Raw genomic sequence first — 144,179 nt, 5'->3', positions numbered from 1 at the left:
CTATCTCCTTCTGGTCCCAGCTTCTCGGTTCGGATCTTAACAGGCATATTCCTTCTATTCTTCTACTTTGACTCATGGTGTCTGTCCTAGTGACTGAACTTCCCACTTCTTTCTTTGTCATCTCCTCTTTGTTTTTCACTGATATGTAATCTTCAGCCAGTCTCAAGGCTTCGTCTAATGTTCGGGGCTGATGTAGTTTCACCCATCGTTGTGTGCTGTTGCTTAAATCTGTTAAAAACTACTCTAACACAATGATGTCTAAAACTTTGGCCACTGACTTATTACCAGGTTGTATCCACTGGTCCAATATCTCAAGTTTTGGGTTAATGAACTGGGTCGTACTTCTTCAGCCTTTTTCTTAGCCCAAAATTGTTGTCTATATGCCTCTGGTGAGATTTCTAATCTATATAATATTGCAGCTTTTACTTTTCCATAGTTCATAGCCTCTATTCTGGTTAATGCTCTATAAGCTGCCTACACGGGACCTATCAGTGAAGGTCCTAATTGAGTCACCCAGCATGCGTGATCCCATTTGGCGGCAATAGCTGTTCTCTCAAACGCCTCAAGAAATGATTCCACATCGCCTTGCGGCATCATTTTAGGGAGTTTTGTTAACTCTCCTTCTCTGGCCATCATCAACCACCTAGCATGTAATTTCTCACTCAGCTCTTGTCTTGAAAATATCAGCATTCTTGTTTCAGCTTCTTATGCTCTACTCCTTGCCATCTCTTCCATAGAATCATAGAATCAATGAGTCAGAAGGGACCTAGACAGATCATCTAGTCTGACCCCCTGCCATGGGCAGGAAGGAGCACTGGGAGTGGGAGGGGTCATAAGACCCCAGCCAGGTGCCTATCCAGTCTCCTCTTGAAGATTTCCAGGGAAGGTGAAAGCACCTCTCTGGGAAGCCTATTCCAGGCTCCGGCCACCCTTACAGTAAAGTAGTTCTTCCTAATATCTAACCTAAACCTATCCTCCCTCAGCTTGTGGCCATTGTTCCTGGTGACTCCAAGGGGGGCCCCGGTGAACAGACTTTCCCTGAGTCCCTGCTGCTGGCTCCTGATAAGGTTGTAGGCAGCCACAAGATCCCCCCTCAGTCTCCTCTTGCGGAGACTGAAGACATTCAGGTCCCTCAGTCTCTCGTCATAGGGCTGGCCACGGAGGCCCCCAACCATACGAGTGGCCTTCTCTGGACCCTCTCCAGGTTCTCCACGTCCCTCCCGAAGTGCGGCGCCCAGAACTGGACACAGTGCTCCAGCTGCGGCCTGACCGGCACTGCATAGAGGGGGAGCAAGACCTGTTAGCGATGCCCCTGTTGATGCAGGACAGGGTGCAGTTGGCTCTGCCTATTGCCTATTGCTTTGTCGCATTGGCGACTCATATACATCCTGGAGTCAATCCTGACTCCAGGATCCCTCTCTGCCTCTGTGCTGCTGAGAGGGTCAGCCGCTAACCTATAACCATAATGCTGGTTCCCTCTCCCCAGGTGCAGCGCCCTGCACTTGTCCTTGTTGAACCACATGCTGTTCAGATCCGCCCACTTCTCCAACCTATCCAGGTCTGCCTGGATGCGGTCCCTGCCTGCCGGTGTATTCACTTTACCCCACAGCTTGGTGTCATCAGTGAACTTGAACAGGGTGCTCTCCACACCCTCGTCCAGGTCGCTAATGAAGATGTTGAACAGCACCGGCCCAAGGACCGAGCCCTGGGGGACTCTGCTGCCCACACCCTCGCAGGTCAACATCGACCCGTCCACCAGCAGCCTCTGGGTGTGCCCCGGAGTCAGTTTGCCACCCATGTAACCGCGCATTTGTCAATGCCGCAGCCCCTCAGCTTGCCCACCAGAATTGGGTGGGACACTGTGTCGAAGGCCTTCTGGAAGTCCAAAAAGATGACATTGACTTCCTCCTTCACATCTAAGCTCTTTGTTACCTGGTCATAGAAAGAGACCAGGTTAGGCAGGATCAGCCTGGCACAAACCCGTGCTGGTTACCCCTCAACCTCACTTCCCCTGCAGGGCTCTCACAAATGTGGATCTTGATAATTTTTTCAAAGACCTTCCCCAGGATAGAAGTGAGGCTGACTGGCCTGTAGTTGCCAGGCTCTTCCTTCCTCTCCTTCTTGAAAATAGGGACCACATTGGCCCTTTTCCAGTCCTCAGGGACTTGGCCCGAGCACCAGGAGTCCTTGAACAGCCACGCCAATGGCTCCATAATGACACCAGCCAATTCCCTCAGCACCTGCGGATGAAGGTCATCCGGGCCTGCTGACTTGGACACATCTAAGCCCTCTAGGTAATCCTTAACTAGGTCTGAACTAACAGTCAGGGGACTCGCATCCTTCCTGGGCCTCTCTACTCTGTCATCCGAGAGCACCCCATTGTCAGCGGACAGGAACACAGAGGCAAAGAACTTGTTGAAGAGTTCTGCCTTCTCTCGCGCGTCCGTCACCAACTGCCCTGCCCTGCCCTGTAGGGGTCCAGTGTTACCCCGAGACTTCTTCTTGCTACCTATATACTTGAAGAAGGACTTTTTGTTATCCTTAATCCCAGAAGCTAATCTAAGCTCTAGTGCTGCTTTTGCCTTCCTCACCAAATCCCTACAAGCTTGGGTCAGGGAGGTGTACTCCTCCTTTGTCCCTGCCCCCTGCTTCCACCGCCAATATGCTTTTTTCTTTGCCCTCAGGCCAGCCTGGATATCCGTGCTCAGCCATGAAGGTTTCTTGGACCCTTTTCCCGCCTTCCTGCGCAGAGGAATTGCGTCCTGCTGCGCCCCAAGGATAGCCTCCTTGAGGAAGGATCACCTGTCCTAGACCCCCATACTAGCTACACCCTGGGCTCTGAGTGCCTCCCTGACTACTGCCCTGAGCACATTGAAGCTGGCTTTCCTAAAGTCAAGCATTTGCGCTGTGCTAGTTACCCTCCCCACTTTTATCTGAATAGCAAACTGGATCATTTCATGATCACTGTCCCCTAGCCTCCCTTGTACTAGCACATCCCCCACCAGGTTGTCCCCAGAGGCTAACACCAGATCCAGTATGGCATTTCCTCTAGTCGAGACGAGTACCTCCTGTACAAGCTATAGGTCCTGTACGCACGTCAGGAAACTTCGTGAGTGGCTAGACCTGGCCGACTGCTCCTCCCAGTTGATGTCACCCATGACTACAACATCCTTTGCATGCATGGCCTCCCCCAGCTGCCTGGAGAATTCCAGATCCAGCTCTTCCTCCTGATGTGGTGGCCTGTAGTAAACCCCTACCACCAGATCCCTCTCCCCCCGCCCTCTTTGAAATTTGACCCACAGGGTCTCAGTTAAGCTTCCTCTGGTCCCATTTGGAAGGTAGAACTGGTATACTGCTCCCTAACATAGAGCACAACCCCCCCCCACCTTTTTTCCCCTTCCTATCTCTTCTAAACAACCTATAGCCCTCTATGTCTACTGCCCAGTCAAATGTTTCATCCCACCATGTCTCCACTAGGCCAACCAGGTCGACCTTACTACTTGCAAGCAGGACAGCAAGCTCCTCCTACTTGTTCCCCATGCTTCTTGCACTAATGAAGAGACACCTTAATCCCCCCAGAAACCCCTGGGCACCCCCCCTTCCTGAGAGACAACTGTTCCATTTCGGCTTGTTGTCTGTATGAGTCTGAGGGTGAGTGCATGTGCTTGCTGCCAATGTGTGGGTGGTTGCACGTCCGTCTTTTCCATTTTACTCTGCCGGTTCCCGGACAATGCACTACTATGTTATAGGAGGTTTCCCATGGGTTCCTCTTTCATTTGGGCACTTTCCTGCCGCAACTTGATGGGAGAATAAACAAAGATGAGCCACAAATGAAGTCTCACTGAAGTTTTATCTTAAAAACGCCAGATGACATCACCTGCTCATCTTCACTCTTACGGCCCCTTGCCATTCTCTCTCTGCTTTTAGTAACAAGGTTTGCTAGCTCCCTGTTATACTTTCATCAAAATAGTCTAGGTGTTGACAGATGGTATAGCCAATGGATTCAGCACAGCCCATATGGACAGTGGTTTTAAACTCCTTCCAGAGTTCCTCAATTTTGGCAGGGCAAAGAGCTTATTGTGAAAACACTGTAGAAGATCCTTACAGACCCTTAGGTCTTAAAGAGATTTGATGTTGAAAAACCTTTGCATTACTTTTGCCTGTTTTCAGTATTTTGGAGCAAGCTAAATATTTATAATGTATCTGACAAGTTGATGATATGTCCAGCAGTCATCAGTTTCTCACACGGCTTGGGTAATATGGACATCCTTCTGATCAAGGGCTCTAACAATAACATAGTTGAGTTGGTGTCAGTGTTTGGAGCAAGGATGTTTCCAGGTAGTCTTGTATTTGTCACTCTGTCTAAAGATGGTGTTCATAATGACAAGATCGGGCTCTGCACATTTGCTCAGAAGGATGCTGTTGAAATTGGTTTTCCCTACTCCTTTCTTCTCAAAGGTGCTGCTCCAGGTCACACCCAAATCTGACATTAAAGTCACCAAGGAGAATGATCTTGTCCTCGTTGTGAGTATTAGTCAGAACATGGTCACGATTGGTTTAGAATTGTTCTTTGACATCATTGTCAGCATTGAGGTGTACATACTGATTTTGGTGGCATACTGGTTATTGCCGAGCATAAGACAGAAGATAATAAGATACTTTTCATGCCTACAGGTAGCTCCAAAAGTTGGCTGACAAGCGGATTCTTGATGGCAAAGCTGATGCCATGAATGTTTCTGTCTTGGGCAACTGACATGAACTTTGTTGCCTGCCAGATCCAAGAAAAGTGTCAGAAACAACATCAGGACCTGTATATTGCTTTCCTTGACCTCACTAAGGCCTTTCGCTGTCAATTGAGAAGCCTTATGGAAAGTACTGGCCAGATTTGCTTGCTCTGAAAAGTACATCAAGGAACTGAGGCTTCTCCATGACCAGGTGACTGAGATCATTCTTTGTAGGAGACTGGACACAGATTCATATGGTATCTGAACTGGGGCAAAGCAAAGATGTGTCATCACTCCAATTGTGTGCTCCATTTTTTTGATCATCATCCTGGTTCTCATTAGGGATCACTTCTCTTCCATCACAAATATTCAGTACTGAATGGATGGAGGGCTTTTCAATCGGGGATGTTTTTGCTCAAAGACTAAAGTATTCAAAACAACCATCCTTGACCTTTAATACACTGATGACTGCACATCCTGAAGAAAACCTCCAGATGATGCTGGATCTCTTTGCCAGAAGCCTATTCAACTTTGGGCTTCTCTCTCACCATTGTGAAGACTAAAGTAGTCTATTAATCTACTCAAGGACATGAATGTGACCTCCATCCTCAAACTACCACTGAAGGCAAGACCCTAGACCCTCAGTAGCCACCTCTCTTAGAGAGTGAACCTTGATGAGGTTCAGAACCTGATACACAATCACTTTCTTCAGGAAATTGCTTTGCTGTGTTTTTACTAATTGAAATCTCCAGAAAGACACCCAGATCAAGTTCTACAATGCTGTCATCTTCCCCACTCTCCTCTATAGATGTGAAATGTGGATGACCTATTGTCATCATCTCAAGAGCCCGGAGAGGTATCATGAAATCACCAATAAGGCCTCTGACAAATCCTCTCATCAAATGGGAAGACTGCTGCATAAATGCCAACATCCCTGCTGAAGCCAATGTTACCAGTATTGAGTCGGTGATTTTCAAGTATCAGCTTCACTGTATCAGACATTGGGTGTGGATGCCCTACTCTCCAATCCCAAAGCAAGTTATCTACTCCCAGCCTAGTTGTGACCGGAGATCTTGCAGAAGCTGAAGGTAATGCTACAAGAACACATTGAATACATACTTCAGGAAAACAGATGCCAATATCAAGAACTGGGAGGAACTGGCTACTGACTCCAGTGATGGTGCAACCTCAACCAAGTGGCAGCCTGATTCAAGGTAAAGTGTCTTGCCCTCAAAGCAAAGAAGAGAGGACAGAGGAAGGAAAACAAAAGGATTCCCAGCATGCAGTCTGCTCTCCCTGTAGAAAGACATACAACATCTGTGGGTTAAACTCTTACGTCACCTCAAGACCCATCCATGAACCATGACAGAGATCGTCCTTGACTTGAAGGATTGTCAGTGACCACTTATTTCACATTGCACCCTAACATCTTTACCAGACCTCTCTCTGATAGAATCATTAACTTGATATTTTAGTAAGCTATCAGAAATTGGTAAATTCAAACTTATCCACTGGTTCATTAATAGCTGTGCTGATGACTGGCTATTTGCCAGGGTGTACTTTCCTAAGCCAATAGCACTTTCATAAAATTACCTCTCCTCCCAAATTATTTCTTCAGTATTTTTTTTTGGTCTGAAAAAACCGTTCTACAAGGCCATTTGATTAGGGATAATTAGAGCTTGGTGTACTATGCAAAAAGCCCCAATCCTCATCCAAATGCTTAAACTCAGAACCAGAGTGCTGAGGCCAATTGTCACTAAAAGCATCTTCTGGAATCCTGTATCTTGCAAATATGGCCTTCAGGCTGGCTATCAGTGACTTCCCAGTAGTACTGATCAAAATGCATACTGCTGGATCTAAGGAATAATATAGTCTGTAATTATCAAATAAGTCCTTGAATTTCACATAAATCAATGCAACCTTTTCATATATGTTAGATGGAACTGGATGAAATTATAGTAGTTTGGCCTGCTGACACGGCCTAAACTTTAAACAGGTGTAACAGTTTTCCACTATTTTTGCAATGTCATTATTGATCCTGAGTGAGTATATTAGTTCATGTACTTGCTTTTTGTATTTCTTTATTCCTAAATGACCCTCGTGGATCTTATGCAGCGCTTCCTTGTGGAGGGTCCTTGGTTATGAACAACTGATTACCTTTAAAAACTATCCCTTCTACCACTGAAAATTCATGCCTGCAATTCCAGCAATCTGTTACATTTATGCTGTAGTCAATTTTGTATTGTGGCCAACCTTTAACCATCATTTCTTTCAAGAGTCCCAGAAAATTCTCTTTCTTTTTCTGTTTTTCTTTGCTGCAGTTACCCATTCACTATTGTAAGTGACTTGATACTATTGTAAGTGACTTCTAAGTGGCCTTTCTCCTGGTCGGAGCCGCTCCCTGCCCCTCGCCCCCTGCGTTAGGCCCAGGCCCACTCCACCCCCTGCACTGGGGCCCAGGCCCACTTCCCCCGCCCCCCCGTGTTACCTGCAGAGACCAGGACCGGGGGTGGGGGTGGGGTGCTGGGCTCCATCCACTCTGTTGCTGCCACGTTCAGGGAGCAGGAGGCGGGGGGAAGGAGGTGGGGGTGAGGCTCCATCCCCTCTACTCTGTCCCCTATGTCCCTGCAATCATGGCAGCCGGCTGCCTTGTGTTAGAACTCTTCTTCACACTCTGATTGGCTGTTTGTCGGCCAATCAGAGCATGAATAAAGCGTTACTGACAGACAGACAGATTTAGGTTTTTATAATATGAGAATGATTCTATGATTCTATCATCCATAAAGGTATCCACACCAGGAATATGCTGATAATTCATGCGTATAGTTTTACGATAGATACACTTCAGAAGCAAAGGCAATACCAAAAGGTAGATGCAGATACCTTCCAAATGGAGTAATAAATGTTCATAATGTAGAGGTTACCTCTGTCAACTTCAGCTGCCAAAATCCTGAGAATACATCTAATTTACTGAAAAATCATGTATTACTGGAAAATTAGAATATTCTTGATTGATAGGCTTGTTGACATGCCTCAGATCCAGGTATTTACATAACTGGCATTTTCTCTCTCCATAATAGCTATGGAGCTGACCCATTCTGTAGGTACCCTAAAATCCATTCATGCCTGTCTACCAAGGAAAGGTTACTTGCACAAGACTAACACTATTAACATGTCACTCTGGAGTCAGTCTTTACTTTCCCATTTTCCCTTTTCTGCAGCAGTTTTAATAAGTGTCTGTGAGTCTTTCAGGAGGCTTAATATCCCCTCAGAACAAAGAAATTTAAGCTTTCGATATTTTTTTTTGTGGGAAGCTTTTCTCCCAGATTTTGACAGACTTGAGTTCTTATATTGAGATCCAACTGACTTGCACTTTTAACAGCTGTGCTTTCACACATCGCACAAAGTTAGTTAGCTACAGACTATTGAGGATGATTTCCTGTTTCTGCATGATAGTATTGGTGCTTGGTGTCTGTAGGTACATTTCTTCCCAAAACAACATGGTTTCTTGTGTTCTGGAAAAGGTGCTCTCTTCCTAAGAATACTATCTGGATTTGGGACATAATGGACAAGAGGATCAAGAGGCACAAATGTAGTGTCTTCTTGTACTGCAAGTGCACACTTAACTAGATTCAATTTCTCACAAGCTGTCAGACCAAAAATTGGTGTAATCTCTTAAGGTAACACAGTAAATGGGAGTTTGTATACACTGCTTTTATATTGGATGCTAGCAGTACATCTCCCTTGCACTGGCATATTTGATTCTGAACACAGTTATTTTGATGTTTGCTGGACTCATGTTTGGTCTCAATTTTAATTTTCTATATTCATGCTCTGGCAAAATATTACTCTGTGCTACAGTGTCCAATTTAAATTAAACCATTGTTCCTTATATGTCCATCAGCAAAATCTGTCCCTCTGACTTTGCTTGATTCTACCATATTTATATGAAATTCTTCTGGTATGGTCTCAATTGCAATACTTGAGGTTTTTGTGCTTGGGATCTGCAGTGCCTGGCAAAATGGTTCCTCTTGTTATAGTTAAAACAGAGCTTTCTAAATGCAACACAAGGTTTAGGGCCCTGTTGCTGTCTACATTTGCTATGTGCCAGCCTTTTTGCCCTCTCTCCCTTGGTATTCTTCTTGCCAATGGAAAACTCCACTCTGTGAGGTAACTTCTTAGCAGTGAAAAATTTCATCCTGTGAGATGGCTTTTTCTGGCCAACTTTTTTCATTCCAACTGCATGTACAACAACCCCTTTTGGTGCATTCAGCACTGTAGCCTGGGCCTTTGCATTCACGGCCAGCCTTACAGGTGGGTGACCGCTGACTGTAGCATGAAGGGTCTCAGGGGCAACTGTGATGCCTCCTGGTGGCTCCACGACTGTGCTCCATATTGGCTCTAGGGTGCCTTCACTTCTCACCGGCCACACTTCAATGGAATAATAATAATATTAAAAGGGAAGCTGCCCACAGGCCTTTGCATGGGCCCACGTCTAGATGAACCCCCACCCACTGAGGCTGCTTAGCACCTGGCCTCTACTAGTTCTAGGCTCCTCACTGGGTTCCTCTTGTCCTGGGCCCCTTGCTGGGCCCATTTGGTCAACCATGCCCTGCTGGAGACATAAAGCCTTAGGGGCTAATTGTGTGGCTCTATTCCTTCCCTACACCACAGCCCAAACCTCACGGTTGTTACAGTAACACCGTTCTCTTCTTGGGGCTTCAGCCTCCTCAGCCTCTGCCCTTTTACTCTCAGTTAGGCCTTCTAGCCTAGGCCCACTGTATTAGACCTGGTTTTGTGGCACTAGCTTTGGTCTAGCCCTTTCAGGCACTGGGCACTGCGCCCCTTTCAGTTATCAGGCCCCTATCTGGTTGTGTTCCTGGCTGCAACTGAACTCCAACTAGCTTTGAGCATCAAGGACAATAAAAAGTCCTTTTTCAGATATGTGGGGAGCCGGAGGGAAAAGCAAGAGCAACATTGGACCCCTGCTGAACCAGATGGGACAATTGATGCCCAGGAAAAAGCCAACCTATTAAATGGGTACTTTGTGTCGGTCTTTCATCTGTCCCATGGGTCGCCCATGCCCACTATGTGACAGGAAGGTCTGGGTGAGGGAGATCCCCTGCCCTCCATCAATGCTGACCTTGTGAAGGAACACCTTGAGAGGCTGGATACCTTCAAGTCAGCCGGTCTTGACAATCTACACCCCAGGATACTCAGGGAGCTGGTGAGCATCATAGCCCAGCCTCTGGCATGGATCTTTGAAAACTCCTGGCACTCTGGTGTAATGCCTGAAGACTGGAAGAAGGCCAATGTAGTGCTGATCTTTAAGAAAGGGAGGAAAGTGGATCTGGCAAACTGAAGGCCCATCAGCCTGACTTCTATCCCGGGGAAGATCTTAGAAAAGTTTATTAAGAGGCCATCCTTAACGGACTGGCAGATGCCAACATCCTGAGGGATAGCCAGCACAGGTTTGTTGCGGGTAGGTCTTGCTTGACCAATCTCAATACCTTCTACAACCAGGTGACCTATCACCTGGACAAGGGAGAAGAGATTGATGTCCTATATCTTGACTTCAATAAAGCCTTTGATCTGGTATCCCATGATTACCTCTTGGCGAAACTGGCCAATTGTGGCCTTGGGTCCACCACGATCTGCTGGCTGGGAAATTGGCTCGGTGGTCAGACCCAGAGGGTAGTAATTGATGGAAGTCACTCATCATGGTGTCCTGTGACCAGTGGGGTCCCCCAAGGCTCTGTCCTTGGACCCATATTGTTCAACATATTCATTAATGATGTGGACACTGGAGTCAGGAGCAGACTGGCCAAGTTCGCTGATGACATCAAACTTTGGGGCAAAGCATCTACGCCAGAAGACAGAAGGGTGATCCAGGCTGACCTGGACAGGCTCAGCAAATGGGAGGATGAGAACCTCATGGTGTTTAACACCAAAAAATACAAGGTTCTCCACCTTGGGCGGCAAAACTTGCAGCACCCTTATAGGCTCAGCAGTGCTATGCTGGCTTGCACTACAGAAGGAAGAGACTTGGGAGTCGTCATTGACCACAAGATGACCTGCAATGTGATGCTGCAGCTACTAAAGTGACCAAAAAGTTGGCTTGTATCCATAGATGCTTCTCAAGCAAATCCTGGGACGTCATTCTCCCCCTGTACTCGGCCTTGGTGAGGCCACAGCTGGAGTACTGCATCCAGTTTTGGGCCCCACAATTCAAAGAGGATGTGGAGAAGCTTGAGAGAGTCCAGAGAAGAGCCATGTGCATGATCAGAGGTCAGGAAAAATAGACCTTATGCCGACAGGCTGAGAGCCATTGGACTCTTTAGCCTGGAAAAGCACAGGCTCAGGTGTGATCTGATGGCCACCTATAAGTTTATCGGGGTGACCACCAGGATCTGGGGGAACATTTGTTCACCAGAGCGCCCCAAGGGATGAAGAGGTTGAACAGTCATAAACTACTGCGAGACCGTTTCAGGCTGGACATAAGGAAGAATTTCTTTACTGTCCGAGCCCCCAAGGTGTGGAACAGCCTGCCATTGGAGGTGGCTCAAGCACCTACATTGAACACCTTCAGGAGTAGATTAGATGCTTATCTTGCTGGGATCCTATGTGTCCCGGAGACCAGGGTGAAACAAGACACTCACCTGTGGCAGGGGACGACGCGCCGGCGAAACCCGCGCGGCTTGTGAGCCGGCTTTTTATACAGCTGCGGCCGGCCGGTGACGTCAGCACCAGATGCCGGCCGATGAAGATAAAAGCGGCGGTGGCTGCAGAGGAAGGGGCGGATGGCCCTGAAGAGGGAGATCCCTCGAGGACGGAAGAGGAGAACGAAGCCCCGCGGCGTCCAAGGAAGGAGGAGGGGCCGGAGCAGGAAGAACGGGAGAGAGGGAACTGGCAACAGCTCCCAGGAGCCGGCAGTGGACAGACGGCATCCGGAAAAGACGACAGGGAAGAGGAGGCATCACGGAGGACCAACGGGAACCAGGTGTACACTAGGCACGGCAGATTGGCAAGGATCCCGAGGGAGGAGCCGGATCGGGGTGGGGTCACCACTGGAACCACAGGTGCCCGTGTTTATTAGGGACGAAAGTCCTAGGGACAGAGGGTCCAGAGCCAAACCTGTAACGGTAAAGGCTCGAGCCTTTAGGTATAAGGGATAGGTATAGGGAAAGGCTGCAGATGGGCAAGAGGAGCCACGTACCTCCTCCTTAGGGTTTGCTTCTGAAGGTGGTGTGAGGCCGGGATGCAGGGGTGGTTGGAGCCCTGTGTACTTCCACCGGGTCAGACCCGGGCTACGAGGGACTCACTAGATGGCTCCCCCCCATTGACGGTACAGCAAGACGTGGCAGGCGAGAACGGGGGTGGCGAGGCGGAGTAAGAACACCCGCATTATCCTCAAGGGTCCTGGGGCGGGGCGACATCAAAAGGATGGTACCCTATGGAGTGAATAAAGCCCAGCGGGCACAGTACGTGGTGCATTGGCCGGGAACTGTGGTTCGGGACATCAGAGATGCAGGCATCCGAAATGGGTCCCGCCAATTTGATTGCCCAGAATCTGCAGGCCTTAACCCAAATCATGGGGTCGCAACAGAGGTGGCTAGCCCAGCAGGGCTCAGCTACCTTGGGGATGCTGAAGATGTCAACAGAGGACGATCCTGAGGCCTTTATAGAGGCGTTTGAGTGGCACGCCATAGCGATGGCTTTGGATAAGCGGCTGTGGGCAAGCCAACTGGGAGCACTGCTAGTAGGCCAGGCCCAGGCCTGAATCGGGAAGAGGCCCAAGATTATGGGGCAGTGAAGGTGGCGATAGTGTACTGCCTGGAGTTAAGCCCAGAACACTTCCAGCAGCTCTTCTGAGCTCGTAAGGCGTCTGAGGAAACGAGGCCACGGGTACTCCTCCAAAGGCTATGTGATCTGTTCGGGAAGTGAGTCAACTTGTCGGCATGTACGATGGCAGCTCTGATGGACAAGATCATCCTGGAGCAGTTTGTTAATGATTTGGAAGACCGAACCCAGCAGTGGGTCAGGCAACATGCTCCGGCGACATGTGAAGAAGCGTTAAAGGTGGCGGAAGACTTTGCGACCTCTGAGTGGTTCTATCCACAGAAAGGGAGAGGAACCCCGGGAGCAGTGTTGGTATCGAGGGACCCCGAGCATCGGAAGACGGGGTATCGGCCCCAAAGTTGGGACATGGTGTGCTATCATTGCGGGAAAGGGGGCCACTTTGCCCGAGAATGTCCTGGACGTGGTTGGGGAAAAGGCAATACTATGAGTACATCCAAGGGGATGAGGGAATTCCCCAGAGATTGGAATGGTGGGGAGCCGATGGATTGTAACTTTGGGGCAGCAAATGAGAGCCCCGTGTGGGAGCGCCCTGTAGTACAGGCGTAAATAGAGGGCAGACCAGTGTGAGCTGTATTAGATTTGGGCTGTGCCCAGTCAGTGATCTGGGCCGATCTGTGGTCTGGAGATGGGGTTGGACAGGAGGACTCGGTGAGGGTGTCCTGCCTTCATGGTGACACCCAGGTCCTGCGCCACGTTAAGGCCTGGATGAAGGTAATGGAGCATCAGGGGGAGTTGGTGGTCGGGTTGGCACCCCACCTCGCGTGCAAGATGCTGCTAGGGCAAGATTGGGCCCCTTTGTATGAGGTTGTAGATAGGGTACGAGACATCAAGGTGCCACGACGGAAGTGGAAGTACTGGGAAGGTTGGCTCGGGGATGTGAGTGGCCCGGCCGAATTGACTGAAGAAGAGGAAAGTTCCGGGGAAGGATGGAGAGATAACATCAGTGGACCTCAGTTCCGAGAAGCCCAGAGAGAAGATCCGGAGCTGCAGGAACTGTGGAACAAGGCGATGGATGGGGACCGATGAGCATCGACGACGGCGGGTGCTGCAAGCCCCTTTGAGGTGAGACATCACCTTCTCTATCAGATAACACCAGGTAGAGGGGGACGGGAACAGAAAGTCCACCTGGTGGTACGGAGAGAGTGTAGACAGGCCATGTGGCATATGGCCCACACCACTCCCATGGGGGGACATCTGGGTCGGGAGCGGACCATAGGTAAAATCGCCCGGTGGTTCTATTGGCCTAAACTGGGGGACGATATCGTGCGGCATTGCGCTGAATGCCCGGTGTACCAGAAAACCCAAGAGGATAGACCTCCCTGTGCCCCACTTCAACCCATGCCCATCATAGATCAGCCATTCTCTCAAATAGCAATGGACGTGGTGGGACCCTTACCGCGGAGCAGCAATGGCTACCAATTTATCCTAGTCTTCGTGGATTATGCTACTCGGTACCCGGAGGCCATACCTCTAAGGTCAGTGACAGCGCTGCGCATTGCAGAGGAACTAGTGAAATGGATAGCCCGCATGGGGATCCCACAGGAGAGCCAAGGGACCAAGGGCAGAATTTTATGTCGGGGGTGTTGCGAGGGGTCTGTCGGACGTTACGGATCCGCCAGCTCAAGACATCGGTGTACCACCCTCAAACGAATGGGTTAGTCAAGCAGCTAAATGGGACGATGAAGAGAGTGCTGCGGCGGTGTATCCAAGGGGACCCCCGCCATTGGGATTTGTTGCTGCCACTGGTTGTATTTGTGCTACGGGATGCCCCGTCGGAGTCGTTAGGATACTCCCCATTTGAGTTGGTGTTGGGGCATCAGCCCCGGGGCCTCCTGCAGAGTCTTAGGGAAGAATGGGAACAGGGCCCAGAGACCGTCCCCAAGTGGTCAAAATATCAGCAAGCATTTCAACAACGAGTGCAGATGACATGAGAATTCGTGGTAGGGAACCTGAAACAAGCCCAACAACAGCAGAAAGCCCGGTATGATACTCGTGCGAAGGAGAGACAGTTTCGACCAGGACAGAAAGTGTTAGTCCTGTTGCCTTCCTCAACCAGTAAAGTATTAACGCAATGGCAGGGGCTTTTTGAGGTTATAAGGCAAGTGGGGCCTGTAGACTATGAAGTCTATCACCTGGGGCATTTAAAGCCAAAGCAGATCTATCATATTGATTTATTGAGAGAGTGGCAGCAACTGGAAGGCTGGGTGACCTTCGGGGGGGGAAGACGGAGAGAAGAGTAGTGAAAACAGTAAAGGCGCCGGAACTGTCCAAATACATGGGGACTTGAAGCCACCACAGCTGATGGAGGTAGACAATATTCTAGAGGAATTCAAAGCGGTATTCTCAGAGGAACCGGGGTGTGTACGGGGCACACATCACGTCATCCATACCCTGCCTGGAGTGTTAATATGGGACCGGTGGCGGCCGCTGCCATATCACTGGAACGAAGAGGTGAAGGCTGAGGTGGAGAAAATGCAGGCACTAGGGATAATACGACCATCCCGAAGCCCCTGGAGGAGAGCATTGGTGCCTATTCGGAAGACGGATGGATACCTTCGACTCTGTATAGACTTTCGCAAGTTAACCAGTGTAGCAGCGTTCGATGCCTTCCCCATGCCACGAATGATTGAGTTAGTGGAGCGGATCGGAGCGGCTCGGTATATCACTACCTTAGACTTGGCCAAGGGATATTGGCAAATTCCCCTGAGACCCTGTGACTGCTCCAAGACTGCTTTCGGGACCCCGTGGGGACTGTACGAGTTCATAAACATGCCATTCGGGTTGCACGGTACGGCAGCCACGTTCCAAAGGCTAATGGAATGACTCCTGGCGCCCCATGGATGATATGCAGCAGCGTATATCGAAGATATAGTCATCTTCACTTGGACGTGGGACCAGCACATGCAAGCTCTACGGGCAGTCCTGCAGGAACTGAAGGAGGCGGCCCTGACAGCGACGCCCTGAAAGTGTGCAATCGCCTATAGATGTACAAATTACCTGGGGTTTCTCGTAGGACAGGGGACCATTCGACCATTACAGGACAAAGTTCAGGCCATTCATTCTTTCCAAGGTCCCCAAACTCTGAGACAGCTGCAGTCCTTCCTAGGGCCAGTGAACTATTACCGGAGGTTTGTTCCCAAATTTGCGGAAGTGTCTGCACCTCTGTCGGAGGCGCTAAAAGGTCCACCAAAAAGGGGGGTGCAGTGGACAGCAGACAGGTTACGGAGCTTTCAAACCTTGAAACGTGTGTTGTGCGAGGAGGTAATCATTCATACCCCTGATTTTAGGAAACCCTTCTCATTGCAGACCGACGCATCTGAAACAGCTGTCGGAGCAGTGTTGACCCAGTGCGACACTGGAATAGATCGACCGGTAGCATATGCTAGCCGCAAGTTACTGCCCGCAGAAACGAGGTACGCGGCGATTGAAAGGGAATGCCTAGCAATCAAATGGGCGGTTGAGTATTTTAGATACTATCTCCTCGGTAGGGAATTCACCCTAGTGACGGATCACGCGCCATTGAAATGGCTTAACACGGCGAAGGTAGAAAATGCGCGTATCACACGGTGGGCCTTAGTCTCCAGCCGTTTAAGTTCCATATCCTATATCGCCCGGGGAGAACTAACATCACCGCGGATTTCTTGTCCAGATGTTCTGACAAGTGGATCCCGGACTCCAGACAGCGAGAGGTGCAGGTCCGGCAGGAAGACACAGGTAATGGGCATGCACGATCATGGGAACCGCCACAAGGCGACTGGTGGGGGGGGTTATGTCCCAGAGACCGGGGTGAAACAAGACACTCACCTGCGGCAGGGGATGACACGCTGGCGAAACCTGCGTGGCTCATGAGCCGGCTTTTTATACAGCTGTGGCCGGCCGGTGATGTCAGCACCAGACGCCGGCTGGTGAAGATAAAAGTGGCGGCGGCTGCAGAGGAAGGGGTGGATGGCCCTGAAGAGGGAGATCTGTTGACAACGAAAGGGGAGAATGAAGCCCCACGGCGTCCAAGGAAGGAGGAGGGGCCGGAGCAGGAAGAGCGGGAGAGAGGGAACCGGCAACAACTCCCAGGAGCCGGCAGCGGATGGACGGTGTCTGGACAAGACAACAGGGAAGAGGAGGCATCGCGGAGGACCCACGGGAACCAGGTGCACACTAGGCACGGCAAGGTGGCAAGGATCCCGAGGGAGAAGCCGGATCAGGGTGGGGTCGCCGCCGGAACCATGGGTGCCCGTGTTTATTAGGGACGAAGGTCCTAAGGACAGAGGGTCCAGAGCCAAACCTGTAACTGTAAAGGCTCGAGCCTTTAGGTAAAAGGGATAGGTATAGGGAAAGGCTGAAGATGGGCAAGAGGAGCCATGTACCTCCTCCTTAGGGTTTGCTTCTGAAGGTGGTGTGAGGCCGGGGTGCAGGGGTGGTTGGAGCCCCGTGTACATCCGCTGGGTGGGACCCGGGCTATGAGGGACTCACTAGATGGCTCCCCCCCATTGACGGTACAGCAAGACGTGGCAGGAGAGAACGGGGGCGGCGAAGCAGAGAAAGAACACCCGCATTACCCTCAAGGGTCCTGGGGGCAGGGCGACATCAAAAGGGTGGTACCCTACGGAGTGAATAAAGCCCGGTGGGCACACTATGACCCCAGCTGACTTCCTGCACTTTGTCAGGGGGCTGGACTCGATGATCTTCTGAAGTCCCTTCCAGCCCCAATGTCTATGAAATCCTCTTGGGCACCTGTCAGGCTCTGTGGTCTCACTCTCTTCCCACTCTGGGCTCAACATTTGCTTGATCCTTGAGCCTGCCCCCCACCCATGGGCAGCAATGAGACCTCCATATCCTGCCCCTATAGTCCCAACCCAAACCACCAGTATAGCATCCACACAAACACTAAGCCCCTGGGGTATAATATAAACATAAAGGTGAAGCAGCCTTCTGCCCCTTTAAAAGGGAAAAGCTTCTCTCACCCCTTGTGCCAGCATTTCTCCCAGCCCTGGGCTCCTTGTGAGCTCCCCAAGCCTCACTGTTCCCACAGGAAAAGTACTTGGTCTATCCCTGGGTAGCTCTCCTGGGCAGGAGCTCCTGACTGCAGCTTGAAGGGCTAAACTAGCTTGCCAGCTGAAGCCCTGGGCTTATATGCCTCCCAGGGCCCTGCCCCCTTGTTCAGCAGACTGCCTGGGTTGCCTGCAGGTGCTTACTGAATGCCTCATTGCCCCATTGCCACAGTGACCTGTAGCTACTGTGCCCTGCCTGGCCTGCAGTGTCCTCTCATTGGGCTGCTCCCTTCTTAAAGGAAAAGAGAGCCCCAAGCTCGTTGCTAGTCACACACATACATATGCATGTGTGAGCAGCTTGCACTCACAGCAGCTCTCTCCTCCGCACCCCCCTAGTCGATCTCCACCCCAGACAGGAGGAGTAGTGCTCAGCCCAACAAAATCCCTGCCTCCAGCCACTGCTCAGGAGGAGCTGGGTCAGGCACACGCAGATAGGGTGACACCTACTTCAGTCCACCCGCCTTGCTCCCAGACAGCAGCAGCATTACCTGCCTGTCCAGACTGCTCCCTGAGGCCCTGCCCACTTGCCCCTGCCTGGAGCAGTGCCACTGACTTGAGGGGCAGGAGGTGGTGGAAGTCGGCTGGCTGCAAGGCTTGGTGATAATGAGGAAGGTGCCAAAGAAAGGGCACCCAGGGAGACATGAATGTTATACAGGGCAAATTTCAAGTCATTGGAGAAGTACCATCAATGCTGCCTGCCTTTGAATCCAATGCAATAGCCTTTTCATAGATTCATAGAAGTAGGGTTGGCAGGGACCTTGTAGATCATCAGGTCCAACCCCCTGCCCTGGGCAGGAGAGAAAACCAGGCTCAAATGACCCCAGCCAGGTAGAAGTCAAGCCTCCTCTTAAAGACCCCCAGGGTAGGAGCCAGCACTACTTCCCTTGGAAGTTGGTTCCAGATCCTAGCTGCCCTGACAGTGAAGCAGTGCCTTCGGATGTCTAGTCTAAATCTATTCTCTAACAACTTGTGGCCGTTATTCCTTGTTACCCCGGGGGGGTGCTTGGGGGAACAAGGTCTCTCCCAAACCCTGCTGGTCCCCGCTAGTGAGTTTATAGATGGCTACTAGGTCCCCCCTCAGCTTTCTCTTGCAAAGGCTGAACAGGTTCAGGTCCGGTAGCCTCTTCTTGTAGGGCCTGCCCTGCTGTCCCCAGATCATGTGAGTGGCCCCCCTCTGGACCCTCTCTATGCTGTCCACATCCATCCTGAAGTGTGGGGTCCAGAACTGTACTGCAGTACTCCAGCTGCGACCTGACCAGTGCCGCATAGAGGGGGAGGATCACCTCCTTGGCCCTGCTTGAGATGCACCTGTGGATGCACGACAAGGTATGGTTAGCCCTACTGACCGTGACCTTGCATTGTTGGCCCATGTTCATCTTGGAGTCAATAATGACTCCAAGATCCCTTTCTGCCTCCATGCTCTTAAGAAGGGAGTTTCCCAGCTTATAAGTGTGCTGCTGGATCCCACTGCCCAAGTGCAGCACCCTGCACTTGTCAGTATTGAAACCCATCCTATTTTCATTAGCCCACCCCTGTAACTTGTCCAGGTCCTGCTGTAGTCTGTCCTTCCCTTCTAGTGTGCCCACCTCACCCCAAATCTTGGTATCATCAGCAAATTTAAATAGGCTGCTCTTCAGCCCATTGTCCAGGTTGCTGGTAAAGAAATTGAACAGTGTGGGCCCAAGGACTGAGCCCTGGGGTACTCCACTGCCCACTTCCTTCCAGGTCGAAAATGATCTATCCACCACTACCCTCTGAGTACAACCCTTCAGCCAATTTGCAATCCATCTGACTGTGTAGGCATCAATGCCACAGTCACCTAGTTTTTTAATGAGGATGGGGTGGGAGACAGTGTCAAAGGCCTTGCTGAAGTCCAGAAAGACTACATCCACTGTGACACCTGCGTCCAATGCCTTTGCGACCTGATCGTAGAAGGCAATAATGTCTGCAGTGCCACAAATAATCCTATTTCTAATCAGAGATTCTGTCATTCCCAAAAGCACAGTTCTTACGCAGTCTCTTTAGTTCAATAACAGCTATAGTTTCTCCTGTCATCCGTTTGTACATAGAAATCAGTATCTTTCAAGGGTCTTATTCATTTTGGGGCATGTAGTCATGGTCAGCAGCAGTCCCTTTATATAAGCATGACAGTTTTCCAGTGAATGACTATTGGTAGAGCCCTGAGAAAATTGCAGATTTCCTGTAGAAAAGTTGCAGCACGTGTGCAGGTAAAGTATCACTTTTTCTGGAATATTCATGGCACTACCATTGATCTTGGCAAATGGGTCCTGGGAGTTCTGTGAATATTTTGTGAAAAATGATACTTTACCCATGCACGTGCCACAGGCAGGCACACGCCATAGGCAGTGGAAGGCCAGGGCTAACAGGGCTGAGTTCCCCGAAGTGTGAGTCAGTGGTGGCAGCGCAGAGGATTGCAAGGCAGCCCAGGTAGCTGCAGCAGGGCGGGAGGGGTGTTCATAGACAGACATGGAGTCGCAGTCTGCATGCAGCCAGCATTGCAGCATGGTAGGAGCACTGCCCACCACAGCAGGCAAGTCTGTGAAGGGGAAGGGGCATGGGGGGGGGCAGACTGAGGCCCCCACAGTGAGGGAGGAAGTGGGGCAGGGGCTGAGGTGAGTGGAGCCCTAGGATGGGTCGTAGGATGGTTGGAGCCCAGGCAGCTTGCCCAGGGGTGCAGGGGGATTCCTACTGCTGTGCCCACCCTGGGGGAGGCATGGGGGCACGTGCTCCCTGGATTTGTGTGCAGGGCAGAGGTGGGCTGGAATCTGCTTAACACCATGTGCCCGCCGCTGCACATGGTGCAGCCTTGTGGTGGCAGGCACATGGTTTTGCATGGCTTCTGAGGCAGCGGCAGCAGGACACAGAGCTCAGCCCGCAGCAACAGCCTGCCTTTATACCATGCACAGATCTGGGGGGCACGTGCCCTGTGCCTGGGCATGTAGCAGCAGGAGCCCCCCCTGCACTCCTGGACAGGCCACCCAGGCTCCGACCATCCCATGACCCCCTTCAGGGCCCCATTTACCCCTCCCCCCACATCTGCCCCTCCCTCCCTCACTATGGGGGCCTCAGTCCAGCCTCTTCATGCCCTTTCCCTCTCCCCCTGCCTCTTCCCCTCCACAAACTTACCTGCTGGGGAGGGGAGGTGTGTGTACACTCAGCCCCTCCTGCCAATAATATTTCCTGCCTTCACCTAAGACAAACACACACTCCCCACCTTCCCCCACACAGTCCCCAGCCCCTGGTCCTGCAAACCCCCTTCCACCCCAGCTGCCTGGCTGCATCCTGGCCATGCCCCCAGCAGCCACCTGCAGGCTGCAAAAGTGCAGATTTCATAGATTTCATAGACATTTCATAGACATTAGGGCTGGAAGGGACCTCGGGAGATCATCGAGTCCAGTCCCCTGCCCAAAGGGCAGGAAGTCAGCTGGGGTCATAGGATCCCAGCAAGATAAGCATCCAATTTACTCTTGAAGGTGTTCAATGGAGGCGCTTGAACCACCTCCGCTGGCAGACTGTTCCAGACCTTGGGGGCTCGGACAGTAAAGAAATTCTTCCTTATGTCCAGCCTGAAACGGTCTTGCAGGAGTTTGTGACCATTCGACCTCGTCATCCCTTGGGGCGCTCTGGTGAACAGACGTTCCCCCAGATCCTGGTGGTCACCCCTGATAAACTTATAGGTAGCCATCAGATCACCCCTGAGCCTGCGCTTTTCCAGGCTAAAGAGTCCCATGGCTCTCAGCCTGTCATCGTAAGATCTGTTTTCCTGACCTCTGATCATGCGCGTGGCTCTCCTCTGGACTCTCTCAAGCTTCTCCACATCCTTTTTGAATTGTGGAGCCCAAAACTGGACGCAGTACTCCAGCTGGAATACTGCCAGTCTGCAAAGGGAAACTTCTGCTTTCGCACATTTTTCTAGCACAGGCTCATGACCCTTAAAAATCATGGTGTGGGGCTAATTTCGCAGTATTCATGCAGGCTGTGAAATCGCAGTTTTCTCAGGGCCCTAGTCATTGGTGAGTTCAGAGGTGAGTGAAGAGATCAGTCCCAAGATCCACATGTTCAACTGCAGACATGGCAAATAGTTCCAGGATCCTGATGTGGAGTGGATCCTGGTGATGCTGGATCACAGCTCTTTCCCTTTGCCTTGCTTGCCTATCCACAGCCATAGTGAGGCCAGTTTTCTTGAAATGATTGATGGCTTGTCATATATCACTGCACTATTGGGGATGATTCAGTGCTTGAGTCTCCCAGATACTGATGTTAATATTGCATTACCTGTGGCAGGTTAGGGTTGATGGTATTCTTATCCAGAGTTTTGATTATAGTTTGTATGGGATGGTTTGGATAGCAATGATCCTGCTTCTGGCATGGGGTTGAACTAGATGATCTCTTGAAGTAAGTCCCTTCCAGCCCTACTTCTCTATGATTCTGTTTCTTCAGATTAGCCTTCAAGGCATCCTTGGATCTCTTCTTTTGTCCACCTCTAGAGCAGTACCCATTGGTGAGGTGGGAGTATAGGTCCTTTTCTGAGAGCCAGTTGTTAGGCATCCTTATGACATGTTGTTGCTAGCCTTGGTCATTTTCAAGGGGCCTAGGCCAAGCTGCAGAAGTGTGGCTAAAGTAAGGGTGGGCAGTTATTTCAGCTGTAGGGCCACTTAACGAGTTTTGGTGTGCTGTTGACACAAATCTTTCAGAAGATATCATTTTAACAAATTATAGATGAACAAATCATATACTAAAAATAAAACATCTACTGTAACATATATTAATTTTATTTCAAAAATATTTTTGTCATGATTTACATTTTTTTAGTAGTGTATATAGAGGCAATTACATAATAGCTAAAAATTTATTCTTAGTCTGTATATTGTGGGGGGAAGGGTGTGTGTGGTGGGGGTGGATGTATGTAGGGCATGGAGTGTGTGAGGAAGGGCTGGGTAGAATGTGGAAGGGAGAAGGGGGATCTGCCCGTACACTAGGTCCCAGGACCTGGCCGGGGTAGGGGGATGGAGGGAGTGGGGCAGGGGGCATGTGCAGCAGAGATTGCCTAGGTAGTGTGGTGCAGATGCAGGTGCAGACTGCCCCCACCCCTACTGGGGCTGCAGTAGCCCTCATGGTGCTCCACATGGGGCTGAGCACCACCCACTCCCACCTAGGAAAGCCCATGCCATGCTCTTGCCCACACTCACCCATGCCTGCTGATGGCACTGCCCCAGCCTTGGCCCCAGCCCTGGCCAATGTGCGCAGGGCCAGGGCCAGGGCTGGGACCAAGGCCAAGGCCAATGTGCACAGTACTGCTGCTGCAACCATCTGGATACTGCTCAGCTTCCCCTGCCTCCAGTGACTTCTCCTCTTCCTTCCCCTGCTGCTCCACTCCAGGCAGCAAGTAGCACAGGGAAGTGGTGGCAGCTGTGGGGGTACATGCCCAACCACACAGAAGGGAAGCAGCAGCCAGGAAGCTCCTGATGCAGCATGTGGGGCTCCAGCTCCAGTTGCCTTCTACCTACTCAGCTGCCTGCCTGCGGGTGGCTGCTCATTGCATTGGGCTGAAATCTTCAAGTGGGGGGAGAGGAGCTCACATCACAACGCCATGCCCTCATCTTAAGGATCTGGAATAATGAGGAAATCCCAGATGTCACAATCATGGCATTCCTGAGGTCAATTTTCAAGAAAGGACATAAGTCTGACAGTGGAAATTACAGAGGGATCACTTTGCTGTCCACCCAGGAAAGATCACTGTGAGAACCCTCCTGGATCGTCTCCTTCCACTTGAAGAGCTTCTCCTAGAATCTCCTCATGGGTTTAGGGCATCAAGAAGCACAACTGATATGATCTTCACAGCTTACCAGCTGCAGGAGAAATGCTGGGAACAACGTAAACATCTCTACATGGCCTTATTTGACCTCACAAAAGCTTTCAACTTTGTCAACTGAAAAGCACTGTAGAGGACCCTTCTGAAGTACAGATACCCACCAAAATACATCACCATTCCTTGCCTGCTTCATGATGCAAGTGGTGGTTCTCAGCAATGGATCTATCACAGATCCCTTTGGCTGGGTCCAGATGAGCGAGTACATGTCTGTTGCAGCATCTCAAAACAGTTTGAGATGCCACAAGAGGCACGCTGGGAACAAAAAAAAGTTCTCCATGCTGCATATATTTACAGTGCGGACTCTAAATTTGATACAGGGAAATTCCAGTATAAAAAAAAACAAGCTGAAAAAAAGTGGTGCAGGCAACCGAAGACTGGATCCTCCAGAGAGATGCTCTAGCACCCAGCCTGAGGGTCTCTATGCCTGCTGGGTGTCCCTGCTGCTCCAGCACACTGCTTCAGTGTGCTGGAGCAAATAGAAGTAGGATAAATCTGGCAGCAGTGGCACAGCAAGAGCCAGCTTGGTCCTACATGAGGGCGCATGCCAGTGGGCTGAGCTGGTACCATGCGCCATGTGCAGCCCCCAGGGGTCTCTGCCAGGACCTAGCCACCAGTGCCCAGACAGCCACTGGTGCTGCTGCAGAGGAGCTGTGCACCATGTGGGGGTGGGTGGGCAGGGAACCCACCTCTCCCACACAGTCCCCCCTACCCCCACATAGTCTCTGCACACCCATAACCCCCCCCATCCACTCACAAACACCCCACCTCTACCCACTCATAAACCCCACCCCCATAAACCCCTGCACAAGCCCCACATCACCTCACAAACCTCACCCCCACAAACCCTACATCCACCCCCAAAAATCCCACACATACCTTCTCCCCTGAAACCTCACATCCCCCCACAAATCTCACACCCTGTGTGCCCAGCCACCAGACAGGATGGGACCCAGCAGGAGCCATGCAGCTGCAGGGGCAACTGCTACATTGCAGCCCTGCCCCATGGCCACACCAGTGCTGGGACATGCCTCAGCCCCTTTTGGTCCCAGGAACTACTTGGGGGTTGTGATGGGCTAGGGGAAGGGGGGACTCCTGGTCCCAGCAACCACTTGTGGGGTGTGTGATGTGCTGTGTGGGGTGGGCAGAGGTGGCAGCAGAGAGTGAGAGAGAGACAGAGAGAGAGAGATGGGGGAGAGGGATGGGGATGGAGCAGTGCTTTGCGTAGAAGAGGCTGCCCAAGCCTGTTTAGAGCCCCTCTAGAATAGCCTGTGCAGGGGGAGGCCAGCCTGGAAGGGAAGGGGCTTGCCCAGCCCAGTCCCTGAGCCCCAGCTGAGGGCTTCCCAGGAACAACATGGAGATTGGTGGGGCCTGGGCACAGATTCTGGAGCAGAACAGCAAGGGCTGGCACTGCTCAGAGCCACAAAGCACCAGGTGGGACAGCTACAGCTGGACTTATGTCCTGGTGCTGGGACAGAGCTGCTGCTGGGAGGGAGCTAGTGGGGGCAGGCAGGGGCTGTAGGTCAGGAGTGAGGGGTGCTAGTGGGGCTGTGGGTTGGGAGTAAGGGCAAGGCAAGGGCAGGGGCAAGGCACATATCAGTGCTGCTCAGAGCCCCACATCCTGGTGAGCGAAAGGGGCAGGGGCAGCTCTGATTTTTCTATGTTAAAAAACAAAAAGCAAATACCAAAGTGTATAGATATTTAGAATGCATTTTATTATGATGATAGAGGCACTGGTAGGCTTCCAAATTGCTTTAAAATTGTAAACACTGTATATCAATAAAACATTGCCCAACTGATCTCTCTCTATATAGTGGCATTTCATTTTAATTGCAGAAGAACATGGATTTGGGGTATTTTAATAAAGAGAATTTGGATTTTTTTTATCAGAGAATTTGCAGTTTTTAAACAGGGAACACAGAATTTCTGCTGGTGGCAAGTGGCAAGACCTGGACAGAGAAGCCCGCCAGTCCATGGCCAGCACCAGGGACCCGGCTGGAGGGCAGAGGAGGTGGCTGACCTCCTGGCCATTTGGGGCCAGGAGGACACACTTTGACAGTTCAAAGAGGGCCACCACAACGAGCACATCTTCTGGGCAATAGCTGCCCAGATGGCAGAGGTGGGGCACCAGAAGACATGACAGCAGTGCCACCCAAAGGCCAACTGTGCAGCTACGGCCCACTGGCAGATAGCCCAGAGAAGCAGGAGGCTCTGCTGCAGTGCCCATACCACAGCCCAGGTGGCCATGTACAGTCCCCATCTGGGTTTGGCAGGCACACAGCCATGGGGTTGCAGGTTCAAGGAGGCAGATGCTGTTGCAAGTGGCAGCAGGTCACAGACAGGCAGCAGCCCCTGCTGCCAGACTGCTGCAGTAGGTAGAGGTGCAGGGGCCACTCTAGGTTAGGGCTGCTTCAGCAGTTCAGTTGGCACAAGGGGCTAGTGCTCCCAGATACCAACTGGCTGGGCCTCAGAAGCTCCTCCCTGAGCTGCTCACCAGGGCAGGTTTTTATACTGCTGGGGCCAGCACAGGTGCTGGCCCCAGCCTCTAGCTTCCCCTGGCTGAAGATCTGGGAGGAGCTGGGCAGGGTCAGTTTGCCCCAAGTGGCACAATTTGCCCCACGATAAAGTGTACATTCAGGTACGTGTGCTGAGGCACAAGTCCCTGGCACACATTTGTGCCGCTGCTATATGAGCTACTCCAAGCGTATGAGCTTTCATGTGTGGACGTGCCCTTTGTGGTTAAGACAGGAGTTGAGTAAGGCTACAGCATCGCCCCAACACTCTTCTTGACATTCCTTACTGTGATGCTACATCTGACCACCAACAAGCTTCCAGTTGGAGTGCAGCTAAACTGCCAGATGGATGGTAAACTCTTTCATCTTAGCTGACTCCAAGCCAAAGGCAAAACCACTCCAACCTCAGTCATCAAACTCCAGTACACTGATGATGCTGTATTCTGTGCTACTTGGAAACAGACCTGTAGGCAGTTGTCACATCTTTACTGAGGCACTCAAGAAAATGCAACTGACATTTAACATTCAGAAGTCTAAGGTCCTTCATCCACAAGCTCTTTACAAGCAGTCCCCAGCTCTGCTAATTCAAATTTATGGTGAGAATGAAGAATTTTGAGTATTTTTTGTACCTCAGAAGCCATCTCTTGCAGAAGGCTAACATTGATAAAGAAATCCAACATCACTACAGATGTGCAAATGAAGCCTTCAGACATCTGAGAAAACGGGTTTGCAAAGGTCCCCACCTTCCTGTATGGAGCTGAGCTGAGGACGATGTACAGGACACACATCAAGAGAAGTACCAGTTCTTCCTGCCTTCGAATCCAATGAGAAGATAGACACACCAACATTAACATCCTCTCACAAGCAAATACCATGAGCATCACGGTGATGATCATCCAATATCAACTTTGCTGGGTTGGCCATGTCATCCAGATGTCCAACTCCAGACTCACAAAGTAAATCTTATTCTCCCAGCTCGGTCAAGGCACACGATCAAGAGGAAGGCAGAGAAAGTGCTTCAAGGATGTCCTCAAGGCCAACTTGAAAACAATGCAATATTGACATCAACTCATGGGAGACTATCACCCAGGACAGCCCCCAAATGGAGGAAGAGTCTGCTGAAAGGATCTCAGTACTTTGAAACCTTATGATGACAACAGGAGATGGAAAAGTGGGAGTGGCAGAAACAATGTGTTCCAGACCAAATCAAGAATCTGGAGCTACTCACCCCACATGGAAACACATGTCCAAGCTGTAACAGTCTATTGATCTTGGATTGGCCTTATCAGCCATTTTCAGACCCACAGATAAGACATTCATGGAAGACAATCATTCTCGACTGAGGGATTGCAGATGAAACATTGCTTGGCTGCTGTTCTTCTGGCCCAGAGAACAGCAGCAACAGTCCAATGAAGCAGGCAGTTTAACCCTTCCTTGCCTACTACCATGGGACAGGCAGTGCAGGCAGTCACAAATAGCAGGGGATGGGGTGGAGGCAGTGGGCTGGATCTGGACCAGCAGGGGACGAGGGCAGGTGGGATGTTTGGCTGTGTGGCATGGATCAGTGATTATCCTGCCCTGGAGTAGCCCAAATTTGAGCCCATAATGAGTGTTTAAAACCAGTTTCAGGTGTTAATGTGCAGACATCCCAAGGCCAAAAGCTCCAGGAGCTGCCCAAAATTACCATGTAACAATGTCCTAAGGCAGGACTCCAGAGGCTCCTTGCTACTCTAGGAAAACTGCCCACACAGGCTCTTCTGTGCCTCCTACTCTTTTACTTTCTCTGGATTTGCAGTCCTGCCATTAAATTGGGGGTGGGCAATTATTTTGACTGGAGAGCTACTTAATGAGTTTTGGTGAGCTGTCGAGGGCTGCAAGGATAGTCCTGCCCCTTGACAGATGCCCTGCCCCCCCCGGTTGCCACCTTGGGACCCTAACCCCTGACCTTTGCCACTGGATGTCCCTCCCCTTGCTCCCAGAAGTACTCCTTTTGTGGGGGGGAGGGGTTGCCATCTTAGAACCAGAAAAAAAAATCATATACTAAAAATTAAACATCTACTATAACATATTTTAATTTTATTTTTAAAAATATTTTGTCTTGATTTGTGTGTTTGTGTAGTGTATATAGAAGCAATTGCATAATAGCTCAGAATTATAGCTTACTCTTGTATATTGTGTGGGGAGGTAGTGGGGTATGTGGAGGGGAGTGGTGTGTGTGTGTGGTTGGGGAGTGTATGCATGTATGGTGGGGTATGGATATGATAGAGGGTAGTGTGTGTGTGTATGTGGGGTAGAGGGTGTGTGCAGGGCACAGAGTGGGTGTGTGTGAGGTATGTGTGTGTGTGTGGGGGGGGCCCTGGAGCTGCATGTGGTGGCAGGCGGTGGGGCCAGCCCACCTGGGCCACATAGCGTACAGCTCCCCACGCACTGGTGAGACCACAGCTGGAGTAGTCTGTCCAGTTCTGGATGCCGTACTTTAACAAGGATGTGGTAAAGTTAAAGAAAGTCCAGAGAACGGCCACCTGTATGATCAGAGACTTTCACAGCAAGCCATACAAAGAAAGGCTGAGGGACCTGGGACTCTTCAGCCTGGAAAAGAGAAGGCTGAGAGGGGACTGGGTAGCAGCTTACCACAACATCAGGGGAATACATCAAGGGCTTGGCAAATAACTGTTCACCAGGGCACCCTTGTGGAAAACCAGGAGTAATGGCCACAAACTCCTGGAAGACGGTTTCAGGCTCAACATTAGGAAAAACTTCTTCACAGTTAGAGTGGCCAGACTGTGGAATCAGCTCCCTCCAGAGGTGGTGCAATTGCCTACCCTGGAAATCTCCAAAAGGAGACTGGACGGGTAGCTTGCTGAGGTCACCTAACCCCCAGTTGTCTTTCCTGACTGGTGCAGGGGGCTGGACCCGATGATCTTCCAAGGTCCCTTCCAGCCCCTATGAAAAATCCTGCCCAGGTACCTGGCCACACATGGCGGCAGTGTGCAGGATCAGCCTGACCTGGTCCCACAATGCATGAGTCCCCATACTCCACCAATGGGAGTCCCTGGCCCTGGGCCTGGTGGGGCCCTTACCTGAATTTCCACTCTTGCAGAGAGGGAGGGATGAGAAACAGCCACAGGGTTGCCAGGCAAAAGTCTCTGCCAGGCAGAAGTTTCTTATCTCTCCTATCTGGAGCTAGGCAGGTTAGGCCAGGCTGGGGCAGGAGTTGGTTGCTCAGGAACCAGAGCTGGAGCTGTTGGTCCAGGGCCCACCCACATCTCCTGTATGGAGGTGCTGGCTTTCAGAAGGGCAGCTGAGGTCCAGGGCTGGTGATAATTGTCCTTCCGCTTTCAGATGGGCCCTTTGGGCCAGATGGTATTGCCTGGTGGGCTGGATTCACCTCACGGGCTGTATTTTGTCCACCCCTGCATTAAACAGACTTTGTATTTTGTGAGCCCCAGAATAAAGAGCTGCAGACAAAGGGAGCAAACCCATGTTCGCCCTAATGCTAAACACAAGTAACTTTGATTACTCTCTTTGCTTGGCCTGTGCATCCCCACCAAGACACAGCTCTTGGCATTCCCACCAAGACACAGCTCTTGCTACACCTATCCTGTGAGCCAGATGAGCGGTGGGAGGCTGGTTTGTGAGCTGGATCAGGCCCATGGATTCTCCTCCCTTTTCTCTGAGCATACTGGATCCAGTGGCTGCTCTGGCTAGTCTGGGATCCATGCTAAGTCCCCTCAGCCAGACTCTGCCACGTGACATGCATTTCGGCTGCTCTAGGACCCACATGTGCTGTTTCAACTATACTTGGGTAGGGGTATGCGGGTGGAGACCCACACCGTGCCCTGTATGGGTCTGCTCAGACCAGGGTTGGGCAAAATGCTGCCCGGGGGCCAGATGCAGCCCGCCAGGCCATTTTATCCAGCCCATGGGGCCCCTAAAAAATTTAGAAAATTAGTATTCATCTTCCCTGGGCTGCCTGTCATGTGGCCCTCAATGGCTTGCTGAAACTCAGTAAGCGGCCCAGCGCCCAAAATAATTGCCTGCCCCTGGCTCAGATCCAGAGGTAGCACTGGGGACTGGATGGCAGGGCTTTGTGGGCTGGATCCAGTCCTTATGTCCGATACCCCTGTGCTGCACCTTCTAGCTATTTCCAAGCAGTAATTCCACAGGGCAGCTACCCTCTTTGCCAGGAGCTGGGAAACTGAAGAGGGACTCAGGTTGTGCCAAAAGCTGTAAGGGAAAGCAGAGCTCTCAGCTTGTTCCTGATCTTAGAAATCAACTGAAGGCAGAGGCAACACCGCGAGGGAGGGAGCTTCAGTAGCAAAATTAACTTGAAAGTGGAAAATTAACTCCACCCACAGACTCTAAAAATGTCTTTGTTTCTGCTTTTTGTAGCAAACACACCCTTCTGTAACGGGATCAGGGCTAGGTGCCTAAACGAAATAGCAGTTTAGTAATACCCCCCAAAAACTGCAGTTTCAATTTAAATGCAGCAGGTGTCAAGAAGGGCGTTACCTGACACTCATAAGTCATAATGAATGCTTCCATAAAGAATCCATAAATAGAGGAGCTCTGCATAGAATCCTCCACCTTCTGTCATAGTTGAACCTAAGAGTATATAGTGTGCAATGGAGAGGGGAGGTAGAGAAGGAAAGGAGGAATCGTACCAACTGATATCTTGCTCAGCCAGCATCACACTATACCTGTTCTGTAGTGAAAGGAAATGGAGTGGGCCTGGGGAGTCTTATCAGCTGTCACACCAGGTACTCCCCCTTGCTCCCAATTCCTCAAGTGGGATAGAGGAACTGCTCCTTAGCTATGGCTGGGCACAGCATGGAGGGCTAGGTTTGGCCCACAAAAGGCCCATCTCTGATGCTTTACTTGCCCCTTGAAAATTAAATACCAAACAGCTTTTTTTTTTAATGCTACCACTTTCTCATTCTCTCCACATGCTTCCTTTGTACACAGTGGGATTAACACACTGCTGAGCAATCCCATTCACAGCCTTAGGATACAGCAGGATCCACAACCCAAGGATAGATTCAGGAAAAGTCAAGCTCACACTTGCTAAATGCAGTTGGCAGCAGCTGGGCTGTGCTACCCATTACCTACCTCTAAAAAAGCATGTTCTTCATAGCATGAATGAGCATCACTTTCCTGTCTGCCTCAGTCAGCAGCCTGGCAGCTATGCAAACATTTAGGCAGTGCTTTTCACTAGCCTGGCATTCAGGCCAGGTTAAAATCAATTAATACTGTATTTTAGAAAGCAGACAGGGCACACAGTCAGAAGGTATTCTTTGCTGTTGTAATGGCAGCAGCTTATTTCAACTCATCTAGAATACAAGTTGATTTTCTCTATCTTCCACTCTGAAACTTGCCTTTCAAAATTGTCCAGTTGCTGCATGAAACTGTGCTTTAGACATACCATCATCACCTGTGTTTCAGGAATGCTACATGAGGTCCACAGAAAATGGAAGTCACATTAACAGCACCCTGGGATGTGTGTCCAATGTGTCAGGGACAAAATTAGCACTGCCTGATATCTATTAGCTGCTTTGCAGCACCCTTCAGCTGGCCTCAGTGAACTTCTCAGCACAACCAACACCTGGAGGATGACCTCCACCTCCATCCCCTCTGCAGGCCTGAGTGACACTAGTGGCTGAGCAGGGCTAGCCAGCGTTGAGTGAATCATTGGCAACACTTATCTGATGTATACTGCCTGTTTTGCCAGCCATGCAAGCAGATCCCAGTGTTCTCAAGTTTCATTTTCCTATGGCTTGACATTTTAAATCGCAATTGCTCTGCTTAGCTGTAAGTGGTCACACAAGTCACATAGCATACCCTTCCTGGTAGGGAAAATTTTGTGTTGTGAAAAACAATTTGAAACAGTTGCAAGTAACACTGGCTTTCTATGAACAGCTGTATTAGTAAAACTCAATGGCTTGAACAGCAGGGAGCAAACCAAGCCACTGCCAAACCCAGCCAGGTGCAATATTCAAACCAGCCTCCATGGAGATTTATGGAAACTGGTTTAACTGGAACGGAATTTAAACCTAGTTAAACGATGTCTCAAATCCCCGTCTCCCTTCAGATGCAGTCAGAAAAGTGGTTCCCTCAGGCCATGGTTTGCTGCCCACACTAAATCTGCTCTGTGGGGACAGAGGGCCAAGTGCTGCGGTCTCCCCTGAGTAGGATCAGCAGGAGGAGGTTATTTCAGTGTCAGTAAGGGCAGGGTAAAGCCCCACAGCCTCAGACCCTTTCATTAGGTGCTTTTGGGAGAACAGAATTCTCTTCGGTAACCGCAGAGAGCAGTAACTGTCCTCTGGCGTCTGTTTGACCTTGACGACACAGATACACCTCCCTGCCCATGGGGAAGGCTAGCAGGTATATGGAGTCACCAACACGCCACACCTCACACTTCGGCTCTTTCATCACTAGACACTAACCAGGGGACACTGGTACTCTGTCGCATGCAAAGGCTGCCGGTGACAGAGCAAAGCTGCAGATTTCTCTCCAAGAAGTGGAGAGACACTCCCCAGAGAGTCTGCTTTGCCACTGATAACACCTGCTGGGCCCAGGAAGCTTGCAGACAGGATCTAGATCTGCTCTTGCTTTAGTACTTCTTGTTGGGATCAATTCTCAGTTGCAGGATGCGACTCCTCAGTGCTGGGGACACAGAGAAGCTGAGGAAGTGCTCACAAGCCCACTGGTTTGTAGTAAAGTACACTGGTTTATTTAGTTGATATCTTTCTTTACAGAATGCAGAAAACACATCTTTAAAATAATGATATAAGGAAATAAAAACACATCAGTGGTTGGTGAACACTTTTTAATACAAGATTCTCTCAACATTACAGTGTCTAGTGGCATAAATAAACAGCACTGGCGCTAAGGGGAAGGCGGCCGATGAGAATGCCATTATTATTATTATTCTGTTCACTGCCCCTTCGCCTCCAGTTTCTATGGTGACAGGTAGGCCCAGGCCTGACAGGGTTTGCGCTTGCGCATGGCCAGTCTGGAGTGGTTGCAGTTGCTAGGGACAACAGCACTGTTTGGAAGGCCTTTCCAAATTGCAGCATTCAGGCTTAAGAGGTTTTTGTGTGTAGATAGCTTCAGGTCTGCTGGATTGGCATCTGAGATGCAACCCTGTCAGCTCAGACCTCAACACAGCTACTTCTGGCACAACTGACTGGGGGGCGGGGAGGGGGGGTGACCCTCTCATAGACACATCTCTAGTCTCAGCACAAAACAATCAGAGCTTTCTGGGTGACAGAGCAGGGCATGACAATCTGCCACCCCTTCCCCAGAGATCAGCAGGACAAGATGACCCTTGGACCTCTCCTGGGAAGCCTGCACAACTCAAACACAAGCCAATGCTCTAGCTCAGTGGGTGCTAACCTTTTGGCAGGCATGCCACAAAATAGGCCCAAACCCTCCTCAAGTGCCATGCCAATTTCCTTCCCCTGCTTGATTTGCTGCTCTGCTTTCTACTCCCTGCCCTATGCTCCTTGCCTGTCCTTCTTTCTGCTCCCTGTTCTATCTGCTGCTGAGCTGCCTGTCCTTTTCCTGATCATGTGTGCCACACGCAAAGGCTGCCTGTGCCACTTGTGGCACACATGCCGCAGGTTGGCCACTCTTGCATTCCTGCACAGAGGGAGGAAAGGAAGAGTGGCATTTGTACTGTGTGGCATTTTGCAACTGCATGCCTGTAAAGCCAGAAAGAGTACAAACTTGCCTGAGGTTGTGTCAAATGGGCACCGCCACTTCAATTGCTGACCCTCCACTCTATCTGAAGGTCCAGAAGCAAACAGACTGTGGAGCCAAGGAGGGCCTAACAAAATCAGACATGGTGTTTGCTTTGATTGACAAGATCTCCAAGCAGAGAAAAGGCTTGATGGTAAAAGCCACCCTAGCAAGTAGGAGCTGAAGGTCATTTTAACCATTCATCCACTAGCGTGTAACTGGCCATGTCAGCACACAAACATACTTTGCAAAACAGTCAATATGGCTTAAAGTGTCTGCTTGGTGTGCAAAGTCAGCCAGAGTCTGCCCAGCCCTAGCCCTGGCCAGGGCAGGGACACATTATTGCAAAGGGTTTTTTCCTCCCTCTAAATATACCAAAAATAGTTCTCAAACGGTCAAGAAAAATCCATGCTTAAAATGATTTAGTCCAAAGGAAAAAAACAAAGGAGCAGCCTATGGGGCAACTCCAATCTTGCAGGAGAAACAGATGGAAGTTCATTTTAAAAAGGCAAGAAACCTAGACGTCTCTAATACTTAACAATGACTATGAGAGACAGAACTTAAAGTGAGCAAAGCAGTCAGTCCCATTGCAGTGATACTAAGAAGCTGAGCTCATACAAACTGCTGTCAGCGTTACCATTTTTAATTATTTTTTAATAAAACAATTTGAGGCTGTATCAAAAATTTAGTAAAAAATTAGATTTGAGAATTCACTGATTTGTACTATGAACTATTTCTGGCGCTTTTTCTTTCCAACCACCTGACAGCTATGCTGGCGTCCATGTGCGCAGAAGAGACTGGTGGGGGCGCACAGCATAGGTGGTTGGGAGAGCCAGAGGGGATGGAGGAGAGAGGCTGTTCCAATACTATGCTCAGGGAGGAGTCTTAAAATGAGGATATAGCATCACACTACATAAAAATATTGCATCTTCACTAAAATACCTCATGGAGTGTTTCAAAAACCAGTGCTTGCTGTTTAAATGGAGACGTCAATGCAATGTAAAACCTTCTCCTGTTCCTACCAGACCCCAGTTCTGATGGTTTTCAGACACCACTACATGCCCCCACAATGAAGATGCAGCACTGTTGCTGCAGCCACCTCTCTGAGCATGATTGAGCTTTGCTCTTTGTTAACAAATTAGTTCTTTTCCAAGCTAAGCTGAGCTATTCATCTCCAAGATCTGTTTTCTAGTACCATGGCAAGGTGGATACAAGCAGGCCATCAACAGCACCCTAATGTGCAGGGTGCTTCTCTCTGCTTAACTGAGGCATCCAAAGTTAGTTTGACTAAACTAATGACTGTACTTTGATACATGAAAAAATAGGATTTCTTTGATAAAAAACCACTATCCCTAGATCCATTCTTTAACTGGGTTTGAAACACTCCTGGAGCTTATTTTTAGCAAAGCTCTACCCCTCCCCTGTCCCCAAAACTATACATACAAGTTTAGGTAAACAGCAGATTAAATGTAAAAACTTAACGGAGTTCAGAAAGTCCCTTGAATTTAATTACTTGTAGGCTACCTTTCATGTTATGTCCTGTAGCTAGACACACGTGAATAGAAAAAACAGTACAGTTAGTGTTAAAGGCAAACAGCAGAGACCCAGAGTGCCACCCCCAGTGCTGCCTGCATGTTCGTCCATCCATCCATGCCCCTTTGCTCAAGTCCGCGTATGCTTTGAGAAGCCTGCTGTCAGAAATACCTTTGAGCCAAGAAGAATTTTTCTATGAATAAAATAAAATAAAAGCTGTTAGGCAAAAATAAAACAAGTGTCCTCAAAGTTCCACAAGCACTCAGGTGTAGTGAAGGTATCTGGAGGGGGGCTGCTCAGGAGCTGGCTGGATCTGGGATTCTGAGTGTTGGTTTCTGGCTGGCAATGGATCTACAGGCCATCCATCCCCACAGACAGCACGGGTGTGGAACTAGAGGCCCCTTCTCCGCACAGAGTCTGCTGCTCATTAAGGGGGAACATATGGAGGTGGAGACCTGTAAGGGGTCATGTTCTTCGGGCGAGAGCCTTTACCTTCCATGGGTGCTGTGAATGGTGGGGGGGGCTGATAGGGAGGAGCGTTGGGGTCTTCATCCCGCAGTGGTGTATATTCTCCTATGGTGTCCTGATTCAGTGGTGTGGTCTCTGGCATACTCTGGTTAGGGTACTCTGGAGGAGGAAGCGGAGCTTTCTCCTCTTGAAGAATCAGGGGCATGCTGGAAGAAGGGGGTGGCTTGGAGTCATCCAGCTCATCAGCAAAGATGATTGGCACTCCTTTCTTGATGAAGGTAGCTTGGTCTTCAATGGTTAGCTTACCTTTTCTTTTCTTGCGATAACAAATCATAGCAATGATTCCAGCAATAAGCAGGATAGCAGCTACCACAACTGCAGGGATGACTGTGTGTAAGTACACGTCATCCTCACTGCTCTTTTCAGGGTCCTTCCCTGCTGCCAAAGTTGGTGTTGCCTCAGAGATAATCCTTCCATCTCCAGTCGCTGGAATAAACTGGAAGGACTTACAACTGCCTGAGCCAACCACAGAAATGTTTATAGGCTTGAATTCTGGGTCTAAGGCATTTGAAAAGGCTGGGCTAGGACTACCAGATTCATCAGCAATTTTTTTGCTCATGGCCTTGATCTGCTCCTTTGGACATGGCTCTAGGGGCAAAGTGTTGTTTGTCCATTCCACTAAGATAGAGCCTTTGGTGATGTTCTGTAAAGTAATGGTGCTGCTATTTCTGTCTCCAAATGCAAAAGCCAGCTTCTTTACCAATAATATCTTCTTACTAATGTCATTGGCTACTGTATTGTGGTCTCCATGGAATCTGGCTTTAAATTTAACTGGAGACTTTTCCCCATGCGGCTTTTTGTGGACATGTATTTCAAAAGCATCCACAGCAGAGAGGCCACCTTTGTCTGTGGCATACATAAAATATTCATGCTTCCCTATGTGGCTGTGATCAGGCAGACCATACATCAGCTGACTAGTGCTATTGAATTGGACCCAAGAGTTTTCTTCAATCATTTGCTGTTCCTTCAGTTTCAGAGTCAGTTGTAGCTTATCTGTTGTGGTATCTTCTTTATCATAGAAAGTATCAGAAGGTATTTTGACCTCAAAGTAAGTGCCTTCCCATGCATCCACCCTATCAATGTGGTTTGTCAGCTTTGGTGGCTCATTTGGTTCCCACACACGGGGAATCCCACTAGTAGTGGTCCGTACACCGGTCGGTGGGGAGGCGGTTTCCAGCTTAGTTATTGGTGTTCTGGTTGTGCCAGAAGGCTTGGTAGGTCGTGGAGTTTTGGGTCTTCGTGTAGGCCTTCGTGTTGTTGTTGTAGAGGAATCTGTGGTTGAAGGGGTGGCTGGTTTCAGGGTGGTGACTCTTGGTCTCTTGGTGGTTGTAGGAGGTGTAATCACGGCAGTAGGCTCTACATAACTGGTCATTGTTGGGCGAATCTGCCCAGTGACTGCAGTGGTAGTTTCTATTAATCTGGTTGGCTGAGTTGGTGCTAGAGTTGGTGTCTGAACAATAGGTCCTCTTGTTCTAATTGTAACTGTAGGTTTCCTTGGCAATGGTACAGGCTCTCTGACTGGAGGAGCTGTTGTTTCTGTGGGAGGTGCAATGGCTGGGGATGTGGGGGTGGGAATGATTCTGGTTGGTGGTTCCTGGATGGCAGTGGTGGGTGGGCCAATGGCAGTGACAGGTGTAGGAGTAGCATTGATCTGCCGCCTTATCCTCTTGGGGAGATGTGGTTTCTTGTTAGCAATGTGCCACCCGACAACAGGGTAGCCAAGATGGGCAGACATTGTCCCTTCCTTAGCTGGAGCTTCAACATTGCTGATGTTAGGGACGCTATTTTGGCTCAGAGAGCATCCTAATTTCCATGAAAGTAAGGCCCCATTTTCTACCACCTTCTTTGCATTTCCTGGACCAGCCATGAAAGCTGACATGTCAAAGAGTCTATTATTTACAACAGGAACCAACTTCATGTGGTGAAGTTCCACCTCTGAGAAGCTTCTCATTCGGTTTAGAAGTTCAATCCTCTGCTTTGGTGTCATTTTTGTTAAGTCAGCATCCAAAATTACAGTCAGGATAGTTACTGGCTCCTCTGCACCACATACAAATGGTATTCCCTCATTCAAGTCCTGGGAAGCTACTCGCACTGACTGGGGCTCATTGTGGTCTTCAGGATGAACCTCAATGGAAAAGACATTTGCGTTTTGGGGCACGTAACTGCCATTGGGTACAAGCAGCATTGCATTCACTGAGATATAATGAACACCTTTGTCAGTATCAAGGGGGAGACCTTCCAAGGTGCTACTGTCTGCTTCCCAATGCAACCAAGAAGGCAAGGTGTCTTTCCCAGCTTCAGAAATCTATTGAATAAACAAACAAACAAACATTGTAAGGTATTGTTGCGTCATAGAAATTAGTTAAGAGATTGATTCTAACACAGCTAATATTTGAGTTATAGGTATTCAACAACTTGTCTTGAAAGCATTAAAGAATTCTGGCCAGAATATAGTGGTTCCACATCTCCTCCTTGACAGAACATACCCAGGCTGATTTTTCTGTGTGCACATCTGTCCCCAGAATAATACGTCCTAACTAGGACAAGCAGATAACTGGGCTGCTGAAAATACTTACATGAAATCTTGTCTCCATGAAGAAATCTCCCTAGTATCTACTATACACCTCTCAAGTGAAGACAAGCATTTTATAGTCTGTTAAGTCAAAAGGAGAGCTATGAAACTGAAGTTTTCTATAATACCACCATGATGTGATTCAATACCCCATGCATGCAATTTACTGAGTAAGCAAGCCTGCATGTTGGCTCTGGGGTCAGATTGGGTCCACAGACTGGTGCCATGCACTAAAGTTAGCATGCAGGGCCAGACACCTCATGCAGCACATGCTCTGTGCTGGCTCCATGCGTGAGCCCTGGAGCAGGGCTGGCACATGCTGCACGAGTTGCCCACATTGGACAAGCCCTGCGCACGGCCTCTAATGCATGCAGCCAGTGCGTGGGCCTGATCCAACCCACATAGCTGAATGAGTTTGACACCCCTGACACAAGTAATTAACAACAATAATTGAATACCAGACCCATGACAAGCCACAATGGAGCCCCACTTGATACATCTTTCCAGTTTGAGAGTAAAACACCAAGTATGGTTTTCCAGTAAGTAGCATCCACCTTACAACAGTTTCCTTTAGCTTCTTTAAGAGGATGTTATGTAACAGTATCAAAAGCTGTGTTGAAGTGGTCCCTCTCCACAAGGCCTGTTATTTTGTACTTTATAGTCTGTGGTTTGCACAGTAGGTTTAATGCATTTCTCAGAACAAGTCTGTCTTTATATTCAAAATTAGCCTAAAATTCAGGGATTTGAATTTCCTAGAAAAGCATGACTTTGTCAACTAGAGACAAAGGCTTGCTCTGGCCTGAAATGTCTTTAGCCAAGGACTCTAAATATTTTATTTGCTAATTTCTGAATATATTTATTTGCTTGTTTTGTTGCATGACTTGTAGCCATATGTAATGGAGGCTGTATCCTAAACAAAAGCTTTTCCTTAAAACCCTGTAGGCAAAGGAGTCAAATATTAATATAAACAAAGATGGAACATCCACATGCTGTGAAGGATCAAATTAAGGGCAACTGCATTTACTTCCTCCTCTTTCCAATTTATTTCCTATCTGACCCCTACTTGGTTTTCACCCTCATCTTTCTGGGCCCACACCCTGCCCTGCAGCTCACACTGAGCCTTGACCACACACACTGCTACACATTGGGTCTCAAGAAGCATGAATAAAGCTATTTTTCATAACACTCTCATAAGCCATTTTGTTCACGTAGAGAAATCCTGCATTTGTTCTGAAATGTCAGCCAGCAGACTGCATATTTCACTTTGCCAATCTTTCCTTGTTATAGGGACTCTGCTTTCACTGCAGCCATTTGTCACGAGCACAGCTGACAGTCTGAAAACATGCCAGGGTGCTCCCCCCTTCCCCACGTATCAGGACAAACTACATGTGCAAAGCCACAGGATTTATTTGTTCTTGTCCCCAGTTACCTGGTCTATATCAAGGCAAGGGAACAACATTGGCCCATCTTGTAGCACACGGCGAGCAATTATTTTGGCTGCATGGCCACTTACCGAGTTTGGTGAGCTGTCATGGGCTGCAAAGGTAGCCCTGCCCCTTGACAGGTACCTGGTGTGGAGGAAGCCCCTCTCCCCTCTGCCTCATGGCTGTGAGCAGGCAGCCCCTCCCCCATCTGTTGCATTTACCACTGAGCTGTGACCTGGGCTGGAGACATGCCTGAGGGAGGGGGAACCTGTTCCTTTTGTCTCAAATTTCCCACCCTCGCAGGTCATGGTACTAGTCCCCTCACCTGGGAAGGTGCTGTAATTTGGACATACCAGGGGGGAGCCAATGGGGCTGCTTCTGGTGGAAACCTAATGATGAGGTTATTTAAGAGTCCCTCCATCTTGGGGGAGGGAGGAGAGCCATGTTGTGGGGACACAGCCAGCAAGCCATGCTGCCTCTAGAGCAGGCTCAGTCAGTCAGCCCCTGGCTGCAATCGCGAGCAACTTTTCTGAGTTGTAGCCAGTAACTTAAACAAAGGATTCTAGAGTCGCACATCAAAGGGCTACCAAGCTTCTCTGTTTGCTCAGGGTTATTCTTTTGCTACTCTTCTGACTTGTATCCCATCCCATTCCTACCCTTTTTACCTAATAAAGCTGTCTGTTATAGCCAGCTGTGTTATACATGCTCGAGAGGGACTGGGACAGCCTTCTTGCTCCCTTGGCTGGGCTGACCAAGGGAGGCTACTTTTTAGGCTTCAGGCTAATAGAAGCACTCCAAGATCCCAAGGTCTACAGGGCCTGTGTATCCTGGGCAGCACAGGGCCCAGACAGAGACCAGAGTCAAGGTGGTGGCGGTGCTACCCCAGGCTTGTGGGTGTGCTCCAGGAAGGGGGCTGGTCAGAAGTTGGCACCCCTGGGGAGGCATCCAAAACCTGTTTTTTGGTGGGGCACAGTGAGGTGTGTGGCTCAGGGCAGAAGCACCCCCTACGCCACTGGTTGCCACCTTGGGACCAGAAGTCCCACTCCTAGCCCTTGACCTTTGCCACTGGAAGTCCCTCCCCATGCCCCAAGAAGTACTCCTTTTTGGGAAGTGGGTTTGCTACCTTGGAACTGGAAAAAAACCCCAAATTATATACTAAAACTCAAACATTGACAATAATATATTTTAATTATTATGTAAAAAAAATTGTTGTCCTGATTCATGTGTCTGCATGTTGTGTTTGTAGAGATGACTGCATAATACCTCAGAAGTCTTACTTTTGTATATTGCACGGATGTGGAGGGGGTCAGAGGCGTGTGTGTGGTCTGGGGGAAGGTGTGGGGGGTGCTGTGGGGTTATATAGGGGTGTGTGCATGCGTATGGGGTGCATGCGCATGTGTGTGCGTGTGTAGCAGTGCTCCTCCCAGAGGTGTGAGGGGGTGCATGTGGGGGAGTGTGTGTGTGGAGGGGTATGGAGAAGGGTAGTGTTTGTGGGGTGTGTGATTGTGTGGGGGAAGGTTTGTGGGTATCGTGGGATGTTCATGGGAGCCCGCCGCGTGCACTCCTGAGCCAGTCTGCACCCACCCGCACCCTGCAACAGCCCGGAGCCCGCATACCCCGCAGAACGTCCCCAACACCACCAACAGCATGCAGCCCCCAACCCTGCTCTCATTCTAGACTCACCCCAATGGGAGCAGATCAGCAGGAATCCATGTGCACAGCCCTGACCTGGCCCACCCTGTACCTGCTCCACACCGTCCAGCCATCCCCATGGCACACAGCGGGGCAGGCTCTGCAGCTTTCTAGGCAGCCCAGGTGGCAGCAGCTCCTTCCAGCTGTCACCACTCCACTGCTGGGACCAGCCACGCAGTACTGGTGGGGATCTGCGCGGGGCCAGACACGGAGCAATGGCAGTGCAGGGCAGTGGCGACTGCCATCACCACCACATGCAATCTCCCCACCAGCTTCTGCGAGGAAGCAGTGGTGCAGGGTGGTGGTGCCCTGTCCCGCCCCCCCCACCATTCTTGACAGGCAATTAATATTCATTCAAATCCATATTTCATAATCAATCAGAATACAATGCTGGACAAGGCAGCCTTACAATGAAACCTAACTTCCCAAAGTGTACGTGTGGATCAAACGCAGTCAAAGGGATGGTGCTGGAATTCCTGGAGCTGGCTACCTTTTACAGACTCACTGCTCTAGGAACTATGTGGAGCACCACGGAGGAACTGCTACTACACTGGTGATCATGAGCATGAAAGGCTGGGTAGGACTCTGCCATCTCCATCCTTCTGAACTCTTCCTTTTACAATTTCCAGAAAGATTTAGGCCCAGAGCAAACAATTTTATGTTTAAGGCACTGGACTAAGTCAGCAGATGTTTTCTAATACCTCTCTCCACCTTTGTAACCTGGAATAAGCCACTTGACTTTTCTAGGCCCCAGTTCCTCATCTGTAAAATCTGGATAATACCTTAGGAACTCATGTACGAACTAGGTGAAAAATCTGTCAATGTCTGAGGAGCATAGTTATTAACAAGAACCATGAAAAAAAAATGTAAATAAACTCTTTAAGGACTGCAGGAAGCAGAAGACAGACGGTCACCACTCCTGCATTAGTAGCTAGATCAGCAGACACTCTCTTCTATTTGCAATTCAAAACAAGAAGACAAGGCCTGCCTCTCTTGGGACCTTCCAAGTCTCATTTTTTATACTTGCTGCTTAAATAATACTGGAATTAGACATCACTTTGCACTGTTTGCAGAAAAAGCACCACAATAGGAGAGACCTACAAGGCCTTAATCTGCTCTCTTTGCCGATCTCAATGGAATACCCGTTTCCTACTGATCTAAGTTTTTTGCCTAGTGTTAAAATGTGGATACAAGTTCTGGTAGCTGCAAGTAAAGTACTATATCCTGATTTGACAAAAGAAGTTCGGTTTGTATTGAATATAAAGTTAGAAAATAGAACTCCTTGTAATATTTTATTTATGTATATGAAAATTTTGACTACACACACACACACACACACACACACACCACAGAATTAAATTATGTTATAAGGAAAAAGCAAGTCACTCCTGGGCTACGGTTAAACAGTAAAAAAAATAGAGCATGAACTGATTAAACTATGATTAAATCTTTTCACGTTAGTCTAACCTGCCTAGATTGAACTGATCTGCAAATGAATAGACATTCTCTTTTCACTCAGGAAATGCAGGCACATGTCTGCAGTGGCTCAGGCCAAAAGAGGCAGCTCTGACCACCCTGCTCCACTCCCACCACAACACAACCCCCCTGCTGGGAAGAGGCTTGTGCTCCCAGGAAACCATAGCAGGGGGTGCTGTCCATATCAGGCTCCCCGCCCCCATGCCACTTCAGGGGTGGAGGCACAGCCAGAGCCTGGACAGCATGGTTCCTTTAGGCAAGCGGGGTGGTTATTCCCTGCTTCTGGCATCTGGCAGAGGGGCAGGGAGGGGGACTAACCCCCTTCCCTGCTGCCTCTGCCTCAGCGGGCCATACCAGCCAGTACCTGGCCGCACCCCTGCCACTGCAGCAGCAAGGAGGAAACACCAAGCAAACCCCGGCTTGGGTCTGTGCCGGTGGGACAAGGAGGGGGGAATTAAATCCCCTCCCTGGCCAATTCATTTTGGGCTACTGCCAGGGCTGGCACGCCCCTGCCGCTGAAGCAGCAAGCAGAGAAATGCCTGGCAGGTCCATGCTGGTGGGAGGGGGGAGAAAGGGAGGAATAAACTTCTTCCCTGCCCCCTTTGCCTTAGGGGGACTGGCCACACCCCCCTGCCTGCCTCTGCTCCAGCTAGGGAATAGATGGGCAGAGCCAGCCCAGCCCAGCCCAGCCCAGGAGTGCAGAGCATGTCAGCATGCTGGGGGACATTGGTTTAACTTAAACCAGGAAGGGTTCTTGGACAGAAGTTCCATTAACTGGTTTGAGCTCAACTAGTTAAGTCCAATACTACATTCAACTAGGCTTATCTCAAACCGGTTTCAACCATTTTATGTGCAGGTTTATGTGCAACTTCTGTCCCTATGGCAGAAAGAAGCACATGTGGGGAGCGCCCAAGATTCTCTTAATTACCCGAACACTTTTCTCCATGGGGGACTGCCTCATTCACTGTACAGGGTAGAAAGTGCTCAGAGAATGAAGTAGCTGCCTATGGTTTCACATTTTACTTTGGTCTTTCACTCTGTGTCCACATAGTATGACCCTACTAATTGTAAATAATCCAAACCCCACATTGGAGGATGGTGCACAGACCTCTGGCACTCATCTGTGACACATGAATGACCATCTTTGCATCTTCTATGTGGAACATTAAGATCTTGCTATTTCAACTGAGTTTTGATGAAGACCTGCCACATTAAAGTTACCAGCTCTGCAACTATCAGTAGCAGTGCGTAGTGTCTGCAGGTGAGAGCTGAGTCTTATAAATGGTCAGCTACTTCCTTGCTCCCACCACCGTATGGTCCGAATGTCTATAGGGAGGCCTACTGATGAGGTGCTCATCTAGACCTTCCATCAGTCTTTCCTGATGCCCTTTTCTTGTTTCTTTCCCCATTCTATTTCCTCTTGTTTTGGTTTAGTCTCACTCTTGTGCCCTTGAAAAGATAATTCCCCTTCTCTCCTAGGGGTAAGCTGCTTTTACCCAGCCTTTTCACACAGTCACAAAGGGCATCTATACACATGATCCAGGGTGCAGGTATGGGAGCTTTAATTAGAGCGCCTCTGAGAGCCTCTCCAACTAAAGTGCCCACAGGATCACATGTATTCAGTGTTCCTTGTTTCAAAATGGTGGCAGGGGTGCTTGAACTAAAGCTCCTTCAGCAAGCTTTAGGTTCAAGCACACCTGCCACTATTTTGAAGTGCAGGAACACCAAATAGACTGGACAGGAAGGCTGCTGGAGCACATTAATTAAACACACTCCATCAGACTCAGTTAATCAAATCTGCTCTGATACATGCTAATTAGCACAGAGCAGACATCCTGCATGTGTATAGGTGCCCATTACCCCTTTCTACACTGATAATAGCCCTGAATGCAACAGCACAGCTGCACCAGGATCAAGAATTCTACAGAGGAGCAATAGCAGAGCTAGAGTACTAAGTGTGACCGACGGACACTCAGGCTACACCCTCTCATCCTACAGGTTAAATCACTGAAATCATTCATGAAGAAAGGGACCCCATTTTTGCTGGCATTGGCAAGGCTCAAAAACAGCATAAAACACGTTTGCTCATCAAAACAGCAGGGCAGATTTTAAAAAAATTAAGATGTCACAAAGTCTATAATCTTCCTGACTACTGATGAAGTGTCACAGCAAATCCAGGACACGAGGAAGAAAGCCAAGACAATGGACTGTGCACAGGTGTTGAGGTACTCTTCTGATTCAAGGGAGGGGGAGAGCATCCCATTCCCAACAGCCTGTCTTGGATACAGTTTGGGCCCAAATCAGGATTCAGACATGTGCATGCTGGAAACCATTCCTTAACTTAGTTGTACCAGCTCTGGCCATTTACCTTGGGGAAAGTGAGTGAGTGTGTGTGTCACCCATTCCAAGAGCACAAGCCCAAGATATTGGTGAGACTGGTCTTCTATCAGTCCCCACATACAGGGCCTGTGCAGCACTTTGGCAGGGTACCATACAAATTCCAGTAGTAGCATGGCATGTGCTGGGGAGAGGAAGGTAGCTAATGATAGGCGAACTGCAAGAGAATGCCTCCTTTCTTCACTTTGCCAGTTTCAGCCTGCCAGGAAGTTAAGCTTCAAGGACAAGAAGAAAGGAAAGGGGCCAAAAAGCATAGGAAAAGGAGAAGGCAAGTTTGGAGTCTTAAGGTACAGGCACACTAACACTCAAAACATTAAAATACCCTCTGAAATGCTTCAAAGTGTCAGCTGTACAAAGGTACAAGAACTCTTTGAAAGGGTTCCAAAAATGGATGAACCATGGGCATTTGGATGCAGGTGCTGAACCCGGGGGCACCTGCTGAGCAACTTTTCCCACTGGGGCCATGCCCAGGTTGAGGCCTGGCACACAGTGGGGATCCCCCTCCCTCAGTCTCCATTGCCAATTCCGCTCAAGTCACACTTACCCACCTCCAGGGAGCCATGGCTAGGGAAGCTGCTGGTGCTCATCCACAGTTACCAGGCGCTACAGCTGCCTAATCACAGCCTCTTTCAGACTACCTGGCCTGGGCACCCTGAACGCCAGGCCAGTCACTGCGAGCAGCACTGGGGCTCACCATGGCTAGGAGCAGCAGCAGGTCCCCTGCGAGAAGCCATTTGGCCCCTATGGCAGCAGCCATGCTTCCAGATGGCCAGGTGCAGGCTGGCTCAGGTGTTGCTGGGGCCAGCTGGCTCCTCTCAGGGGACCTGCTGCTGCTCTCAGCCACGCTGAGCCATGCCACTACTTGCAGCAGCTGGCCCAGGTGCCAGGCTGCCTAGACCAGGAGGTCTCAGAGAGGAGGCTGTGATCAGGCAGCTGCAACACCCAGTAACTCTGTGGGTGAGCACCAGCAACTTCCCCAGTGGCAGCTGTGGCTCCCCAGAAGTGGGCGAGAACGACTCAGGTGGAGTCAGCAGCGGGATTTGAGAAGGGGGATCCTTGCTTGTCTCCTGAGCAGTGCCACCAATTTGTCCTCCCCTGGAGACACCCACTCTGCACTGGGTCTGGGCATGGCACTGGCAGAAGAAGTGTTCAGCAGATGCCCGTGGGTTCAGCATTTGCTTCTAAATGGCCCACGTTCTCTCCGTTGCTGCAACACAGAGGGGAAGCAGAACTGGGATCCCTCCAGGGGCATCTCTCCCCCTGCTTCTGCCCCGCAAAAACACCTCAGGCCCGGGCTGGCATCTGGCCACATATTTCCCCCTGCTCCACTGCTTGTCCCACCCCCACCCTTTCTCAGCCAGCCAAAGCAGTGATAGTGCTCTGGCTAGGGAGAGGGCTGGGGCCAAACGTGTTGTCCCCCCATCCAGCCCAGTGCAGGGTAGGTGTCCTCTGGGGAAGCCTGGCCTGCCATCCCCCTCAGCCAGAACCCTGTGCCACTACCACCTCCAGCGTGCCTCACCCCCATGTGCCATCGACTTCACTAATCAATCAGAGTGCTTCAAGAGTGTTATGGATGGACAGATGGACTACGCCATTTATTATATTAGAATAGTACCTATTCCACCAAAAAATGAAAATAAGAACTTTAACAGTGAATGATTAAACAGATGTGCCAGAAATATAAATTAAGGCAGAGCATGCTTCTTTAACAGGCCTTTTATGTATGTATATTACAAGAGTTTTAATTGCATGATCCCATGCTATTTCTCAAATACAATACAGAAGTTTCCTATAACCTTACATTTTCTGATACCCTATAATAGCCTGGCTAAGTCAGACAGCACAGGCAATTATTTATGAAAAAAGTGCAGAAAATGTTGACCCCTTCATAACATTTGACAAGATACATCTTACAAGAGAAATAGTGCACATTATATTAACGTTCATAAACTTTATAAACTTTGACTGTTGCAAAGAGCTTTATGTAGGACTGTTCTTGATGACTGTCCAGAGGCTACAGCTGGCACAGAATGCAGCAGCCTGAATTTTGACAGGTGAGAGTCACCAGAACCAGTGCTCCAGAGTCCATACTGGCTTCCTATAGCTTTCCAGGTGCACATCAAGGTGCTTGATTTATAAGTTCCTTAGTGGTCTGGGACTGAACTGCCTTTTACTTCAAGCCCAATCTTGATGCCAAAATCAGTCACAAGCAACCTCCTGCAAATAAGATCAGTGTGTCATGTTTGCCTGGCAAAAAATGTGGGAGATCATTCCTGGTAGTTACCTCTCAGCTTTGGAACTCTCTTCCCCATGAGGCCTGCCAGAGCCTGAGCCTGGACATCTCTAGAAGTGCTGTAAGACCCTCTAATCTGGGCAGGCATCTAGCCAGCTAGGGTAAGTTTGGTTATTGCTTAGGGAGTTTTTGTTTTATATCCTATTTTAGTACTCTACCTGATTTTGAAAACTTACTGTATTTTCTTGCAAACCATATGCACTGTTTTTCAAAAAAATCTCTTCCAAAATGTGGATGTACATCTTAAGCAGGAAAGCAGATTTATACACTGGAATGCTGCAATATGACTATCTTGTGCTATTTGTTGCTCCCATATTTTATTTGGGGTCTTGCGCTATGCAAAAAAAATACAGTAAGATGCATGTTACCTTGGTTTGGGAAGGCAAAACAAAGAAAAAAATTATTCCAGAAACTTAATCACCATAGCACAGGCTCAACATGGCTGAATGCTGGGTATGCAGGAAGGGCAGAGTTGACTCATCAGCTTCACTTAATGTCTAGCTGCGGCTCCAGAACTATAATATTAACAGTTACAGCCACTGCCAAATTGGCAGCTGCTGTTGGCTGCTCAACCAAAAGCTACTGCCAATTCAAACAGCGACTGTGATAGGGTTAAAACTGACACTGACGGGTGTGCTCTCCTCAGCCCCCTGGCCCCCTTGGGCCAGGACAGAAGCACAGCAACTAGCAGCAATATTACAGAGTCCACCCATTAAAAAAAAATTCTAAAAACACAACACTATAGAGAAGTTCCTGTTTAGAACAAAAACATTTTTTATGGTGCTGCCCACAGTGTGAACATATGAATGCTTGCTTTTTGTAGCATTAAAAGGACATATTATAGTGCTACAAATGTAAAGTGTGTCTAAAGCCTAAGAGTGAGAAATCCAGGGAACACTCAATTCCATGCATCTTCTCTGACAGTAAAGACTGCTTCAACATGCATCAACCTGTCTGCACCTCAGTATTTGTGCAATTCAGGTATTTCACATTATCCTCTACTTATTATAAAAGATGGGACATATAGAGAACTTAAGAAATCAACAACCAAATCTTATATATTTCTGGGAGTTCAGTCCCAGAAATTAGTGTACCTTGACTCCAGAGCAGACCAGTGTTTTTAAACTAAGAGGACATGCAATATCCAGAAGCATAACCAGCAGTTTTTGTGTGCTGGGAAAATGCCTGAGAGCAGAGGGGTGGTGCAGGGGTGTGTTTCGGTGGGTGGGTGTCACAAGTGGCAATCCTCCTACGCTGGTGCCTTGCTCTAGTTACATTATGCTACAGAATCAGTTCAAAGAAGTGTTCCATCTTCCCACGTGAACAGCTGACTATACAAGGCAGTAAAAGGGCATTGCATTACCTATGTATTTAGCTCTGGTGCAACCAGTAATGGAATACTGGATACAAGGATGATAAACTGGAGAAGTTTCTGAGAAGAGCTGTAAGAATAAATAAGATAGGGAAACATACCTTATAGTGAATGTCTATAGGAGCTTGATCTATTTAGTTCATGAAGGAAGAGGCTGAGGTAACACACTCAAAACAGACATTGATAGAAGTCTCATCAGCAGTCTACCAGACAAAGCTACAAGAACCAATAGCTGGAAAAGTGGAGCTTAACTCAGACTGGAAAAAAAAGGCTAAAAAACATCTAAATGAAACAAAAGTGTGAAGATAATTAGCTATCAGAACAACTTAGTAAGGAATGTGGCAAACTCTGGAAATTTTAAATAAAAGTTTGAATTTTTTTGTAAAATGTGAGTCTTAACTTAAGCACAGGTTCTGAACTTGAAATCTATTTAGTTGCCTGGTGGTGTGTACTGTGCAGGAGATCAGACTAAATCATCATAATAGCTGCTCTAGCCCAGGGATGGGCAATATCCAGCCTGCAGGCTGGACTGGGGCCACAGCAGACTTCATTTCCCAGCAGCCCCTACTCATATCACTACAGCCAGTTTCCATGGAGAACCCATGAGCAGGAGCTGTGACAGTGCAGGGCCAGGGTTTCCATGGAGACCAGAAAGCACTAGCAGGGCATGCGGCTGGACCGGAAGCTGCTCCGAGGCGGGTACTAGGATCTTGCAGTGGTGACAGCATGGTCTGGAGCCACAGCAGAGCTGTGATCTGCCACCTGTACACCCCAATCAGGGGCATGCAGACGGGATCACAGCTCTGCCTCTGTTCTAGACTATGTTGACACCACTGCATGATCCCACCCCGGAGCAGCTTCCTGCCTAGCTTTACACCATGCCAGAGCTGCTGGGGCCGGTCTCCTTGGAAACCCTGGCCCTGTGCCCATGCTGTCATGGCTCTAGCACTCTTGGGGTCTCCATGGAAATTGGCTGGTATTGTGGGCAGGGGTTGCTGGGAAATAGAGTCCAGTTGCCAGCTGTATCCACCATTTTGCCCACCCCTGCTCTAGCCTGAAAAAGTTTTAAAAACTCTAGTTAATCTAAAAACTTAGGTACATGGTAGTTACCCCAGTAGTTGGATAGCTGAGTGTGGGGGTGAGGGGAGAAGGGGAGGAGTGAGAGAGAAAAGAACAGGATTATTTCACAAGGGTCACTTGGATTTAGCTTTTTTAAGACAAATGGACCAAGGTATAATGGCTCAGTTCAGTCTGAGGAAAATTTACCAAAACCACTCAAACCTATTTTGCAATGGTTAAAATCTGTGGGGTGGGCAAATCTCCAGCACTTGAACTGATCTTACAGGCAGTGTAGCTGCATCTCCTAAAAAGTTCTCGATGCCAAAGCCTCATTTATGATGCGGCTTCAACCAGTTTACATCTGAACCAGACTTAGAGCCAATCTGAATAGAAGTTTCCCTGTTTTCAGCAAAACCAATAAAGTTGCTAAACATCTGTGGCTAATTCAGTGCCTGAGATTCAAGCAGTAAGTCAATAAACACAACCATGTACATACAGAAGCTGCTATAATTTTCATCTCAGAGGGTATGTTGTTGTAAGATTTCTCAAGTCCTATATCTGTGTATCCACGATGGGGTTAGAAGATCCTCTCAGTTTGTGCACCAAGACCATGTGAGTAGTCCACCAGCATGTGGCTTACATCTGTTCTCTGTGAATCACTGAGCATCACTAATTAATTTGATTTTTTGAACAGCAGTAGAAAGTAAGAATATGCCCCCTATTCACTTCCATGTCTTGATATCCTACTTGTATGGCTGGGGTAAAATTAACATTGTGCATGTTTGGAATCACAAACTGCAAAAGCAATAGCTTTATTTTTTTTTGTTTTTTTACTTGCTCCCTATCAAGTTGCAATGGGTAAGCTTGCTTTGTATTCTTCTCCAGGATTATGCCTCAGGCATTCAAATCGGCCCACAAAAGCATTTCCTTGGTCCATACGAATCCTTTATGAGTGTTTCACTTGTGCCAAAAAGCACTAAGATATTTTTAAAGTAACAAAATATTCAGAAGTGAGAATTTCTACACTATCACAGTAGCACGGTGAGGATCATTAAGTGCGATACTGTCACCCTTTCTTCCTGCTCTTTCCCCATTTGTGGCTCTGATGCATGGATTTTAATCTGTCAGTTCATGGTTGATGTAGAGTACAATATGTACTGGTACAGCATGACCCAACTTCAGCAGGCCCTTAGGCACTATACCATGATGACAAACATAATGGTTAAATGTTGGAGCCGTCCCTAAATTCAGAGAGCAAGGCAAGCTGTGAACTATGCTCAAGATGACTGACCTGAACTGCTGATGTTAAACTTTTACAAAGCACAAGCTTCTACAAATAATTACTTAGAACAGCAGTCAGCAACCATTTCAAGCTGTGGGCCAACATAAATCAGCCTGGGTCAAAGGCAGATGGGCAGGTGCTAGGTAGGACCCAGCTGCTGGTACTGCTTCTCCCCATGGCGGCACAGGGAAATCTCCAGCATGTATCACTGGCCCCATGACAGTTTCAGGAAAACTCCAGGTGATACCCTCTGGTCCCCAGAGCAGCACAAAGAAAGCTTCTGTCAGCACTACTGGTCCTCTTAGTGGCACAGAGAAACTTCTGCCACTGAAGTCCTGCATCCATAGCTGGATCAAATAGGGTCAGGGTCTGGTCGAGTGACTTAGAGAACAGGGTAAGGAAAATGGGGACAGGAATTCAACTTAAATCCAATCATAGATTTGAAAGAACATAAAGGCTGTCTACTCTAAATTGTCACAATTGCTCCCCTTTAGCAATAGCATCCGGGCAGTGCCATAAGTGAAAATAAAAGAGCTAGTGTTAGTTTGGACCAGGTGGCAGAAGTAACAGTGTTTTTAAAATACTAATTTAGGTTTAGCCAGAATAGATTAGACAACAATGAGGTAGAAGGGCAGTGCTGTTATCTCCACTGGGGCTCCCAATCAGCGAGCTGTGTGTGGCATGTGGCAGACCAAAGGAGACAGGCAGCACAGTGACAGATATGGTAGAAAGCAGAACAGATTGGGCAGGGAAAAGAAACTGGAGTGGCACTTGAGGACAGTGCAGCAAACCTGCCGAAGGGGTTGGCCCCCAGTGTTTTGTATCAATCGTTCATATCTGCTCCATGAAGCCTGGACCAGTAGTTAAGAGTCATTGAACAGTATACAGCCCCAGACTACAGCCTTGATTAGTCTTAGCAGTGGTCTTAAGTGAAGAGTTCAACATCTAGGCAGGAGAGCTATATTGGGAAGAAACAGGATAGACTGCTTACAGGCAAATTCAAAGCTAATCCAGACAAAGGGCCAGTATTTCAATCATGGATACAACACAAATTGGACTCCATAATTCAGCATCTGGTTCACAAGAGCATTCAACCATGGAAAAGGTGTTACAAGGTGACAGTACTATTTAAGTCTTTATGATTCAGAAAGTGAGGACATAGACAAAACATGGTACAAGGAGATGGTACTTATAAAAAACCAAACAAAAACTGAACATTTTACTTTCCATTTATGCACAAATGCAGTCAACAGACAGTAATGCCCTGCTCCCTTTCACCCAGTGGTAAAGTGTTCATATGTCCATAGCCTAGCACCTCTTCCTATTTTTTCCTGTCTGTATTCTTGTGGGGTTATGTGCTCTATGCTATTCTGAGCAGATGTTCAAGGGGGTTTGTGATGCTGAGATGAAGGACTCACCGTGGAGGGCAGGTCTGGAGTCTGTACCAAGCATGAATAAAAAAATTGGCTGGCACTTCATGCTTCAGGAGCAAATCTACTAAGGTCTGTGGTGCTAGTACATGGCAGAGTTGATTCTTGTCTTGAGTAGGTGAAAGGGGTCTCTGAGGCCAGTGTGACAAAGTATGCCTTGAGTCCTGTGTTAGAAGACCTTGGAACAGAAAACAGGCTGGGTACAACTGATGAGCACTGAGCTGTCAAGCTGTAGGTCTGAAGAGAGTTCAAGCCCCTTTCCTTCCACCTCTGACATGAGAAGCAAAGGCAGGACAAATTGTACATGTATTTACTGCACAGGTCTTGTCCCACGCAGTAAACAAATGTAGGAAGCACAAGAGGCAGATTTCTGCCCCTGGTACGGTTGCCAGGCCAGAGGCGTACTTCTTGAAATTTTATGTTGCTTGAGGCCAGTTATTGTGCCAGTAAGTGGCTTGAGGGCTGGGCCATCTACACTGTCTGAACCACTATATTGCAACCATTTGCAGGAAAAAGTCTTAATCTGAAAAAATATCAAGCCTAGGGATAAGGGAGAGTTTTACTGCCTCTGTGCTGACAGAGAAGGAACTGTACAGGGTAGGGCACTCCATTCTTACCCCAACGAGTTTTCATGCATTCCCCAACTTACATGCCTTCCTGGACACTTAGTCAGTTCAGCAACAGGGGCATCATATCTTTTAACTGAGAATGCAGAGGCAAGCTCAGAAAAGCATGAGCTGTTTCAAAAGTTTTCATACAGAAGTACCTCCTCTCCCTAACATCTACAAATGGCCAAGAGACTTTATCCATTTTCAGTGGTACACCTATACTCTACCCATCTAGGCCTTCCTTATCCCATATAGTCTTAAATTGAGGTGTTCAAGCTACCTCTGAAAGCTCTTTAGAATACAGTTGCTACTTCCCTTGTGACAGCTGTCTTCTTGGCTGTGCTGGTGAAGATGCACAGCCCTGAGAAGATCATTGTGGCTCACTCCACAAACTGAAGTCACTTCTTGGGATGTGGAGGTAATCTCCCTGATAAAAAATTTGATGTCTCAGGAACCAAAAGACTCAAAAAACCCTCTCTCTTCTACAGGACCATGCTCTGACACAGGGGAGGCTTTTTAACAAAGAGGATGGAATTCAAACAGATCAAGTCCTTCATTAACTAGAAGCAAAACAGCCTGAAAAAAACTGCTCACATCACACATTCATGGGAAGCTGAAAGCAATCAGCTATATACTGTTTTATACACGCATACAACACTCCCACCTACAGCTCTCCAAGAAGTATACACACCCCTAAGTTAATCAAACACACTCATTTACAGATTCAGTGGCACCCCTACTCTGTAGGGACAATGGTTCCCAAAACTGTGTCCCAGAGTGGGTTCAACTAGTTGTGAATCCAACAGAATTCACAACTCCTAATAGTAGCATAAACTACCACGTTTGTATGAATTATGAGCCCTATTCTGGAAACTACTGGGGTGGACATATGAGGTGATATTTGAGGATCACAGTGTTTTTTTGTTTTTGTTTTTTATAAAAAAACAACTTCCTTATCACAGGCACTTTCACAGCTGAACGGGCAAAGTTCTGAAATTGCTTTGCCCAGCTAATACCATTCTCAGACACTCCTACTGGAACGCCCTTATTTCCAGATGCACTCATCTGTTAGTTATAAGGGAACTATTCAGAGTACAAGGATTCCAACTCGGATAGGGTGGGAATACTCAGCAGCTGTTTCACTGGGAGGTCACTACAAAACATTGAGTGTCCTAAGAAATGCTCTTTTCATCAGCTCATCCTACAAGCTCAAAAAGGATTCATTTAGCCTTGTTGTTCCAATGAAAACAATCTGCATGCCTGTGTAAGGGGCTTGGACGAGTGCCTACTCCCACACCCTGCTCTGCTCCTCTCTAACAGTGTTTAACATTGGACAGGAGAAGCTTCAAACAGCTTCAAAAAAGTTAAGATTCATCTCCTCTCATCATGACCTTTATACAAAAGGCCAGAGGTAAGCAGAACTACCTACAATGTTAGAGGAAAACGCTGGATAGCTGGGCCACTATGCTAACCACCATCCACTGTTAGAGCTCCCACAACACACAGATCCTAGCAAACAGTTTGATGTGTAAACTGAGAATGAGGTTAGTTAAACCTTAACCAATGACCTTGAATTAGTAGTATACTAGGATATTCTGTTCCCTACTGGCTACTTTCTGATTGCTCAAGTTTTCAAAATGCCGAGGAAATGAGCCAGAGACAGAACCAAGCAGAAAACTACCTAAAAATACCAGTTTACTAATCCAATTGAGTTACACTTTCCACTACTTCAGAATTCAAAGCTAGTTACTGAAAGTTAACTGAAAATGCTAAAATTTCTCTACTCTGGCTCACTGGAGAAAGAAAACAGCTCGCTCTCTCTCGAATAGTCAAAATGTATCCATACTCATCTGATTATCTCTCTTCTACTGTTAGGAAGGTTTACAGAACCTTAGAGGAGAACTTCAGTCACTTGGTGATAGCCCCAAACCTGAATCATTTCCTCTTCTCAATGAACCTTCAGCTTAAGATCATTTTTTCAGCATTATTTAGACCCAAAAGTATTGATGTCATGCATCTTGTGTAATATTTAGTGTTCCAATTTCTCTCTTGTAGGACATGGATTATTTCTTCACTGTACTATCTATTTTGTCCCTGCTATACTGCCCAGTTTGTGGTAATCTGTAGATTTTCTTAGTAAGCAAAATTTTTTGGTAAACAAAGAAGTTTTCTTATTCTGCTGTATCAGAACAGCTGCTGATCTTTGCAATGGAATTGTAAATCAAGAAGCAAATGTGGAGCTAGGGAGTGAGACATACAGGAGTTTAGTGTTGATCCACACAGTACCTTTCTGATGCTCACATGCCCAGCTTGTACATGCTAACGCACATAAAGGGAAGGCCAGAATAAAATGAGACTGAAAATGGTTGGCCTTCTAAACAATCAGAGGGGGGAAGATGTGAAAAAACCTTCCCACTAGAGTAGAGGGGGCAAGGAACCCAACTACTTCTAAAATGGACCCGGATACATGTATCAACAGAATTAGTATCAAACACTGCTTGAAGACTTAAAAAACCAACCCCCAAAAAAACAACCCAAAGCCAAAAACTCTCCCATGTGCTTTAGCTTAAACTCGGGTGTATTCCCGCACTGAGCCCCATGCATGCCCAGAAGAGGCAGCACTTTAGTTGGACCCAGCTCACCAAACATTTGTAAAGATCAGGCACTTTAATGGGGCTTTTTTGGAACTTTTATCTAATAGGTGATTGAATCAGCTTTAGACAAAAGCACCAAAAAGCCCCACTGAACCACCAATCTATACAGAAGCTGCAGAGCTGAGTTGAAGTAATGTGCTGCTGCTGCTAAAGTATGGTTGGTTTGTTTGTTTGATTTTTTTTTGGGGGGGGGGGTTAAAGGTCTACAAGCAGCCACAGATTACAGGATATAGCTGCCAATAACCCAGGTGGTCATTAGCCTTTCACTGTTCTGGACAGAAACTGAACAAGATGAAAGAAACACAGAAGCAGCTGTGGATATTTATGAGCACGGCCCTGAGAAAATCATGAATTTCTTGTAGAAAATTTGCAGCACATGCACAGGTACAGTATCATTTTTCACAGAATATTCATGGAACTACCACCGATATTGGCAAATGGGTCCTGGTAGTTCCATAAATATTCTGTGAAAAATGATACTATGCCCATGCATGTGCTACAGTCAGGCACATACCATAGGCAGCAGACTTAGCCCCCGCCAAACACAGGGCAGCAGTGACAGCGCAGAAGACCACAGGGCAGCCTGGGCACAGGTGCCGAGTGGTGCTCACAGACAGACATGGAGCCGCACCCTGCAGGTAACTAGGATCGCAGCCCGGCAGGAGCACAGGCCACCACAGCAGGCAGGTCTGTGAAAGGGAAGGGGCCCCCCACAGTGGGAGAGGAAGTGGGTCAGGGGCTGGGGTGAATGGGGCCTCAGAGCAGGTCATGGTCAGTCAAAGCCTGGGTGGCTCATCCAGGGGCACAGGGGAACTCCTGCCACTGCACACCCTGCAAAGCAGGCAGTCATATGTCCCCCAGTTTTGTGTGGGGCAGAGGCAGGCTGATGCTGGGATCTGTGCCCTGCTACTGCCTCAGAAGCTATGCAATGCCATATGCCTGCTATCACCATGTAGGCAGGGGATGCAGAGCAGCCTGGCAGCAGCAGGCACATAGCACTGCATGGCTCCCAAGGCAGTGGGGTGCAGAACCCAGCCCACAGTTGCAGCCCACCTCCACCCTGCACACAAATCCAGATGGCATGTGCCCCTGTGCCTCCACCAAGGTGTACGTAGCAGCAAGAGCCCCCTGCACCTTTGGATGAGCCACCTGAGCTCCAACTCTCCCATGACTTGCCCCAGGGCTCCATTCATATTAGCCTGTCTGTGTCCCACCCCATCCCTCACTGTCGGGGCCTCGATCTGCTCCCCCCCCATGCCTCTTCCCTCTCCCCCTGCCCCTTCCCCCCAGTAGGTAAGTCTGTGGAGAGGGATGTAGATTCAGCCACCTCACCACTCCCCCCGCTAATATTTTCTCCTTCCACCTATGGCACACACACACTGCCCCACCACCCCCAACAGTCCTGAAGCCCTGGCCCTCCAAACCCCCTTCCCCCCTTGCTCTCTATACCTGGCTGCGTCCTGGCCATGCCCCCAGCAGTCACTAGCAGGCTGCGAAAACCTAGGTTTCCCTGTTTTTCCAGCACAGGTTTGCAACTCTTAAAAATCACTGTGTGGGGCTAATTTCGCAGTATCCATGCAGTCCATGAAATCACAATTTTCTCAGGGCCCTATTTATGAATGAAGGGATACAGAATTATACCTCCTTCATGGCTATAGGAGAGAAGCCTTAAGAATTAAGGTAGATTGATGTCTCCATGTTCATTTTTAGCTTTTTGAGTTTGTTTGGCCTAGGACACTGCGCCTGCTTTTTGGGAACTAGGAATGAGGTAGAGTACAGACCACTTTTTTCTTATTCTCGACCTTGCTCTATTGTCCATATTAAGAGAAAATGTTTAACTGCTCTTTTGCCAGCTATTACTCAGGTTTGAGCTCTACATAGTGTAAGTTGGCCATCAAGCTCTTAATTTTTCTGAGGGGTCCACAGATACTGCACATATTTTGCTAAGTAGCTTTTGGTTTTTTAATGTTTCCAATGTTTTCTATAATAGCAAACTTGTCTCACCTTTCAAGCCAACAATCCCCCTTGCACTGACAAAGCAAATGAAATCTGCTGAGGACTGGAACAATTGCCTGCAGCCCTCCCCTGCCTTCTCTCCTCTCCAAAATGTTCTTATCTGAATTCCCCCTTCAGGCACACAGAGGCAGGAACAGCTCCAGGGGCCCAGGCCAGAAGGCTCTGCTAAGCACGGGGCTTCTGGTTGTGGGGGGGGAGAGCTGGGCTAGGCAGGCCTTGCTTCTGGGCTGCCGAGTCCTGTCAGCTTCCCCTGGGTCCTACTGTCCCTGGCTCCTGTCATCTTTGACAGGCAGCCAAGAGCAGATAAATATAAATTTTCTAAATTTTTTTTTAGAGGCCCCGCAGGCCAGGGAGAATGGGCTGGCGGGCTGGATGTGGCCCGCCCCCATCATAGCAGCATTTGTTGCCATGTCAATAAATGCTCACCCACCATCAAATTTCTAGGCCTGTGAGGCGAGATGACACTGCCTTCTGCACCAAATCACAATGGTACATGGTTGGATCTAGTGACCATGGCCGAGCCAGAACACCAGATGACACCTGGAGATTGACACTGTGCACTGACCCCACACTGAATCCAGCTTGCAGGCTGACCCTGCCTCTGGGAGCTGGTCAATGGACCAGCCTGCATCACTCATGTGGCCCACAGGGATGGAAGGTTGAGCACCACTAATGCATGAGTGTCAAACTGATCTGGCCCCAGAAGAGTGACGCAGGACCAGTCCATGGGCTGAATGAATAGCAGAGGGCTGGCCTGGCAGGTCAGATTGAGCCCATGGACCACCCCATCCTTCACATGCTGGATCCAGTACCTGTGATGCCCTCTCTAGGACTGCACTGTATGCAGCACCTGCTCTGGCCAGTCTGAGATGTGGGATGAGTGCCACATGCAGCCTAAGTCCCAGATCAGCCAGAAGAGACACCATGTGCAGTGTCAGCCCCAAACAAGTCAGAGCAAGCTCTGAATCCTGCATGCAGGGGACCCACTAATCCTCCTGACCACATGCTAGAATCAGTGCCTGCTCTTGCTGGTCCATGATTATGCTACACATGAGACCTACCCTGGGGCCTGTGCTGCATGCAACCTGCACATGCTGGATCCAGTATGTGTGGGGGGGTCCCAAACTAGCCCTTCCAGGTAGGGCCCCAAAGCAGGTGACACATGTGGTGCAGGCCCTGAGTCCAGTCCATAGAGCTGGCCCAGCATGTGCTACATGCTGCTTGTGGGTCAACTTCAGACCCTGGGCAAGCACTAGGGACCAGATGATGGGAAGCTCCATGGGCAGTATCTTTGACACCCCTAGCCTAAATACATTCCTCTTCAGAAAGGAAACCATTCTGTGGATCCTTTGAAGAATGTCCTCACACTCAGTAAAGCACAGCCACATTTGTATTAAAAATAGAATCCAGTGTTAAACTGATTTAAGTTAACCTGCTGCAGCCCAGAAACAAAGGCCTAAAACTCATTTAAAACTGACTCAAGTTGTTTAATAGGTAGAACTTGTGTTTAGATAAGCCCTCAGACAACCCCGAAAGCCATGCAGGCTTTTCTGCACCACAGAACTAATAACCAACCTCCCCCCATCTTCCTTTAAACATAGGGGTGCTCAACCTCTGGCCTGCAGGCCAAATGCAGCCCACAGAACCTTGGAATCTGGCCTGCGGGGCTGCCCCTGGGTTGGGAATGTGGTGGCAGGGAACCCCTCCTTCTTTCCCCCCCACACCTCTGCCCTTGCTTCAGGGTGTCCCCAAATACCCTTATTACCACATATGTATGCCCAATTCTCCCCAAAATCTTACATGCTCTTTTCCACATGCAGTCTCCAATCCTATGTTACTCCTCCAAGAACAGCGGGTGCGGACAGACATGAAACAAAACAAAACAAAACATAACAAAACAAACAAAAAACCCCAGCGCTTTATTGGAAGAGGAAGTCCGGTAGTGTGACCCAGCTCTGCAGCTTCTGCATAGATTGGGAACTTCAGCAGGGCTTTTGGCACTTTTATCTAAAGCTGATTCAGTCTTCTGGGCATGCACTGTGCTTGGTTCAGGGCACACTGAGCCGAACATAAAGCTCTGTTTTTTTGGTTTTTGTTTTTTTTGTTTTTTGTGGGGTTTTTTTTTGTGGGGGGGGGTGGAAGGAAGATGGTGTTCGTGTCTGTAAGCAGTCATCCTGCCCACTCCCTTCACCTTCCCATCTAAAAGGGGCAGCACTTCAGTTAGCCAGGCTGTATGGTATACAAGGAGCAAGGCTAGGGCTTCTTAGGGCACAGTTTACACCACGGACTCCACTAGAAAGCCATGTCATTTTGCCTCCAGATATCCAAGCTTTTGCCGGTCAAAGCCAAAAAGCTGATGATCTGCCTGCACATTTAATTTAATAAAGCAGATGATGTCCAGCCAGCTGTCTGGGCCACACACTGATTTTCAGAGTTGCTAAGCTCCCACAGCTCCCAAAATATACTTCAACTGGGTTTGAGTGCTTAACACCTGACAACCAGACCTGTAATTTTCACATAATAGTTGTATAGGGAAAACGGACAGCACAGCTCTACCCATAAGCGAATGCAGAAGGTAGCTTCCATCTGGGCAAGTCAGTAACCCTCCCATAGATCAAATCCTGTTGTCTTCAGTTTAAAAAATCAGTCTAGCCTCTTTTACTTCCTTTAAGTAAGGAACTCACTCCATGTTTTCTTCACCTAATATTCCATAGGTGCCAAATACACCCAGTCACTACCCCTTCCAGTATTCATTACTGCAAATAGGTCTTTTTCAGGTCTTGCTTTCATAGTCCAGCTTCCTCAGTGCTAGGACCCATACTGTATGGCATGAGAACAAGCCCGCCCACAAAAAAAAGCAGATGAGATTTGTCTCCCTTCACCCCAGCTTCCATTTGATCACTAGAAAAATATCAAATGTGTAATTCTCATATTTAAATTGGGGCTAGACGTCAGTTTCTTAACTCAAAGAATCCCAGCAAATATGGGGCTGAGAGCTACGAACCCTGCACCCTTCTAGGAGCTGTACTAAATACTGCTAGTAGTATGCAACTGTCGGCACATAAGAGATCTAAGTCAGATGCGTGATGAATCCATTTGTGGCTGATGAACCCAGAGAATGACACTGCTCGTTACTAGAAGTTCCTGCTAGCTGGATATATATGTATTTATATTTGCTAGTGTCCATCCCTCCTTTAATCTGTGTCACTTTCTTGCTTCCATCTCCTACAGTTGATATGCCTGAAAGTCTGGAGCGTAAAATACTTGCAAACACTTGAGAATAGGCTGAGATTTGATCACTGTTTCTGAACCAAGAAGAACCACCCCCCCTCCATTGTTCTCAGCAGAACCCAGAGAGAAGAGTGTCTGCAAATAAAGTCAAGAACCTCCGTCATAGAACAACAGTCTGCCCTGACAGCCTGGTCTAACACTTTGTTACCACAGTGAAGCAAAAATGTCACATTGTTACAGCATCAGCCCCAGAAAACTGTGGTTGTCTAGATCAGTAGTCTCCAAACTTTTCTGATCGCACACTCCTATCAGTAAAAAGTTTTTGAGCACGCACTCCCAATATATGTATATTTATTTATTTATTTATAAATCATAAACACATGACACGTGACTGTCTGACAGAAGGACCGAGTGAGGGCACCACTGTCAATCCGTATATTAAATATTAGTAAAGCTTAATTTCTTTCTTATTTTTTTAGATAAAAAAATAAATATAAATACAAGTTCAAATATTTTCTTCCTGCACCCCAATGGATCGTCTTGCGCACTCCCTGGGGTGCGCACACCTCACTTTGGAGACCACTGGTCTAGATCAGGAAGGTTGAGGGATACGGACCTGCAATTATTAATGCAGCAATCACGTGAGAAATAACACCTAATTCCAATTCCTTACCCAACATGTCCCCCAACCCAACACCACCTCACGTGACACATGGCAATTCCTGCAACTCCCAACAGTAAGACATAAAGGTCTGGATACAATCAGGATTCTTGTAAAGGGCATGACATCAAGCAGTCAAGGCTGAGGGGTTGATGCATCTCTCACCTGAACCATTTCTCCATTGGAAGCAATTAAATCTGTTGGGATGGTGGCTCTGAAGAAGCGGCCTACCACAGCAGAGCTGTCTGGAATCCCCACCACTGCTGGGATAGTCTCTCGGAGATCCGACAGCACAGAATGCATAGAGGCCTCTAACTGGTTTTCCCAGTCCTGTACTTCTGAGGGCTCACTGGGCCAATGGCACTGAATATAGGCAGACATCAGTAATGCTGTAAGCAAAGTCCTCCCCAGCAGAGGGGGCAGCAGTAAAAATCCAACAGTCATCCTTACTGAAGACTTCAATTATTGAATTCCACTCAGAAAGGAAGCAACAGGGGGCCCTGCAAGTCACGTGGAGGCTGTGTGGGATCCTCAAGCCCTTCACAGTAACTTCATCCTGGGAGTCTCAGGAACCTGAAGAAAGAAAAGGAAGCCAAGTCAACACATGAATTGTCTTTGCAAGAGGCCTGAGTGGTATTTAGGCTAACCAGCTGGCCAGTATATGGAAGCCTCTTCTTATTAGCTGGAAAACCACCTGCTTAATGACTTTACTGTCCCTTCATCAGCTTTCCAGAATAGGTACAAGAGACTGTGGTACCTATCAATAAAGAGAGCAGCAACCTTTTAGTAGCACATGCTTTTCTACTGCTGTGCACGCACACACTAAAAAAAACAGGAGCTGCCCCCTACTTCTGAAACTGCCCCTTGCCCCAAACCACATGCTGCTGTGGGAGCCAGAGCACCACACAATTCAGCGAGGAACACCACTGAGGAAAGTGACAGACAACATGTGAGCAGGAGGGGGAGGTGCAGTGACAGACGCTACGGTGGAACTGGGTGACCTTTCAAGGAAAGTTGCAGTCAGGCTGGAACATTAATGAATTCCAGTGTTAATTATACAAAGAGTACTTTATGGGCCTTATGGGTAGGCAACTATGGTCACGGGGTGCAACACACACATGCCATAAGGCCAGAAGAATCACTGATAGCAGGAATCTGCCACCTTGACAGCCTGGAGCAAGATGGATGCTTCTGTTTCCCAGGCTTATGAGCCCCATGTCTCAGAAGGTCTTGCCCAAGTCAGTGGTGCTGCAGGAAGAGGCAGAGGCAGGTGGGCAGGGCACAGTCTAGTGGGGAGATGAAGCAACACAGTGCACCAGGCAGGCAGGCAGCACCCTACCCAGCTCCTTCTGAGCAGCAGCTGGAGATTAGGGGTGGGCTGAGCACTGCTCTTCCTGCCTGGGTGCAGGGGGGAGGAAGAGAGAAAAGAACACTGCTGCAAGTGCAGGTAGTTCATACATGCATGTATGTGCATGCATGTTGCACCCTTGACCATGGTGCCCTGCGTGGTCACCCACCCATAAGGCTAGTCCTGCCCATCCCCTCTTTCACAGTCCCCTTTCTCCCTCTAACTTCTTTTTCACTACCTTTTAACTCTCACTCTGCCTGTGTTGCCCCCTCCCCCCCTCCCATTTCAGCCCTCCAGTCTTGGCTCACAGCTTCTATTGTCATGTGCAGTGAGGGGCTGAAGCAGCAGAGATATCAAAGCAACTCCTAAAGTATTCTGGTCCCTCTGGCTATTCCTGCTTGCCCAAGAACAGGAATGAGAAGTGAGCTCATTAGTAAAATGCAGAGAAGAAAGCAGTATATGCTGCTCTGCAGGCAACGGGATTGGCAAGCTGAATCAGGAATACCGACTTTATCCGCCTGCAGTGCAGCAAGGAAGCCCTTAGCCTCTAACACAGGGTGGCACAGCAGGTCTTTGCAGCTCCTAGGTCTCTGAATACAAACCGTATTTATCTTCAGTCATCCCAAATGTGCACTCTCAACATGCATCAAGCTCTTCTAACTGACCCAGGAACTACTCCATGCACAGACCCTGCAGCAGCAAGGAGCAAGCAATTCTTCTGCTTCTAGCCTCATGTGTGTCACAGATGCAATGGACCCTGTGCTTTGCAATAACACTACAAGGTAGAAAGCTGAACCGCCAGGAGACCACCGAGCAAATATACAGACTGGAATGGTGAGACAGCTCTAAGCCTTGTCCACATTGGGACCAGAACCCCACTATTTACTGCTAATTTAACCTCACTGCAGTACCCTCAGTACAACCCCCACATAGTATTGGACAGTGTCCAAAATTCTTCTAATGGAAAGGCTTTGAGTTTTGCTGCTTGCACCTAACATGATTCCTTGGACAATGTTGACTTTTTTTAAACCACAACCATGTTGAAGAATTAACCAATGGGGTTACCATATAGCCAGGTTTTCCCAGACATGTCTTCTTTTTAGATCCTATGATCTCCATCTGGGCAGTTTTTAAAAAATATGATTATATATCTGGGATTTTAGTCAGTTCAACTTCTAAGTTCTTCCAGGCTTGCTCTAGTAAGCAGTGCTTGACATTGGGGGGAGTGCGGGAGGGCTAATGGAAGTAGTGCATGCACACACATAGCTGGCATAGGCGGTGGAAGTAGCCCTGGCAGCTGGATATAGGTAAGTCGGGGCGGGGCTGGAAGGCCAGGGCCTGGGGACTTTTCCAGGGAGAGAGACAGAGAGTGTGTGCGCACGTGTGCAGCGAGTGTGGGGGGGGGGGGGTTTGGTTGCCCGCTGGTGCTGCAGCAGGGCAGGGGGTACATGCCTGCCCCTCCAGCGGGGAAGGGGGACACACACCCTTCAGGGCAGCAGGGAGCTGCATGGCCCGGCTGGCTTGCTCAGTGGCGGGGCAGCTGGGAGACACTACAGAGTTGGAGGCAACGGGGGGCTGTGGGTCAGGAATGTGGGGCACTGGCAGTGTGGGATGGTACTGTGGCTTGGGAGTGAGGGGCAACAGAATGGGCAAGTGCAGGACACTGGCATATCACTGCCCTCCCCCCGCCGCATGCGTGCATGCACATGACAGGTGTCCTCTTTTTTGGAACTGGAAATATGGTAACCCTCACAGTGGTAATTTTTAAAGCACAAATCTGAACTCAGCCTACCAGTCAGGTAAGCCATTGCCAAACTCCACTAACAACAGCTATGTTTGACCCAATTCAGTTCCTATCTCACTCTGGACAATTAGTCACTGAGCAAGGGAATCAAGGGTTTCTTTTAGAGCCCTGAATGTTGGCAGTCAAATGCCCTCTGCCACCCTTCCTGAACATCTCATCTCTAGCTAGAGTTTACATTTTCTTCCTCCTCTTACCTAGGGATCTCAGACTGTATTTTTCCCCCTCCAGGCAATAATGATATTACCTTTAACTAAATATACGGTAACTAAAACAAGGAAAATTCTAGGGAATGCAAAGCAATGTGCAGTTTTCACATGTATTAGCAGGCTGGCATATACCCTAGGGAAGGAATGTCTTCAGGAGGTGCCTGCTGCCTGTTTACAATGGAAGTTAGATATTGTGCACAGCAGATATCTCCATTGTAGAGTTCTTCACCAGAGGGAAAAGGACTACTCTACCCCACAGCCAATCAATTCCAACTCCATTTCAGCTGCAAATGGCCCATACGAGACACTGGTCAGCCCTTTTATCACATACCTAGGCAGCTGCGCACTAGCGAAACGCCCATCCTGTACAGTAGTTTCTACACTTCACCAGGACTTCATAGATTAATAGATGCTAGGGTCAGAAGGGACCTTAAACAGACAGAGTCCAACCCCCTGGCTAGGCAGGAAAGAGTGCTGGGGTCAAATGACCCCAGCCAGATGCCTATCCAGCCTTCTCTTAAAGACCTCCAAGGTAGGGGAGAGGACAAACTCCCTTGGAAACCCATTCCAAATTCTGGCCACCCGTAGCATGAAGAAGTTTTTCCTGACATCTAGCCTTAATCTGCTCTCTGTCAGTTTGTGACCATTGTTCTTTGTTACCACAAGAGGCGCCCTGATGAACAGAGCATCTCTGATCCCTTGCTGCATCCCCCTAATGAATTTGTAGGCGGCCACAAGATCATCTCTCAGCCTTCTCTTGAGGAGGCTGAAGAGGTTCAGGTCCCTCAGTCTCTCCTCAGAGCTGGTCATGTAAGCCCCTGACCATGAGTAGCTCTCCTCTGCACCCTCCCAAGTCTATCAAATCCTTCTTGAAGTATGGGGTGTGGATGGCACCTGCACTTTCAGTGCCCAGGCAAGCTCTGCTGCACATATCCTGCATCTGCCCTCACCACCCCCCACCCCAGCTCCCAGGACCTAGCAGGTAGCCCCCTACCCCCACAAGCACACACTATACCCCTCACACCCATCCCACACAATATACAAGAGTAAGACTTTATTTTGAACTATTATTCAATTGCCTCTATATATGCTACTAGAAAAAACAAAGCAAGACAAAAAAATTTTGAAATAAAATTAAAATGTTACAGATGTTTGATTTTTAGTATATGATTTTTTATCTGTAACTTGTTAAAATGATATCTTCTGAAAGGTTGTATGTGCACAGCCCTTGACAGCTCAACCAAACTTGCTAAAAAGTGGCCCTTCAGCCAAATTAATTGCCTACCCCTGCACTAGAATATGGCGAGTATAACAGCTGTGGCTTATTGACTTATGTTCTACCAGCAAAAAGATACTTCTCACAGTTCGCTTGTGAAGGGGACTGGGTTCTCCTATCCTGAGTCTGGGGAGGTAGCTGATTTAGTATAGCTATCATTGTAAAACAGAGCTACGTTTACTCCCAACCATCCCTATGTATTGCAGACCTGCTAAGTGTTGTGCAAGCCACGTAAGCCAGGACATGGTTCTTTCAGGATTGGAAAAAGTAGCATCCAGCAGTATCAGAGTGAAGATAAGAGAAAGCTACACCACTCATAGTAGCTTAAAAAGCAACACTACCAACATTTTCAGAATGAACTGTTTTTAAAACAGGAGGAATGACTCATACAAATAAAGACCTATTAGCTCAGGGACCCTCGATTATTTCAGGCAGAGGGCTGCTTACCAAGTTTTGGCAAGCTGTCAAGGGCCACATGGGTAGCCCCTCCCCTTGACAGGTGCCCCACCCTCTGGTTGCCATCTTGTGACCAGAAGTCTGACCTCCTACCCCTGACCTTTGCCACCAGAAGTCCCTCCCCTTGCCCCTGGAAGTACTCCTTTCAGCAAGGGGTTGTGCCATCTCAGAACGAGAAAAATACCAAATGATATTTTAAAAAGCAATTATCTACAACATTTATTAATTTGATTTAAAAAATATTTTTTCCTGATTTATATGCGTTTGTGTAGTGTACACAGAGGTGACTGCACAATAGCTTAAAATGAAGCCTGATTCTTGTATATTGTGGGGGGTGGGTATAGGTTTATGAGGACTGTAAGTGTGTGGGTATGTGGGGTGTGGGGGGGTATGGGGGGAGGGTGGCTGGGGTTTGTGTATGGCAGTGCGAGAGGAGGCATAGGTGCATGTGTATGGAGGGGTATGCGTGTGGGACTCATCCTATGAACACACACACACACACACACACACACACAGCCCCATGCCCACAGACACACACATACTCTGCCCCTGTTCCTGCCGACACGTGAGCACACACACATACACACCCCTATCAGCATGGTCCCATGCTCCACAGTCCAGGGATGCAGCTCAGAGCCACAACCAAGTGGTGCTAGAGCAGGGTGGGGGCAAGAAAGCAAAGAGCTGGCTGGGGGTGGGCGGGGCTGGGCTGCTCCAGCCTGCAAGCCTGCTGAGGGCTCCCTCTGGGTCCTACTGCCCCTGGCCCCCCCCAACTTTGCCAGGGAGCCAGGGCAAATAAACATTAATTTACTAAATATTTAGGGGCTCTGCAGGCTAGATAGAATGGCCTGGCGGGCTGTATTTTGCCCGCCCCTGTATTAACTGGACTTTGATAGTTTGTAATGTCTTAGAACAGATACTGAAGGAACAAAAATTCAGAAGCTATGGAAGCAAGCCGGAAAGTATGGACAATATGGAAATAACCACAATTATTGGGCAAAATAATAGATGTCTTTGATAACAGCAATGCTAACAGCTTAGTTTACCTAGATTTAAGCAAAGCTTTTCATACAGAGCCTCGCAGAATATTGGCTAACGTGAAGAGAATGGGAATCAACGCTACAATCATAAACTGAATAAGTAGTTTGCCTAAGAGATACTACAGTGGGTTATGTTTAAAGGTGACTTTTACTAGCAACAGCTCTCTCTAGTCAACATTCCCCAATGAGCATTCTTGGGACATATCCTGTTTAACATGCATCAGCAACATTTGTTAGGGAACTAGGAGTGTCCTCATGAAATCGGCACACAACACTAAAGCCGGGGTATAATGCCAATGTGCAAAAGGACCATATTATTATGCAAGAAGATTTAGCTAATCCTGTGGAATGGAACATTACATTCCAATTCTAAAGTCAGGAACCCATTGCAGGGTTATGTAGGTAGCAGATCATGGCTCTGCCCTGGAGCCACACTGCCATACCCCCATGATCCCAGCCTCGCTCACCTGTCCTACTCCTGAACACCATTCCCCACCCACCCATGGCCCCATTCCATCCACCTGGCTATGCCCTGTCCACGTGGGTCCCGCCCCTGGAGGTGGGTGCGGGGCAGCTGGGCTGGGTCCAGCAGCAGCCAGAAGGAGCTGCCGTCAGCAGGGATGCCAGAAGGCGAGTCTGGCCTCTGTGCCACCCCAGCCCTGCTGCACACATGACGGCAACAGGACAAGCCACATACACTGCAGCTAGCCACATGCACTACAGCCTGGGCTGCCCCCTGGTAAAGCAGAAGGACTGCAGCAGCCAATATCCCGCTTCTGTAAAAGGCTGTTAATAAACGCTTGGAAGATCTCAGGAAGAGGGCCATGCCTCCTGCTACAGAGGAAGACAAACACCCCCCCCCCAGTCCATACCAATCTAATCATGGGGTAAAATTCCTTCCTGACCCCAAATGTGGCAATCAGTTTGCCCTGAGCGGAGGGCAAGACTTTCTAGCCAGGAATTTCCATCAAAGTCCCAGCAGCAGCACTGGCATATCCCAGTCAAAATCCCCAGCCTTGACTGCAGCCAACACCCAATGCCTCTGAGAAGGCTTAAAACAGCCCTGACCAGTGTATCAGAAAGTAGGGGGCAAGGAAGAGGGAAGGTGGGATTCCCTCCCAGTCCCATGAGGCAACAAGGAAAGTCAAGAAACATGGGAAATACCCATAGTAGAACATACACACAGCTATGAGTAGATCATCCCTGGCCAGTGACCATCTGACCTTAAATGCCTCCAGTGATAAAGAATTGGCAACTTCCCTAGGCAGTCTATTCCACGCCCTCACTGTTCTACCGGTAAATAGACTGATTCATAGATCATAAGGCTGGAAGGGACCTTGGAAAATCATTGAGTCCAGCCCCCTGCACCAAGCAGGAAAGACAGGTGCAGTCAGGTGACCCCAGCAAGGTGACTGTGTAGTCCAGGCTTGTCCAACCTACAGCCCACAGGCTGCCATGAGGCCCTCCAAGCCATTTTCTGAGGCCTGAGGTGCTGCAACAGGAAACGAAAGTAAACACTGTACTTCCATTTCGGGGGGGGGGAGGGGTGTGTGTGTGTGATGTGATGCTGCTTCCTGTGAGGTCTTCGACTATGGCTCGCCGGCCCACTGGGTGAAGTTCAGGATCCGGCCCCACATTCAAAAAGTTTGGACACCCCTGGTCTAGTCTCCTCTTGATGATTTCCTGGGTAGGTGATTGTACCACCTCTGGAGGGAGCTTATTCCACAGTCTGGACACCCTGAATACGGAGAAGTTTTTTCTGATGTTGAGCGTGAATCGATTTTCTAGGAGTTTGTGGCCATTACTCCTGGTTTTCCCCTCGGGTGCCCTGGTGAACAGTTGCTCACTGAGCCTTTGATGTACTCCCTTAGTGTAGCAGTAAGCTGCTACCAGGTCCCCTCTAAAGAAATGTTTCTATTGGTGCACCCCTACAAGAGATTTTTGGGGCCGATACCAATAGCCGGTTTTTAAGGAGGCATATCAGCCAATACCAATCCAAACTCCAATACCAGCCTGGCAGCCTGAAGCACGTAAGTCTGGTGGGGTGAAAGAGGCGGGGAGGGGCATGGGAGGGAGGCAGATCAAGGCTCTTGCAGTGAGAGAGGAGTGGGGCTGGGGCAAGAGCTGCCCAGCTGGGATGGGGCAGGATGGAACTGCGGCTCGTCTGGGGGGTGCAGGGACTCCCACCAGTGCGTGCTGCTCCTCCATGAGCTGCTCATCCTGCCGTTCATCCAGGAGGGTATGGGGAGGGAAGGGGGCGTGTACCCCTGGATCTGTATGGACCAGGGTCGGGGCTGCGCCAAGTTCTTCCCAGCAGTGGGGCTGGGCTGGGCTGGGCTGGGCTGTGCTCAGGGCAGGCAGCAGCAGCGCTGGGAGGGGGGGTGAGGGCGCTGCAGCGAATTGTAGGTGGCTGCAGCCCCACCCTCTGTAGCCCTCTCTCAGCGCCACTGCCTCCCACCCAAAGCGCAGCCCCCACCGAAGAGCCCACCCTACCTCATCCCATGCATATCCAGGGGCACCCCTCTCCCCCATGCCCTCCCAGACAAGCGGCAGGAACCACTGTATGAGCAGCGCATAGCAGTGCGAGCTGCCCTCCCGCAGACAAGCCATGGCTTCATCCTGTGCCCACCCCACCACAGCTAATTCACTGAAACTTTAAGCTATTAGTCCATGTCCTACTGTCTACAGCAATAAGTAATAAAGTCTTTGAGAAATGTTATTACCATTGAATAAAAAGACCAAGTATGACTGTCCTGGAGCATGACATGTTAGTTCTGCAGCAAGGTGAACTTTAAGAAGTAAAATGCTAACCACACCCATTTTAGGAGCAGATTATAGTTTAAATTCTTCGGCAGTGGGATCTGCACCATGTCAACAGTATCCTGACCCGCTCAAAATGGAGACACTTCCATTTACAAAATGTATTTCCCTGGTGTAAAGTTTCCTGCTCTAAGAATTTCCTGAATCTACAGGGAGCAATCAGTCAGTACCACTGAACTAGGCAGCCACTATCCAGACTGTCAGAATGCAGGCTTGGATGCAGAATTTGACAGTGGTTCTGAAATGTTTAGGCAGATGGCATGTGTATGGGAGGTTAGAGGGAAATCCATAGTAGGTCCAATAGCCAAAACAGCTAGCAAGGAACTATCATGATAGCCAAAGGTTTGTTCATCTGATTTTAGGTATTATCCCGGGAACCCACAGAAGTTTGAGATCATGGAAGTAAAGAGGTATCCGACAGGGATCCAGGGTATAGGTTTCCCATGAAACAGATGTTCCAACACCTGGCATTGTCCTTGGTGACAACTATAGCTGGGGAGGAATGGGTTACTTTGACTAGAATAACCTCTACAACTGCCACATGCAATTTGTCACCACAATTCTGCTCCGTCTGCTAGAATGTTTCTGACTCACTGGAAGGTGTAATTAGTGTGGCCATCCCATGTTGAAAGACACCTTGCTCAGAACACGAGAGCTTCCAAAAACAAAGACTTATACAGTAGGTAACTATGGTAGATCACTGATGTGTAACCTATTAGGATTATTCTGACACTTCTACAGAAAATTAGTAGGAATGCTATGCAGGCTAACCTGATAAGAGTGTATAGAACCATATAATCTTGAAACCGTCATACTGAATGTAATAGTTTGAGTGCTTGTAATAACTGCCCATTAGCCAGTTTAGAAAAAAGGCAAGGTTCATCTTCTTATCTAGGCTCACTGCTGTTTTTGCCTATGTGCTGAATGTCTTGGATCTGAATTTTATCTCTAGAGGCCTTTAACAAAGTTAACCTAAAAATGATCCTTAAACAAACATTCTGAGAGATCAAAATGTAGGGGCTGTTGAAAGCGGGTTAGGGAGAGAGATCACCGCAGTGTTGTGGGAAATCTCCAAAAAGCAAGAATACAAACTGACCACCCAGCAAAAATCTGTTAAGTAAGATCCCAGCCCAATTTGGGAGTGGTGACAGGTTTGGGTAGGAGGGTCCCAAGATGGTAACCCACCCAGTATATAACCTGTAACCTACAGTCCCAATTTGGAGGTAACCTCACTTGCAGAACACCGAAAGAAGAATCGCAAGTGTAGGCCGGATCAGACTGATCACCTGAACCACCCTCTCCATGAACAAGAACGCCCAAGTGGGACCAAAGGAAGGGGACCTGTTCCTATCACTGCTGAGACCAACCCTAAAACCATAACTAAAGAATGAAAGTATATCTGGGGATTTTGTTTCTTGGAATTCTAGGATTGTAAGTATACCATGAGAAATAACCTTTACTTGTAATTGTAGTTGTTTCTGTAATACTAATTCTTATAGCATTGTTTGGGAAGGATTTCTTAAAGCTAAGCAGTGTTATATGTGTAGCAAGGAATTTTAAAATAAAATTGTGTTGTATGAATTAAGTGTGCAATCACTATGAAATCGTGCAATCAACCAAATACTCCCCCAACCAGGCGCATCAAATGAATCAGTAAGTTGTGTGAGATCTCTCTTTATTCCATAACCCTTTACAGACAGAAACCATGAATCTTGCATGAGAAAGTGATTCAGGCTGGCATCCCAGTATATCCAAACATCACTCCTTTCCTGGTACCACTCTCTGGCAGATGTGCTGCTGCCTCAAATCCAGAGTTCCCATCACAACAGATTAAAAACTAGAGATCCCTCTGATCTAGTCTGACCTCCTGCATCACAGGCTGATGTTTCATTTATTAATTAGTGGAGTATCTTTCTCTAAAACAGAATCATAACACAACCCTTAAGTTGCTCAAATAGTTAATTACTCTCAACTTTAAAAAACTGCATCTTATTTCTAGTCAAAATTTCTCTAACATCACCTTTTAGCTACTGCTACCTATTATACCTGTGCCAGATTTTTTTTTAGAGTTCTCTACTTACGATGGTTGAGAGAATCTGTGCCTTAAAACATAAGGAATTCTAGTGGGAGAACAGGAACAGAACATGATCTAAGCCAGTGGTCTCTCAACCCTTTTGATTCTCCCTTCCCCCCACCCCCGTGCACTTGTATTCTATTTCCCTCTCTTTCTTACCGTCTGCTTTCTGCAAGTCCTTTCACAGCATCTGATGAAGGGAGCCTCAGCTCATAAAAACTTGTGCTATATATAGCTACTCTGGTTAGTTTATAAGGAGAAAATCTACCCTGCCTTCTACTTATCTAGGAGCACAAGGAAATGCAGGATATATGTATGATATTGATGGACACTGTCCATCAAGTAAAAAAACAAAACAAAACAAAAAACAGAAAACAGTTTTGTGCACTAAGCACATATATACCTGCAGCAGGATACATATTGAGATGGGCTTGAAGAATATTACTCTTTACCTGCTAGGTCCTACAAGGGGATATTTTAAAGTCAGTGAAACATGAGAAAGGAAGGCTATGCAGACAGAACTGGGATAGGGCAAGACCAGATAGAAATAGACTCACATTGGCAGTCTGTAAGTTTTATGCTCAGACTGGACCCTGTCATTCAGAGATAAAATTGATGATCACAAGTGCTGTTCCCACACGGTGTACTGATGAAGGTAATTACCATATTTACTCCAATCCAAGACAAGGTTCCACCCCCCCTTTCAACAAAAGACCTTAATCTTGGATTCAGGTACAAGGTGGAGGGGTGGCATGGTGCCTGCTGCAGCTCTGACAAGGCTGTGGGAAGCAGGTGGAAGCAGAAGCTGCAGGAAGAGACAGAGACTGTAGGCAGAGGCAAGGTTGCAGGGAGCAGGTGTGGGCGCAAGGCAGGCAGGAGGCAGAAACTGCAGCAAGGGGCAGAGGCTGTGAGGAGCAGGCAGCAGGGCCAGAGCTGGCAAGGGTGTCACACCACCTGGGGGCAAGCTGCAGGGAGCACAAGTAATGTGGGGTACCCATCTCTCCAGCTGCCTGCCCCCTGCTGCTGCTTGCCTTAGCGCAGTGGTGGGAGGGACTAATTTAAGACGGCACTCCAAGAATTAGATTCTGTGTGTGGACAGTAATGAAAAAAAATGTAGTTTTTTTATATGTAAAATATAATTATTTAAGGGGAATCTTAAATTCAAAGTGGTCCTGGATTTGGGCAAATACAGCGTTTATTCCCAGGTGGTTTTAAAAGACAAGGCAGAACTGAACTTCTTGTGTGTTCAAGTAAAGGAAGTTCTCCTTTTTATCCACCAATTTTAGAAGAATCCCAAGAGTAAAGGAGGGGAAAGCATTGTAACAGTAGGTTGGAGTTGTCCAAAACAGACACCTTTCCCTCACTGTCAGATGCAGTCATTCCTGCAAAAACGAGACAAAAAACCCCCTCAGTCCAGTTCAAGCCCTGAGGTCAATCTATTTGCTCAGGTACAGAATTCAGATGCGTGGATTACAGTAACTGACTGCTGCCAGCAGACAGTTGTCACTGAATCTAGGGAGTAGCAACCCCAGGAAATAGTCCTTGAATTCTCTGCTCCGAAGAAGAATGAGATAAATTACATGGAGTTGGAATGACTTATACTGAAGGCTGAACTTACCTGAGTTCCTAATTACCAACATACATGCCGAATAGAAACATTAAACAACTAGCCTCCTACCAGGAAAATGAATGCAGGCTCCTCCAAAATGAACCAGAGTAATATTTCAAGAAAGAAGTCTTTGCTTCTTTGAAGACGCCTCCTGTGGGTCTCCATAACAGGATTCCCCAGCGTGAGTTCTGCCAGCTGCTCTGCCTGTGAATACTGAAGCAACAAACACGCAAAGCATGGTGGAACCAAGCAGTCAGCCAAGCGCACACAACCAAGACAACACTCCTGCACAAATTCCACCCTTGAAATTCCACAGCTGCCATAGTCCATCAGACAAACTGGGCTCTTCAGTAAAAAAAGGCTCCCACATGGAGATAGATGGAACATGTGGGATAGACATGGACCCAGGGTGGCATTTAGATGATACAAGTGAAGTCTCTTGGCAGGAAGTATGTCACTCCCTGAGAGACTATATCTAGACTGCTGGGATAGGCAGATCGCTATAAGCCATGGTATGCTTTATATTGCTAGGCAAGAGATAAACTAAGCTCAGGCTCAGCATCCAAGTTCTTGCCAGCTTCACACCCTGACACTGCTGGGAAAGTGCTTTTGGGAAGGGCCAGCACCACTATATCTGGGACAGAAGAGTAGGCTGGTTTGCCACTATGTGGTCAGAGGCTAAGGTTAGCAAAGCAGCAAGCAGACTTGCAGGGAAGGGCAGTAAAAGCTTCTCTTGCCAGCAGAAAAGGCAATAAGATTTTGTAGCCAGGAGTTAAAGCCTGACAAAGTCAAACTGAAAGATGTAGCTAGCTGTGTTTAGTTGAAAATCAAGCAGAAGGCAGGGTAGATTTGCACATTATAGACTAACTAAATTAGAGACATATAAATAGCACAAGCCTGCATGAGCTGGAACATTGATGAACTGAGCTACAGCTCATGAAAGCTTGTGCTATATAATCTCAAAATTCACTTACTCTATAAAGTACAAAGTCAAATCAGAAATAAAATGCATTTTTTTTTAAACTGTTAGGGAAATTAACTAGAATCTCACCAAAATCCAAGGCATCCTCCATCACTCAGTCTTATATTGACATGGGCTGTCCTAAATTTGCTGTACTTCCTCATTCAAGAAATTTGGAAATTGATGCAGGAATTGGTGGCTGAAGTTCTGGCCTGTGCTACTGCAGTAGATCAGATTACATCAAATTTTGTCCTTTCCGGCCTTAAGATCTGTGACTGACAACAAAGAGTAAAAGGCAGGTCTCTGTAGAAGGATGGTGCACCAAGGCAAAGAAAGAAAAAAATAAAGATCCCAGAAGACGCCTCTATCCAGAAGTGTTTATTTAAAATGGAGATTTCTTGGCAATCCTGGATCACACAACAATTATTAGCAATCCAGGAGGATGACAGCTCTCCCAAGGCCACGAGTTAGGAACACCCACCTGTCCCACTGAGGTTAAAAACAGACAACCAGACCTTACAGACTGACAAGCCCACTGCCCCATATAAGCATGTGTGAATTATTTGAATTAACACTGTGAACAATCATGTCCAATTGCTATTTAAACTTAGTGTGTAAGAAGGCTGTGCCACATCTGTTTTGATGTCATATCCTGTCAGTTGCTTGTTTTTACCTCTAATTACCTCTAAAGCAAAGGCCAGTGACTTCTAGGCTGTTTTATTGGTCATGGTTCAAAGATCAGCACACAAAGCACCGCTTAGTTCAGCTCCTAGAACCCGGGATCTACGTAGACCCTTCTGAAAAGCAGCAGCAGTTGTGAACTTAGAAACTCCTCCCACCCCATAGTGAATTGGCTGACTTTATACATTAAACCCTAATTTGTTCTCTGCTCATTACAAGCCTAGCCTGTAGTCTGAAGACCAACCTGTGCTCTCTGTCTGCTTTGTTTTTGTTCAGTGCTGGATTCAATTTGTTCTTTTACAGACATATCAGCATAGAAATGCTGACAAGCAAAAAACAAAAGAAAAGCAACCCCCCTCGCACAACACTCATGTCAACCTAAGCAGATAAGCAGTAACAAAGTGACATTTTTACAATCAATTCCCTAATCGAATCCTACTTCACTTATTTCACACTACTGGTTTCTAACACGTCCAATAAAAACAACAGGAAAATGCGACTCTGGGGAGCAGTCAAGAAAGAGGTGATCCTCCCCCTCTATGTGCCACTGGTCAGGCCGTAGTTGGAGTACTGCGTCCAGTTCTGGGTGCCACACTTCAAGAGGGATGTCGACAGCATGGAGGAGGGTCCAGAGGAGGCCACTCGTATGATCAGGGGACAACAGGGCAGGCCCTATGAGGAGAGGCTGCGGGACCTGAACCTGTTCAGCCTCCAAAAGAGAAGGCTGAGGGGGGATCTTGTGGCCTGTTATAAACTAGTCAGGGGGGATCAGCAGGCATTGGGGGAGTCACTGTTCCCCCGAGCACCGCCAGGAGTGACCAGGAATAACGGTCACAAGCTGGCAGAGGGTAGGTTTAGGTTAGATATCAGGAGGCGCTACTTCACGGTCAGGGCGGCTAGGGTCTGGAACCAACTTCCAAGAGAAGTGGGGGTCTTTAAGAGGAGGTTAGACGAACACCTTGCTGGGGTCGTTTGACCCCAGTACTCTTTCCTGCCATGGCAGGGGGTCGGACTAGATGATCTGCTCAGGTCCCTTCCGACCCTAGAAACTATGAAACTGTAAGAAATATAGCCAACACTGCTTAAAACTAAGTGTCCCAAGCAGCATAAGCAGTGGGAAAAAATATTACTTGGCTGGGGTGGGGAGGGGAGGGGTGCGGGGGGGACTAGGCCATGCAGGACATGCCTACCTGACCGTACCCCTCCCTCCCTCTGGGCCGTTGCGGGGGTCAGCACGCACTGGTGCTGTACACACAATGGCAGCGGAGTACATGGCGAGGCACGGCAGTGGTGCTGTTGCCAGCCACTGCAAAATTAGTTAGGGGGGCTAAGCCCTGCTAGCCCTGGCCTTCCGCTGCCTAGGCCAGGCAGCAACATTGAGTTATTTGAACCCTTTGCTGCTTACATGAAAGCAAATTTCAAACTCTAAATCACCATCTCCGCCTATGACAAATTCTGTACACACGGCCTCATGGCAGCATGAGCTTCATTTGACTGCTAGAAAAAAAGTTAGTCAAGTAAAAGGAATCAACTTCTCAAAGTAGTGTCTTATTCTTGTATGTCTGAGTTTTCAGAAGCATTTACAGTTTGGCTGTGAAACTAACACTGTTTGGCTGAACAAACTCTGCCTGTGAAGAGCCAAACAGACAGTATAAATAAGGGATTAAAAAAAAAAAATGCAACTGCCCAGGACTCATGACATCTTTACTATGGGTGGGGAGTGTGGCCCCAACCCTAGAGCTAGAGATGGAACTTGCATGTAAACCAGGTCAAGTCATCAAAAACTGGTTTCAACCTGTAACAGAAGTTCAGTGAAGATGAACCAATTTCAAAGTGGCTGAGACTAGTTTAAGATAAACCTGGTTGAATGTAGTATCAGACTGAACTGATTTGGGTCAAACCAGTTCATGAAACTTCTGTCCCAGACCCCTTCCTGGTCAAGTTAAATCACAGGACCCCAGCATCTCAGCATGCTTTGCAGCCCTGTGCTGTGCTGTCTGCTCCAGCAGAGAAGGGTTGGGGCAGGAGGGGGGGTAGGGAGGCAGGGACTGGCTCTTTCCTCAAGTACAGAGCTTCTCTGCCCTTTAAAACTTAGCGCTTGTTGCAATTGTGGACTACAAATCCCAGAGGGACCTGGAAGCAGGAAGAGGAAGTGAGGAGTAATCCAGCAGTCATGTGGCTGAGATTCTGGACCACTAATCCCAGAGACTTTGGGGGCAGCAAGAAGAGGAAGTGAACACACACCCTGTGCTGGCTACATGCCAGAGAGCCCTGCAGTTTAGACTAACCTGCAAAGACTGAATTGATTCAGCCTCAGGCTTTCTGACCATCTGTACTTAGCCTGGGAGTGAATTTTGAGGGAGTGCCAGAATTGCAGCCTTCAGGAAACCCATGCCATGGAAACTGCCGCAGCAGGTGTGAGGGGGGTCCAAGCTCACGCAGCTACTGTCAGACACCATGGCTTGGCTACACAACAAAGACACTGTGTGCTGCCCCACACCTCACCCCCTGCTCTCTAAACTAGGCACAATATACCACTCCCTCCCCACCCAAGAGACAGAAATAGCTGCCTAGGTTTCCACAGAAGTGAAATGTGGGGATGCTATGGAAAAGGTGGATCTGGACCCACCTTGGGCACAGGGAGATGTGAGAACCAGAGAAAACAAGTACAGATTAGAGCAGGGGCAGGCAAAATAGAGTCCATGGGCTGGAACCAGCCCACCAGGTGATTTCATCTAGCTCACAGGCAGGTGCCCATCAATTAACTGTATCCAGCCTGCCTGCTGCTGCCTTGCTGCACTCTGAATGAGACTGAGTCCTGCCCACTCGCCAAGGCAGCACACTGCACTCCCACTGTCGCTCACAGGAGGTTCCCAGCCCCAGCCTGGCCCCAGCCAGCACACCCCTTTGTGGGGAGCTGCTGCCACCACCCAGGGAGCTGCTCTACCCCCCTGGCCTCCAGCAGCTCCTCCTCCTGTCACTGCTGCAGTGTTCTGCACAGCAGATAGGGAAGCAGCAGCATGGAAGCTGGAGCTGGGCGGGAGCCTGGAGCATGGGGCCAGGGCCAGTGGGAGCATAGGGCCTGCATCTGGCAGGGCAATGGGGAGCACAGAGCCCAAGTCAGCCAGGTGCCATTGAACACGACTCCCAGCTCCTCACCTGCTCTCTCAGGACTCCCGTGCCACCAGGGTGAATCCCCACACAATGAAGCCTTTACTGCTCCCTGCCACCAAGTGCAACTCCCGGGACTTCACTGGGACTGGCGGAGGGCCCTGCTTACTGCTTCCCGGCTGAGTTCCAGAAGCTGCACATGGTAGAAGGAAGCAGAGCCAGGCTGCTGGTTCCACTGTGCTGGGCTCCTCCCCCAGCGATGCATAGCTCTGGCTGAATCCCAGGAGCTACAAGAAAGCCACAGGGAGTCCCATGCAATGAAGCTGAGTCAGTCTGGCCCTACTCTCCCTGTTGCCACATGCAGCTCCTGGGACTCAGCCTGGAATCATGTGCTACCAGGGGGCAATCCACCTGCATAGAACAAGAGCACCCAAACAGCCCACTGTCTGCTGCTGCTGCTGTCACCAGCAGCAGGGGCTGAGCCATGGGGAGGGGGGCAGGGCATGTACGGGGGCCCCATACACCCCCCACACACACCCCCACCACACCTCTCCCACAATATACAAGAGTAAGAATTTAATTTGAGCTACTATGCAATCACATCTATATAAACCAGGGGTTCCCAACCTTTTTAAGTTGAGGACTGGCCAGCCATAGACCTGAAGTGACTGTGGACTGGCAAACCGCAGACCAGTTGTGATCGGCATACTGTGGGCAGGTAGTATAAATTTATAGCAAGTATAAAAAAGGGTTAGCTGCCAGTCTTCAGTATGCTGGTCACTTCCAGTTCGCTGTCACTTCCAGTCCGGCATCCAGCCCTCCTGCAGAACAGCAGCCAACCCTTTGCAGCTTGGGAACCCTAAATATAAACTATGCAAACACACATAAATCGGGACAAAAATATTTGTTGAAATAAAATTAAAATATGTTATAGTAATGTTTTATTTTTAGTATATGATTTTTTTCTTGGTTCCAAGATAGGAACTGCCCCCCCCCATCCCCTTCTAAAAGTACTTCTGGGGATAAGAAGAAGGACTTCTACTGGCAACAGTCAGGACTTCCGGCCCCAAGTTGGTGACCAGGGGCAGGTCACCTGTCAAGGGGCAGGGTTTGAGGCACTCAAAACTCATTAAGCAGCCATCCAGCCGAAATAACTGCCCCACCCCTGGATTAGAGCAAATCCTTCTAGAAAAAAGGCTACTTTAAAAGAATCATGAAAAATAGAAAGTCAGAATGATATGCTTTTGCTTGCTGCTATACGTGACAAGGCAGACCTGCAAGTGACTCCATTTGTTGTGAACTAGAGGCAATATTTCTAGCAATTAGTGCAGGGGTACTAGACACAGGCCTACTAGGCTGTATACCTAAACTCCTGTACTGTTCATTACAGCAGGCAACTTTGGTCTAGGCCTGCCCTACCAAAGTGGACCAGTTTCAAGGTGCTATTCGAAACCATTTTAAAATGTTGCAATTTTTTGTGCACATCTTAAAAAGGATTTAAAATGCATTAGTTTGTTCACATTGCCTATGCACGTGCAGAAATAAAGCCAAATATCTTTAAACCAGTATAGACTGGTTTAATTAACTTGTGCTTATGTATCTGTAGTCAAATCCAAGTTATTAGGCTGACTCAGTCCATCCATCTATCCATGAAATCCATCCATCTCTAAAAGGAGAAAAACAGTTCTTTCTCCCTTACTTACTCCATCATTATCCTCCTAACTGCTAGTTATAAAAGCCTTGAGGTTTAACAGGGGTTTTGGTTTTCCTGCATGTAGAAGACTACTGTATTCTAATCTATATAAATCTGTTCAACAGAACATAGAACTAAAAAGGATCTCCTGCATCTGAGAATCTAGTTTCCTGCATTTGCAGGCACTTGGTAATAGTAGGAATCTGCAGAATCGTCATGTCACTTGTAGTTTACAAGGAACAAAATCTAAAATACCAAACAAAAGCCAATGCCTTACCCATGCTACTTTTATATCCCAGTCTATGAACTATAACCACACAACATGCTCCAGTTAGAAGCAGCTGGAGCATGCATAACCTAAGGAGAACAGAAACACAACAGCCAAGGCAAGAGGAGAGACCACCAATGGAGATGCCACCAATGAAACAAGAAGAAAATCCAAGTACAATACAATGAATTAATATGTAAACTGTCCATCTGGAGCACACTGAAAAGACAAAACATTAGGACACAATACTTATTTGCTATTCTGCCATAAGTCAAGAATATCATGTGACATATTACGGGGATAATCCGTGTTACTATACTGGGATGTTTCCATATGGTGGAAGGACACAGTAGGGCTCTGGGAAACAAACGCAACATTACCACTGCCACTTTCGCCTAGTTAACACTTTGTGACCATTAAGAGAATGCCATAACTACTATCTAAAGGTCCTACTTTCTTGGCACTAGCCATGTTACCCACCTTGTTTTGCTAATGCTGAGAATAAGTCAATCAAAGGGCACTTTTACATGTGCTCTGGGGGTCAGGGAGGTTGGCGCTTTAATTACAGTGACTCTGAGGGCCATTCTAATTAAAGCACCTCCACATCTCAAGTATCAGTGTCCCCATGCTAGAGATGCTCCGGTACCTGCAGGCAGCATCTGCTGCTTAAAAACAAAACGCCCCAAACCTGTTCTAAAGAGAATGCTTTTTTAGACTTCAGCTTCAGAGCTGCCTCTAAACTAAATGCCATGGCTCTAGCACATTACCCCCTCCCTCCTCCATGTCCAGCCATTAAGAAACAGACATTAAGCAAAGTACTTGAGATACCCCGACCAGAGTTCTGCATGCTGGCAACTGAATACAAAACAAATATTAGCTTTACTAATCATATTTTTAAATAGGCAGTAAACCATACCAAAGTTCTGATGCAAGAGGACTTGAGTTGGCAGAGGGGCATACTTGCATATGAGAGGGTGAGAAACATGCAGTACAGTACAGCAAATCTGAAGGCATCAAACACTTCCAAAGCAAGAGCAACAGCATGTGCAAACAAGAAAGCTTTGCTGAACTTCTGTATCCAAGACAGCCTTATCAAGGCAAGATATCCTTTGCTATGGAAAAGCTGCTTTACGGCTGACCAGCTACATTCCAACAGCTTGCAATAAGGGTTTAGTCACACTAAAAAATCCTGAGATCTTGAAACATTTCAAGAAACATTTTGGGGTTACTTAGCTTCATGGAGGTTGACAGCAGACCAGAGACTTAAGCAATGATATGGCATGGCAAGGAGTTTGGTTAGAAGAAATCTTCCAGGAACCCAACTGCCCAAATGTGCTGCTGGGGAGGGGTATATGTCAATGAACATAGCTGGCACTAAGTGGCTACATAAAACCTAATGCAACTGCATCTGCAAAGAGACCAGTTTTTAATAGTTCTCATTAAATACATACGCAGCATCCTTCAAATACTTTTTGCCAGTGACAGGCACTTCCTGTTGAGAGAGAAAAACAATTCAGCAATCTATCAGTTCCACTGCTGCACCCTAAAACAACTGAGCCAGTTACTGGATTGATTACTACTTGACTACTGAGATTTCCTCAGTGTTTTAATACATTTACCTTCAAGCAGTCTAGCTGGAGCACGCAAGGCACTGGTATTTTTTGCTACTTTCAACATTTAATACAACCTAAACTTGAAAATACTTTCAAGGCTGAATGAGGAGAGGAGCTAGAACATTCAAACTAACTAACAAATGGATAATGCATAAAGTATAGCGTGAAGAAGTACTGCTCATGTCTCATCACAAAATCAGTTGATTCCTGCTTCAGACAGAAGTTTACAGCTGGCCCACAACACCCCTCTATATCCTGAAGAACCCAGCAAGTCACTAAGGAAATAATTCCTGCCAAAGAATCTGATAACCTGCTCTGAACAGGTGCCTGTATTTGAAGAGGACATCTTTCTCCAACGAATGCAGCGTTCAGCAGGTTCAGTGGAATTTTCTGCATTTTACAGCAATAAGCCAACCACCTTTGAACCCACCCAGCAGGTCCTTCAATTCATACACTGACTCTGAAATACACAAATCACAAATGAGACAAATCTATTGGAACAAAAGGACAATGCAGTAGTGAGCATATATCCATTTTCTCAATTGGTCTGGCACAAGATTGATCTGGCTCTAAACTGAAGATGTTAGATTGAGATTTAGGTTAATCTGGCCATATCCTATGCCAGGGGCAGGCGATTATTTTGGGTGGAGGGCTGCTTACCAAGTTCTGGCAAGCTGCCAAGGTCTGCAAGGGTAGTCATGCCACTTGGCAGGTGCCCTGCCTCTTGGTTGCCATCTTGGGACCAGCAGTCCTGCTCCCTAACCCCTGACCTTTGCCAGCAGAAGTCCCTCCCCTTGCCCCCTGGAAGTACTCCTTTCAACAACAGGGTTTACCATCTTGAAACCAGAAAAATACCAAATTATATTCTACAAATCAAACATCTACTACCACATTCATTAATTTTATTTAAAAAAATAGTTTTGTCCCAATTTACGTGCATTTGTGTACTATACATAGAAGTGATTGTATAATAGCTTAAAATTAAGCTATTAATTTTCAGGGGGTTATGGGTATGCAGGTATGTGGAGTGTGGGGGAGGGTGTGGCTGTGTGTGTATGTGGGTTGGAGGAGGAGATGTGAGGTGTGGGTGGGTATGGGGCTTGTGCGGGTGAGGTGTGGGTGGGTATGGGGCAGGCAGACCTTGCTGCTGCAGCTATTGGGTCCTGCTGCTGGCTCCCCCTGGGTCCTACTGCCCCTGGTGCCTTGTCATCTTTGACAGGCAGCCAGAGGCAGATAAACATTAATTTTATAAGTTTTTTATGGGCCCTGCAGGCCAGATAGAATGGCCTGGTGGGCTGGATCCAGCCTGCGGACCATATTTTGCCTACCCCTGTCCTATGCATTACAAGATTTTTCTTCTATGTTTGAATATTAAGTTAGCCCAGTTCTGAGGGTTTCTAATATCTTGCTTAGCACTTATTCCACAATTCAACAGCTCTTACCATTACACGTTTCAGATTACATGAGAGTATCAGTAGCACCTGGCAAAGTGTTTCTCATGACAAGATTCATAGATTCATAGATGCTAGGGTCGGAAGGGACCTCAATAGATCATTGAGTCCGACCCCCTGCATAAGCAGGAAAGAGTGCTGGGCCTACATTACCCCAGCTAGATACACATCTAGCCTTCGCTTGAAGACCCCCAGGGTAGGGGAGAGCACCACCTCCCTTGGGAGCCCGTTCCAGACCTTGGCCACTCGAACTGTGAAGAAGTTCCTCCTAATATCCAATCTAAATCTACTCTCTTCTAGCTTGTGGCCATTATTTCTTGTAACCCCCGGGGGGGCCTTGGTGAATAAATACTCACCAATTCCCTTCTGCGCCCCCCTGATGAACTTATAGGCAGCCACCAGGTCGCCTCTCAACCTTCTCTTGCGGAGGCTGAAAAGGTCCAGTTTCTCTAGTCTCTCCTCCTAGGGCTTGGCCTGCAGGCCCTTAACCATACAAGTGGCCCTTCTCTGGACCCTCTCCAGATTATCCGCATCCTTCGTGAAGTGCGGCGCCCAGAATTGCACGCAGTACTCCAGCTGCGGTCTGACCAGCGCCCGATAGAGGGGAAGTATCACCTCCTTGGACCTATTTGTCATGCATCTGCTGATGCACGATAAAGTGCCATTGGCTTTTCTGATGGTTTCATCACACTGCCGACTCATGTTCATCTTGGAGTCCACTAGGACTCCAAGATCCCTTTCCACTTCCGTGCCACCCAGCAGGTCATTTCCTAGGCTGTAGGTGTGCTGGACATTTTTCCTCCCTAGATGCAGCACTTTGCATTTCTCCTTGTTGAACTGCATTCTGTTGTTTTCTGCCCACTTGTCTAATCTGTCCAGGTCTGCTTGCAGCTGCTCCCTGCCCTCCGGCGTGTCCACTTCGCCCCATAGCTTAGTGTCATCTGCAAACTTGGACAGAGTACATTTCACTCCCTCATCCAAGTCGCTGATGAAGACATTAAAGAGTATTGGTCCAAGGACCGAGCCCTGCGGGACCCCACTGCCCACACCCCTCCAGGTCGAAACCGACCCATCCACCACGACTCTCTGGGTGCGACCCTCAAGCCAATTCTCCACCCACCGGACTGTGCAGTCATCCAAGTCACAGCCCCTTAACTTGTCAATAATATGCATTATACAAAGGGGTCTACCAAACTCAAGAAGGTGGGTGGGCAATTTTGCAGGCAGATCCCCGGGCTGGATGCCATTTTTGTGGCCTGAGCACAGCAGGCCCGCCCTCACCCCCCCCCCCCCCCCACCTCTGATTGGCTGAGGGGCCCTGGCAGTCCTTCCTCTCCCCACAGATTGCCAGATGGCCCAAAACCACAGTTTAATTCCTCTGATTAAGCCAAGGAAGCCAGTAATCCACCCATTAAGTACAGATTAATGGCTTCCTGGGCTTAATCAGGGTAATAAAGCCACAGTTTCAGGCCATCCCCAAACTAGACTGTGGTCCCAGGCCAGCTGTGGCAGGCAGCTGAAAGGCTGCAAGCGGCTGCAACAAGGTCCACAAAGCCCTGGCACAGGTCATTGCCGGTAGTGGATGCACATGCATGGATGAGCTGTACTGGGGCTCCGCAGATCCCAGGGCAGCCGCTAACAGTCTTTTGGCTGCCTGCCACAGCTGGCCTGAGACCACTGTCCAGCTGCTTGTGCAGCCTCTCCCCACCTCCCATCCTTCCTCTCCACTCCCCATTCCCCTACTCCAAGACTGCAAGGCTTTTTTCTTCTTGCAAAGTTGTTTTGTTTGGGGAGGGTTGCAGCAAGCCAGCCCAAATTCTCAGAATCCACTTGAATGTCTCTGAAAAAAATCACAAAATCACAAATTCAGTAGGTCCCTGGTTATACGCCAGCATCCAAGATAAAGGAGGGGCTGTTCAAAAACTTAGAGAAAGGACATTTCCTCAGGGACTTGCTAAGGTAATCATTGTTCCTTGAAACAACAGCCTTCAAGGGATAAAACTCAAAGTCAGCACTAAGCAATCAGGTACATAACCCATATCCTTCTTCTCTAGAAAGCAAGAGGAACTCGAGGGTACAGTGGGGGTTTCTCCCACATGAAAAGCTGAGCAGAGTCTGGGACAAAGTCTGATGTAAGCTTACCTAGCAAAGGGCACATGTCTATGCCAGAAGAATTCCCTTACCAGTAAAATAAAATGCCTAGAGCTTTTGACTATAAAATCAGTTGGAAGGAGACTTAATAGCTTCAGGTCTTAAATGTCTAGTCTGTCCTATGTGGGCAACATCTCAGTACTTGGATAAATAGACAGACAGGAGTACATCTATCAATTCTGACGAAACAGCCCAGAAAATGTGGCCTTCAGCACCAGGTGTCAGTGTAGATAAAGCATGTTCCCTCTGGCTAACCAACAAAGGACAGACTAAGACTGAAGATACCAAAAAGTGTCAGCAAACACAACTTAAGGGAGCCATCAGCATTCAGCCAATTTGGACTCCTTATGGTTATGATCTACTATACTCTTGGCTAAACTGGCAACTAGAGGAAAGAAAAGGTTGGCAGACAAGTCACTCCATTTCTGGACAAAAGGGGACAAAGCTCATCTTCCAAAAGCACTGGAAAAGATGGCTGCTACTGCATGTCTAGTAGCACTGTGATCGTTCTAGATACAACAGTAGTCTTTTTAAAAGATCAGTACTGCAGTCACTGCTTCTTCCCTAAAGCATTAATCAGGGGCCTAAAGGGAAACCTACATACCTTTTGTATGATCCTCAAATGTAGCTAGCAATCTCTAAGGTCTCTGGAGTGCCTAAATTTATCTTCCTGTGTGCTCTTGCAACCATAAATACCAAGCTTTCTTGGGGTTGCTAGTATAATTAAGAATCTGTATCCCATTCTTGCAGCATTAACTTTATTGTAGAACTGAATTCTGTAGTGCAGCAAAGCAATTGAGATAAATTTGAAGATAGCCTTAGATGAGAGTCAAAAAGGGCTTTATCTAAGCTGATGGCAAAAACCATATCAGCAGACATGCACCAGGATGCAGGAAAGCTTGGATAGCCCATTAATCGCATACCAGTTCATGGAGAAGACTCCATATGTCAATCTCCTCTGAGGTATTTCCAGCTCTAAGCTGTTACATTTCTGAAGTATTGCATGGACAGATACTTGTACCAATCACAAAGCATATCTAAGCTATGCTATGTGTGCTAGTTAGGACTGTTAAGTGGCAGGACTATGGCGCCCACCAAAGGTGCCACATGGATGTAGTTAGATGACTTCTAGTTTAGGATGCAGCCTACACTGGTGCTTGAAGTTGTTTCTGCTGGACAGAGTAAGCTAACTATACAAACATGACCAGGAGATACCAAGCAAATTATACAACATAGGGTAGACCCAAAATAAGTCTGGGAAAGACATCTCCTCATTCTCTCCTCTCCCCCATCCAAGACAGACTTTAAATACCCAAGAGTCTAAGATGGAGGGGGAGCAAAGAGGAAAATAAAGCAAAAACTCTCCTTGGTCAAACAGTTTAACATCTTTTGGATACGTACTAGCCAGCGTTTGGTAACAAGTATGAAGCCACAGTCAAGATCCAGAGACTATCACGGTACGATAGGTAAAATCCAGCACCTTTCCTCTTCCCGTATCTTTGAACAGTGTCAAGCTAAAAGCTGTCTGGTGGATGATGGCACAGCTTGAAACAAGTCTTCTACATTGTCAGTCTGAGAACCAAAAGGCAGATAGACTCTTATATTTGAAACTGAGGTTGAGTATATAAAGTGCCTCCTTGTGCCCGGACATAAATAATTGTGATCTGCCTTGAGAATCCTTGAAGAGCAGCCAGGGTTTCATGAAACACTTAGAAGCCAGATAATATATCCCCCTCCAGCCACATATGAAATACCCTATCAACTCCTAAATCCTAGAATGTCCAAAACAGAAAACCTTGCCAAGGTAAAAGCCAAGACAGCATTACACAGATCGCGGAACCTGTGTGATGGCATGCAGGGTGGCAATAGCCGGTCTTCTTCCTGGACAAATAGAAAGTTGCTCTGACTCAAGCTTGCTATCTCACTAAAGCTTGGATTAAAGTCTGAAAAGAAGAGATTGATCTGACAGAGAAAAGTCATTACTTTTACATTATTTGAAAAAATTAAATTAAGCATGTGATAGATAACTTGCCTTCTGACTTTCCACTGCAAACTTTGTAAGGGGGGAAAAAAATATCATAAGACTCCTGCATTTGCCACAAGAAAGCTCTACACTAATCAATGTAGAAGGGAGGATATGAATTTGAAGTTACATGGTAAGAAAATTTATACTAACAACCAACTGAATACTCTCTCTCCTCAATCTCCTGCCCCCTCCTAGTTAGACCATGCCCAAAACCCTCTCCCCTTTCCCACTGTTTACATTCTTCAAATACTTGCAGGCTGTTCCCCCCACTCCTTAGTTCCTAAGCCAAGTTATATATATTTATATCTTCATATCTCCTACCCTAAATCAGTGCCTTCAGAAGAGATCCACTTATTTTTGTTGTTTTTGTTCAAATGCTTTTCCTAGTATGGGGCATGCAGAACAAAAGAGCAACTATCAGCCCAGGTTTCCCCCAAGCAAAAGAGCAGCTATCAGCCCTGCAGCAAAGCCCATCAAGTACACTGACAAGAATCCAAACAATCTTTGGAGGTACATGCTGTAGGGCACAAGCAGATAAGTATCCATAATCATACCAAGATTTCTCTTAATATTACTGCTCCCAGGTTTCTCTCTCATACTATTTTCTTCCATCTTGTTAACTTGGGCCACCCAACATCAAATTTAATCCTGTTTTGCTTCCTGCTCATATTTCTATCCTCTGGAGCACCGTTCTGCCCTCACACTGGTACACAGTTCATCATTTACAGGGTGGTGCTGCTCTCTCTCCTCCCAGTCATTAACTTTATTAAATGTTACCAGCACCTGCTTGACTTCTCCCCAGTGGCTCATTCTCCTACATTTATATTCCTATTCCAGTTTTTGACCCATATGCCAGTGCTCATAGCTCAAGTAATTTGTATCAGTTTTCTGAAAAGCTTTCAAAGCTATCAAGTTATTTTCAATGGTACAACAGGATGGTAAGTACAAAATGGAAATTCAGAGAATATACTGGCCAGGTATACACACTGACACTCCAGGTGCTCAGGAAACGCCACAGGATGAGTACAGCCACAGAGGATTACAAAGGAGTCCGCTAAACTCCAAAGTCTTGTCTTGTTTTCCTGCTGCGTACACTTGGAAACAACTAAACTTTTTCACCCTAGTTCTTTTCTGTTTTAACAGCGCTAGAAAGTAATTCTTAATCCCTGCGTGGCAACAGCTGTAATTAGGTACCCAATTAAGTGCAACAAGATTTTCTCCATTTATCCTACTTTACAGTGGTTCTGCAATGTATTCAAAGTATGGAGTCATTAAATATTTTGCATGTTCAGACAAGAGTTACAGTATTTCTGACTAGCTCACTCCTGTCCTGCAAGATAACTTACGCACTATTAAAGCACGGAAGATCCAGCCAGGAATGCAAAACTGTAACACCTCTACCCTGTTGAAGGGAGGACCATGGGATACAAGCACAGGGCTCCCAGCTCTGACCACAGGCAAGGTGGGAGGTGCTGGGGTTGGGTCCCCCACCCTACCACATCCGGCTGCGTGCCACCTCCCACCCCCCCAAATGCCAGGGCAGCCTGGCAGCAGGCTGCTGCAGCGGGGGGAGGGGCGTGAACGCAGACAGGGAAGAAAGGCAGGGCACAGTGCCATCTGCTTCCTACCACTGATCCAGGGGCACGTGCCCCCTGGGAAGAGCCCAGCACAGACCCCCCAGCCCACAGCTGTCCCAGGGGGCACGCAGCAACAAGAGCCATGCCCCACCCCAGCCCACACCCACTGACAGCTCCCCCCACTTTGCTCCCTGGTGCAGCCCTGGGAGAGTCTAATGAGCTCTCCCCCAGTCCCAGTCTTACTTTCTCCCTCCCTTACCACCAATTTTTCGCAAACTAAAATGGATTTTTTTTTCTCCTTTTATTCCCCCTTTATCTTGATTTCATCCTGGTTTTTGTTTCAAAGATAAACCCTGAAAAATTCCTGGATTTTTTAAAAAGAAAAAAACTGAGAAAGCGGAGCACTAGGTATAAGACATATAACATCTGTATAATATCAGATGAAGCCTATACAAGGTGCAACACCTGTATTGCTACAGAATCATACAGGTAAGTATTACAAAGCCACTTCAACTTTAAGCCTCCTTCATTCAGGGCCAAAATAGGGCTATATAGCTCACTGGCATCATTTAAGGAGCATGCAGATGTAACAGATCCTAACATCTTGCTAACCACATAGTAGCTCCCCTTTCCCTGAAATGCATTTGTCAGCTCCCTAAGATTGTTTGCCAATGAACTGGGATTGAACTCTTGATTAGGTAAGATGAAGAACTGATTATACAACTTCCTGGATGAGACTCTGACTTCAAATCAGACCTTGTCCCCCACAAACAGGGAAACAACTGGATGTCACTATAACCTTTTCTGAGTTTGTTATTACAACCGATTACAAAGCGAAAAAAAAGGTTGAGTTAGGCACGGACAGGAAATCTTCCCTTTTGCACCAATTTCCACAACTTCCAGTAAAGGGGGACAATTTACAGGAAAAAATGACTTCAGTTTTACTAAAAATTCTGAATATTCAGAACTTGCCTAACTCAATGAAAGAGCACCAGTTGTGGGACAGAACAGTAATCAGTATGTGCTAATGCATCACTCTGTCTGCACAAGACTTAACAATGCTGTTTAAAAACATTAAGATGTGTTTGTTGTCCTGTTCAAAAGCCTTTCCCTTACTTTAGCTAGGCTTGCTGTGCAAAGCTTAAATCCTTGCCTTACCCTCTTTGTTAAGTCTGTACTAAATCATAAACCCCCTTGGCAGGGACCTGTTGCAGACATCTGCAAAGTGCCAGGCATATCCATGGTGCTGCAAAACAACCAACCAAACAAAATTAAAAAATATCTGGCAAAACTAAAAAGAAAGATTGTGTTAAAGGATAAGAATGTTGCATTTTTGAGACTTCTCATATCTAAATTACAAGTTAAAGCAAAGCATTGTCCTCAAAAGCGTGGCAATAATGCAGTAGATCCAAGTATACAGCAAATGATCATAATATATAATCAAAGTACTTTCCCAAAACATACGGGCATAAAATGCTTCTGAAGACAGCAGCCATATTCTCTTGCACTAGGGACAGACATTTAAAAAGCCTAAGCCTGAATTGATTCAATGTTCGCAAGTTAGTCTAACCTGGCTAGCAGGGCCAGCCCACCCTATCCCAAGGAACCTCCAGCCACAGGGGGCCCTACAGCCAAGGGACTCCCTGCCACCATGAACACTCCAAATCAGTGCCACAGCAAGGGTGGGGGGGTTGCCACCACTCCACATTGCCGCCACCTCCAGCTTTACATCCAGCCATTTGCCACACCCTCCTAGCTTCTTCAACCGCTTGCCACCTCCCACCCCCAACGCCACTGGCTTCATGTCAGGGGGCCCCAAAACTCTATCCTGCAGGGGGCCTCAAAAAAGTGTGGGCTGGCCCTGCTGGCTAGGCTAAACCTGTTTGTAACTGCAAAGACATCTCCTCTACTGAAAAAATTCAGGCACATACCTGCAGTGGCTCAAGCTAGAAGCCGGGGGTGCTAGAGCAGCCCTCCCTTCCCTTGCACAGTTCTGTGCCGAGGGTGGGTGTGGCCAGGCCCTGCAAGATGCTCTGATGTCCCTCCTCCCCGCCCTCAGCAGCCCAGCAAGTAAAGTTTATCACCCCTGTTTATCAACCCATTAAGAAAACAAAGCCTCTCCATTAGTTCAAGCTCTTCTTAAACAGCTTTCCCAAGGAAGGACACTACCAGCTACCTGCTGATTAGTTCCAAAAAGCCTGTCTGCCTTTGTTGTCTCCCACTGCAGGGACTGGAGCCAGCATGTGATCTGCTGGCAAATGCTGAGAGGGGTTGGCGGGGGGCGGAAGGGGGTGGGGAAATAATCTCTGCTTAGCAGGGAAAAGCCAAGCAGATGCCTGCAGTCTCTGCTAAGCTCCAGTGAAGGAGCAAATTTCACTTTTAGGTGATTGGCAATTCTATATGCAAGGTGCTGTGCATAATGCAATTAGCTAGCAATGCAAATGGAATCATGATTATCCTTATTTTTTTTAATTGTTGCCTGTGCTCCAGGATCTAGGCTTCCATTTAAAAATAAATAAGAAATAAAATCTCTAAAAACATAAATCACATTTAGCCTATATAGAAACACTTGCCTGAGCAAACAGAGCTATTTTCAGATTTTCTGAAACGTGGAAAGCTGTTTCACCCCATGGACTGAGCCATATTTATATCTAACATATTCAAGTCATCTCTGCCTCTGCAGGACTTGGGGGTGGAGGTAGTGGGGACATGTGAACATTTTTAGTAGCTAAGATTTAGTCATCTTTTGCAGCCCCATTAGACCGAGTCTCTGGACCCACAGGGGTGCACAGACCACAAGTTGAAAACCACTGGCCTACTGCAAAAGACACTAGTTAGTGGCTCTGAATAGAGTCCCATATTTAAGAAAGGGAAAAAGGAGGATCCAGGGAACTACAGACCAGTCAGTCTCACCTCAGTTCTTGGAAAAATCTTTGATCCTCAGGGAATCCATTTCTAAGCACTTGGAGGAGAAAAGGGTGATTAGAAACAGTCAGCATGGTTTCACCAAGGGCAAGTCATGCCTGACCAACCTGATTGTCTTCTGTAACTGGCTCTGTGGATGCAGGGAGGCTGATAGATGTGGTGTACCTTGATTTTAGCAAGGCTTTTGATACAGTCTCCCACAGCATTCTCATACTTAAGCTAAGAAAGTACGGGCTGGATGAATGGACTGTAAAGTGGATAGAAAACTGGCTGAAGCATCGGGCTCAGAGAGTAGCAATCAATGGCTCGATGTCTAGTTGGCAGCTGGTATCAAGTGGAGTCCCCCAGGGGTTGGTCCTGGGGCCAGTTTTGTTCAATATCTTCATCAATGACCTAGACAGTGGCACAGAGTGCACCCTCAGCAAGTTTGCAGATGATATCAAGCTGGGGGTAGTAGATATGCTGGAGGGTAGGGCTAGAATTCAGAGTGACCTAAACAAATTGGAAGATTGGGCCAAAAGGTTCTCATGAAGTTCAACAAGGACAAGTGCAAAGTCCTGCACTTAGGATGGAACAATCCCATGTACCAGTACAGGCTGGGGGCTGACTGGCTGGGCTGCAGCTCTGCAGAAATGAACCTGGGGGGCACAGTGGACAAGAAGCTGAATATGAGTTAGCAGTGTGCCCTTGTTGCCAAGAAGGCTAATGGCATTCTGGGCTGCATTGGTAGGTGTGTTGCCAGTACGTCAAAGGAAGTAATTATTCCCCTCTATTCAGCACTGATGAGGCCGCATCTGGAGTACTGTGTTCCAGTTTTGGGGCCCCCACTACAAAAAGGATATGGGCAAATTGGAGAGAGTCCAGTGGAGGGCAACAAAAATGGTGAGGGGGCTGTGGGACATGACTTATGAGGAAAGACTGGGGAACTGGGCTTATTTAGTGTAGAGAAGAAGAGACTGAGAGGAGATGTAATAGCAATCTCCAACTACCTGAAGCAGGGTTTGAAAGAGGATGGAACTAGGCTATTCTCAGTGGTGGCAGATGACAGAACAAGGAGCAACAGTTTCAAATTGCAGCAAGGGAAGTTTAGGTTAGATATTAGGAAGAATTTTCTCACTAAGGGGGAAGTAAAACACTGGAACAGTTTACCCAGAGGTGGTAGAAGCTCCATCCTTGAAGGTTTTCAAAAGCCAGCTAGATAAACCTCAGACTGGGATAATTTAGTTGGGGCTGGTCCTGCTTGGAGCAGGGGGTTGGACTAGATGACCTCCTGAGGTCCTTTTCAACCCTAACTTTCTATGAGTCCATGGAAAAGTCTACTTGCAGATTCAAGGGTAGCGTTGCATCAAGGTATGTTTAAGAAGTATTTGGCCTGTCCAAAGATTTTTTAAAGAAAGCATGCATGCATATATATATTTAAAATATATAATATATTTTTGTGTGTAGAATACACCCCCTATAAAATCTCTATCGCCTATAAAATCATATTTTTATTTTTTATATATATATATAAAAATATGGTTTTATAGGTGATAGGTATTTTATAGGGGGTATATTCTACACACAAAAATCTCTTATATATTTTACATATATAAAATATTTATAGGGGTTTTTATATATAAAACCCTGGTCATCAAGAGAGTGAGAGCTATAAAACCATACATATATGGGGTTTTATAACACTGCCAGTATGTGCCTGTTCCAGCAAAGCACGCAGGGTAAGGGTTGAAAGCAAAACTTCCTAGTCACTTGTGACTTTACCTTTTTCTCCACTTGCAATGTACACTGCTAATGAATATAGGAAACCTACTCATGGATTGGAAGATAAATAGCTGCTTTCACTGATGCAACCAATGTGATCAGTGTTTCATTTGAATTAAGTTTGTTCTGCTGTTAAAAGACTTTCTAGTGCTTAGAAACCCAGAGTGGCACCAAGAACTCATACTATAGTAGCGGTGGGCAAAATGCGGCCTACAGGCTGGATGCAGTCCACCAAGCCATTTTATCCGGCCTGATTTAGAAAATTAATATTTATCTGCTCCCAACTGCCTATCATGCGGTCCTCGATGGCTTGCCAAAACTCAGTAAGCGGCCCAACGTCTGAAATAATTGCCCTCCCCTGTACTATAGCCATCTACCTTTTAACTGCTCTGGATAAACAGCTCTGGCACCTTCCTGCAGTTGTAGTTTTGCAACCTGCAGCTCCATGGCTTTCCTACTTGCCAACCATAACGTTTTCTTCAAAACATCCTATCATGAAAACACTGTTTTGCTAGCACCTTGCAGGAAAAAAAAGAAATTAACTCAGGATTGCAAACAGCTGTGAAACAGGGTTTTAAACAACAAGGAGACAGCACAGAAAGTTCAGTTCACTGCACTTCAATTTGCTTTGCAGTATAATTCTGTCTCATACACTGTTCCTCTGGAAAGCAAGCCTTTCCCATAACCCACTTACAGTGTTATTTGCCTTCAAGTAAACATGCTGTTAAGACCTGCCAGATGTGCTCCAAGAGGCCCACCTCTATGATCCCCAAGCTTTCTTTCACTTTGCTCCCTTTCACAGGAAAGCCCCGAAACTCTCATCCTCCCCTCTGATAGCAGGCACAACAACAAAATATCCACTGTGTACCAAGCCTTCAATAGGAAATCTGCACTTCTACTTACTCTTGAACCCTGATACATGCTAGAAGGGGGTTGAGAGGCACTGTACAAAACAAGCCTGAGGCAAACAGCAGCTTTTTAAAGAAATTAACTCTGCAAGTCAGTCTGTCTTGACTGATAAGGACATCTTCCAGTCCCCACCTGCTGTCCACATTCCTGGCATTTATTTCTGCAGCACCCACTGACAGAACAGACAGACAGACTGCTTATTAACTGTTGCAGCAGAGATTTAAGGAGAAAAGGACAAGTCTCCACCTTACTCCAATTTAAGCAATTCCAGGCCGCAAGAATACCAAGGAAAATTCATTTCTCTCAGGCTAGAAAAGCTGCTGAACAGTAAATTCCCGAAAAGATGCCCTGTGTGTGAAACTCATGCCCTTGCCAAGAAGTTACACTGGAAATTTAAATGTCCCACCCTTGACCATTCTCTTCCCTAGTTAAAGTTCCTTTCAGACAGGACTGGGAGTGCCAGATAAAGCCTTCTACTCACTGTTGATTTAGAAATTGTATTGAAAGGTTTGCTTCTTGGCAATTGGCTTATAGATATGTATGTATTAGAAGGGTTCAAGATGGGCAGCAGGGGTTAATTGATTTCTAAAAACCTTGGGTCTTGCACACAGTTTCTCACAGCCCTGAAAGCAGACAGGTTGTTTAAACACAACAAGGACACAGTACAGGAACAGAGAAAGTATGTATTATACTGCTCATAACATCAGTAGCACCAGCTAACAAGGCGGAGGGAAGCCAAGTCCCAGTTTTGGGTTCTAAATAACTCCCCCTCCCCACAAACAAGGCCTCTGGGTCCTAAATCCACTCACCAGCCACCACCTGTGTATTCCCTAGTTATTTTCCGCACTGTTCAACCACAACCTAGAACAAAAGGAGATAAGTGTGAAAAAACACTCACCTCCCAAGGAGGATGTGAAAACTTCACTGCTTTCCCAACAGAAAAGGGCCAAGTAGGTCAGACAGATGGGAAAGCAAGGACAGCTGCAGCAGAAACCACATCACACTGCTTCCTGAAAAACATTCACAAGTAGCAGCTAACATTCCTGTGACTGAAAGAACAGAAACTTTTCTAGTTATTCTGTTAGTCAGTACTGAGTATGGCCTACCAGTTTCCCCACTTTTTTTAATTATACAGGTCCTTAACATAGTAATAAAGTCAAGGAAGATTATTTAAAAATAGGAAATTATCAACCTTAAACTGGCAGGGGGAATTCAGAGGGCAGATGCAGAACATGGAATGACTTTAATGTTTTATTTAATGTAAGGACTGCCTGCTAGATTTCCAGATGGTGTCCCTCTAAGGACAACTGCTTCCACTCCCCACAGAATGGGATACTTTTACACTTGCTTTCTTAGAACATGAGGATAGTTATTTTCTTGGACTCAGCCGATGACCAAAATAAATGCCTGTTTCTTCACACCCAGAAAATCAACAAGGCAGAGCATCTACCAGGAGAAAATGCTGCAGTTAAGGCCTATCTGCAAACTCTGATACCAAGCCAGGCAAGAAATGGTCATACAAGTAGGAGAAAAAGAGGGCATAAAGCCCAAATTAGCTTCTGGACTTGGATGTATTTAAATTCTGAAAGAATAAGCTCAACCACAGCAGCAGACTTGGCAAACAGGCTGCTTCTAGCCTCAAGGCATCCACTCATTCACATATGGACCCCAGGGTCAGATACTGGTCTCAATACTAGTGATAAAACTTCTATGTGGAACAGCATTCTAAGTATGTCCTTGAGTATTTCTCATCCATGCAGATATCCAGCCTGCAGCAGGGTCCTCAGCCCTGCTGGGCTCAAGGGCAAAGGGCAGCTTAGGCTGTGGCGTTTGCAGCTGGTCCCACCACCCCCAGACGTGGAGGTGCCACTTCGCATGGAGCACAGCCCACTATCTCTGTGCATGGCTCTTGGGCATGCCAGGAACTTTATTCTGCAGGGCTGGGCAAGGCAGGGGCAGCTGGACTTGGCTTCCTAGCAGCCTCTACACTGGCCGCAGCAGCTTGCTTTCCCCTGTCACTGCCAGCGTCTCCGCCACTGGACCCAGCCCAGGCCCTGCTGTCCAGGCATCTTAGTTAGTCTGTCCATGCTGCACCCACTGCTGGAGGTGCCAGATGGAGTAGGTGGATATGGTCTCCATGGATACCAGTGTGGGTGTCATCCCCCACCCCCCAGGCAGGGTGCACTCAGCTGGGCAGATGGGATGGGAATGTGGGTGGCCAGGGAGTAGTGGCTGGGATCAAAGGATGGCGACAGCATGGGGCAAGGCCACAATCCATTCCCTACATGTTCCTGCAATGGAAGCCCAGCTGGAGGGCCCCGCCCACAGAATTAGTGCCACTGTAGGGATGTGTAGGGAGCAGATCATGGCTCAGCCCTGGGCCCTAGTCCTGCACTGTCACCACTCTGCAATCTGCCCTGGCCCTGTCCTCACCCGTCTGGGTCAGCACCTACCCACCTTGCCCTCAACAGCTCAACAAAACTCCTTAAGTGGCCCTCCAGCACAAATAATTGCCCACCGCTGCACCGGAAGGTCAAGAAAAGCTTGTCTAACCAACATTTCCAGGGCACAAGATACTAACTGCCTCTAGTGTTCTCCATATTTTTGCTTAAGGAGTTAACTTCTCCCTCTAGAACCATGAAACCTTTTAGGATTTATGCTATAGAGTCAAAGGCTGGTGACCAGGAATAATGGTCACAAGCTGGCAGAGGGTAGATTTAGGCTAGATATCAGGAGGTGCTACTTCACTGTTACGGCAGCTAGGATCTGGAACCAACTTCCAAGAGCAGTGGTGCTGGCTCCTATCCTGGGGGTCTTTAAGAGGAGGCTAGATGTACACCTTGCTGGGGTCGTTTGACCCCAGTACTTTTTCCTGCCATGGCAGGGGGTTGGACTAGATGAACTACTCAGGTCCCTTCCGACCCTAGAAACTATGAAACTATAACCGAATCCCTAGGCAATCAAAGCCATTTTCCATTCACAACAAGCTAATTATTTACATTTTTCCTTCAACAGCCCCAATATAACCCAGATGTCTAAATTGCTACAATCCCACAAGGCACAATGCAGATGGCTTCAGGAGGGAGAGCCAGGCATCAGCATGCCAGGGACCCTTGGAAGCCTGTTTATTCTGTGATTACTGCTCAGGCATGTACTATTTTCAGGCTCAACAACTTAGGTGCTCTGTTCCAGGACCCTATATTCTTGGGTCAGTGTCTAACCACATAGTCCCTTGAAGGGCAGATCCCAGTCCATCACTTGTGTTACTGCAGGGGCAGACAATTATTTCAGGCAGAGGGCTGCTTACTGAGTTTTGGCAAGTCATTGAGTGCTGCACGCGTAGCCCCACCCCTCTTGCCCCCTGGTCGCCATTTTGGGACCAGAAGTCCTGCCCCTTAACCCCTCACCTTTGCCACCAGAAATCTCTCCCCTTGCCCCCCCCCAGAATACTCCTTTCAGCAAGGGGGTTTGCCATCTTGGAACCAGAAAAATACCAAATTATATTCTTAAAAAAAAAAAAAAAAAATCAAACGTACTACAACATTCGTTAATTTCATTCCAAAAAATATTTTTGTCCTGATTTACATGCGTTTGTATAGTGCACATAAAGGTGATAATATAATAGCTTAAAATGAAGTCTTACTCTTGTATATTGTGGGAGGGTGTAGGGGACGGCATGCGGGGTTAGGGTAGGCCATATGTGCGGGGAGGGTGGCTGGGGAGGGTTATGACTTGTGTGGAAGGGGAGCGTTTGCCCACTTCCCACAGCCCACAGCCAGGAGAGCCCCTGCCAGCACTCTTGCAAGCCCATGTTCTGCACTCCTGCTGCTCCTGGCCCCGTGTTTCCGCTCGCTGCCACTTCCCCTGTGCTCCTGCCACCCCACTCTAGACCCCGTCAGTGTTGGCCCCGCGCTCCCTCACGCCTGCTCGCTTCCACTCCCACCGCTCCCACTAGTATTTTCCCCACTTTTCTGGTGCTCGCTACCCGCTCTGTACCATGTGGCTCCCAGCTGCATGGCCAGACCACAGGATTCAGCAGGAGCCAGCCTGGCCTCAAGGACTGGGGCAATCGCTCATGGTCCTCCCCTGCCCCCAACCCCTTCTTACCTGAATTTCCTGCTCCTGTGCAGGGAGGCACAAACAGTCCCACAGTCCCAGGCCAGAAGCCCCTGCTAGGCAGGGCGGGCCTGCCTTGTCTTCTCCTGGCTCCTGTCATCTTTGACAAGCAGCCTGGTGCAGATAAATATTAAATTTTCTAATTTTTTTAGGGGCCCTGAGGCCAGGCTGAATCCAGCCCACAGGCCGTATTTTGCCCACCCTTGCGTTACTGTATCTTGGTTCTTTCCAGAAAGGCATTTAGAGAAGGTGGGCACCACAGACAAGCTGGGGACATGAGCAAGGATTCAAGAGAGTACTTCCCTTTTGCTCAACAGGATGAGAACACTGGAAGTAGCAACTGCAAGTGGTCAGGCTTTACAGTGATTAGAGCAGAACAGAAGGCCTTCCGACAAAAGGGACCCAGCAATAGTGTGGGAGAATGAGGCTGAGCCACCTTGAGGAAAGGCTGTAAGAGGCATGCTTAAGAGGCCTGAGAGAAAAATGAAGCCACTATCTGAGGCATAAGGGGGAACCCACTTCAGTTTAAGACCTCAGACCAAGAGCAGGTAGAGCAAAGGAACAGTGGGAGCTCTCTGTAAAAGCCTTGAGGAGTCACCTTCAAGTACTCTGCTTAAATACTTTTACCCAAAGATAATTCCTGGAGGCTGTGGCTCAGTGTGAGGATCTAGAGCCAGAACTGTTTTACTGGAGTGATTTTTTTGTTTTTGAGACATATTTGCCCCAGAAAGGGAGCTGATTTTTTGTTCAGCCTGAAAGCTTAATTTTTCCAATAGCAAAAGGAGACCAACAGCTGGCTCAGACACTGAAACAGTAAGCAAGCTCCTTGCAGCCATTTGCAGCCTAGAAAAAGAGTCTGCATTAGACAATCTGCAGCTGCCTAACTCTAGGGCTGGACAACCCATTCAGGCCCAGAAAATCTGTCATAGCACAAGTCTACAGTGCAAGTACACAGCTGAAGGTGTATTACTTCTGCTGCTCAGGAAGACAAATAAAGCACTGAACCTCACTAGTCTGTCTGTGTTCTAGCCAGTTTGCCTATTCCCCAGGCCCTCTATCGCAATAACTGTGAGGGCTCCTCAATATCCACCCATTAGCAAACACTTGTCTAATTCAAGCATAGTGGATGCACTAACACACGTCCTCCACACCTCACCAGTGGACAAGTGCAACGGGCCTACATTCTGGACTGGATCCCAATCCACCTAAAGATAGACAGTTGTTACATAGGAAATAAGTGACCTTAGCTTGGCTACTTTCTAGCATAAGTTTGTAAATGTGACCTCCAAAGACAGCTGTGCTTGGGGTCAAGATTTCAGCAGCCCTTTGTGGAAAGCTGTCTAGAACTATGTACTGCTTTGATCCAGACATGTTCAGCTCATGTTGATATCCAATTTCCACTACCATATAATGATCCTTGGCTTTTCTTGTAGACAAATAAGTGCTACTTGCTCACTAGGCTGAACAAGGGTATCATACAAGAACCCACTGAGGGCAGCGTGCAGCATCAACAGAATTTGTGCACCAGAACAGGGGTTTTTAACCTTTTTTTAATAGGTGTACCCCTGGCAGCTGGATGTGGGGGTGGGGGTGCAGGGCAGGATGCAAAGCTGGGGGTTGGGTGGCAGTGGCTGCTGCCATATACAAACTCCACCCCTCCCTTGCATCCAGCCGGCATCTGTGTGGCCTGCAGAGGGATGCCACTGCCCTCATCCCCCACCCCTAGCCCTGCTCCTGGGAGGTGGCAGGGTGGTGGGTGGCAGCAGTCCATCCATGCCCAGCTGCACGTACCCCCTACAGCCTTCCCAAGTACCCCTGGGGGCATGCGTAGCAGTGGTTCACAACCCCTGCACTAGAAGATAAAAGGTCTTCTTTTTCTTCTCCCATATTGCAAACTCTGATGGCCAGCAGGGAACACTGACCAACTCCTCCCACTAGGAACACTGATCAGAATCAATTCTGATTTTCAGTGTGCAATGCCACAATAATCTTGCAGATCAGAAATACAATTGTATGCACCTTAACCTTGAAAACGTGGATTTCTAAGAGGTACCTCAAACTATGGAAATAGTAACATTTGCAATTATATCCAGACCTGTGTAGTCCAAAACAGTAGATTCATTTGGAACCAAGCACATGTTTTAAACAGTTAATGGAACAAACATTTGGAATGCAGTTGACATACATTTGTGAAAGCCAGATTTCTGAGTCAACTGCACACAAACTGAAACACTCCCAGCCCTGAAACAGTAACCACAAAAAATTCTTTTCAAACTCTTCACCCATAGCCTATTAAATATAACAAGTGTGGTGGGCCAGTAGGGGGCATTCCCATGCTGAGCCATCTGCCTCACCAGGCCCATCCCAAAAACCAAGCCTCAAGTGCCTCCCTCCCGGATGCCTACGTCTGGCCGACCCCCCCTTCCCAGAGCACATCCACAAGCCTGGGGTACTGCTGCCACCACCTGGACTCAGGTATTTGTTTGGGCCCTGTGCCACCTGGAATACACAGACCCTATAGACCTAGGGGCTGCTTAACCCCAGCAGGATATATCTGGGTGCTTCTTATAGCCTGAAGCATAGAAAGTAGCCTCCCTTAGTCAGCCAAGTAAAGGGAGCAAGAAGGCCTGCCCAGTCCCTCTCAAGCATGTACAATAAGGCTGGCTATAACAGATAATTTTATTTGGTAGAGAATATAGGCATGGGGAGGGGTAAAAGTCAGAGAAGTAGCAAAAAAATAACCCTGAGCAAACAGAAGCAGCTTGGTAGCCTTTTGATACATGACTAGAGTACATCAAACTAAGTTCCTCGTTAAGTTTCTGGTAAGTTGTTCACTTCCGCATCCAGCAAATGAGAGAGAGCTGTGGAGGTCCATGCTTCTATGTGTTTTAAGATGTCTGCCTGTCTTCTTCCTGGAGGGACCCTTTTAAATAGCCCTCCTAACCTCACCACCTGGACCCAATCAGGGACAGGTGTTATTTGATGCTGACCAATCCACTTGAAAAACATAAGCATTACAATGAGGGACATTGATTTAAGCCTAGCCCCATGTCATAAGGTCAGAACTCAGATTAGAGGGCCCCAGGTACTAACTATGAAACTCAGAACAGTGGAAAGGTTAGATCTACCCCCTCTTACCTGAGCTAGGCCATATATGCAGTAACCTGGGGCAACCAGGTTGACAGACATGTGAGAGGACAAAGAAAAAGGAAAGGGGGGAAAAAAAACCTGAGAGGAGGGTGGGATAGAGTTCTTTCACACCAAGAACAAAAATCTAGGTGCACAAGTCAGTTTTGTGAGATTTCCAGGAAAATAGGGGTGATGCAGTTTGGTTGTGTCACACATATCAGGATGGGTGCGCTGCCAGTCATCCTGCAGCAGGCACACTTACATTGGTTATCAATCAGCTGAGATTAGAGGGCCCCAGATACTAAATTGCTCATACCTAAATTATGTATAGACATTCAGTTTCTACCAAGAGAGTTGCCACTCTCTCAGTAGAAAACAAAAGTGGGCAGATGTTCAAGCTTTTTCTCCCAGAACAAAAATAGGTCACAGGTTAAATTGCTCCTGGGCAAATTTCTCATGGAAGACTGAACATCTGAATACTTTCCCCCAACTTAACTCCTCCTGGAGACTAGGAAGAGTGAAGCTGGGGGAAAGGCTCCCATGCCTTCCCAAGCACAGGGTCATGAGCAGGGATCGTGATTCTCCCTAATAAAAAAAATAAAAAAATTTGTGAACTCTCTGATAAAACCCCCAAAATCCGCGATTAAAGGCCCCTCACTCTTCCCCTGCCCCACTCTCCTCCCAGCCCTGTTGGTGCTCCTTATTCCTTTCCCCCAGCAATTCCCCCCCCCGGCAGTGCCCCTCGCTTCCCCACCCCCACAGCCCCCCGGCTCTGCTGGTGCCCCTCATTCCCCGCCCCACAGCCCCCACAACCCTGCTCGTGCCCCTCACACCCCACCCCTAGCCCCCTGCCCGCCACAACCCTGCCAGAGCTATGGAGCCAGCCAGGGACCCAGGTCCACAGCCCCTGCCCAGCTGGAGGTGATGGCTGCAGCAGCAGAGCACAGCCCAGCTCTGCCCTGCCCTGCCCTGCCCCCCTCCCCCCCCCCCCCCGCTGCGGGCTCAGGTGGGAGGTTTGGGGCTGTGCACACTTCTGGGGGTGATGGGGGGACCCATGCCCCCAGATCTGTGCACAGGGTGGGTGCATGCTGCCTACTGCAGGCTCAGGCTCCCACTCTGATGCCCTCCCCCAGGGCCTCCACAGCCCAGCAGGTGTGACCCAGCACTCTAGGCCACAGAGGAAGCTGCTTGCCCCTGCAAGCCCCATGCTGCCCTGGTGACGTGTTCCCTGCATGCGTGGCAGCAGTGAGGGGCTGCTCACACACTCCTGGGCAGAAACTGCTGCTCAGCACAGAGGAAAGCGGCCCTCCGTCTCGCCGCTGCCAAGCAGTTTTGGCTGTGTCTGCCCAGAGCCTGCGCCATGCTAGGCTTCACTGTGGCTCCTTCACTGGCGTCTCTGTGCTGCCCAGTGTGGAAGCAGTGTGTGAAGCAGCTATGTGGCGGCTCACAAGCAGCGGTAAAGAAGCTGCACCACAGCCTGGTGTGGTGTGGGCTCCCGGCAGCCACAACAAAAACTGCCCAACGAAGATGAGGGGGAAGGTCACTTCCCCCTCATACCAAGCAGCAGTTTCTGCCCAGCAGCTGCTGCCGCTGAGCCCCGACGGCGACCCCAGAGCCAGTGCAGTGCTCAAGCAGAGCAACAGTAGTGCAGGAGAAAAGCAGCCCCTCCCCCTCCTGGTGCTCTGTGCTGCAGCTGCTTGGAGCCCACACAAGGCTGCCTATGCCTGCTGTGCTGCCATCAGCCATCAGGAAGCACTGGGCGGGGCGGGGCGAAGAAGGGGCAGTGGTTTTATCCTGCGCTGAGCAAGTTTGTTCTGCGCCACTGCTGCTCAGCCCAAACAGGCGAGCGCAGGGTCGTGGCTGCATGCGCTTGTCCATGCCTATACCACGGGGCTGGGGCGGGGGACTGGGGATGAGTAGGTGCACAGGAGCCAGCGACAGCCGGATGCAAGTACAGGGTCCGCACCGTGTCCCACAGCAAGCACCAGTGGGGCCCACACCGGGGCAGCAGGAGCTCAGGGTTCTGGTCAGCAGGGGCTCAACGGAGCTGAGCCAGCTCCCCTCTCTTCCTGCTAGTGCAGCCTAGCCCAGCTTCATAGACCTCGGTCAGCCCACACCCCTGCCACCCCACTCTGGACCCCACCAGTGCTGGCTCTGGGACACCAGTGCAAGTCCCAGGCTCCCACACACCCACACACTTCCACTCCCCACGCCGCCACCACCACTTTTTCCCCACTTTCCTGCCCATTCACCAGGCACTCTGCACAACATACCGTATTTTTCGGACCATAAGATGCACCTGACCATAAGACGCACCCAGTTTTTAGAGCAGGAAAACAAGAAAAAAAATATTCTGAACCAAATAGTACCGGTATACTAAAATAAAATAAAATAGTACCGTACCTAGCTGCCTCCTGTCTCAACGTTCTAATCCTGTCAGTCTGTCAGTGTCACACACACACACGCAGGGGAGGCGTGCGCTGTGCCGATCATGTGACCTGACTGACTGACTGACATTGAGACTCCAGGAGGCGGGACTTCCCCCACACACACAGCAATCCACAGCATGGGAATGGCAGCGGACAGCGGACAGTAAGCGGGCGCATGGGACCGCAAACAAATGTTCTGGGGTACCACACCTTCGGACCATAAGACGCACCCTCGTTTCCCCCCCACTTTTGGGGGGAAAAAAGTGCGTCTTATGGTCCGAAAAATACGGTAGCTCCCAGCCACATGGCTGGATTGCGGGACTCAGCAGGAGCCGACCTGGCCCTGAGGACTGGGGCAATTGTACACGGTCCTTCCCTGCCTCCCTGCCCCCCCAACTCCTCACCTGAATGTTCTGCTCCTACGCAAGGAGGCATGAACAGCCCCACAGTCCCAGGCCAGAAGCCTCTGCTAGGCAGGGGCTTCTGGCTGGGGGGCCAGGGCCAGGTGGGCCTTGCTGTTCAGGGTCCTGCCATGGCTTCCCTTGCCTCCTACTGCACCTGGCTTATCATTCTTTGACAGGCAGCCTGGGGTAGATAAATATTCATTTTCTAAATTTTTAGGGGTCCCATGGGCCAGACAGAATGGCCTGGCAGGCCAGATACGGCCCATTGGCCATATTTTGCCCACCCCGATGCTAGAGCAGTTTAGAAGATGGAAAACCCCAGCCAGCTGGTCCTAGAACAGTGCTTATGAGGTCAAATTTTGGGTCTACCCAAATTAACTAGGCAGTAGGATGAAAGTAGCTTAATTCCCATGCATTTTATACAGTCCACAGGGCTCAAGATCAGCTGTATGATGAACTAGTCTCACAAAGCTTTGAGCAGAAGAGACACTGAGATATGTAGAGACTTAGAGAACATGAATCAAGTCATCTTTTAAAACATTTCTTTCCAATAAGAGCTAGGAACTTTAAGTGAAACAGTACAGTATAGAATTGATGGCTAAGGTCCTCCTCTCTCCACACACTCTGCTAGGGTATCTTGCTTGTCACTAGTAAGTAGTTTTAAATTCTACTATAGTGTCCATTGCTGCAGTCCTCCCTCTGCCTGGAGAAAACTATAATGGAGATGTGCCTATTTAATGAATAACTAGCACTGATGACAGATGTCTTAATAGGCAGGAGCCACCAACATTGAAATGATACACACAACACATAATTAATGTTAAAGTACTGTCTAGCCAGAGACGCATCATCCCTGTAGGCTCCACTCAGGGAGTGAATCCTAACAGAAGAGCAAAGTACATCTGTTTCACAGAGCAAATCTTTTTCCTGAGATTTTTAATGTTAAATTTATTTATGTATTTATAAATCTTACTAGAACAGTAGGAAAATATAAAAACCACATAGTGGCCTTAGTGACTCCAGGGCCTAAAATAAACATGCCAAGCCATATTTGCAATGGTGTAAAAATAGTTTGTTTTTCCTCCCTTCCCAGGACCTCTGCCTTGCAGACAAAAACTTCACAGGTTAACTATAAAAAAACCTTAAACTCAATACCACAGGAGAAACAGAAGGCATGCTCATGTCTTTCTGTTTTTTGTTTTTTAAAGGAATTCCCAACCCTGCCTCAACCAAAGCAACAAATCAGCACACTGTGCTTTTAGACTCATCTTTACTCGCTCTGGGCAGAAGGCCAACGAGTATAACTTCTCCTTTAAAAGAAACTTCTCATTTAAGATAAACCAAATCTGAATTAATTCCGATGGTTTTAATTACCTGGGTAATTTTAGGAGACTTGTATTCCAAAGGCAGACAAGGTACTTTGGGCGCATCTGATATCTTTTATCCAATAAAATATATCAGATTCACCCAAAGAACCTTGTCTGCCTATGTCCTTAGATCAACACGGACAGCTACAACCTACACACCTGCTTTATTCCAAAGAGCATTTTAATGATAAACCTAGTGATAAACAGTGTTTCCCTCAGAACAAGCACATGCTTGCTTTGCTTTCCCATGACAAATCTCACTATACCAAAAGGGTATAGTGACCTTTTTTAAACTATAATGACCTTTTTTAAATTTAGTCCCAAACAAGTATCACTTCCTATGAAGTTCTGTTAATACTGAACTTTGAGGCTCAAAATATAGCATCTGGCATTTTTAATATGTAAAGCAGGCCTTTGCAGCCAAGAAACTAAGATATTATACAATAAAACTTACTTTACAAGAAGCCGCATCACAACATATCTTTAAAGATGCATCAACCAGACACATAAGCAAATATTAACCTATTTAAGTACAGATCTAAGAAAGGACCACAGAAGATTCTACAATAAGCCTGGCTATTGCTGACATTCATTAAGTGCACTAAAAAGGTATCTGAGCTAAAAATGCAACCAAACATATTCATCCTGCAGTCCAAAGTCTGAGTGACCCAACAGGTCCCAGAGTTTTGCTGCTCAGCCCACACACAAAAGGCAGCATATGTCAAGAGTCAACTATTCTAGTAAGGGTTCTTACACAGTATGTTCTCACCCTAATAAACTTCTGTGACACATGAAACAATCCATCTCATGTAACAGTCTCTTAAGCTATTCTAGCATCATAGGTCAGATATCAGAAATGAAATTTTAAAAATATTTTAAATACCCCTGCAGACTCTTTCCCAGGGTTTGCTCTCTCATGGAGTTAGTGATTTTATATGGTGGTCCAAGCAGCATTCCTGCTAATGTCAAGCTACAAACATCCCACTTTTGTCTGCTTGCCACATTCCAACTTCAAGGTACAGCTTCAGAAATTTGGGTTCAATTTAAGGCAACATAAAATAAGCAGAAACTTTGGGGAATTCTAATTTAGGCAGCAGCATTTTAATTTTGGCAGGAGATGAAGGAAGAGAAAGTGGGAGGCTGTATTTATGCTGCTATGTGCAGCTGCTAGCTCAGGTTGAACCTTCCCCAAGCACATTCAGCTACTGTATTTATTCAAATCTAAGTTAACCCTGACTTTAAGAAAAACCCCCAATAACTAGATTCTATAAATGGAAAAATTGTAAAATTAGTTATAATTTTCCAAGTGTAAAATATAATTGTTAGAAGGTTGTCTTAAAAGTTGTCCACCTCTTCTCCCCCACCAGCACTGCTGTAGCAGGTAAAACCCAAGCTCTGGGAAGAAGGGGGGTATGAGAAAAAGAAGAGCATCAGGTAGCCCCCTTGCCCTCCCCACTTCTCCCCTCTGCAGCCTTCTCGCCCTCCTCCCCCACCTGCACCTTCCCACCCCCAGCTCCCCACAGCCTCGGCTCTCCCCGGCTCCTTACCACAAGATGCTGCTCAAGTTGTGTTTCAGTTTCATAGTCGGTAGGGTCGGAAGGGACCTGAGCAGATCACCTAGTCTGACCCCCTGCCATGGGCAGGAAAGAATGCTGGGGTCAAATGACCCCAGCTAGGTGATTATCCAGCCTCCTTTTGAAGACCTCCAGGGTAGGAACAAGCACCACTTCCCTTGGGAAGTGTTCCCTCAGGAAGTGTTCCCTCCTAGAAATAAAAGGAAGTGCAACTCCTGCTGGTTATGCAGCAGTGTTGACACTGCTGATTAGCCAGGCAGTCGAGATAGTTTCCATGTGCTCCATGCCCAGGAGGGAATTCAGCCTGAGCTGGAGCTGAGCTGCACCTGATAGTACAGTGGGGGGAAAGCACAGGAGAGGGGGCAGCAGAAGCTGCAAAGGGCATGCAGAAAACAGGGTGTAGGGTATAGGAGGCTGCTGTGGGTCTGACTCTGGCCCCAACCTGGGTTCAAGGCCACAGTCAGACATGAGCAGGTGCCTCCCCCGCCCCCCCCCCCATTTCCATTCTGTATACAAATATATGATGAGGGGTCCCCCCCACCATGCTGTTCAGGGGGGCAAAAACTGCTGTCTCCAATTCAAGTAAATACAGTAATTTGTATTCTGGAAAATGAAATATTTTATTGTCTTTAAATTTAACATCAGATTTAAAAAAAATTCTAGCACTAAGCTTTCAAGATCGCTTGTCTTTACAGTTATTTGCCAGCTCACTTCGTGGGGTGTTTCCTGGCTCTGGGACACCACTGGTAAACTGTCTCAGAGTTGGGGATACCAGGCTTCCCAGGCCACAGCGGGCGACTTGGTCCATGGATCTTAGGGCTTCTGAACCCTGCCTGCCTCTTGCTCCAATGGATCAGACCAGGGAAATCCCACAGAACTATGGGGCAGTAATAATCTGGGTCACCCAGCCATTTTGGTATTTCCTCCATAAACAGTGCACAGTGATGAGCAGGTGACCCTGTGCAACACACCTGGGGACCACTGAGCAGACCACCCCATACTGGCTGACCCTTAAGAGTAACACAAAGGATCATCTGCATTAATACCCTACTGTACCAATTATAGGTCAGCCCCACATAAATGGACTAGGATTTTAGTGGTTCTTTCGGGGGGGGGGGGGAGGTAAATGTATAATCTGTACCTGTTCCAATTTTCAATATTTTTTAAGATGCTGATACCAAATTTGTATTCAGTATTCCAGTATAGCTTCTACACGTCCTTTCTGAATTGTGGAGCCCAGAATTGGATGCAGTACTCCAGCTGCGGCCTCATGAAGGCTGAGTACAGCAGGAGGATGACATCCTGTGTCTTGTTCAAGATGCATCGGTAAATGCAAGCCAGAGGTTTTTTTTGCTTCGCCAGCTGCGGTATCGTACTGGTGGCTCATATTCATCTTGTGATCAATCATGACGCCCAAGTCTCTTTCAGTCATGGTGCTAGCAAGTGTAGCATTGCTGGGACTATAAGTGTGATGTGGGTTTCTCCCCACCAAATGCCCAAGGTGGAGCACCTTGCATTTCTCTGTACTGAATGCCATCAGGTTTTCATCCGCCCATCTTGCAACTTAGCCAATCTGCTTCTGACCCCAGTGTCCAGATCATTTACAAAGACATTACAGAGTACAGGTCCAAGAATGGAGTGGCTGGTAGAGTCTGTTGGGGGGGGGGGGAAGTGAGGGATGAAAGGAAGGGGGGTGCAGATCGAGGCCCCAGTGAGGGGGGCAGTGGGGCTGGTGCATGGGATAGAGCCATGAGCTGCCTGTCCTAGGGGGCACGGGGAGGGGAGCAGCTCCTGCTATTGTGTGCACCCCCAGGGGAGGCTTGGGGGGCATGTGCCCCCCAGTTCAGTACATGGCATGAGGACAGGCTGCTGCTGCAGGCTGGGGCCACGGGTGATGCTGGCCTCTTCCTGGCAGGGGGTGCGCTTGGGGCAGGCAGCAGAGGTGCTGGGAGGGAAGGTTTGGAGGGGACTATGGCAAATTCTGGGGTGGCTTTAGCCCCCTTGTAGCCCCCCTCCCAGCACTGCTGCCTGGCCTTGCGCATAGCCCAAGCCCAACCCCCACTGGGAAGAGTCCGGCACTTCTCCCAGCCCACAGTGGGCAGCCTGCCCTTGCCCCACACATGGATTCAGGGGGCACCCCCCCATGCCTCCCCCAAGGGTGTGCACAAAGGAAGCAATCCCTATTGCACCCCCCCAGACGAGCTGCTTATGGCTCCGTCCTGTGTCCCACCCTGGCTAGGCAGCGCCTGTCCTAGCCCCACTCCCTCCCTCACAGTGTGGGCCTTGACCTGCCCCCACCCAAAACCCCTTTCCTCTCTCCACCCCTTTCCCCCACAGACTTACCAGCTAGACACTGCTCTCCAAGCTGCTGGGCTGCATTCCTGGCTGTGTGTATGCTGTAGCTGCACACATGCACACAACGTTATGTGCAATATTATCGACCACATCAGCCAAAAAAACCAAAAACAAATGCTAATTATGTGAAATTTTACTTTTAAATCGGTGCCAATAGCTTATGAACCAATGTACTGGAGCGCCTCTGATAATATGTCCATGAAAGTCCCAGCACATTTCTGGGAATTTAAAATTTCTCTTCTGAAACGTGTAAGGTATAAACTTGAAAGCTGTATGTTGGCTGTTTCAGATCATATTGTATAAAGTCTTTCAGAACCTCCAGCAAGTGCCAGAGAGCGAGCGCCAGAGCCAGAGAAGCTTCAGTTAAATTTTCAAGGAAGGAATGAAGCTTAAGCAAAAGAACACACTAAATACCTCTGCCCCGTCCCACTGACTATATATATATCAACTGCAGCTTGCCTTGTGTGCACTCATGATTTTTTTTTTTAAAATGTCTAGTTATTTTACACACCTACTTTTCCTAGAGCAGACATGATGCTGAGGAAGTCCTCTGTATACCTCTCCATTCAACACTTCATTTATCTGTATTCAGAAGGGCATACCTACAAGATTGATCAGACTCAAATATTTAGTTTAACCCATACTTCTTGTCCTGACCTGGAGACAACAGGTTATCTGTCTACCTACTAAACAAGAAGCCTTTTTTTGCTGGAATGCATGAGGTAAGACTTTAAACAAATAAGGTCAGGAATTTAGCCCAAACGTCTCCAAGTTATTTAAACTTTTGTCTCTATAGTAAGTGCTCGAGTGTTAAATCCTTCCTATCAGCAAAACATAATAGGGTATGTTTGAGGCCCCAAACATGAGGGCATGTATACACACGGGTGCCTTGCTGCCACTCTCGTGGGCAGAAGGGCTGGGCAAGGCACAATTTGTTGGTGGGCGCCGCGGGCTGGATGAAAGTGCTTGGTGGGCCGCAGCCAGCCCACGGGCTATATTTTGCCTGCCCCTAAACAATTAATTGTTTAACCAATAAGTTATCTTACGGATTATCCTTTAGCTCAGGGTGGACAGTTTGGCAGGGATGGGGGGGAGGAGGGAGGGGGAACAGGAAGCCACCCGGTGCTCCAGCAAGAATCAGGAGGCAGAAGCACAAGCAGGAGGGAGGGAGGAGAGATGGAGGGGCAAAGGGGACCAGTACCCATAGCCTAAGAGGAAAACAGCCAACTGATTCCTATATTAAGCAATTAGCTGTTTGTTCACAGGTGCTCCCTCCCTCACCTGGGCTGTGTTGTCTGGCTGGACTTACCCCCTCCCCTCAATCAAAGCGCTCTGGGAGGTGCTGTGTTTCTGGTTAGTTATTTAACCTATATAATTAAAAGAGAATAAAGGAGTGTTTTTTAAACTACATTTACATCCTTAGGTAGACCCTTCATTGCTTTGTAGAATGTGCCACCACTAGGAAAGCCCCAGCAGCTAAGAATTAAACTGAAAAAGGAATAAGGAAACTAAACTGGTCCCAAAACTCAAAGCTTTTGGTTCAGCCTGAAGGACAAAGTTCTGATTTACTCACCAACTACTCATACAGTTGGCTGAGACAACTGCTAAAGATTAAGGTGGTCCCTTTGTTTCCATCCAAAGAATGAGAACAGACAAAGGGCAGGGAGGCTATATGGAAGTCTTTTCTTTGCTTTCCATCCATTCTGAATACCAGGCAGTTAAATATCTAAAATCACTACAACTTTCCCAAACTGATAATTGTTGTAGCGGTCTCCAAAAAGTTACATGACTTAGCAACTCAGGGCTGGTGGCCCATACTATAAATGCTTAATCTCAGTCAGAATTCTTGATTAGAGACAAGGAGAGATATCCTCATTAGCAGGGATTCTGGTTTTCTCCATTTAAAAACAATTAATTCTGTCATAAAAGCCCAAATATTCTGATTTAAAAGCCCAAAATTCATGTTTTTCAATAAATTCAAAGTGCTTATATATTTTGGCATTTGATTTAGGTTATTTTATCACAGAAAAATCAGAGCTCCCCCTTCCCCCTTTGCTCACCAGGACACAGGTCCAGCTGCAGCTGCAGCTGCCACCCTGTAGTGCTTTGTGGTGCTGAGCAGCCCTGATATGCCGGTGCCCCGCCCCTGCCGGTGGCCCTCACTCCCAACCCACAGCCCCCCAGCCCTGCCAGTGCCCCTCTCCTGACCCATAGCCCTGCTGGAGGAGGCTCCCAGTTGCCAGGACTACAGGATCTGTAGTCCAGGGCCTGCAGCTCTCTGCCCACCCCAGCAGCACCAGAGTGCTGGCTGCCACACATGCAGCCAGAGTAGAGCACAGTCTGGCCCACCTCTCTACCCCCTGGAGGCAGCAGGACCAGAGCCGAGTGGAGTGGAGTGGAACAACCTGTGGGGGGCAGGGGAGGATACGGACTGCCTGTTGCAGGGCCCTGCTGGCTGCCCACAAGGCATCTGCAGCATATTGGGCAAGACCACATGCAAGGCCAGAGAGGCTCAGTGCTGCTGCTGCCACACCAGGGACCCTCACACCAACCACACCACCATGGCAAGGTGACCCCTACCCACCTGGCAGCAGTGGGGGGCACAACTCCACACTGCTGGTGGGTCCCACTGCTGCCAGGTGGGCAGGGGGTACCTCACCATGGTGGTGTGGTTGGTGGGGGGGTCCCTGGTGTAGCAGTACTGAGCCTCTCTGGCCTCCTGTGCTGGGTCCCGCCTGTTGGCCACTGGAGGGAGGGGATCAGGGCAGGGAGCCCTGAGTCTGCGGCGGGCAGCCTGCATCCATCTTCCCCAACCCCATGCAAAAATCTGGCGGGCATGTGCCACCCAATGGTCCCTCCCTGGGAGTGCATGTAGCAGCAGAGAGCTAGCCCCCCACTGCCCCCTGGATGAGCTGCCCATGGTTCCCTTGCACTTCCCCAACTAGGCCCATGGCTGCATATTCCCACCCCTAGCCCTCAGGCCCCATTTCCCTCCTCAGTTGGGCAATGCCCCAGCCCCCAACCCTACCCCACTCCCCCACTTTGCTATGTGGGCCTCAATATGCCCTCCCCTGCTCCTCTCATAAACTTACCTGCAGGCAACTGGGGGAACTGCTCTCCACTGCTGCCTGGCTGTACTGCTGGCCATGTGCATCGCGCTCCCCCCAAGTAGAACTCTGCCAGCCTGCAAGGGGAAACCCGTTTCCTGCATTTTTCTCCTTTAAAGGAGAAAATCTATGTTTTTCCTGCAGCAAACGGAAAATCCGGATCCCTCCTCATTAGTGATAACACAAACCCAGCCCCCAAACATGTGTATATGAGCCACCTTACAGTGAAATTAGAAGTGCAACCAACTGCTTTCCGTGTCACTGCTGTGTCCAGCTGAACAAGTCTGTTCCTGGCAGCCTTAGCTTTCAAACACGGGAAACTGGGTGCACTGCACATCACTGACCAACACGGCACAAGTAGCCTCAACAAAAATGGCCAGTGTGTCCTTGAGTTTTGTGCCTCCTGTGAGCTGACAGTCTTGAACACCTATTTCCTGGCAGCAGCCACAGCAAGGTCACATGGAAGCACCTCCACTCAGGACACTGTCATCAGCTTGACCTCATCCTGATACGTCACAGAAACATTAGCAATATACACTGCATGCTCAAACAATGCATAGCGCTGATTGCAACACTGACTATGCCTTTGTCAGGGCCAAGCTCCAATTACACTCTAAAAAGATCCATCACGTGAAGCCAAAAAGCAAATCTTGCCTCAACATCACTAACATGAAGGCTTCTGACATTTGTGTAAAGTTTCAATGTGCACTTGAGCGTGTTTCTGAAAATGATCAATTTGATCCCCCTGTTTCTGACACCTTGAGAAAGCTTCAAGAACAAGACGCTGGCTAGTGCCAAAGATGTCTTTGGAACAACAAAGAAAAAACAACCGGACTGCTTCGCAGCATCTGAACACCTGCTGCTCCTACTCATAGAAAAGAGAAAGCAAGCTTGCCTAACTCTACTTCAATAACCAATTAAGTCAAAAAATCTCAAGTTCAATGGCTGCAGTCCAGAAAGTCACCAAAGAATGTGTCCAGAAGTATCAGCATGACCTGTGCAAAAAGATTTAGATCTGCTTTTAAAAGAGGGAACCCTTTGTGGTACCTATGATGCAATTAGAGGCACTTAGTCCAACTTTTAAAAAGACTAAAAACCTGAAAATGAAAGATGGTACTATCCTGACTGCCAGGCAAGAATATCTTGACTGATGGACTGAGCATTACAAAGGACTCTATTCAAAGGATGCCATTACCTGTGATACTGCCTTAAGCTGCCGTTCTCCAGCTTCCAACAATGCAGGAGCTGGACCTAACACCAACTCTCAAAAGATGTAGCAGAAGCTATCAAAGAGATTGCACCTGGGAAAGTAGCAAGCAATGATCAGATACTTTGGGAGCTCCTAAAAGCAGGAGGGAGAAAGCTTGTGAGCAACATCCATGCACTTCTCTGTGCCTACTGGGAAGAAAGCCATATACCCCAGGATCTGAAAGATGCAAAGATAATTACTCTATACAAAAATAAAGGGGACAGAGCAGACTGCAACAACTACCAAGGGATACCTCTGGTGAGTGTGGTCGGCAACGTGCCTGCAAGGGTCCTGCTGACTCTTAAGTCCTTGCTGAGAGAGTTTACCTTGAGAACTGATGTAATGTTGCATGGCACCAACATCCCCCGCAAAATCACCGTCAACAATAAAGCTTTGGGCAGCGTAGACCACTTCTGCTATTTCAGCTCAACACTTACCAGGTCAATTAGCTCTGATAGAGAACTTGATTGAAGAATCGGCAAAGCCTCTGTCACTCTAGGTAAACACGTGTCTGGAACAACAAACTGCTAGGCCTGAACACAAAGGTGTCCACCTATCAGGCTTGTGTCCTCAGTACACTAGTTTATGGCTGTGAAAGCTGGGTCACATATTCCAAGCGGGAGCGGAGACTGAATGAACAGCTGCCACTTTCTCAGAAAAATCCTTGGAGTCACTTGGGGCCAATGGATCACCAACGAGATTCTTGAGAGAACTGGCCTACAGTCTATGCAGGCTATGCTGGATGCTCACAGGCTTCACTGGTTGAGACACATTGAACACATGCCTCAAGATCACCTGTCAAAGGCTGTGCTCTATGGTGAACTCGAGAACCACCCATGATGCAGAGGAAGAACAAAGCTCAGATACACTGACAAGGTTAAGCAAGGTCTCAAGAAATTCAGCATTCCTGCTGACAACTGAGAGAACCCTGCCCACAATTGCTCAGTCCAGAGAAGCCAGGTCAAGGCTGATGCAGTCACCTCAGAGAGCCAGAGAGCCCACACTGAGGCCCCCAAGTGAGTCAGGAAGCAGAGCATGCCTCAGCCTCCATTTGAAAAGTGGACCTGAAGCCACTTTGGGAAGGTTTGCCATTCGCATATTTGGCTCTTCTTCCACACCACTGCCAAGCACCATTGACTGACTGACTTTGTCGTGTCTCCTTTCATGTGTCAAGATGTTGGATGGCCTTGGTATAGTATACTTCCAAATAAGTAATTCAGGTAGTCTAGTAAATGCACACTCTGAAATGCTTCCCCTGAGAGAAGAGATGGCATTAAGAAAGTATGACAACTCTATAAAGTTAATATACAGTACAACTAACCTGTTTTTAGATGAACAGTTATTGCATCTTAAATAGTCATCATACTTACTTAAATGACATCCTATGTTTAGTCTGTGAATGATCTGACATGCACTACTCCTCTCTGGAGTAAGAAATAAAATATTTGGAAAAGTGCACCCTGAACACTGTACTTTAAACACCGACACTATTTCCAGACATGCCAACACGCTGCTTTTTCTTCCAGGAAAATTTACTTGACAAGGCAGTGGTACTGTATGCATATCTAAAAAGGAACAGAAGGGTGACTAAATGAACTGACTTGGTTAGATAGCAGACCCTAGACAGCAACAGTATATCCTAACTCTCTGCAACAAAAACAGTCTATTTCTCATAGCGAATGATTCTAGCTAACACTTGGTTTTGGAAGCCCCTATTTCTACAGAGAACTTGTGGCAGCCCTCCAAATCCAAAAGCACAGCTATCTACCACATGGTCACAATTTTATGTAGGTTCCATTAAATGTGGAAAAAGGGAATGAATCACTCTCTGATACAGTTTCTGGTCTGAAGGAGCTTTTGATGGAATTCAAAAGTCAGACTGTCACGTGCACAAACTGCTAGACTTAGAACAATCAGAGAGGGTTTCAGGGGAAGAAATACAAGCATCTCAGATCAGGACAAAAGCAAGAACCTGTAGCCCCAGGGGCTGCAATCTCACTATATTTTAGGTTAAAAGCAGACCTTTCAATAGCTAGGTGGGAGATTGCCAAGACCACTAAGGCACTTCAAAGAAGAGAAAATGGTTACTGAAGAGTACCTTACAACTCCCCCTTTTCTTTCTACCAGGAGTCACTGATGAAGCAATACCCTGCAGGCTTCTGGAATGGGAAGTTGCTGTCTTCCTAAATGACCACATTTCTTAATGAAAGAAAAGTCTAAGCCCCAGCAACACAATTAAATCCTAGCTTAGAGATTTAGGGCTTGTGAAGTCCATGTAAGGACCTCTAGCAGTTTCAGTTGGACATATTTCTGTCCTGTTTCTTTCCTCAGGTAACATTTAAGTGATGCGCACTGTTAACAGCTATGACACTCTGGCAGTGTGTAAAGTGATTCCTTTACACTAGTAATTTCCAAATATATCTGTTGTCCAGTAGCACTCCACTTAAGCACCTGCTGGGAGACAATAGCAGGTCAGTCCCTTGATGCAGCTTTCTTCTTTCCAGCCTCTAAACCACTTTAAGGACAGCTAAAAATACTTCTCTTGTACCTCTTCCATGTAAGCAATTGTTACATTAGTTGCCAGGGAAATAGATGAATGGGATTAGAAGGGAAGTGACTTGGAAGACCTTTTCCTATGAAGATATTGCCCACAAAATTGTTTAAGAATCCTGCCTTTCAATAGAGCAGTTTAGGATAAAAACTAGAGAAATGTACAGTGTGACCAGACCAAATACTCTGTTAATTACTAAGGAAATATCACCTTGTCCAAAGTAACTGTCAAGGGACACATTTCCATTAGTGCAGGTGACAGACAAAGTCACCAAGTGACACAGGAAGCAGGCTTTGCTTCAGTTATGTTGCTGCACTAAAAAGTAATCCCTGGTGTGCCACCCCTGAAACAGTGCAGTGGGCAAACTTCATATATGGCCTCAGTAAAGTTCCTACTTGCCCAGTTAGATTTCTAGCCACAATGACAAGACTAACTCCTTTCAAATGAGAGTGTCGGGGGAAGACAGTACCATTAATAGGGCAGCTGTTTGCCTCTACGAGTCAGTTCAGCCTATGTACTACTTCAAACCCTAGTCAGCAAGACATTAACTTGGACATAAATACAATCTGTCCTTCACTGCTGTCTCTATCAGACTCATCATCTGGCTTCTTGCAGCAAAGTCTTTGTATGGACCACTGGCACCCCTTTCAGCCTCTACTCTGGAAATCAGCTGTCTTTTGTATTTGTATTCTATTAACTAAAAGCTACTAATGATACGCTCAAATGTCTAAGTGTGCTTGGGGTCAAGCTACAAAACAGAATGAAGATTCCTACCAAAGAACGATAAGCCTATAAGCCTCAAATATGGGATTTCAAGGGGCATGTCTGAATCTTTGCAGTCAGTTCCTCAAGTGGGCAGGCTTGCCAGGTCAAACCCCAGCTTTCAGTCATCTGTTCAGAATGGAGAGTCGAGACATCTGTTAATCAATGAACAAGGATTTCTATTCTACATGAACTAGGAGAAACCTACCCAGAGACTCTGTCCACAGGTCCAGTTCTTTAAACAATCCAGGCTGGAGACTGCCCTGAAGATTCCATGGGGGTGCATATGGAAATAGTCTAAACTAGGAGTCAGCAACTTATGGCCCACAATTTCAATCTGGCCCACAGATGCAGGGCCAGATTCAAAGTTTTTGGTGAAGCACTTGATGGCAGGGAATGTCATCTGTGGGTGCTCTCCCTGTGTTGTCAGGAAGATGAGCAGTGGTGGCAGGGGTCCTGACATCCACCCGTCTGTCTCCAACCCAGGGTGGGTCATTCTAGCTCACAGCTGGAAAAGGCTGTCTACCCCAGTGTAACAGGAAACCTACAGCCCTGTTACTAAGAGCTAGAAGATGGAAGCAAATTGCACTCAATCAGTAAAGAGGAAGGCTAGCTATAGAATGATAGGCAGCCAGAGCCCTTTACATGCAACAGTACAACAGGACAGCAAACTCAAGAAGCAGCAAGAGAGCAACTGGAGTGCTAGCTCTGGTGCGATAGGCCATCTTGCCCAGGGAGTCCCATGACTAGAAAGGGGCAGAGCTCCGGAGCATATAAACCAGGGGTGTCCAACCTTTTTGAATGGGGGGCCAGATCATGAACTTTTTATCACCCAGTGGGCCAGCAAGCCATATTCAAAGACCTCACAGGAAGTGGTATCACATCAGGAAGTGATGTCACGTGACCTTTGACACCAAAGAAGCTGCAGGAAGTAACAATGAAATGGGTCTGGAAATGTGGTTTAAAATCCAAAATAAAAACAATATAAAAGCAAGAATAAAATAATACCAAACACTTGACTAAAATGTGAGCTCTGCTCACTGCCACACACTTCAGCATGCATATGTGTATATGCACGTGTGTGTGCGCATGTGTGCCCTCCCTTGTATCTCTCCATCCTGGACGTCCCAGTCTGGGGGACAAATGCAGCCTCTGGGCCTGGCTCCTCCTGCCCAGCCCAGTCCGGCTCTGGCAACCTCATGCCCTGCAGCCCTGGCCCGGCCCCAAGGTGCACCCAGCTCTGCACAGGAACTTACCCCATGCCTCCATCCACCACGCATGTGGGCAGGGCGAAGGCCATGCTGCAGCTCCCCCAGCCACATACCGGGGGCAAGGGGCGGAGCCAGAGAACAAGCTGCATGCACTGTCCCCAGCTTGTCTAATCAGGCACAGCTGGGGCAGCCCCACGCTGTGGAGCCCTCAGTGCAGCAGCAGCAGGACCCAGCTCACTGATGAGCCCGGCCTCACAGGGGTAAGCAGCTCCCCTCCCCTTGCTGCCAGCTGGGGCTCACGGGCCAAACCTGCCCGCTTCGCCTCACTACTGCCCTGCCGCCGCCACCATGGCTCTGTGGCGGCGCTGCCTCAGGCCAGATAAAATGGCTTGGCAGACTGCATGGTGGCCCACGGGCCGTATGTTGGACAAGCCTGATATAAACCAAGGGAAGAGGCAGAACAGTCTGGCCCTGGAAACTGAAGGTAAAGGAGCTCTGCAGGGAGCATGCTAGCTGCTTACAAATGTAAAAAAAGCTCACAGGCAAGGTCAGCCCCACTCCCTCCCTCACCATGGGGGCCTCAATCTGGCCCCCTACCCCTTCCCCTCCTTCCAACACAACTTACCAGCCAGACCCAGCTGCTCTCCATGCTCCTAGCCACCTGCGTGCTGCACTGCGGTTATACACATGCACATGGCATTTATCAGATATATCAGCCACACCAGACAAAAAAAGGCAATTGCCAATACTCTCATTTTTCGTCATATTGGTGCCGATCTGATATGGGACTGGTGCATTGGTGCACCTATACATTTTTTCCCCCATGTCTCTCAGTGGCCCCACTATGCCTAGAGACAGCAAAAGTATGTGAATACCCACACTTACAATTCAAAGGAGTCCACAGCTACATTCACAATTTTTTAGGGGTTTGCAAATGAAAATTTGAAAACCACTGCCCAAGAGCAGCAGAAACAGAACTAGGAAGCCCACAGCCTAAAGAGGCAAGAACAAGGACTAGCAAACCTGCAGCCCGAAAGGGGCAGAGATTGGGTCCAAGGGGTCCCACATCCTTAAGAGAGGCAGAGCTTGAAATCAGGGGGCCCACAGTCCAGAAAGGGGCAGAGATTGGGGTCAGAGGACCCACAAACCCAAGAGGGACAGAGAACAGGACTTGCAAGTCTACAGCCCAGAGAGGGGCAGAAATTAGGGCCAGAGGGCATATAACCCAGAGATAAGAAACCAGGAGGGCAAAATAAGGTCTAGAACCCAACCAGCCAGACCCAGTGTGGTAGGTCTAAACCAGGGGTCAACAACCCCTGGCACACATGCTGAGCATGGCATGCAAGTCCATTTTGCTCAGCATGCCACAGCCAACCCTGGTTCTGCGTAGATGCTGCCAGCGATGGAGCCTGGGCTGCTCCCAGCAGGGCTTGCAGCATCCCAGCTGCCTGCTGGGAGCAGCCTGGGCTCCGGGCTGGCAGCAGCTACCCAGAGCCAAGGCCAGCTGCAGCTGGGAGGCTGCAAACACCTGTGCCAGGCTCCAGAGTCCAGGCATCAGCTCTGCATTGGCATGTGAACATGTGCCTCGGAGCAGGCAGTGTGGGAGGGGGCCTAAGGCAGCACAACCCCAGTCTCTCCCCTACTCCAGGCACAGAGCTGGTGAGTGGGCTCCGGAGCCTGGCGCAGCTGTTTGTAGCCAACCTGGGCTCTAGGCAGCTGCAGTGGGCAGGCTGCAAACAGCTGCGCTGGGCTACACAGCTCTGGCATCAGCTCCATGCTGGTGGTGACTACACAGCAGGGCTGGGGGGCAGGGGCTTTGGGTGAAGGGCAAGGGGCACAAGCAGGGCATCTTGCCATGTACCCCCTGCCCTCATTTTGTTTTTCTGGCATGCCAGCACTCTGGCACTTTCCAAGGTAGGTATTGTGGTGTTTTTCGGCACTCCAGCCAAAAAATATTGCCTACCCCTGGTCTAGGCCAAAGGGACCAGCCAGAGCAGTGAGGGCAGAAGTCAAAAATGCAAAGGCCCAAACAGGGGAGTGAAGGCCTATGGTAGCTTGGTGGTGTGGGGCAAGATGCCCATTTAAGTTATAACTGGAAACACCTGCAAGTCATGGGCACAGTTGTTGGGGAGTTTGAGGCCATGATTAGCTATTAAAGGTGATGAGCAGCAAGACTGGCATTCATGAGAGATCTTTCTTGAGGAATCCCAAAGCAGCCTCCTCTTCTAAAGATATAAAGCATCAAGGCGTGGCAGGAAAGGAGAAGGGGAGATTGCCCAAATGGAACCAAGTCGATAAGGGCTGAGGGTGGGTCCAAGAGGATTACAGCCACCCGTGGGGTAGGACCCTGTCACACCTAGTTTAAATGATCTAGAAGTCAAAGTTGCATTGACTTTAAATAACAGTTATGCTCAAGTAACTCAGTGGTTTTGAAAAATCCAATCCCTGGGTACCTATGGATGAATTTAGGGATTTTAAGCTTATTCTGCTTCTATTTTGCCCAGTATTACTGCAGTCTCAGAAGGCAGCTTGATTCCAATGGAAAAATATACTTTCAGATTAGAAAGTACAAATAACTTACCTTCCACAGGGGTGGGCTTTTCATCAAACCCTCCCACCACTATACTAAGCCAATGAAACTACAGGATACTTTGATTCTCCATAAAATATGGAACAAAGTTGTACCAACCCAGCATATGATCCCAATATGTAGCTTGGGCCTACAGCCAACTAGAGCATACTGAAGTGATGATCCTGTCCTAAAACTAATCAGCACAAGAGCATAATCCATACAAAATGTCACTATTCCTAAGAGTGGTGTTTTGGCCTTCACTGTATCATATTTACCTGAATCCAAGACTAGCCTGAATTTAATGTATATAATCTAATTATTGGGGAGGAGGGGGCATCTTAATTTCATCCCACCCATCACCACAGGATGCAGTGGCAGAGGGACAGTTGATAAGGGAGTCAACTGGCCTGACCTCTGACCCTTGCCTCCCCCAGGGGCCCACCCCCTGACACCTGTCCCCATAACTGCCTGCCACTCCTCTGCTGCAGCCTTTCCCCCCCTTGGCTCCCTTATTACCTCTTACCTTCTGGCTCGGACCAGGCTCTACCAAGGTCTAGGTCCAGCCCAGCCCCATCCAGGCAGCAAAGTTCAGTGGAAAGGGGCAGGCAAAGGATGGGAAAGAAGCTGTAGCTGCAGCTCCAGCTCCAAACCCAACCTCAGGTCAACTTCAGAGCTGCAACAGCTGCCTATGCCCTGCATACTCTAATCTAAGACAAGGAACTGTCCCCTCTCCCAAAATTAAGTGAGAGGGAAACCTTGTCTTGGACTTCAATAAATACAGTACATTTCTGAAAGGGGTTAATATTCAGAAACCTCAACTGGAGTTGTAGCTAGCAATGGAGGTGAAGGATAACAAGAAGGGTTTCTACAAATATGTTAATAACAAGAGGAAAGTCAGGGACAATATGGTTCCCTTACTGAATAGGGGAGGCAACCTAGTGACAGAGGATGAGAAAACAGCTGAAATATTCAATGCCTTTTTTACCTTGGTCTTCATAGGCAAGGTCAGCTTCCAGACTACTGCACCAATCAGCACCATTTGGGGAGAAGGTGAGCAGCCATCAGTTGTGAAAGAACAGGATAGGGACTATTTAGAAAAGGTGGACGTGTACACATCATCCATGGGACCAGATGCAACGTATCCAAGGGTGCCAAGGGAGCTGGCCAATGTGACTGCAGAGCTGCTGGCCATTATCTTTGAAAACTCAAGACAATTGGAGGTGGTCTTAGACAACTGGAAAAGGGCAAATACAGCACCCATTTTAAGAAAGGAAAGAAGGAAGACCCAGGGAAATACACGCCAGTCAGCCTCCTCGCCTCAGTCCCCAGAAAAATCATGGAGCAGATCCCCAAAGAATCTACTTCTAAGCACTTGGAGGACAAGGTGATTAGAAACAATCAGCGTGGATTCACCAAGGGCAAGTCATGCCTGACCAACCTGATTGTCTTCTATGATGAGATGACTGGTTCCATGGATACGGGGAATGCAGTAGACATAATATACCTTGACTTTGGTAAGGTTTTTGATACCATCTCCCACAGCATTCTTGCAAGCAAGCTGAGGAAGTATGGGTTGGATGACTGGACTGTAAGGTGAATAGAAAACTGGCTGGATTGTTGGACTCAACGAGTAGTAATCAATGGCTCAGTGTCTGGTTGGCAGCTGGCATCAAGTAGAGTGCCCCAGGCACTGGTCCTGGGGCCAGTTTTGTTCAACATCTTCATTAATGATCTGGAAGATGGGATGGATTGTGCCCTCAGCAAGTTTGCAATGACACTAAGCTGGGGGGTGCAGCAGATACACTGGTAGGGCTAGGATTTAAAGTGATCTCAACCAATTGCAGGATTGGACCAAAAGAAATCTCATGAAGTTCAACAAGGACAAGGGCAAAGTTCTGCACTTAGTACAGAAGAATCCCATGCACCGCTACAGTCTGGGAACTGACTGGTTGGGCAACAGCTCTGCAGAAAAGGACCTGGGGGTTACAGTGGACAATAAGATGGATATGCGTCAGCAGTGTGTGCTCTTGTTGCCAAGGCGGCCAACAGCATACTGGGCTGCATTGGTAGGAGCGTTGCCAGCAAATCATGGGAAGTAATTATTCCCCTCTAATCCACCCTGGTGAGGCCACATCTGAAGTACTCTGTCCTATTTTGGGCTCCCCACTTTAGAAAGGATGAGGACAAGTTGTAGAGAGTCCAGTGGAGGGCAACAAAAATGGTGAGGGGGCTGGGGCACATGACTTCTGAGGAGAGGCTGAGGGAACTGGGTTTATTTACTCTGCAGAAGAGAAGCCTGTTAGGGAAATCTGATAGCAGCCTTTAACTATGTGAAGGGTGGTTTCAAAGAGGATGGAGCTAGACTGTTCTCAGTCAAACAGATGACAGAACAGAAGCAGCAATGGTCTCAAGTTGCAGCAAAGAAGGTTTAAGTTGGATATTAGGAAAAAACTCTCTCACTGGGAGGGGGGTGAAGCACTGAAACAGGTTACCCAGAGTGGGGGGTGGAATCTCCATCCTTGGAGGTTTTTAAGGCCCAGCTTGACAAAGCCATGGCTGGAATTATCTAGTTGGGGCTGGTCCTGCTTTGAGCAGGGGGTTGGACTAGATGAGTTTGAGGTCCCTTCCAACCCTTATTTTCTACGATTTTACTATTCTAATATTTACCCTTGATAGCCATAATTTCTTTGGCAAGATCAGATTTACAACCTTAATGCCTGCAATCCCAACACAAACATAATTACATAAAAAGTATGTTGAGAATTTTCAATGTACACACTAAGCATACAAGAGCCCGCATTTAATAATTAAGGCTGAGTGACATTAACTTAGCTTCCTTGTATATATGCAGGATAAGAAAACAATCTTCATTTTCCATGTAGTGGATTATTTTTATACCACTTTTCCCCTGCAATCTTCAGCAGTCTCTATGTAGAACTTGTATACCGGGTGTTATTCTTTCTGCTAGGTAGGTAGCTCTGGAGTACAGAAAGTCTTTTCTTACTCACTTTTTCAAAATCATTTCTGACTTCTGTAGCATCAATAAAGTGTCTATGGCAAAAAAACAAACAAGCCATTATGTTACCTTAGGTATACACAAGCCTAAAAAAAGTAACTCCTTACTGCAGCTTCTGTCTGCTCCCCATTCCCATTCCTTACGTCATTCCCCACCTCTCTGTCAAATCTATTGTGTGTGTGACAGCTCTCCAGGCAGGCTGGGATACATGCCCATCTTTTGCAGGGCATTAGGGGTGCTTGCAGATGTGCTAAAAAAATAAATAAAAAAAACCAAACCAAAAAGTAAAAACAGCACTTAAACTCAACGTGCTCATGCACCAAGCCCAGTGCATATGCTGAAGAGGGAGTGCCTTAGTTGCACCTGGCTTTCCCGACATATATAGGGCGCTTTATTGAGGCTTTTATCTAATAGCCAATTGAATCAGCTTTAGCTAAAAGCACCAAAAAGCCCTGCTGAAGCATCCAATCTTTAAAGACACTGCGGAGCTAGGTAGAAATAACATGCTGCTGCTTCTGACAGAACAGGTTTTGTTTTGTTTTTTTCCACATTTGTCAACATCCTAGAATTTGTGAACACTAGAGAATAAACCCATTACAGGTTAAGTATAACAATTCAAGTGAAGGCTGACTGGCATATGCAGTTAAAAATTGAGGTGGCCTTAAACTTTTAGTTAACTGACTCTGAACTGCAGCTAAAAGTTTGCTACAGTAATACCACCATGAAAGAGCCCACACATACAGTGGCTATGTAGTATTCTGCAGCACACAGGCAGACTGGAAATTCTGCAATACCTACACTGACAGCAGGGTATGGAAGCTTTTAAAATAAATTAAACATGAGAAATAATAACAAGCAATAAATAAAACAGCTTATATTTAATTGCATTCAGTTTATTCTATGAGGTCCCTGAATCTCCACTTCTCAATGTGCCATGAGTGTTCATCCTGACAAGCTAGAACTGGACAACAGAAGTTACTGAGAGAAGGGGACAGAAGCTGGAGGTGTTGGCAGCTAAAACAACATGCAACACACTGCAATTGTGGAAGCACATTAAGAAAATTTCTCTTTTGCCAAAACTTTCCTTTCTGAAATACAGCATCCACAGATTCTTTTACAATTACTTTTTAGCTTATGAAAAGTAGCTAGAGACAGAACTCCAGCCTGGCAATTGTTGACAGAAAGAGGCTTGGCTGCCCACACTAAAAAGCCTGGACAGTAGAGATAGAGAAATAATCCTCTGCTGTGGAATCCATAGATTTAGGTTCATCAGTGGATTCAAAATACTTTCCTACTGCAAAGTATGGTGATTAAATGTTAAATTATCTGAATGCTAATTAATCCCACTGCAAAAAAGGAAATGCTCTAAGTTGGGAGAGTCTGATCCGTGGAATAATTCAGTAAAGATTTCAGAAAAGAAAATTCTCTAATACAGAGTTCAAAGATATGCTCCAAAAACCTGATTTATGAATACGTTTTCAGGGAGGGAAAACATTACATTCAAAAGCTCAGAAGCACAGTATGAAACTGGAGATAGTCCTATTGAAAGTCTCTGGGTTAAGGTCAGAGGGAAGAGCAACAAGGGTGATGTTGTGGTGGGGGTCTGCTATACATCACCAGACCATGAGAATGAGATAGATAAGGCTTTCTTCAAACAGCTAGCAGAAGTTTCCAGTTCATAGGCCCTGGTTCTCATGGGGATTTAAATCACCCTGACATCTGCTAGGAGGGCAACACAAGTGCATAGACAATCCAGGAAATTTTTGGAAAGTGTAGGGAACAACTGCCTAATGGAAGTGTTGAAGAGACCAGCTGCTCACAAACAGGGAAGAATCAGTGGGGAATGTAGTAATGGATGGCATTTTGTGCAGCAGTGACTAGAAGATTGAGTTTAGGATCCTGATAAAAGGAAGGAAGGCAAGAAGCAGAGTAAGGACCCTGGACTTCACAAAAGCAGACTTTGACTCACTCAGGAAACTGATGGGGAGGGTCCCCTGGGAGGCCCGTCTGAAAGGGAAAGGGGTCCAGGAGAGCTGGTTGAATTTTAAAGAAACCTTACTGAGGGCACAGAAACAAACCACCCCAACGTGCCAGAATACTAGCAAGTATAGCAGAAGACCAGCTTGGCTTAGCAGGGAAATCTTCAATGAGCTAATAAAAAAAAGGTAGCTTACAAAAAGTGGAAAGTTGGACAAGCAAATAGGTAGGAGTACAGAAGCATTGCTCAGGCATGCAGGGATGAAGTCAGGAAGGTCAAAGTGGGATTGGAGTTACAGCTAGCAAGGGATACAAAGGGTAACAAGAAGGTTTCGCCAAGTATGTTAGCAACAAGAGGGAGATCAGGAAAATGTGAATCCAAAGGCAACCTAGTGACAGATGATGTGAGAGAAGGCTGAAGTACTCAATGCCTTTTTCACCTCAGTCTTCACAGGCAAGGTCAGCTCCCAGACTACTGCACCAAGCAGCACAGTTTGGACAGGAGGTAAGCAGTCAACAGTGGCAAAAGAACAAGTTAGGGATGATTTAGATTTTAGAAAGCCCAGATATGTACAAGTCCACTTGGTCGGACACAATGCACCCAAGGTTGCCAAGGGAGTTGGCTGATGTGATTACAGAGCCTCTGGCCATTGTCTTTGAAAACGCATGGCAAATCGGGAGAGGTCCCACACAAGGGTAAAGGGGCAAATATTGTGTCCATCTTTAAGAAAAGAAGGAGGATCCAGGGAACAGACTGGTCAGATTCACCTCAGTCCCTGGAAAAATAATGGAGCAAGTCCTCAAGGAATCCATTTCTATGCACTTGGAGGAGAAAGTGATCAGAATCAGTCAGCATGGATTCAGCAAGGGCAAGTCATGACTGACCAACCCCATTACCTTCTATGACAAGATGAGTGGCTCTGCGGATGCAGGGAGAGCAGTGGATGTGATACACCTTGACTTCAGCAAGGCTTTTGATACAGTCTCCCACAACATTCTCCCAAGCAAGTTAAGGAAGTTCGAGTTGAATAAACAGATTGTAAGGCGAATAGAAAACCAGCTGGATTGCTGGGCTCAAAGGGTAGTACTCAATGGCGCCAGTATTAAATGGAGTGCCCCAGGGGTCAGTCCTGGAGCTGGTTTTGTTCAATATGTTCATCAATGATGGCAGAAGGGATGGACTGCACCCTCAGAATTTTTGCAGATGACACCAAGTTGTAAGGGAGTAGCAGATATGCTGGAGGGCAGGGCTAAGATTCAGATCAACCTACACAAATTGTAAGACTGGACTAAAAAAGAGCTTATGAAGTTCAATAAGGAGAACTACAAAGTCCTGCACTTAGGATGGAACAATTCCATGCTCAGGTACAGCCTGATGACCCACTTGCTAAGCAGTAGCTTTGCAGAAAAGGACTTGGGGGTTACAGTGGACAATAACCTGAATAGGAGCAAACAGCTTGCCCTTGTTGCAAAGCAGGCTAACAGCATACTGGGCTGCATTAGTGGGAGCGTTGCCAGCCAATCAAGAGAAGTGATTCTTCCCCTGTATTTGACACTCAGCGAGGCCACATCTAGAATACTGTCCAGTTTTTGGGCCCCCCCACTACAGAAAGTATTTGGACAAATTGGAGACAGTCCAGCAGAGGGCAACAAAAGTAGTTAGGGGGCTGAGGCATATGACTTCTGAGGAGAGGCTGAGAGAACTGCGCTTATTTAGTTTACAGCAGAGAAGACTGGGGGGGATTTAATAACAGCCTTCAATTACTTGAAGAGTGGAGTGAGACTGTTCTGTGGTGGCAGATGACAGAACAAGGAACAGTGGTCTCAAGTTAAAGCAGGGAAGTTTAGGTTAGATATGAGGAAAAAGCTCTCTCATGAGGATGGTAGTAAAACAGTGGGACGGGCTACCCAGAGGGGTTATGGTAGACAAAACCCTGGCTAGGATGGTACAGCTGGAGACAGTCCTGCTTTGAGCAAGCAGCCGAACTAGGAGATGACCTCCTGAGGTCCCTTCCAACCCTAAGGTTCTATGATTCTCTGTTTCTACTGCAGAGGTTAGCGTGATGTCCCCTACCAAACAGCATCACTGGACATCTGAACATCTTGTAAAACTTAAAGAGATATGTGAACAAGCAATCAAATGATCTTTCACCTTGCTAGGAAAAGCACTGATTTGCCAACTGTATGAGTGGACCATCTGTCATTAGTGGGGTTTTTTTGTTAGGTTTTTTTTTGAAAGTTGCAATACTGATTTTCAGACAAGGGGGCACTGGAACGAAGGGGACCTGGCTTGCTAGTCAAGGAGCTGATATGAGCAACTGTACTTTCACTGACAGGAAATGCAAGGAAGTTTTCCTAAGAGGTGTGAACACATTGGGAGTTGCACGTTCAGAACCAAGTGGAGGTCCATGGAGGTAATTAATGAACCTTAGGATCTGAAGAAAATGTTCAGTACCTGATTACACTTAAATCCTTTTCCTAACGCTCACAATCCAGATGATACTTGATGATTCTTTGCAAATCAGTCCTATAGGAAGATCTCAACACAGGTAATTCCAAAACCTGTAATGTAATAAGAGAGGCTTCATATTTCTGCATCACTGTATGATTTTCTGTCACATTTGAAGAACTGGAGGAAACTTTCCTAGGATGCTGAGAGAGAATATCCCCAAGCAACTTCTTTTCTTCCTGAGATTCTGCTCAAGAGCTTTAAATATCCTTGCTCTAGAGGTGAGATATAGCAGAATGTGTCATAGAAGAGTTACAAGATCCACGTGAACTACCCTGAGATGATTACTAAAAACAGCTTTTTTTGGCCAAGGAGATGCTAACAGAATCACCTTCTGGTCTTATCCACAGTTTAACGGTACAGAGAAAAAGTGTGCATGGCAAAGTTTTTGGCTACCTGCAAGATGCAGCATCAGTACCTTCTATTCGTGAGACCATTATAAGAACAGGGAATAGTGGAGCTCAGGATGTCCTCACAAATACTGCAAAACCTCTGTCTGACTCCACCTGCCATGATGTTTTACCCTTTTTAAATATGCAAAGCTAAGTCAGACTGAAAACCTCTGTCCAGAAGCCCTGTCTTCATAAGTCCTTTTGACAGGTACAACCACCTTGCTTCATCTAGCTTAGTGATACAGCACTAATGTTGTCCATCAACATTCAAAACACAAGAATCATACAATCATACAATCACAGAATATTAGGGGTGGAAGGGACCTCAGGAGGTTATTTAATCCAGCTCCCAGCTCAAAGCAGGAGGGCTAGCCTAGATGACCTGGCAGCCAGTATCAAGTGAAGTGGCACAGGGGTTGGTCCTGGGGTCAGTTTTGTTCAATACCTTCACCAATGACATGAAAGATGGGATAAGAGAATACCCTGATCAACCTACTAGAACATCCCAGCCAAGGTTGTCTGGCCAAGTCTTAAAAACCTCTCAGGATGGAGATTCCACAACCTCTCTGGGTAGCCTGTTCCAGCGCTTTACTAGCCTAGAGAAAGTTTTCCCTAATATCTAACCTAAACTTCCTTCTTGCAGCTTGAGACCATTGCTCCTTGTTCCATCATCTGCTACCACTGAGAACACTCTAGATCCATGCATTTATAACCACCCTTCACTTCGGTAGTTGAAGGCTGCTATTAAATGTCTTTGCAGTCTTCTCTTCTCCAGAGCAAATAAGCCCAGTTTCTGCAACCTCTTCTCATAAGTCCCTTAACCTTTCATTGCCCTCTGCTGGACTCCCTCCAACAAAACAGCCAGTTATCTATCCACCTTTACAGTCCATTCATCCAACTTGTATTTCCTTAGCTTGCTTGAGAGAATGGGGAGAATGTTGTGGGAGAGGGTATCAAAAAGTTTTCCTAAAGTCAAGTTATATCAGATCCACTGCTCTTTCTGCATCCAGGAACAGTCATCTCTCATCACAGAAGGCAAACAGGTTGGTCAGACATGACTTGTCCTTGTTAATCCATCCTGATAGTTCCTAATCAGCAGGGATCCTGGTTTTCTCCGATTTTAAAAAATCTCCAATTTTCAGTTTAAAAAAAAAGTAACCCAAAATCCAATTTTTTCTGAGATTAAAATTAAATACCACTATAATCTACATCTATATATTAATGGCATTTCATTTTACTCGTGGAAAAATGTGGATTTTGGGTTACTTTTTAAAACCAAAAATTGGGACTTTTTTTTTTAAATCAGAGAAAACCAGGATCCCTGTTAATCAGTCCCCCTCCGTCAAGTGCTTAGAAATGGATTCCTTAAGGATCTGCTCCATGATTTTCCGTAAGGACTGAGGTGAGGCTGGCTGGTTCGGAGTTCTGCAGATCCCACTTCTTCACTATATTTTCCCTTATCCAATCATCAGGGACCTCTCCCAATCACCATGAGTTTTCAAAGATAATGGCCAGAGGCTCTGCAAAAACACTGGCCAACTCCCTCAGTACCTTTGGGTGCATCGTGTCTGGCCCCATGGACTTACACACAACCAACTTTTCTAAATAGTCCCTAACCTATTCTTTCACCACTTTGGCTACTCACCTTCTTCCCAAGATGTACTGCCAGGTGCAGTAGGCTGGGTGCTGACCTTTCTTGTGAAGACCAAGGCGAAAAAAGTATTGAGTACTTCGCCCTTTTCCACATAATCTGTCACTAGGTTGCCTCCTCGTTCAGTAAAGGACCCACTTTTTCCCTGATCTTCCTTCTGTTGCTGATATACTTGTAGAAACCCTTCTTGTAATCCTTCACATCCCTAGCTAGCTGCAATTACAATCCCACTTTGATCTTCCTGCATGCCCAAGCAGTACTCTTACATTCTTCCTTTCTAGTCATTTGTTCAAGTTTCCACTTCTTATAAGATTCCTTTCTGTGTTTTAGCTCATTGAAGAGTTCCTTGCTAAGCTGGTGCTCTGCCATACTTGCTAGTCTTCCAGCACATCAGGATGCCTGCACCTTCTTCAGTAAGGTTTCTTTAAAAATACAGCCAGATCTCCTCAACTCCTTTCCCCCTCAACCTGGCCTGCCAGAGGAACTTTCCCGTAAGTTCCCCAAGTAAGTCAGTCTTTCTAAAGTCCCAGGGTCCTTCCTCCAATTTTCTTCTCCCGTCCTTTCCTCAGGATCCTCAACTCAATTATCTCATGGTCACTGCTGCCCAAGTCGTCGTCCATTCCTACATTCCCCAAGTCTTCCCTGTTTGTGAAACAGCTGGTTAAGAAAAAGCACAGCCCCCTAGATAGCCTCTCCAGCACTTGCACCAGGCAATTGTTCCCAACACTCTCCAAAAATTTCCTGTATTGGCTGTGCACTGCTGTATTGCCCTCCCAGCAGATGTCAGAGTGATCGAAATCCCCCATGAGAACCAAGACCTGTGATCAGGAAACTTCTGCAAGCTGTTTGAAGAAAGCCTCATCCTCTGTCTCTGGTAGTCTGTAGCAGACACCGACGATGAGGTCACCCTTGCTGTTCTCCCGTCTGACTCTAAAACAGAGACTTTCAGCAGGCCTCCCTCCAGTTTCATACTGGAGCTCTGAGGAATCATACAGCTCTTTTACATACAGCACAACTCCTCCTCCCCTTCTCCCCTACCTTTGCTTCACAAAAAGTTTATACCCATACATGACAGTGTTCCAGCCATGTGTGTTATCCTATCAAATCTGTTATTCCTATCACATCATAGCTCTGCTACTGTACGAGCACTTTCAATTCCTCCTGCTTGTTTTACAGGCTCTGTGCATTCATTCACGCATCCATGCAGAGTCCTGCCCCGCAGATAAAGGACCTCATGCCCATCTGGAATCACTCTGGGGTCTACCTAGTTTGCACTGCCTTCTCCTGATGTTCTCATTCCATGTGGGTTCCTCATTCTGTGAGGCCAGAAGCAAAAGTGACCACCAGCCTCTCTGTTTCAGCTAATGGAAACCCCTGCCCAAGTAGACAAATGTTAAGCCACTAACCAAGAAAAGCTATTATATTTCATGTAAGGTACCTCAAGGAAACTTCTATAGCAATTAACAACTTCATAAACATAGAAGTGACAAAGGCAAAGGGCAATAAACTATGCTGGAAATGATGGGAGAGAGAGAGAGACAAGAGTACAGCCATCTTCAATATAGCCAAAGTGAATAAAAATCAACATTTAAAAAAAATAAAAATTAAAAAAAGGATTTTTTATTTATATCAGATTTTTTAATTTAATTGTATGTTTTATTTTTTGTTGAGATGCTTTTAAAAAAATAACTTATATAAAGATAGTTTTAATGTAAGATATGTTAAAATATCAATATGTAATGGGGATTATAACTTCTAATTATTGTTGGCTTAGAAATGGTATTTAAGGTTTGCTTTTTGGGAATTGGCTTATAGGTATAGCTGTATGCATTAGAATGGTTCAGGATGGGCAGCAGGGGTTAACTGCTTTCTAAGAGTCTGGGTTCACACAGCCTTCGAGGCAGACAGGCTAACACAACAAGGACAGTGCAAAAAACAGAGGGAGTACATACTGCCCATAACATGAGATAAGTGGCACCAACTAACAAGGCCCCAAAGCTGCTAAGTGGCTTTGCCCCTCTACACTTTGACCCCTTTTTAAGGGCATGAATTCTCTCCATAAAAGCAGATGTTCTGCAGTATAAACAAGCTGTTGGAGCCTAAAGGAGACCCAAAGGAACCTCTACATAAGCTGTTGCTGAAAGGGGTCAGATACCAAAATGCAGAGGCTTCTGTCTAAACCAGTGGTTCTTAATCTTTTTAGACTCAAAGAACCCCTCGGAAAATGACAGCTCTGAGTTGCCACTTTGTTTTTTTCTATAGTAAAAAAGAGTTCTTGTGTTGCAAAGAACTCAGAAAAGACTACAACAGGTCAAAAAAGAATCCATAGTGTCAAAACCTATTTGAAATCTCTGGATTTATCTTCTGAATCATGAATAGGTGTTTGTGCATCTAACACTACTACTACTGAGTGGAACCCAGCAGCACCCTTAAAAGGAACTCACAGCACCCTGGTTAAAGGCAACTGGTTTAAACAATGAACAGAGGCATAGATTTCCTTTTCTTCTGGCATTTACTGTCCTGAACTCTGCCTGTGACCACCACCTGCTCATTCCTGCAAGGTTGCTAGAAAAGATAATGGGCTATCTAAACCCCCTGGCTAGGATTAAGATAATGAAGTTGGGTGTCAACACAGCAAAGACATTCAGGGCTAATTTACTTCAATTAAGTGTTTCTCTGCAGCCAGTGGTTTAATAGGCAACCACTCCTTGGCATCATGGTAAGAGGCCTAGCCAGGTGCCTAATGAATCCACTTGTCCCTGACAAGCCCAATTTACGTGACACAGCTTGTTGCAAGTTTCATAGATCCATGCGTTGTCTGAACTGAAGTCAAATTTTACAGCACGCTGCTTGCTTCTTCCTTGCTTTGCTTCCATCCTTTGGATCAAAGCCACTTCATGCTGAGCTTCACCCAGGGCCGGCTGATCCCTCTGGATCGGATGGAATTCTGTGCACTCCTCTCATCTTTCTACGTTGATCTTGAACAACTTCATATCACTTTTTCACACATCATGGTACAGCCATAGAGAGCAAACCCACTTTTTAGAGCAGTTTTGAATCTCACTGCACAAAATATTCTTGGGCATACAGTCTCCCCCGATTCTCCTGACATGGCCAAGGCATCGCAACCTCCTATCTTCTTAATAGTGGCTTCTAAGTGTGTCGGTCCTGTATGCTCCAGCATCTCCATGTTTGGCATTCGGCTTCTCACTTTATTTTCAGGATCATGTGCAAAAATCTCATGTGGAAGCTGTTCAGCCTCCTGATACACTGCCTAGCATATGTAGTCCATGTTTCTGAGCCATAAAGCAGGGATGACAGTATGTAAGTCTTGTAGATTTGCATCTTCACCTCAGTAGATAGTTTGTTATTCCATGCAAGTTTCTGTAGTAGCATGAAATTCATAGCTGCTTTCAATGCCCTCCTAAGCCTCTGGAAGGAGAATTAGCCTGGCTAGGCTCTTCAACAAAGTAGCTATACCTCTTCCTGCCAATGCCTAGGCTTCACCACTTTAACTGCATGCCCCAAAGACAAGTTGTAAGCTGCCTGCGAGCCTCTCTGGAGAGATTCCTGGACCCTCAGAGAACTGTTACCACAGAATGGCTTTAGCCTAGTTAAATAATAGGATTGATACCGGCAACATTGGCCAGTGAACGAATTCTTCTCTTCAGAGAGAAACTGCTTGGCTAGAGGGGAAGGAAACTGAAGCATGAAAAATCCCCAGCAGGAACAAGAGTGTCAAAGGCAGATTTAAAAGTAGCAGCCTCATCTCTGATGCCTCATCTCTACAGGACAGTTACCTTAAAATGAGTTATGGTGCAAACCTGGTAAGTTCTAACTACTCTGCACTAATTCACCATGTTACTGTGCACCAAGAATGTCCGTTGTGGAAATTCATGCTTGGTGAATTCACACTATCTTAACTTTGCCGTACATTCCCCACATGCAAAACGTCTGCATATTTATTCAGGAGGCAATATTTAGATTAACCCCTTGGGTTAGGTAAACAGGAACAAGGCATTCATTCTGGACTGAGGGTATGTACATAGGGAACAACTTTCCACAGCAGCTCTATATGTGGATCAAGGCTTAAGAAATAGGGTCAATCCATGGCAAGAACATGAAGACATGTAGGGGCAAAAGTGTTTTGCCTGACCTACAGGATACTAACCCAAACCCAAGAATTCTCAGCAAAATAAGTTCTTCTCTCTCAAAAACCTGGGACTTTTCCAAGCAGCAAACAACATATTTAAGAAGTTTCTTGGCTAAAGACAAACTAAACCAGAGTACTCGCAGTCACTGACGTTTTGATGCATTACACCGAAGCAAGTGAAGGAACTAGTGTCACCACCAGAGCCTAGGACAGTTGACTATGCAGGGCTTCACTTTCTTGTCCGGTTCTGGGAGTGTGTCTAAGGGGGCAAGAGCTATAAACAGTAACTAGATTCTGGCCAAAACTAACTAGCTTGGAAGCATGCAAAACCCACAGGTTGGGTCCACACAGCAGCCTGATGACAGGAGACTCATCCAAGGTGTAATACTAGCATCATGTGGAAATTACCTAAAATTCCCTACTGTGCACAAAGCACTGAGCTGGGAATCTAAATCGGACAGAGTGTAGGCCCATCACTGGCCAAGATGACCTTATCTAAGTTACAAAGTGAAAGGGAACTGAGATGCCCAGTCCTCAAATTTCTAGACAGGAAAGTATATGGCTTGTGCGCTAGCAATTTATAAGCAACTTATGATCATGCAAAAACCTGCAGCTTTAACTACAATGAAAACGGTAACACTAGCTGCATGAAACAACAACCTATCCCCCACAACAAGCTTTTTCTTCCATAACTTGAAACTCCAGGTGTCAAACATCTCAGAAGTTTATTCTAGATTTCTTCATAGTTCAAATAAATATTATGGACTTTTCTACTAGCAATTTAAGATTTTATTTTCATTCAAGCCAAAGTAAAACCCAAAAGGAAGAGTTGGCACTCTAGAGCAGAGGTGCTCAACCTCTAGCCCATGAGCCAGATCCAGCCAACAACACTGTGTCGTCCAGCTCACAGGGATCCCCACAGGTCCAGAAATTTGGTGGTAGAGGACTGGTGCCATCACTCTCCTGCTGCCAAATCTCTGGACTCATGGGGAGCCCTAGGCTCAGGGCCCAATGCCAGCACACAGAGCAGGAGTGACACTGGGCCCTCAGGGCCCAGTCTCAGTATGTAGGGCAGGGAGTCAGCGGTGCTGGGCCCCAGGACCCCATCTGGCCTGCACACAGATCAAGAAGTTGAGCACCAGTGCTAAAGAGACATGCATTAGGATAGCACTACTGTCATACAAAACACTTAAACAGGAGTATTGCATGTAGCTGTTCTTCTAGCTGCAATCTGTTAGATTGCTGGAAATACGCTTTTTCATGGAAATTACAAGTCTGAAAACCAGGTCTTTGGAATACTCTTTTAATTTCCCTACAGGATTTGGACCAAATTTATGGATCAGGTGAAAGACACGAGGCTCTCCAGAGGTACAAACAGCAGCAGCAGAACTTACATTTCCAGTATACCAAGGTGTTGAACATGGTAAATTAAGCTTATTCCCCACGTATCTGTGCTCCTCCACACTGCCATTAAAAAGTTCCCACTGCTCAGCAAATAACTGATTTATGGCATTATATTGAGCCTAACAGAGCAATATACATAGCACAAGCTGGATGCTAGCTGACGAAAGTAGTCATAGTAAACATGGATGACTGAACAGATTGTAATACACATTCTAAAAGTTTCAGATTCACCACTAAGAGCTGACACAATTCCAGAGATGACTGAAGAGACCAATCTGAGATCTGCATGATGGATCACACCTCTTCCCTTTTATTTCCCTCACCTATTTGCTTCCACAGCGAGGCAAGTTTCCTCAAAATAGTTGATGCCTTGTAGTTCAAGGTACCATTGGGGACAATTCAGTACTCGAGTCCCCCACATACAGTTTCATTATATCAAAAATACCTAAGTTCTGTTTATATTTACATTCCTACACTGATATACAGATGTTCAATTATCTTGGTGCTCCTCCATCTGTGATCTTCCCAGTTCAGACGCATCCTTTCAGGAGTTAATTTACCTGGAGGATACTGCTCCTGGGCCACAAAGAGAGGAAGAAGTCCTAAAGAGTAAAAAAAAAAAAAAAAAGTCCTTCTGGAAATCACCACAGCAATGTCTTGGGGAAAAGTTTCTCGGATGAATCAAGGGCCAGAGAGTTTTTATAAGCAGCAAGAATTAGACCCTTCTCCCTTGTTGCTTCCTTGGTCCAGTCACACACCATCAAGCTGACCCACGTCTTCAACTCAGCTTGGTCTAATAGCTCTCAGCCAAAACCCTGGCTGACCAGCTGGGAGTACACTCTGTCCATTTAGCTTCATGCTTCTTGGCTAAAGTGAACACTGCCTTCCCTGTAGATGTGCTTGCTGCCCTAGAAGACTGCCTCTGCACACAACAAGCCCTCCCTGATGGCAGCTTACTAGGCAGTCCTATCCCACCCCCCAGTTGCTGCCTGTTTCTCCAGCTGTGGACAGCAATGGGCGTGGTAGGCCCAGCACTCTGCTGTCCCTTCCCATGCCTAACAGGAACAGTGGTGGGATATGCCTTGAGATCCTGTCTGGGAACTGCATCATGCCCCTGTCCTCACCATGTGCCCTTATACTGTGGATATGGTGTCTAGTGGCAGCAACATCAGAGCATGCACACATGGCCTGGCACATCCTGTACAAGCTCCCCTTAACCAAGAGAACCAGAAAGCTCCAGTGGTGGTTGCTGCATAGGGCCCTGGGCATAGGCACTTTTGTCTGCCACTTAGATGTGGCAGGGTTGGCAGCCAGCCCTTTCTGCAAGGAGGTGGTGGAAGAGACTCTTCCATACCCTCCCAGACTGCCCCTGGCTCCAGTCACTCTTTGCTGCTCTCAGCATCCTATATGGAACACTGGACTTGGATTTCTCCGAGACCATGTGCATCTTATCTATCCCCTACGGAGCAGCTTAAGAGAGTATGATCTACCTGGCCAATTTTCCACTGGGTCAGGTCAAGATGGTGACTATGAAAAGCTGCAGAAACTGGCTTGCAGGAGCTGGTGCCAAAGATGCCCTCCAACGGTTCCATTTTTTGGTCTAGGCTTTGGGTCTGTATCAGATTTCAATGTGGATGCTTCACCTTGCAACAAAACATGGACCAGTTTGTGTCACTTTGGGTCACTGAGGGGAGCCTCTGCAAACTAGAAGATGGAAAGCTGTTCTTCCATGTATAACCTCAAAGACATGGGGGAGGAGGTTTCAATCTCTGGTGACATAGTGGTTTTTTTGTTGTTAACAAGTATTTCATGCTTAGCCTCTGGGAAGGTCCCATACCTCTGCACTTTCAATGTTTGTTTTTAATATTTGTATAACAAAGTTTTTAAAAAAGTAAAACAAACAAACAAACAACAACAACAAAAAACAAAAAAAAAACCCAAACCCACAAACCTCTCTCCCCCTCTCCCCACTATAGCTCCTGCATTTGATCTATCCAAGAGGCAGCACCCAACTACACCCAAAGAGAAGAAAAACTGTTTCCAGAGCAAACACATCCCACCTCCAACCCAAAAGTCAGATGGAATAATTATTGGAATATATCTTCCAGTTAATGATTTAAATAGTCTCCCTCTAGGACTGGATCACATAGTAGTCCTAGTGACAATACAAATCTGGCAAGACACTGGCCCATTTCCACATGCTTAGGTCCTACTTCCAAATGGAAACAAACCCAAAGTGATACCATTTGTCCCTTCTATCCAATACCCCAAGACAAGATGAGAGCTTCAACCCTATTTTCATCCTATAGAAGAAAGACTATAATCAGTCTAGACTCACTCTAGCCATACTTTTCAGTTAGAAATAGCAAAAGCCTGCACTGAACCAGTAAACAACCAAGTCAGGCTTCATTTAAAAAAAACAAAACAAAAAACAAACCACAGCCAAGAATACCATGTTTGATCATAACAGAGCTGACAGCAGACACTAAGATACTCAGCTTCCTGTTAAGTTAGCCATCATTTGCAGCAATTGAGCAGACCATTCACTCGGACAAGGAAGCACCAACATTTAAAAAATACCATATAAAATCCATGCTGCAAAACACAGAAAAAGAGAAGTTGATGTATTATCCCAATGGTACGCGTCATGTGGCTATCAGCTTCTTCCAACTTAACACTGAACCCAATTGCATTATCAAGAATTTACTGTGAACATCTATAAAGTGATTGCCAGCAGCCAATAGGTCGCCTACAGAAAAAAAATAATGCAAGAATTAGTCCAGACATTCATAGGAGTGTAAGGGTACCAAGTGGGATCCAAAACACACTGAGCTACACCTTGCTTTTTACTTGTCTAAAAAAGTTGCAGTGTCCTAAACACTGCAGCTTCCTATCGGGCTTCATCCAACTGGCAAACTACCTTCAGGATAGAGGAATATAATTACATATATTGGGAACAATGAATAAGTGGTTTAGGAGGCTCTAAATTTGTTGAATGAGACACAGAAAAAAATCTATCAAATGTGAAAGTACAGCGTTTAAAATATAGAGCATTACATATAAGGACAAACTAAAATATAAAATATGACTAACATTCCCAAGGTAAGACAGCCTTGCCAAGACATAAGCCAGGCAAGGCTGGAGCTCCTGCCTGGAAAGGTTGAGGCAAAATAGGTCTTTACCACATTAAAGAGTTTTGTTGCACCTTAGGAGACTGGTGAATAATGTCAAGAACAGTTTTGCATCCCTGCGAGTAAAGGTCCCATTCAACCAGCAAGGTGTTCAGCCCATGTGTGAGTCTATTCGTTGAACTGAACTAGTGAAACAGTACTGGTTTGCTCCACACATTCTTCTATACTGAACCATCAAGCAAGAAGCCACTAGCAGCAGAACTCAGAGTATCCATTCATAGAGCTCTGTTATCTTCCTTTGACAAATTACTTAAGACCAGTTCTGCTTGGAACCACAAATGCACAAAACCAGCACTGTCTTACTCCACAACTGCCCCTGTGTATGTATACCCAGATTCAGAACTGATGACTTATAGAAGAGGTAGAGAATAATTTGAGGAATGAAAGATTTAGACTTTGGGGGTAAGGATTAGTTTTACTGATTTTTACTCCTGGTGAGACAGCACTGTTAAGTAGAGAGAACAGCAGCCTATTTATTCTTGTGCAACAGAAAAGTTTTTAAAAGCCAATCAGTTATATATGTGCCAATCCATTTAAGACAAATAAATTGATGCAAGTGAAACCACGTGTCTAATATGGCCTGAAGAACCTTGAATACTGGCCATGTTAAAAAAAAAATCCAGCTTGGGTTTCCAAGCCCAGGGGAGTTAGATGAAAAGTCTTCTTGAGATCAAGAGTTCATTGTACAAATAGAGACATATGCATGGAACAATAACTTTTATCACTTTCTGTATATGGAATGAAAAGGCACTTTAAAAAAGTCAGAGACCAATACATGAAATCTACTTGGTTCTAAAAACACTTCCAAGGGACATCAAGAACACTACATATATTCCATCACAAAATTAAGAAACAAAAAAAGTCACCTGACTTTTCTGTTTTAATGGGAAGGAAATCAAAAAATGCGAAAAGCGAGTAAATGGATAGTTTACAGAAAAAAAATACTTCTATGATCAGCACCTATGGATGTACGAGCAGCCCTGAATTTTCAATCAGATTTTCTCTTGATGCAGCAACAGGTCCAGGCTGAGTCCAATCTCATACCACCCCAAGAGCTTGAATTCCAAAGATATCTCCTCCTCAAATACAAAGATCTGCATTGCAACCATGAAGCTTAGATAAATCTGCTTGCAAGCACATCCATGTGTCACCAAACTTTGCATTTAAAAGTAACATTTAGAACATACACATTAGCTCCTTGGCCTTACTATATTGTCAGTGACAGCTAAGCCATCCAAAGATGTTCCTTAGCAGTCAGTGCTACTGGAAGAGCTATACAGTTTTAGTGCCTCCCAGTACATACCCAGCACAATCCCAACAGCTCCACCAGTAATCAACTGCATGCCCTAGATACTTAGGACCAGTAAAAACTACAGGTCAGCAACTGACACCCAAAGAAAAAGCTTGTAAACAAACCACTATTGGACATATTCATTCAACAACACCTTAATTAAGAAGAGGGAATAACAGAGAAGATTCTCTGGAAGTAATAATTTTGAGACAGCATTCCACTCATTGATAAAAATCAGGACAATACTTGGCAACAAATTTATCCTAGACCACAGATACACAGGTTGAATTGCACAGACACAGGAAATCTCAGGACAAAATCTGGAGACAGCTGTACTGGGCCAACTATATTTAGCTATCCTGAGAAGAAACTAATTTACCTCTGTCCATGGGAATGTGTGATGTAGTCACAATTCTGCCCCCACCCCCATAAAGCTGGATTTTCCTTGCCTCCCTCATTCTTAGGTCCCTGACTAGTAGATCTCAGGCGTGCACAGATGGGAGATCATCAAGCACTCACTGCAATGGGGGTATGGATAAATTTTGCCCTCAGCCAGACCTGAAAGCATCAGTCATTAAGAGAAGATGATAGGAGAGCCCAACTAGCCCACCGTGCCGGCATGTGCAGCCATGGTGAGTCTGTGAGAACCCGGACAGGACAAGGCAGCTCTAGCTCTTCAGGCTGAGGGCCAGAGTCCTGCCTTGTAGGGAAGCCTCCTTCATTCATGGCAGCCACAGCCATGCACCAGCCAGGCCCCCACCACCCAACCAGGGAAGGGAAACGGCGCCCTTGGCTCCAGCTCGCAGCTGACGGAAGGTGACAAAAACCACGATCAGGCCGGAACTGGCAGCCAGTCCCACCGCGGGAGACCGAGACGCTGGTTTCGAAAGGGCTGCCGCCAGGCCCGCCCGGGGAGCCAGGCCGCTGCAGCGCGGGCGGCAGCGCCGCTCTCCCGGTCCCTCGAGCTGGACGCGCCGGGCAGCACGACAGGGACGAGCGACGCCGCTGCAGCCCCACGCGCGGCCGGAAGGGGGAGCGGCGGGGACGCCCAAGGCAGGTGCAGGCCGAAGGGTGGACAGCGGCCCGCACGGGGGGCCGGGCCGGGCCGGGGCACGGGCCACGCCGGGCCGCAAGGCACGAAGCCGAGGGCAGGGGGCGCCGTGAGGACAGCCGTGCGCACGCAGGCGGAGAGCACGGCTGAGCCGGGCCGGGAGCGCCGGAGGCCGCCACCAGGTCCGCCGGGCCGCGGGACTCCGCGCGGGGCCTAGGAACCGCCTGCACGGCCGCACCATCCCCCGGCTCCCAGGACGCGGTCTCCCCCCGGCCCGGCCACAAAGGCCCGAGCCCGCGGCCCGGCCGGAAACGCAGGCCGCAGCCGCGGGCCCTCACCAGTGCGGCAGCGCTGCGGGCGGCCCGGCCCGGCCCGGCCCGTGCAGGAGGCCGCTCCCGCCGGCACCGACACCGCGAGCGAGCGCGACGCGCGCGGGCACGTACCTGGGGGAGGGGCGGCGCGCAGCCTAGCAACCGCCGGCACGAGCCCGCGCAGCCAATCACGGCGCGGCGCCCGCCCGGCCCGACTCGATCCGCAGAGCAGCCCGGCCGCGTCTGCCCGCCCGGCACCCGGCTGCCCGGCCCAGCCCGGCCGGCCCCGCCCCCACCTGGGCGGCCAGGGGAACCCCCGCCAGGGCCTCATGGCCACGCCCCTGCCCCCGCCCTTCCCATTGGCCCGGGCGAAGCTCCGCCCATGCTCTCGCTCCCCGCCCCCCCACCCCCGCGGGGCTGCCGCAGCCGCGCCCCGGGGCGCGGGGTATCGCCGCTGCTGAGCCCCAGGGAGCGGGGCCCGGGGCCGCGCCTGCCCCGCCCTTCCCTTTCCCTGCCGCTGCCGCTGCCTCGCAGAAGCCCAACTCCTGCGAGGCTGCATCTAGCCCCGGCCGCGACACCTCGTACCTCCGGGGCGGGCTAAGCCTTCTCACCCTCGGCGCCCCCAGCCCACCCCGCGTACCTAGCCA

General features: G+C 47.7%; 1 protein-coding gene across 4 annotated transcripts; it reads right to left on the bottom strand.

Moving 5' to 3' along the window:
- Window positions 1-32,739: 32,739 nt before the first annotated feature.
- On the bottom strand, window positions 32,740-143,825 carry DAG1 (dystroglycan 1). 4 transcript variants are annotated; one of them, XM_090021860.1, is made up of 4 exons: window positions 143,665-143,825; window positions 96,659-96,770; window positions 62,166-62,573; window positions 32,740-38,138 (listed from the first exon to the last, which is right to left on the bottom strand). In XM_090021860.1, the coding sequence occupies exons 3-4, from the start codon at window positions 62,442-62,444 to the stop codon at window positions 35,733-35,735; spliced, it is 2,685 nt and encodes an 894-aa protein (XP_089877986.1). In that variant the 5' UTR covers window positions 62,445-62,573; window positions 96,659-96,770; window positions 143,665-143,825; the 3' UTR covers window positions 32,740-35,732. The 4 variants fall into 4 exon arrangements, with proteins under 4 accessions (XP_089877986.1, XP_089877987.1, XP_089877983.1 ...); XM_090021861.1 differs by lacking the exon at window positions 143,665-143,825 and adding an exon at window positions 143,560-143,639; XM_090021857.1 differs by lacking the exon at window positions 96,659-96,770.
- Between the last annotated feature and the right edge of the window lie 354 nt (window positions 143,826-144,179).

This window comes from Crocodylus siamensis, chromosome 11, assembly GCF_052110815.1.
Source record: "Crocodylus siamensis isolate JL-2025a chromosome 11, ASM5211081v1, whole genome shotgun sequence".
NCBI lineage: Eukaryota > Metazoa > Chordata > Crocodylia > Crocodylidae > Crocodylus > Crocodylus siamensis.
The sequence above is the reverse complement of the archived record's forward strand: the minus strand, read 5'-3'. Positions and strand labels throughout refer to the sequence as shown.

Excerpts from the sequence above, each read along its gene's own strand:
- DAG1 (XM_090021860.1), bottom strand. The coding sequence starts at position 62,444 with ATGACTGTTGGATTTTTACTGCTGCCCCCTCTGCTGGGGAGGACTTTG. Across the intron at positions 38,139-62,165 it reads CCAATGGAGAAATGGTTCAG|ATTTCTGAAGCTGGGAAAGA; the intron begins GTGAGAGATGCA and ends TTTATTCAATAG.